Consider the following 144179-nt stretch of genomic DNA (forward strand, 5'->3'; position numbering starts at 1 on the left):
ATTGGCAGAGCACACTAAAACTCCAATCGGCAGGCATGGTTTTATCCGACCATATTTTGCATAGAAGCTTATGCTTGCACCTTACTAGCTCCTCGCCACTATGTTTGAATAGCGCTTAGCCGGCAGTCCGTTCGCTCCTACGGCTCTTGTTGTTCTTTATCCGCGTTATCGCTATTTTCACCATGTCATGGTCGGGAAGCAGACCGATAGTCCCGTCATCAACGATTGGATTATCGCGATCTTCATATTCTATGTAACATGCCAGTATTTAGCAGGTTTGAGAAGTGTTCCTTCCGTAATTCAGTCACGCTCTGGATGTCAGTCACCAGATCGCCGTATTTGTTCTTACAGAAAATTACCCCGGTATTAAAACCTTCTGTAAGCCGGCGAACTTTCTGGGAGAATTTTCGAGTATTTTCCTATTGGTCAGCATCTCAAGATCCTCGCATTCACGTATTTGGGACTCTCGTTTCTTCATTCTGATAATACGCGTCTGCTTTTTTCTGCTCCCGGGAGCGATCCCACATGGCTCTCGTTGCGCCCGATATCAGCGTGGCCCAATTTTCTTTCCGCGGCAGGATGACATTCCTCGTAGTACCAATTGTTTTTTTGGCGGAGGTACGTAAAGAATGAAAAATGTTTTTCCATTCCTCTTATATGCCAAATATTTTATATTTTTTTGCTGTACAGAGGCCTGTGCGTAATTTGGCTGCAACAAGGTAATGATCCGAGTCGATGTTGGATCCTTGGATCATACTTACCATACATCTAAAACACTAGAAGCGTATCTTCCATTTATCGCAACATGCTAAGTCGATCAGGGGGGTAGGCTTATTTTCCGGCTGTGGGACCGAAAATTCCCTCCTTGCCACACCTACATTGAATATATTTAATTAATTAAATAGTTTCAATTTAATTTTTTATATAGAAAAGGCGTTTTTACAATTATACGTGCGTAGAGCCAAGCATATAATAGAGTTTATACATTGCAGTTGTGTTGTGCGGGTATTTTTCTACAAATCAGTTTCCATAATTCCTTACTCGTCGCTGAAAGTAATACCACATCTTCTAGCATATCTTTATTTTATTTTTAAATTGCGGAGCTTTGATTTTGTTCATCGGAAGCAAAGGTGTTTCTGTGTAAGTCTATAAACTAGTTTACGAATCTTCACTTTCAAAAATGGTCCTCGACCAAAAAGCGTTTTTTAGACTAATTTGAGGTCGCTGAAACCAAAAATGATTTTTTTTTGAAGTGAAAACTTCTTTAGAATCATTGGGAGTGATTTGAGAAAAAGTGAAACGAAAAAGCGACACCAAAAAGAAGAAGAAAAAAGATATACGTATATATATGTATGTATAGAAAATGCTTCATTACCAGGCACACAGAAGGATGGCATAAGCAAATTTAAATTTGTGAATTTATATATGTATGTATATATGCGGATATATGTATATATGTTGTGTGTATGTACATATGTGCCTCGCCACAGCAAAACATACGGTAAAATTTCTCAAGAAATCCAGCGCGCATTCATAGGCACAGCGCACATTCATAGGCACAGCATTGCATGTACAAATTTAAATTTGTGAATTTATATATGTATGTATATATGCGGATATATGTATATATGTTGTGTGTATGTACATATGTGCCTCGCCACAGCAAAACATACGGTAAAATTTCTCAAGAAATCCAGCGCGTATTCATAGGCACAGCATTGCATGTACAGTAGGGCGGGTCGATTTAAAAATCGCTCATTGCTCTATGAAAATCGTATTATAGGGATCAAAATAAGAAACTTTGCCGAAGGAACCATACCTCTAAAACGAATTCTGATGTCCCCCAATTTCAAAATATCACCATTTTTGGCCTTTACATGAAAAAATCAGCTAAATGGCTATGTTTTTTTCTTTATTTTTATTTATTTATAATATTATCTATTTTTTCTCTTAAGAAATTTATTTAGTCAGAACATATGTAAATTAATGAATGTGAGTTATAGAAAAGAAACTAAAAAGTTCGACCCATATTGGGGGACATCAGAAATCGTTTTAGAGGTATGGTTCCTTCGGCAAAATTTCTTATTCTGATCCCTAGAATATGATTTTCACAGAGCAATGGGCGATTTTTTTGCCTTCCCACAAATCGACCCGGCCTAATGTACAGTAACCTTGAACAGGCAGCTGCGGTTGTCGAGCATTTAGAAACATATATTTACATACATATATGGGTGCAAACATATTTACGGAGCCGCGGGCACTCGACTTGACAAAAATTGAATATTGGCAAATAATTCTACGCGAAATATTCCAATATTGACTATGTTCGAATTGTCGAGAAAATTAGCATATGGGCGGCTCGTTTTATGAATGAAAGTACTTGCTCTTAGAACTATGAGCTCGAATTTATAAATCAATTTTTTGATGATGAGTTTTTGTTGCACAGTACAATAGTTGAAACTGTTCGGCGCCGCCGCGACTGTTCAGCGCTATGGCAACTAGGATGATGGCCGCTACGCCTGCGCCTATTAATGCATTTTGTTCTTGTAGTCGCTAGGCATAGAATTTTAGCTTTGGACGACATACGCATTTACAGCAATAAAGTGAGTGGCCTGTGTGTGCGGTTGTATGTAGATGCATATGTGTATATTAATAAGCATTGTTTTGCTGGAAGTTCAGAACACAAATATGTATGTACGTACATAGACTAGGCCACCCAGCAAGAAGAGTGGTGGTCAGGTTACCCTGCACATAACCGCCACGCGTGGTCGTTAAACTATCACTAACCACGCCCCTTTACAATCACTTTGTTAAAAGCGTTGGGAAAATTGTGTCAAATTTTTTGTGTACGTGTGATTTTTTATCCCTTTCATACATATGGATTCGTTTGCCAGTGCCAGTTTCATATAAACGTAGCGACGAACAAAATAACTTTTAGGCCAGCGGCGGCAGCACAGCGCGATAGCCTAGCGGCTAGCAATGTGGGCTTCCGATCCAAAATCCTTGGTTCGAATCACAAAAAAAATTTTTTTATACATTTTTTTTATTTTGTTTTATGATATGTTTATGAGGAGAATTTTTTCATGGCAGAAATACACTCGGTGTTTTGCCATTGCCTGCTGATGGGCGACCGCTATTAGAAAAATGTTTTTATTAATTTTGCTTTCACCGAGATTCGAACTGACGTTCTCTGTGTCAATTCTGAATAGTAGTCACGCACCAACCCATTCGGCTACGGCGCTTGTTTACTTTGAGTGATGCAAAAATGAGGAAAAATATTTGAATGAAGTTTGCTTACTGCTTACACATTTGCCAAAGGTTGACAATTTGATTCTCGGCCTACTTTGATATCAAAAAGAGAGAAAAGATATCTTTTTGACTTATTGCTTTGGCAGCCACTTGCCGTTTTTTTGTTTTTTTTTTCTATTGATGCAAAAATGAGAAAAAATATATGAATGAAGTTTGCTTACTGCTTACACATTTTCCAAAGGTGACGGAGAATCAAAAAAAAGTCGATTGTGTTAGAGTTTCGGAGACGCCCCAGCAAAACCTGCGTGCATATGTGTTTGTAACAAATAAAAAAGTGTAATTGTGTTAGAGTTTCGGGCACGCAGGTTTTGCTGGGCATAGTATAGCATACATACATATGTATAAAAAATTCAAACCAAGCGTCCTACGAATGTTTGCGTGTATGTTAGTACGTCTGTGTATTATACGCGTTACGACGCTCATAATAGCAACCGCGTGTGCTGTATTGCGTCCGTATTTTTATATTCGTAAATATTTTCATTTTTAAATATTTACCGCAATTATGCCGAAAAATAATGCAGAAAAGTGTCGTGAATTTCGACAGAAAAAAAAAAACAAAATACCAGTCTTACGGTTAGACGCGATAGAAGTGAAACCTTCCGTAAAACAAACTGAGAGAGAATGAGATCAAAAACAAGAATTGACGCGGTATTTCAAAGATATATTGACAATCATACTCGTATCATTTGTTGAAATTGAAAACATTTAGGATGAGTAATAATAAAATGAAGAAAATAAAATATGAACTTTATAGCAATATTATAATGAACCTATGTATAATTATCCCGCTCCTAATGCTGCTTTCGTCTCATTCTCTCTCAGTTTGTTTTACGGAAGGTTTCACTTCTATGGCGTCTAACCGTTAGACTGGTATTTTTTTTTTCAAAGAACGGTTTCCGTGATGTTCCCAAAAAACCTGTTTTTTGGGCAATAGTGCAGTTATTACCTGCAATCTCGAAAACAGTGCGCGCCATTTATTTGAAGTGCAAAAATTTTGAAAAGCACTCATATAACCTACATAGCAATATATAATTCGTATCAATGGAAGTCGTAGTTTTCGTAAAACAGCTGTTGAAAGTTAAAAAAAAGGCATTTTTGACGTTTTTTACTAAATTATCAAAGTTTATTAACTTTTTTCTGGATCAAAATTTTTTTTTATATCGACATAAGATAGGTTTTCTGAAAGACAATTTTGTCACCTACATTTTAAGCCTTGAAAACAACTTCATCGTCTGTCCTTAGGCTCACTATAATTAAAAACAATATTTATCTATATATATAAAAAGAAGTTACATTTCCTTGGTAATCTTATAACTCAAGAACGGGCTCACCTATCCAAACCAAATTTTTAGGCTTTGTTTGGACTATTCAGTAGATGGTTTGTGTTTTGAAATTTTAAGAATCGGATACCAGGGTCTCGAGAAATAGGCCAAAACGTGAACCCGGGTAACCCTAGGATGTGTTTGTACAATATGGGTAGCAAATGGAAGCTGCTGATGATTCTATGGTATAGAGTATTTTTGATGTCGCTCCGTGACTGGGGTCTCGAGATATCGGCCAAAATGTGGACCCCGATAACTTAAGGATGTGTTCGTACAATATGGGTAGCAAATGGGAGCTGTTGATGATTGCTATAGTATAGAGTATTTTTAATGCCCCTCCGTAACTAGGGTCTCGAGATATAGACCAAAACGTGGACCTGGATAACCCTAGGATGTGTTTGAACCACATGAGTATCCATTGTAAGTTGTTGATAAATGCTAATGAAAGAGGACTTTTCTTTTCTCTGGGTAACTAAGGACTCCAGATATAGACCAATTGGGAACTCGCCTTTAGGTTAAGAGATTGCATTCTTATGTACTACAACCAGTTAAAATGTTTTTAAAAATTCAGATCCGTTATCTACATATATTTCTCGAACTTTACGGATTCAAGGTCAAATATACCATAGAGCTGGGTCTTTGCTACCATTCCCAGATGGTGACCATCAATTTTTGCAAATATATTTTATTGGTGATGAGAATCGTGAATTAGATCAGCGCTGTGCAATTTCGACGAATACGAAAAGATCAATCGTGAATGAATTGCAAACAATGTTCCATCAACACAATGAATTGGTGAAATTGTTCAAAGTGGCACTCGATCTGATGCCCACCGTTGGCCACAAAATCATAATAAAAGCCGATAAAACACAAATTGGGAGCACGCCAGACGATTCAATGTACCAACGATTGATGAAGTAGCTATTGTTGTGGTTGGTGAACAGTTTCAGCCACGAGATATTGTTTTGTATCGTAGAAATGAGCAACAACGTATTTCAGAACTCAATCGCTGTTATGATGCATTGCAATACCCCATTTTGTTTTAGAGAGGGGACGATGGCTATCATATCAACATACCAATGAGAAATCCAACAACTGGTACATACACATTTTATTTTTGTTTAAATATGATTTTTAAATAATTTTCATACGCTAATTAATTTTTGCATCGCAGGTCAAAAATCAACGAAAACCGTCAGTGCGATGAATTTTTATTCGTATCGATTAATGATTCGCCCTCAAGAAAACAATTTTATTTTGCGATGCAATCAACTTTCGCATAAATTTTTTATCGAATTGCAAGTGATTTTGGACGCAAATATAATAAAAAATTGAATGCTCCAGGAGGAACTGGAAAAGCATTTTTAACTTTATTTATTTTAGCATAATTTATTTAGCGTAAAAAATTGAAATGGAAATTAAAGAATCAAAGTTTAATTACAAGTTTTTATCGGCTCTTTCACCTTACCTGTATATATGTAGGTGACCACCACAATCAAATTTTAAAAAAGTACAGAAAAGGTTATTGTGACATCTTTAGAAACTATGTTGAATGAAAAAAATCAACTAATTCAACTGTTTAAACATTTTACGAGTTCTATAAAGAAAACTTAATATGAAAAATTTCTTGCGATATAAAAAAACATTTTATGTATGGTGGTGCGAAGCCCACTAGGAAATGCTAGTTTCATATAAATAAATATCTATCTAATATATATATATAAATGTGAAAATCTGTCCCTATGTTCGCTTATAACTCGAGAATGGCTGAACGGATTTATCTTATCTTGGTCTTGAATTATTCGTGGAGGTCTAGGGAAGGTTTAAAAGTTGAGAAAACTTCGAATAATTGCCGGGAAAATGGTCAAAACGTGGACCCGGGTAACCTTCGGATGTGTATATACAATATGGGTATCAAATGAAAGCTGTTGGTGAATGCTTTAGTTCAGAGTATTTTTCATGCCGCTCCGTGACTAGGGTCTCGAGATAGAGACCAAAACGTGGACCCTAGAATGTGTTTGTACAATATCAATATCAAATTGAAGCTGTTGGTGAATGCTTTAGTACAGAGTATTTTTCATGCCGCTCCGAGACTGGGGTCTCGAGATATAGGTCAAAACGTGGGCCCGGGTAACCTTCGGATGTGTATATACAATATGGGTATCAAATGGAAGCTGTTGGTGAATGCTTTAGTTCAGAGAATTTTTCATGCGGCTCCGTGACTAGGGTCCCGAGATAGAGACCAACACGTGGACCCTAGAATGTGTTTGTACAATATGGATATCAATTGGAAGCTGTTGGTGAATGCTTTAGTACAGAGTATTTCTCATGCCGCTCCGTGACTGGGGTCTCGAGATATAGGTCAAAACGTGGACCCGGGTAACCTTCGGATGTGTATATACAATATGGGTATCAAATGGAAGCTGTTGGTGAATGCTTTAGTTCAGAGTATTTTTCATGCCGCTCCGTGACTAGGGTCCCGAGATAGAGACCAACACGTGGACCCTAGAATGTGTTTGTACAATATGGATATCAATTGAAAGCTGTTTATGAATGCTTTAGTACAGAGTATTTCTCATGCCGCTCCGTGACTGGGGTCTCGAGATATAGGTCAAAACGTGGGCCCAGGTAACCTTTGGTTGTGGATGTGCAATATGGGCATCAAATGAAAGCTGTCGATAAGTGCTTTAATGTGGGGTAATTTTCATACCTATTGATGACTAGGGTCTCGAAATATATGCCAAAACGTGGACCCGCCGTGTCTTTAAACCGAATTAAACCAAACTTACACACATTGTTAAGTAGGTATTGAAGATGGTTTCCGTATAGTTTGAATACCTATTGGTAGATAGGGTCTCGAGATATAGGTCAAAACGTGGACCCGGGTAACCTTCGGACGTATATGTACAATATGGGTAGCAAATGGAAGCTGTTGATGATTTCTATAGTATAGAGTATTTTTCATACCGTTCCGTGACTAGGGCCTCGAGATAGAGACCAAAACGTGGAGCCTAGATTGTGTTTGTACAATATGGATATCAAATTGAAGCTGTTGGTGAATGCTTTAGTTCAGAGTATTTTCCATGCCGCTCCGTGACTAGGGCCTCGAGATAGAGACCAACACGTGGACCCTAGAATGTGTTTGTACAATATGGATATCAATTGGAAGCTGTTGGTGAATGCTTTAGTTCAGAGTATTTTTCATACCGCTCCGTGACTAGGGCCTCGAGATAGAGACCAAAACGTGGAGCCTAGAATGTGTTTGTACAATATGGATATCAATTGGAAGCTGTTGGTGAATGCTTTAGTTCAGAGTATTTTTCATGCCGCTCCGTGACTAGGGCCTCGAGATAGAGACCAACATTTGGACCCTAGAATGTGTTTGTACAATATGGATATCAATTGGAAGCTGTTGGTGAATGCTTTAGTACAGAGTATTTTTCATGCCGCTCCGTGACTAGGGTCTCGAGAGATAGGTCAAAACGTGGACCCGGGTAACCTTCGGACGTATATGTACAATATGGGTATCAAATGGAAGCTGTTGGTGAAAGCTTTAGTACAGAGTAGTTTTCATGCCGCTCCGTGTCTAGGGCCTCGAGATAGAGACCAACACGTGGACCCGGGTAACCTTCGGATGTGTATGTACAATATGGGTATCAAATGGAAGCTGTTGGTGAAAGCTTTAGTACAGAGTAGTTTTCATGCCGCTCCGTGACTAGGGCCTCGAGATAGAGACCAACACGTGGACCTTAGAATGTGTTTGTACAATATGGATATCAATTGAAAGCTGTTGGTGAATGCTTTAGTGCAGTGTATTTTTCATGCCGCTCCGTGACTAGGGTCTCGAGATATAGGTCAAAACGTGGACCCGGGTAACCTTCGGATGTGTATGTACAATATGGGTATCAAATGGAAGCTGTTAGTGAATGCTTTAGTTCAGAGTATTTTTCATGCCGCTCCGTGACTAGGGTCCCGAGATAAAGACCAAAACATGGAGCCTAGAATGTGTTTGTACAATATGGATATCAAATTGAAGCTGTTGGTGAATGCTTTAGTTCAGAGTATTTTTCATGCCGCTCCGTGACAGGGGTCTCGAGATATAGGTCAAAACGTGGACTCAGGTAACCTTCGGATGTGTATGTTCAATATGGGTATCAAATGGAAGCTGTTGGTGAATGCTTTAGTTCAGAGTATTTTTCATGCCGCTCCGTGACTAGGGTCTCGAGATAGAGACCAAAACGTGGTATTGAATAAATAAATAAATAGTATGAGAATAAAGAAATAAATAATATGAAAACCTTATCTTTTCTGTTCTAAACCATATCTATTCTATTTTAGTGTGCCCAGCGAAGCGGGCCGGGTTTGCTAGTATATGTATACATATATGTCGCAGAATAGGCTTATTTGCCCATTGTACCAATTCCAGCTAATTGCCCATTCTACCAATTCCAACTAAATAAGAGCTAGGTATGACCATTGTCTGTGAATATTTTTCGGTGGCGCCATATTTCTGCAAGTATAAATTTGTGCACGACGACAGAGGGCTAATGAAGAATTTTGTGAAAGCTTTGGCAAAAAAACCGGAAAACACAGCCCTTAAATAACTCAAAACCAAGTTCCCAAGATTGTTAACAGAGAAAATCAAAGCGAGTATATTCGTCGGTCCACATATAAAGAAATTGTTTACGGACACAGAATTTCAGCAATGCCTTAACAGTTCCGAAGCTAAAGCTTGGAAAGCTTTCCAAAAAGTTTTTCATGGATTCTTGGGAAACAACAGGAGCAACAACGACCGTCAATTGATTCATACAATGATGAAATACTTTAAAACTATTGGTTAGTATTGTAAAACGTACATACTCCAAAATATATTTATCATATAAATTGATTGGAAAATTATTGGAAAATTTACGATTAACTTTGTTTTTGTTAACAGGTGCTCGCATGTCGTTAAAAATGCACCTACTTCACTGTCGTTTGGATTTTTTTCCTCCGAATTTGGGGGCTGAAAGTGATGAACAAAGCGAGCGGTTTCATCAAGATATTACTACGATTGAAAAGCGTTATGAGGGCTTTTGGAATCAAGGAATGATGAGCGACTACTGCTGGATGCAACTTCGTGAAGATTCCGTGCAACATTAAAGGAGAAGTTTGAGAGTAAAAACGTATTTTCGACCTCAAACAAAGCCAAGTCAAAAGCTGCAAAATCACACGTGTTGACTTTATGGGTCATAACTTCTACAATTTTTCGTCGATTCAGACAACCTTAGGCTTAAAATGTAGGTGACAAAATTGTCTTTCAGAAAACCTATCTTATGTCGATATAAAAAAAAATTTTCTTCCAGAAAAAAGTTAATAAACTTGGATAATTTAGTAAAAAACGTCAAAAATGCCTTTTTTTTAACTTTCAACAGCTGTTTTGTGAAAACTACGACTTCCATTGAACCGAATTATATAATATATTGCCATGTTATATGTGTGCCTTTCGAAATTTATGCACTTCAAAGAAATGACGCGCACTGTTTTCGCGATTGCAGGTAATAACTACACTATTGCCCAAAAAACAGGGTTTTTTCGGAATATCTCGGAAAGCGTTCTTTGAAAAGAAAACAAAATTCATTTTTGGTTTCAGCGACCTCAAACTAGTTTAAAAAACGCCTTTTGGTCGAGCACCATTTTTGGTGTAAACTAGTGTAATTGATGATAATTTATTATTTTCATTTGTTGTGAAAAATTCTTGAAGCACGGAATATGAAATAGGTAAATTATGTGAAGTATTTTTCGGCAGTGATTTAATATGTTGATTTTTCATTGAAAATTTGTAATTTTCGTTTGAAATGATTTATCAGTAGATATAACTCAAAGATATGTCTGTTTTCGCCTTCCAATACAAGATTAAAGTCGTTAATCATATTGCATATGCCACTAAGAATTGCTAGTCCTATTATCAGATCTTTATTCGTTAAATGAGTCACAAATATTTTAGTATTTGGAGACTCATACAGTGTCCTTTCCAGACTCCTTCCCGGCTATGTCACCTAACTTCTGTAAACATCAATGAATCACCGTTGTGTGCTTCGACCTCCCCAAGAAATGTTTTAAAATTTCTAAGATTTAACGAAAATTTTCGTGGACTGTTTTTAAAAATCTCGAAACAAATAAGCAGTACCAATAGCTCAACAATTAAAAGCTACATCTACAATTCAAAAGATTAAATTATGGTTCGATACAAAACACAGTTTGTCAAATTTTAATACATAGGTCAACTTATATACATATATATATATATTTGGCGCGTACACCCTTTTTGGGTGTTTGGCCGAGCTCCTCCTCCTATTTGTGGTGTGCGTCTTGATGTTGTTACACAAATGGAGGGACCTACAGTTTCAAGTCGACTCCGAAGGGCAGATATTTTTATGAGGAGCTTTTTCATGGCAGAAATACACTCGGAGGTTTGCCATTTCCTGCCGAGAGGCAACCGCTTTTAGAAAAATGTTTTTCTTAATTTTGGTGTTTTCACCGAAATTCGAACCAACGTTCTGTCTGTGAATTCCGAATGGTAGTCACGCACCAATCCATTCGGCTATGGCGGCCGCTCAAGAGGTCAACATAGAAGCAATAAAATAATGTAAAAATCAGGGATTAGAGTTACTAGCAAATCGCCTATACAGTATGTCTAATAGAAGCGTGACCGCCTTAACTTAGAAACTATTTGACCGATTCGATTTTAACAAACAGCATTGTGTGGGCTTATTATATGCAATATGTTCACTAAAATGTATAGTCACCGCCATTGGCTATAATGACTCCACAGGCTCAAGTCATACTTTGTGTTAATTTCTGCGCAAGTTGTGGAGGAAATAGACTCTAAATCAGCCGAATTCGCCGTAATAACTGCTTGACCGTCCATATTATTTTACCTTTGAGTTTTTTCTTAACTGATGTCCAAACAGTACAGCAGGACGGATGTTTGCAACTATTCGTCCTAAAGGACGATGAGAATGTTCTTCTTCTTGATTAGCGCGATAACCGCTTACGCGATTTTGGCCGATTTTAACAAAACGCGCCTTCCTCTTCCTCTGAATAGGAGCGTTTGTATCCATTCGGACGACATGACCCATCTAGCGAAGCCGCTGGATCTTTATTCGCTGCGATGTGTCTATGTCGCCGTAAAGCTCATACAGCTCATTGTTCCATCGTCCAAGTAGAACTTGTTGACAAGATAGATTCTCTGTTGGATTTGAAGTCTAATATTATTATCGGTATTTATGATGGTTCCTAGATTAACGCAGTCTTTTACAACCCCGAAATCATAACTGTCAACAGTGACGTTAGTGCCGATACGCGAATGCGCCGACTGTTTGATGACAGGAGATACCTCATTTTGTCCTCGCTCACCACCAGACCCATTCGCTTTGCTTCTTTATCCAGTTTGAGCCGATGATGTCAATATCATCGCTGTATGCCAACAATTGCACGCTCTTATAAAAAATTATGCCTGAGCGATTCAGTTCTGCGGCTCGCACGATCTTTTCCAACATCAGCTTAAAGAAGTCACATGACAGCGAGTCACCCTGACTGAAACCTCGTTTGATATCAAACGGCTCGGAGAAGTTCTTCACAATTCTGACTGCGCTGCTGGCATTGAGCAACGTCATTTTGCATAGCCGTATTCGTGTGTGTCGTATTGTGAATTTCTGGTCGATTGTGGATTTCCCAGGTCTAAAGCCACACCGATAAGGTCCAATGGTTGGTTGATGGTGGGCTTCAGCCTGTCACACAATACGTTCGCTAGAACGTTATACGCGATATTTAGAAAACTAATCCCGTGATAATTGGCACAGATTGCAGCCTGACCCTTCTTGTGGATTGGGCAGAGCACACTAAAACTCCAATCGGCAGGCATGCTTTCATCTGACCATATTTTGCATAGAAGCTTATGCTTGCACCTTACCAGCTCTTCGCCACTATGTTTGAATAGCTTAGCCGGCAGTCCGTTCGCTCCCACGGCTTTTGTTGTTCTTTATCCGCGTTATCGCTATTTTCACCATGTCATGGTCGGGAAGCAGACCGATAGTCCCGTCATCAACGATTGGATTATCGCGATCTTCATATTCTATGTAACATGCCAGTATTTAGCAGGTTTGAGAAGTGTTCCTTCCGTAATTTAGTCACGCTCTGGATGTAAGTCACCAGATCGCCGTCTTTGTTCTTACAGAAAATCACCCCGGTATTAAAACCTTCTGTAAGCCGGCGAACTTTCTGGGAGAATTTTCGAGGTAGTACTGCTGCGAAATACCGTTAGATGGAATAATATTTTGATGCATGTTTATTTTCCAGCAAAGTACAATATTCACTTGAATTATCAGAAAACCTTAGATTACTAGATCAAATACGGTTTAATGCCTATTTTTTTCTATAAAAATTATTGCCTCTAACACTGCGTTACAAAAACGAACTTTTTTTCTGTCCTATGAACCAAATATACTTTTTCGGAAAGGGGAGAAAAAATAAAAATACACGTGTATCGGCGATTTTCATGTACACGTCAGAATTTTTTTTTATGTATAAAATATAGAGCTCGTAGTCCGCCTGCGTGAAAAACTTTGGATCAATTTTTAACCCTTTTTCCGTGATCCAACCGCGCTGAATTTCTGCAGGCAGACTCGTGGAAATGTTTTTATTATGAGAAATTAAAAAAAAAAAAAAAATTTATCAATTCTCAGATTTTCTTGAATTTTTTTTTTCTAAAAAAAAAAATTTTTTTTCTAAATTTTCGGCATAACTTGGAGGGACTCTAAATTTTTAAACAACTTATTAAACTTTAATTTATTGTTTCATACAACACACTCTGTGCCGTTTGTGTGTTTGTTACAGTTCGGGAAGTTCCGATCATCTGACAGTTGCGCTACTAGGAGACGTATACTTTGACAATTGTTTTAAGTTCTGTTGCGCGAAAACGTCTTTATGTATATTTCATCTTACGAAAAATTCAGTGCCCGACTCGAAATAACTTTTGTTACGTTTGTGGCTTATTCGCACCAAGTAAAAATTTTAAAAATATTACGAAAACAGTGGTTAATTCGTTTCAGAAAATATTCGAGACTGCTTATGTTCCTTACTTGTGGTATACTCCGGAAGTCGTGTGCGACTATTGCTATAGAAATTTATGCAAGTTTACTGATGGAACAATTACTGTTTACTGTACGAACAATTTGGCTACAACGTACGGAGCACTGCAGTAAACTGTGCTACTTTTGCGTAACTTTTACTCAAACTAAAGTGTACCAATACTTTCGCCGCAACAAAATTCGCTACGCTAATGTAGAATCGGTTATTCCAGCGGTTCTGTACTCACCAGAAGAACGTATAGCGGCTTCAATGGAGATTTTTGATGATGTTCCCGAATTAAGGGATGGAGAACCTATGGTAGCACCAACAATGCTATCAACATTTCTTGCATCGAATGCGAGATGCGGGGAACCAGAAGAATCGGAATTTGTACCAACACCCAGTGAACTTGGGACTACAGTGCCGCATTTAGTAACGCAAGCCGACTTCAAAGACCTTGTACGAGAAGGAAATTTGTCAAAGAGAACAGCCGAACTCTTTGCATCACGCTTTAAGCAGTGAAATATAGTGGCGGCTGATTTTAAAATAACAGCCGCTCGTGATCGACGTAGCAGTATTCCATATGACGAATTTTTTAAATTGCACGAAGATCGGGAAAAAAACCTGGCTTATTGTTGTGATATTGATTCGATGTTTGAAACATAAACGCAAAAATAAAAGGCCTAAGTTTCTTTGAAAGCATTAAAATTTTTAATGTAACAATTGTTAATTTTAATATAATAAAATTAATAAAAAAATTCGGGGTTTTATATCTCTATTGTAATGCGGAGTGATATACCTTTCTTTTGATACATCGACATATCTCATGCAATTTTTTTTTAATTTCGAACAGGTGGCAACCCGGTGAAGCATTGTCAGTGGCACCATCTAGGTGAAAAGTCTAGAAATGTGATACACTATCTGTGTGCCCAATTTCAATTCAATTCATTTCAATTCAATTTCAATTTATTTGATTTGTTTTGTACATAGTAAGACAGAGTCTTGTGGTAGTACATCTTCTTATAATTCTAGAATACGAGGATGGTATACATAGAAATTCTACTTAGATTTAAAACTATTTTAACTATTAAACTTATAGACTAAAACTTAGAGTAGTAAGTGAGAAGAAGAGAAAGATGGTGGGAATGGGAGAAGGAAAGGGGTATTAAAGGTTAGAAGTAATTAGAAACTGCAGTTTTAAAACACCTTGCTTGTTTTATAAGCTTTATTGTAGTTGGTATAGAATTCCATAGTTTAATGGCACTGACAAAGAACATGAGTTCTGATTCCAAGTAAGTGTAAGTCGGAACAATTAGATTCAATGTTCGGGTGCACTGGCATTGTTTAATGTTTTTATACAGGTACAATGGTTTTTGTGTGTATATTAGTTTATGCAGGAACAAAACAGAGCGTATTTTGAGATACGAGTCGAGGTTATGATCGAGAATCTGTTTTGAGTAGACAGATATATTTCCTTTTTTCAAACACGAAACGCGCTGCATTATTTAAAGCAATTTGCAATTTTTGTTTCGAATTATTATCAAGCCTGCAATATACTAATTCAGCGTATGATACATGAGGAACAATGAGTGATCTAACAAGTTTTAATTTAGTTTGCCGTGGCAGTAAGTAGGCAGTACAATATAGCTTTCTAAGAATATTATATACCTTGTTTACAACAAAGTTTACATGGTCAACGCATGATAGTCTTGAATTTATTCTGAAACCCAGGTTAGTTACTATGTCATCAAAGTTAATATTTACTTCATTAAGTAATATTCGCGGCAAAGAGCTAAGGTCATACTTTGAATGAGAAATAGCAATCGCCTTCGTCTTTGACTCATTTAATTTTAAGTTGTTAGATTTGGACCAGTTAGAAATACGTGTGAGGTCTTCATTAAGCCTTGCCATCAAATCTTCAATAAGACCTATTGGCCTTGACAGGTAGATCTGGGTGTCATCAGCATAGAGGTGAATCGACGAATTTTGGCAACACTCAACAATATCATTAATGAAAATGCAAAATAAAATTGGACCTAAAATAGAGCCCTGCGGCACACCTGACGTAATTGGTTTTAGACTTGAGTAGTTATCGCCACACTTAACTTGTTGTAGCCGATTCGAGAGGTAACTTTTTATTAGTTGCAGAGAAAATGCTCCAAACTTATAGTGATAGCACAATTTTTTCAGTAAAATGTTGTGATCAATAGTATCAAATGCTTTTGAAAAATCGAGTAATACTAGCACTGTTAGGTAGTTTTTATCATAAGCAGAGCGAACATCTTCAAAAATTTTAAGCATAGCTGTGGAGCAACTATGCAGACTTCTGAAACCCGACTGGAAATTACTCAGCAGATTATTCTTGTCCAAGTAGCAGGTAATTTGTCGCGCCAAAAATTTTTCAAATACTTTCGATAGGGCAGGTAAAATGCTTATTGGTCTGAAGTGCTGAGGAGCGGTAGAGCATTTTGTTTTTGGCACATGTATTATATTTGCTGTCTTCCAAAGATATGGAAATGTAGATGAGGTGATTGAAAAGTTAATTATGTGCGTAAGTGATGGTATTACAAATGGTAGAATAATTTTAAGAAATTTAAGGCAAATGCCGTCGGTCCCTATAGCATTAGATTTAACAGTATGTATACACTGTATCAAATCCATCTCTGTTGCAGACACAAATTCAAACTCACCGTCATCAACATGCTCTCGTAGAGGAACTTTTACAGGTATGTCGAGTGGAGCCCTGTTAGATGCTAGAAAGTGAGTATTTAACATTTCTGGGTCCAAACTGCACACGGGCTTATTCTCTCCTGAGACACCTAAGGTTTTAAGGTTTTTCCATAGGACTTTCGGAGGTAAACTATCATTGAGCTTCCATTGTAGATATGCCCTTTTGGCATATCTAATGATTGCAGTTACTTTATTTCTTGCTACACGATATTTTTGCCACAAGTGAGTGTTTCTATCATTTTTCCATTTCTTATATGCTTTACTACGCTCTCTAATTAAAGACAATATCTCACGCGTAAACCATGGTTTCCTATTTCCGTGGACTTTAACTTTACGCAACGGAACAAACCTATCAAATAGATGGCTGACTAAAGCATTGAAATGTTACAGTTTTTCATCCACTGTTGTGAATAACCGACACATATTCCAATTAAGCTCGGCAGCCTCCTTATTTAAGAGATCATGCTGAATAAGCTTAAAGTCTCTAAAAAATATCTCCTTTACTTGATTGTGTCTGTTGAACTTGATGTTGTAAGATAAGAATATCAACTCGTGGTCGGAAACTCCAGCCATAGGAAGCTGATCAATATGACTGACGTAATCTCTGTCACTGACGCAAAATACATCCAAAAGACTTGGTTTGCAGTGGGGTGCAAAGCGAGTAGCATATTCATTGATTAAGGAAATTCCTAATGATTGGAAACTATCTATCAAACTCCTGGAAGAAAAATTATCACAAAGAAGGTCTACATTTAAATCACCACACACAATAATATGTTCATAGGAGATGTGGAATTCCGCTAATTTATCAAATATCACTGAGAGGTCATTTCTATTGCTAGGGTTGTAAATGCATGCAACAAGACATTTGGTATTGTTATCATAAAATTCAACAAAAATGTATTCGACTTCTTGAAAATGATCTGATCTACAGATCTCTTTCCATTTAAAATTATTTTTAAAATATAAAGCAATGCCACCTCCTCGAGTCTTCGTAGTCCTATCACATCTAATAATAGTGTAGTCGCACAGGGAATATACATTATTATCAATATAGTCTTTAAACCATGTCTCTGTAATACATATTAAGTCAATGCTCAAATTATCAAAAACAAAATTTAGATAGTCAATTTTTTCAGCATTCAAACTTCGCGTATTCAACTGACAGACATTAAACCCATTGTAGCGATTAGAAATGAGTTTAAGCAATTCTCTTGCATGTTCTTTGTCTACTTGTTTTGCTATTTCATTACACATTGACAGTTTATGGTTGGGAGTATACGCAAGGTGGAGGAATTTAAATAAAGCAAGGGGATAATGAGATAGATAGGAAGGAGATCAAAATAAAAAAGATTACATTGTAAAGCCAAGAATATGAAAAGTACAAATGAAATGAACGAAATAGAAATAACAATGATTACAATGCAAAGCAAAGAGTTTGGAAAACATAAATGATAAATAAGAGAATAAATTTAACGCATACATAACATTAATAATATAACGCATAAATGTTTTAGTTTTTACATATTAGCAGTTGCAATGCTCTCTATACTCGTTTTTTCAGTTATAATTACAGCATCAGTTTGGGGTCGAGCTCTAACAAAAACTTGCCCACGAACAGAGAAAACTGACGTTAGACGCTTTTGCTTTTTCATTTCATTCAAATCCGTTAAGCCAATCCTGAGATCGTGTGGCCATACAGATATGCATATACGAATTGCTCGTTTAAAGTTATAAAATACAAAAAAAAACATTGTGACGTGTACATGAAAATCGCCGATACACGTGTATTTTTATTTTTTATCCCCTTTCCGAAAAAGTATATTTGGTTCATAGGACAGAATGTGTGTAACGCGGTGTAATCAATTGAATTGTTTCAGTGACATGGTTGGTTGAAGTTTGTCGCATAAATATGTAAGAACCTTCCACTTTGGTAATTTAAACATGACCATATAGTTTCTTGGCGCCAAAAATGGTAAAATGTTGCATCCAAGAATTTTATCTTTCTATGACGATATGTAAGCATACGAGCATACCCAGCAATGCATATACATACCTCGTAACATTATTAGATTAGGTATAACTAAATATCATCAGAATACGCATGGGCATTAAACTATTTGCACAGCAAAAGACTTCATTGACAAACATACTAAAGATCAGAGGACCAAGAAATGTTTATGGAGCTGTCCGGGGAAAATGCATAGAAAAGCATGTTTTTCTTAATTTTGGTGTTTTAACCGAAATTCGAACCAACGTTCTCTCTGTGAGTTCCGAATGGTAGTCACGCACCAATCCATTCGGCTATGGCGGCCGCTCAAGAGGTCAACATAGAAGCAATAAAATAATGTAAAAATCAGGGATTAGAGTTACTAGCAAATCGCCTATACAGTATGTCTAATAGAAGCGTGACCGCCTTAACTTAGAAACTATTTGACCGATTCGATTTTAACAAACAGCATTGTGTGGGCTTATTATATGCAATATGTTCACTAAAATGTATAGTCACCGCCATTGGCTATAATGACTCCACAGGCTCAAGTCATACTTTGTGTTAATTTCTGCGCAAGTTGTGGAGGAAATAGACTCTAAATCAGCCGAATTCGCCGTAATAACTGCTTGACCGTCCATATTATTTTACCTTTGAGTTTTTGCTTAACTATTGTCCAAACATTTCCAATAGTGCGGGCATCATGCGAATGTGAAGGCCAATCCAACATTTTAATCCCGGCTTCGATGCTTAGGACTGTTGTTTTCTTGTAAAATCCAATGTTTGCTAGTTCTTTCACAAATCTTCGCAGCTGACGGCAATAAACCCTTGTGGTAAATTTTATTCGGCAGTCCCAAAAATTAACCTTAGCTGTATACTCGAGAGTTCGTTTAAGTTGTCGATTATTAGCAGTACAGCAGGACCGATGTTTACAACTATTCGTTGATGACGGATAGACAACCTTAGGCTTAAAATGTAGGTGACAAAATTGTCTTTCAGAAAACCTATCTTATGTCGATATAAAAAAATTTTTTGATCCAGAAAAAAGTTAATAAACTTTGATAATTTAGTAAAAAACGTCAATAATGCCTTTTTTTTAACTTTCAACAGCTGTTTTGCGAAAACTACGACTTCCATTGACACAAATTATAGATTGCCATGTAGGTTATATGTGTGCCTTTCGAAATTTATGCACTTCAAAGAAATGACGCGCACTGTTTTCGCGATTGCAGGTAATAACTCCACTATTGCCCAAAAAACAGGTTTTTTCGGAATATCTCGGAAAGCGTTCTTTGAAAAGAAAACAAAATTCATTTTTGGTTTCAGCGACCTCAAATTAGTTTAAAAAACGCCTTTTGGTCGAGCACCATTTTTGGTGTAAACTAGTGTAATTGATGATAATTTATTATTTTCATTTGTAGTGAAAAATTCTTGAAGCACGGAATATGAAATACAGTGGCTCACAGCTTATTTCGTGTGCCCGTTTATCAAAATAAAAAAGTTTTATATTTTTGTATAAACTTTATTTAGAAAAAAAACTTAAACGTACATTCAAAGATAAATTATTTCTTGTTACAAACCTACATAAATAAACTTAAATTATTTCTTCTTAAGTAATATTTTTACAGCAAAAGCAAAATTATAAGTAAATCCACGTCACACCTTATTTCGTGTGCTTAACCAAACTAGAAGAAACATGATTTTTTTTTTAATTTATTAAGTTTTTACTAATCTAATATTTTGCAGGGTAGCCTTTTTGTTTTAATACAGCTTTTAACCGGGATTGCATGGAGCTAACAAGTTTTCCAGTGTATTCAGGAGATATTTTCTCCCACTCCACTGTTTTTAGATCTTGTTTGTTGCTTATGTTATGTTTTCTAATTTTTTGATCCAGAATATTCCATAAATTCTCAATTACATTGAGATCAGGTGATTGTGCTGGCGTTTTTACCACATGAGGGCAATTCCATATAAGCCACCGTTGCACTAATTCCGACTTATGCTTCGGATCATTGTTCTGATAGAACCTGAACCTGTCCCGAATGCCTAATTTTTCAGCACTTTGTAGTAAATTATTTTTTAATAAATTCAAATAAACTGTTTTATCCATAATTTCGTCGATAAAAACCAAGTTTCCGACACCAGCTATTGACATGCAGCCCCAAACCATTACATGGCCCCCACCATGTTTTACTGTACCACGCAGATTCTTCGGGTCCAGCTCCGCGTTGGGCTTACGCCAAACGAAAGACTTTCCGTCGGAACCAAAGAGGTTGAATTTGCTTTCGTCGGCGAAAATAACGTCATTCCAAAATGTTTGGTCTTTATTAACATGGTTTTCGGCAAACTCCATCCTTAATCTTCTGTTACGCTCATTAACAAACGGTTTGTTTCGAGCTGTGCGACCATGGAAATCAGCTTTGCGCAGAATTCTTCTTATTGTTTCAGGATTACATGACTTACCAAGTACTTTTTCAACCTCTTTTGTCAAAGCTGGCGCACTAATTCGTGGGTCTTTTTTAATTTTTCTTAATATCCACCTTCCATCAGCTTCTGTAAAAATTTTGTTTGGAGCTTGGCGGCCTTTGTCAACCACTCTTTTTTCACGAGAAAAGCATTGAATAATGTACTGTACTGTGGAAGTACTTAAATTTACAATTTCAGCAATTTTTTTCTGCGACTTTCCATTTTTGTAATGCGTAATCACTAATTCGCGCCCTTCAATCGACGTACGACGATCCATCACGGTATTTTTAAATTAAGCTGGACAACCGACTACTTTCAATGTGTAAACTAAATAAGGATATAATCTAATATACTATACAAAACAAATTTCCTATAATTGCTAACCGGTTTACTGGCATCGATAACGGTAAAAGTGAACACACGAAATAAGCTGTGACGTCAATTTACCTAGTATTCTGTTTTTGTTGTAAATATTCTACTAAAGCAGAAAAAATTTGAATGCATTTATACATGTTTGTAATTAGAAAAAATTTATCTTTGATTGTGCATTTAAATTTTTTTTAAAGTAAACCAAATAAAAATAATTTTACAATTCTTTAGTTTAACATACAGCCACACGAAATAAGCTGTGAGCCACTGTAGGTAAATTATATGAAGTATTTTTCGGCAGTGATTTAATATGTTGATTTTTCATTTCATTCGAATTTGTAATTTTCGTTTGAAATGATTTATCAGTAGATATAACTCAAAGGTATGTCTGTTTTCGCCTTCCAATACAAGATTAAAGTCGTTAATCATATTGCATATGCCCATAGCTCGCAAATGACAGTTGATCGTTTTTTCTTACATGCTCTGCTTCGTAACATAACCGAAAAGATTGTGCAGATACGATCTCGCTCTGAGCGGCTCTCTTTGTTTTGTTTTGAATCGGAATGGTAAAAAAAATTTTCAAAGTTCATATTCATATATGATTTTATAATGGCTGCATACATAAAAATATACATGTACACACATAGAATACAATACAAAGAAAAAAAAAAACACTTAAAAATGTATATCTGTGTCACAAAGTTCGTTGATTTGATGGGTAATAGTGTTCTTTTAAATGGCGTTGGGCATCGTCTATTACTATACAATTTGTCTGAGAATAGCCCAAATACAGTTTACCTTTGAAATAGTATCAAATAAATAACTAATTTGTCTCTCTGTCCTCATTTTTTAAAACTATTTAAAATTTTGAGTTTTGCAAAAAGGATCAAACGCACACAAAATTTTTAAATACATACATACGTTTATATATTGTAGTTCAATTGTACCATATATGAACGAAAACAAAAGTGGATGCTTCTACCAATCATATCCAATACGTGACGTTTCAAACATTTATCACTTACTTACCTGCTCTATTCCTCCACTTAAAGTAGGAACTCTTCTACGAACTCTTCTTGGTCGTCCTCTAGGCATATTTTAAAATTAAATATGGATGTACTTTTTTCTTAAAATAAATTCTATTTTGCGTCTGTCCAAAACTCTTTCTAATTTGCACTGTTGCCGTTGTTTTAAGTGAATTGACAAATTTCAAGTCAATTGGCAATTCATACCAATTATTGCTGTTATCAATATGAAAATTTTGATAACTTTACACGCAAATATTTCATGAACAAAGTAACCAATTTTAATTTTTATAATTTTCCGGAAATATGCTCATCAAAACCTTTCTTTTGATATATATTTCATATCTGTACATATTGTAGTTTAGTCAGAATAAGCGCCATGTTTTAAAATAATACAATACTATAGAAGAAGAAGAAGATAACAGAAATTGACCATCCTCCACTTTTCAAATGTTTCTGAATAGTTGAAATTACTTCCGTATTATTAATCTGTAATTCGTTAAGAGCTTCAAGTGATAAGAAATTAATATGGTCGCGTTCAAAAGGAGCGGGCTGCATTAATGCGGGAATGATTTGTAAATGTGAGGCTTCTGTATTACCAAAGGTCCTATTGTTAATTTTAATAGTGCTGTTATGAAATTTAATAAGAAGTGTTCCAGATATATTTCTCCGCGTTTTATCAACATAAATAGCTGTGTAGCAATCATTTACCAGGATAACCTCTGACTCGATCTCTTCGATTAATGGGATATAATGATTGTTGCTCGTTACGCATGTAGAATTTTGACTGCTTATAAGATTAGGAATACATTTGGTATTTGAAATGTTCCTTATTTGGTTTTCTTTACAAATTATTATATCATTATATTTTTCACAATCATTTATTATACCATATATAGTGTTGCCGTTTTTTTAAATCTGCTTAAATTCAAAATTAATTACAGAGTTTTTTCTTTTTACTAGTCTTAAAATTATGTTTTCATAGGTTTCCTTTTTTGTGAAGGGAATCTTAACCAAATAAAATATTTTTTTATTAGTATTGTATAAGACAGATACTTTGGCAAATTGGAGTGCCTCTTCGGGGCTCACAAAAACAATATTTTCTTCTCCAATTTTACTTGTAGCAGTTTTAATTTCTTTTTTATATAATACTAGCAAACCCGGCCCGCTTCGCTGGGCACACTAAAATAGAATAGATATGGTTTAGAACAGAAAAGATATGGTTTTCATATTATTTATTTCTTTATTCTCATACTATTTATTTATTTATTCAATACCACGTTTTGGTCTCTATCTCGAGACCCTAGTCACGGAGCGGCATGAAAAATTCTCTGAACTAAAGCATTCACCAACAGCTTCCATTTGATACCCATATTGCACTTACACATCCGAAGGTTACCTGAGTCCACGTTTTGACCTATATCTCGAGACCCCTGTCACGGAGCGGCATGAAAAATACTCTGAACTAAAGCATTCACCAACAGCTTCAATTTGATATCCATATTGTACAAACACATTCTAGGCTCCATGTTTTGGTCTCTATCTCGAGACCCTAGTCACGGAGCGGCATGAAAAATACTCTGAACTAAAGCATTCACTAACAGCTTCCATTTGATACCCATATTGTACATACACATCCGAAGGTTACCCGGGTCCACGTTTTGACCTATATCTCGAGACCCTAGTCACGGAGCGGCATGAAAAATACACTGCACTGAAGCATTCACCAACAGCTTCCAATTGATATCCATATTGTACAAACACATTCTAAGGTCCACGTGTTGGTCTCTATCTCGAGGCCCTAGTCACGGAGCGGCATGAAAACTACTCTGTACTAAAGCTTTCACCAACAGCTTCCATTTGATACCCATATTGTACATACACATCCGAAGGTTACCCGGGTCCACGTGTTGGTCTCTATCTCGAGGCCCTAGACACGGAGCGGCATGAAAACTACTCTGTACTAAAGCTTTCACCAACAGCTTCCATTTGATACCCATATTGTACATACACATCCGAAGGTTACCCGGGTCCCTGTTTTGACCTATCTCTCGAGACCCTAGTCACGGAGCGGCATGAAAAATACTCTGTACTAAAGCATTGACCAACAGCTTCGAATTGATATCCATATTGTACAAACACATTCTAGGGTCCACGTGTTGGTCTCTATCTCGAGGCCCTAGTCACGGAGCAACATGAAAAATACTCTGAACTAAAGCATTCACCAACAGCTTCCAATTGATATCCATATTGTACAAACACATTCTAGGGTCCAAGTGTTGGTCTCTATCTCGAGACCCTAGCCACGGAGCGGCATGAAAAATACTCTGAACTAAAGCATTCACCAACAGCTTCCAATTGATATCCATATTGTACAAACACGTTCTAGGGTCCACGTGTTGGTCTCTATCTCGAGGCCCTAGTCACGGAGCGGCATGGAAAATACTCTGAACTAAAGCATTCACCAACAACTTCAATTTGATATCCATATTGTACAAACACATTCTAGGCTCCACGTTTTGGTCTCTATCTCGAGGCCCTAGTCACGGAGCGGCATGAAAAATACTCTGTACTAAAGCATTCACCAACAGCTTCGAATTGATATCCATATTGTACAAACACATTCTAGGGTCCACGTGTTGGTCTCTATCTCGAGGCCCTAGTCACGGAGCGGCATGAAAAATACTCTGAACTAAAGCATTCACCAACAGCTTCCAATGGATATCCATATTGTACAAACACATTCTAGGGTCCAAGTGTTGGTCTCTATCTCGAGGCCCTAGTCACGGAGCGGCATGAAAAATACTCTGAACTAAAGCATTCACCAACAGCTTCCAATTGATATCCATATTGTACAAACACATTCTAGGGTCCACGTGTTGGTCTCTATCTCGAGGCCCTAGTCACGGAGCGGCATGGAAAATACTCTGAACTAAAGCATTCACCAACAGCTTCAATTTGATATCCATATTGTACAAACACATTCTAGGGTCCACGTGTTGGTCTCTATCTCGAGGCCCTAGTCACGGAGCGGCATGAAAAATACTCTGAACTAAAGCATTCACCAACAGCTTCCAATGGATATCCATATTGTACAAACACATTCTAGGGTCCAAGTGTTGGTCTCTATCTCGAGGCCCTAGTCACGGAGCGGCATGAAAAATACTCTGAACTAAAGCATTCACCAACAGCTTCCAATTGATATCCATATTGTACAAACACATTCTAGGGTCCACGTGTTGGTCTCTATCTCGAGGCCCTAGTCACGGAGCGGCATGGAAAATACTCTGAACTAAAGCATTCACCAACAGCTTCAATTTGATATCCATATTGTACAAACACATTCTAGGCTCCACGTTTTGGTCTCTATCTCGAGGCCCTAGTCACGGAGCGGCATGAAAAGTACTGTGAACTAAAGCATTCACTAACAGCTTCCATTTGATATCCATATTGTACAAACACTGAACTAAAGCATTCACCAACAGCTTCCAATTGATATCCATATTGTACAAACACATTCTAGGGTCCACGTGTTGGTCTCTATCTCGAGGCCCTAGTCACGGAGCGGCATGGAAAATACTCTGAACTAAAGCATTCACCAACAGCTTCAATTTGATATCCATATTGTACAAACACATTCTAGGGTCCACGTGTTGGTCTCTATCTCGAGGCCCTAGTCACGGAGCGGCATGAAAAATACTCTGAACTAAAGCATTCACCAACAGCTTCCAATGGATATCCATATTGTACAAACACATTCTAGGGTCCAAGTGTTGGTCTCTATCTCGAGGCCCTAGTCACGGAGCGGCATGAAAAATACTCTGAACTAAAGCATTCACCAACAGCTTCCAATTGATATCCATATTGTACAAACACATTCTAGGGTCCACGTGTTGGTCTCTATCTCGAGGCCCAAGTCACGGAGCGGCATGGAAAATACTCTGAACTAAAGCATTCACCAACAGCTTCAATTTGATATTCATATTGTACAAACACATTCTAGGCTCCACGTTTTGGTCTCTATCTCGAGGCCCTAGTCACGGAGCGGCATGAAAAGTACTGTGAACTAAAGCATTCACTAACAGCTTCCATTTGATATCCATATTGTACAAACACATTCTAGGCTCCACGTTTTGGTCTCTATTTCGAGGCCCTAGTCACGGAACGGTATGAAAAATACTCTATACTATAGAAATCATCAACAGCTTCCATTTGCTACCCATATTGTACATATACGTCCGAAGGTTACCCGGGTCCACGTTTTGACCTATATCTCGAGACCCTATCTACCAATAGGTATTCAAACTATACGGAAACCATCTTATATACCTACTTAACAATGTGTGTAAGTTTGGTTTAATTCGGTTTAAAGACACGGCGGGTCCACGTTTTGGCATATATTTCGAGACCCTAGTCATCAATAGGTATGAAAATTACCCCACATTAAAGCACTTATCGACAGCTTTCATTTGATGCCCATATTGCACATCCACAACCAAAGGTTACCCGGGCCCACGTTTTGACCTATATCTCGAGACCCCAGTCACGGAGCGGCATGAGAAATACTCTGTACTAAAGCATTCACCAACAGCTTTCAATTGATATCCATATTGTACAAACACATTCTAGGGTCCACGTGTTGATCTCTATCTCGGGACCCTAGTCACGGAGCGGCATGAAAAATACTCTGAACTAAAGCATTCACCAACAGCTTCCATTTGATACCCATATTGTATATACACATCCGAAGGTTACCCGGGTCCACGTTTTGACCTATATCTCGAGACCCCAGTCACGGAGCGGCATGAGAAATACTCTGTACTAAAGCATTCACCAACAGCTTCCAATTGATATCCATATTGTACAAACACATTCTAGGGTCCACGTGTTGGTCTCTATCTCGGGACCCTAGTCACGGAGTCGCATGAAAAATACTCTGAACTAAAGCATTCACCAACAGCTTCCATTTGATACCCATATGGTATATACACATCCGAAGGTTACCCGGGCCCACGTTTTGACCTATATCTCGAGACCCCAGTCTCGGAGCGGCATGAAAAATACTCTGTACTAAAGCATTCACCAACAGCTTCAATTTGATATTCATATTGTACAAACACATTCTAGGGTCCACGTTTTGGTCTCTATCTCGATTCTAGTCACGGAGCGGCATGAAAAATACTCTGAACTAAAGCATTCACCAACAGCTTTCATTTGATACCCATGTTGTATATACACATCCGAAGGTTACCCGGGTCCACGTTTTGACCATTTTCCCGGCAATTATTCGAATTTTTCTCACCTTTTAAACCTTCCCTAGACCTCCACGAATAATTCAAGACCAAGATAAGATAAATCCGTTCAGCCATTCTAGATTTATAAGCGAACATAGGGACAGATTTGACATTTATATATATAGATAGACTAGCAAACCCGGCCCGCTTCGCTGGGCACACTAAAATAGAATAGATATGGTTTAGAACAGAAAAGATATGGTTTTCATATTATTTATTTCTTTATTCTCATACTATTTATTTATTTATTCAATACCACGTTTTGGTCTCTATCTCGAGACCCTAGTCACGGAGCGGCATGAAAAATACTCTGAACTAAAGCATTCACCAACAGCTTCCATTTGATACCCATATTGAACATACACATCCGAAGGTTACCTGAGTCCACGTTTTGACCTATATCTCGAGACCCCTGTCACGGAGCGGCATGAAAAATACTCTGAACTAAAGCATTCACCAACAGCTTCAATTTGATATCCATATTGTACAAACACATTCTAGGCTCCATGTTTTGGTCTCTATCTCGAGACCCTAGTCACGGAGCGGCATGAAAAATACTCTGAACTAAAGCATTCACTAACAGCTTCCATTTGATACCCATATTGTACATACACATCCGAAGGTTACCCGGGTCCACGTTTTGACCTATATCTCGAGACCCTAGTCACGGAGCGGCATGAAAAATACACTGCACTAAAGCATTCACCAACAGCTTCCAATTGATATCCATATTGTACAAACACATTCTAAGGTCCACGTGTTGGTCTCTATCTCGAGGCCCTAGTCACGGAGCGGCATGAAAACTACTCTGTACTAAAGCTTTCACCAACAGCTTCCATTTGATACCCATATTGTACATACACATCCGAAGGTTACCCGGGTCCACGTGTTGGTCTCTATCTCGAGGCCCTAGACACGGAGCGGCATGAAAACTACTCTGTACTAAAGCTTTCACCAACAGCTTCCATTTGATACCCATATTGTACATACACATCCGAAGGTTACCCGGGTCCCTGTTTTGACCTATCTCTCGAGACCCTAGTCACGGAGCGGCATGAAAAATACTCTGTACTAAAGCATTGACCAACAGCTTCGAATTGATATCCATATTGTACAAACACATTCTAGGGTCCACGTGTTGGTCTCTATCTCGAGGCCCTAGTCACGGAGCAACATGAAAAATACTCTGAACTAAAGCATTCACCAACAGCTTCCAATTGATATCCATATTGTACAAACACATTCTAGGGTCCAAGTGTTGGTCTCTATCTCGAGACCCTAGCCACGGAGCGGCATGAAAAATACTCTGAACTAAAGCATTCACCAACAGCTTCCAATTGATATCCATATTGTACAAACACATTCTAGGGTCCACGTGTTGGTCTCTATCTTGAGGCCCTAGTCACGGAGCGGCATGGAAAATACTCTGAACTAAAGCATTCACCAACAGCTTCAATTTGATATCCATATTGTACAAACACATTCTAGGCTCCACGTTTTGGTCTCTATCTCGAGGCCCTAGTCACGGAGCGGCATGAAAAATACTCTGTACTAAAGCATTCACCAACAGCTTCGAATTGATATCCATATTGTACAAACACATTCTAGGGTCCACGTGTTGGTCTCTATCTCGAGGCCCTAGTCACGGAGCGGCATGAAAAATACTCTGAACTAAAGCATTCACCAACAGCTTCCAATGGATATCCATATTGTACAAACACATTCTAGGGTCCAAGTGTTGGTCTCTATCTCGAGGCCCTAGTCACGGAGCGGCATGAAAAATACTCTGAACTAAAGCATTCACCAACAGCTTCCAATTGATATCCATATTGTACAAACACATTCTAGGGTCCACGTGTTGGTCTCTATCTCGAGGCCCTAGTCACGGAGCGGCATGGAAAATACTCTGAACTAAAGCATTCACCAACAGCTTCAATTTGATATCCATATTGTACAAACACATTCTAGGCTCCACGTTTTGGTCTCTATCTCGAGGCCCTAGTCACGGAGCGGCATGAAAAGTACTGTGAACTAAAGCATTCACTAACAGCTTCCATTTGATATCCATATTGTACAAACACATTCTAGGCTCCACGTTTTGGTCTCTATTTCGAGGCCCTAGTCACGGAACGGTATGAAAAATACTCTATACTATAGAAATCATCAACAGCTTCCATTTGCTACCCATATTGTACATATACGTCCGAAGGTTACCCGGGTCCACGTTTTGACCTATATCTCGAGACCCTATCTACCAATAGGTATTCAAACTATACGGAAACCATCTTATATACCTACTTAACAATGTGTGTAAGTTTGGTTTAATTCGGTTTAAAGACACGGCGGGTCCACGTTTTGGCATATATTTCGAGACCCTAGTCATCAATAGGTATGAAAATTACCCCACATTAAAGCACTTATCGACAGCTTTCATTTGATGCCCATATTGCATATCCACAACCAAAGGTTACCCGGGCCCACGTTTTGACCTATATCTCGAGACCCCAGTCACGGAGCGGCATGAGAAATACTCTGTACTAAAGCATTCACCAACAGCTTTCAATTGATATCCATATTGTACAAACACATTCTAGGGTCCACGTGTTGATCTCTATCTCGGGACCCTAGTCACGGAGCGGCATGAAAAATACTCTGAACTAAAGCATTCACCAACAGCTTCCATTTGATACCCATATTGTATATACACATCCGAAGGTTACCCGGGTCCACGTTTTGACCTATATCTCGAGACCCCAGTCACGGAGCGGCATGAGAAATACTCTGTACTAAAGCATTCACCAACAGCTTCCAATTGATATCCATATTGTACAAACACATTCTAGGGTCCACGTGTTGGTCTCTATCTCGGGACCCTAGTCACGGAGTCGCATGAAAAATACTCTGAACTAAAGCATTCACCAACAGCTTCCATTTGATACCCATATGGTATATACACATCCGAAGGTTACCCGGGCCCACGTTTTGACCTATATCTCGAGACCCCAGTCTCGGAGCGGCATGAAAAATACTCTGTACTAAAGCATTCACCAACAGCTTCAATTTGATATTCATATTGTACAAACACATTCTAGGGTCCACGTTTTGGTCTCTATCTCGATTCTAGTCACGGAGCGGCATGAAAAATACTCTGAACTAAAGCATTCACCAACAGCTTTCATTTGATACCCATATTGTATATACACATCCGAAGGTTACCCGGGTCCACGTTTTGACCATTTTCCCGGCAATTATTCGAATTTTTCTCACCTTTTAAACCTTCCCTAGACCTCCACGAATAATTCAAGACCAAGATAAGATAAATCCGTTCAGCCATTCTAGATTTATAAGCGAACATAGGGACAGATTTGACATTTATATATATAGATAGACTAGCAAACCCGGCCCGCTTCGCTGGGCACACTAAAATAGAATAGATATGGTTTAGAACAGAAAAGATATGGTTTTCATATTATTTATTTCTTTATTCTCATACTATTTATTTATTTATTCAATACCACGTTTTGGTCTCTATCTCGAGACCCTAGTCACGGAGCGGCATGAAAAATACTCTGAACTAAAGCATTCACCAACAGCTTCCATTTGATACCCATATTGAACATACACATCCGAAGGTTACCTGAGTCCACGTTTTGACCTATATCTCGAGACCCCTGTCACGGAGCGGCATGAAAAATACTCTGAACTAAAGCATTCACCAACAGCTTCAATTTGATATCCATATTGTACAAACACATTCTAGGCTCCATGTTTTGGTCTCTATCTCGAGACCCTAGTCACGGAGCGGCATGAAAAATACTCTGAACTAAAGCATTCACTAACAGCTTCCATTTGATACCCATATTGTACATACACATCCGAAGGTTACCCGGGTCCACGTTTTGACCTATATCTCGAGACCCTAGTCACGGAGCGGCATGAAAAATACACTGCACTAAAGCATTCACCAACAGCTTCCAATTGATATCCATATTGTACAAACACATTCTAAGGTCCACGTGTTGGTCTCTATCTCGAGGCCCTAGTCACGGAGCGGCATGAAAACTACTCTGTACTAAAGCTTTCACCAACAGCTTCCATTTGATACCCATATTGTACATACACATCCGAAGGTTACCCGGGTCCACGTGTTGGTCTCTATCTCGAGGCCCTAGACACGGAGCGGCATGAAAACTACTCTGTACTAAAGCTTTCACCAACAGCTTCCATTTATTTATTTATTTAACTAATTAATAGTCTAAAAATACAATATTTCTTACAGACTATGAAAACAGATTAATGCTGAATAAATTAATTAAAGTAAAATTAAACTTATAATTAACTAGTTTCAATTGTAATGAGTGAAAGAAAAAGAATACATTTTTTATAATTTACAGAAGAAGATTAGATTAATACTAAGAATTTAGTTCAACAATTCATTTAGAACCAATTTGAAGTGATTCTTTGTGGAACAGAAATCCAGGCCAGTATGATTTGAAAGCGAATTAAAATCACCCAGAGTTCTAGAAATCGGAGCATTGGAAGGATAATTAGCTCGTGCCATCCCTAACCGGAAAAAATCATGATTCCGTAAACTTCGCTGAGGAATATTGAAATTGATTTTCTCGAGTAGCGATGGGGAGTCAATAACCCCATTTATCAAATCGAAGAGGAAAGTAATGGAGAGAATAGTCCTTCTAATATCTAGTGATTTTAGATTTATAAGCAAGCACCGACTTTTATAGGATGGAATTGGATCAGTGAAATTTAAAGAACGCAATGCATAACGCACAAAAGCTTTCTGGACACGTTCAAGCCTACTAATATGACAAGCATAATATGGTCTCCAAATAAAGACGGCATATTCTAACTTGGAACGCACCAGAGACGTATACAACAACTTTAGAGTATATGGATCAACAAAGTCTGAACTAAAACGTCGAATAAACGCAAGTACTGAATAAGACTTTGAAATAGTGTGATTTAAATGTTTTTGAAAAGAGAATTTAGAATCAAATACCACACCAAGATCAGTAATTTCACTTCGATGAGATAAGCTAGAACCACAAATGTGGTAGGAAGTGGGTATAAGAGAACAAGATTTAGAATAAGAAATATAAAAACACTTGCTTATATTTAAATCTAACTTATTTCTTTTACACCAAGAATCAACGTTATCTAGATCAGATTGAAGGTTTAAAGAGTCCACTGTACTTGCAATCCTCGAGTATATCTTTAAATCATCGGCATACAAGAGAAAATTTGCGTTATTAAAACAACTAGAAATGTCATTAATAAAAAGTATAAAAAGTAAGGGGCCCAGTATACTTCCCTGAGGTACACCAGAGGACGCAATGAAAGAAATAGATGACACACCATCAACATTAACAACACATTTCCGAGAGGAGAGATAGGATTTAATCCATTTTAAAAGAGTGGAATGGAATCCTATAGCACTCAATTTGGAAATTAAAACCCTGTGATTAACCTTATCAAATGCTTTTGAAAAGTCTGTGTACACAGCATCAACTTGAGTTTTTTTTTTAAACGATGATATACAATATTCAGAGAACACAGCAAGATTTGAAACAGTAGATCTACCTTTCATGAAGCCATGTTGGTCTACTGAAATATAACGACTAACTACGAAATAGATTTTATCTTTCACTATTAATTCAAATAATTTTGATACCGTGGATAATTTGGCAATTGGTCTATAATTAGTAATATTGTTTTTATTTCCACTTTTGAATACTGGATTAATGGTTGTTACTTTCCAAGCATCTATGAATTCTCCTCGATCAAGGGATTTGTTAAACATTAACAAAAGTGGATAGGCAATTGCAGAGCAGTTTTTAAGAAGATACGAAGATAGCCCATCTACATCAGTTTTTGTTGATGTTTTAAGTTGCCGAATTCCATCTTCGATATCAGAAAGCGTAAAAGTTAACGAGCCAATATTGATTGAGGAATTCATGCTCGAATGACACTCATCAATTAAATCAGAGTCTACTTGAAAATTTGAACAAAAAAAATCTGCGAAAAGATTGGCTGCATCTGTAGAAGTATGTGCTTGAGTTTCGTTATAGAAGACAACCGAAGGAATACTTGAGCATGATTTCCTAGATCTAACATAACGCCAGAAGGAACTAGGATTTGATTTAATGTCCGATTCGAACTTGAGAATATAATTTCGCTTTAAGTCCATATCCAAAGATTTAAGTTCTCTAGAGAACTGTAGATATTTATCTTTATCTGTGAAGGAATGAGAAAACTTAAACTTTTTGAAATATTTATTTCTCAAATTTTTTAGTTTTCTCAGTTCCTTGGTATGCCACGGTACTCTATAACTAGTCCTTTTTATCACCGGTATATTATTTTTACAGATATCATTTATATTATGCTTGAAAATATCATAACAATTGGCAACTTCAACCCCAGTAAATAAAGAATCCCAGTCTATAATATCAACTGCTGAATTAATTATATTAAAATCAAAGTTTTTAAAACAAAAATTGGAAGTCACATTCTCAAAATAAAAATCATTAAACTCATAGAATTCTATATGAAGGACAAGTGGTACATGATGCAGACCAGGAGTAGACAGAGGGTCTACACATTCTAATAAAGAAAAATTTATATTGTCAGTAATGAAAATGAGATCGAGAATTCGAGAAAGACTATTTGAGAAATTATTTATCTGAACCAGTCCAAAACTTAAAAAATTATCAATCAAATAAATTTCAGATATACTACTAACATTATTAGGACATAATGCAGTACTATCATCTAAACTAGACCATTCAATATTACTCAAATTGAAGTCCCCAAGAACACAAAAGTTGCCATTATTTGAGGTTAGAGCTAAAACATTATCCACATGTGCTTTATACAGTGTATCAATACTTGACGGAGGAATATATGACGCACAAATCAATATATTTGAAGCACCATGCACAGAGACACACAGCTGATCCAGGAGTGTATCATTGTTTTTCAGAGATACTAGTGATGAGCTATACTTCCGTTGAACAGCTATTAAAACCCCTCCACCTCTGCAGAGACCAGTTTTCTCGACATCACGGTCTTTACGATAGACATGGTATAAATTTGGATCAAAAAACTCATTATCGAAAAAGTTCTCATTTAACCATGTCTCGATGAGAACAAAAATATCATAGTCCATGTGCGAACTAAACGCTAAAAGTTGATTAGATTTAGTTCTCAATCCAGAAACATTTTGAAAGTACATTTTTAAATTTTTTTGGCCATTATTGAGAGCACAATTTTTTATTGCTGATGCATTGGTGAATCGTTTTTTTGAAAAAAATGAAAAGGTCGGATTTTTGGCCATATGTCCGCATTGAGCACCTTTTCAAAAGAGCATTCTGATACTCCCAATTTAAAATTAATTTTTCTAAGTGTATTTAATTCCGTATCTTTTTTAACAAGTTTGTAGCATACCAAAGACTTAGTTTCAATTTCAGCATGCTTCGACACATAAGTCAAAATATCAGTTTCATTGACATTGGGCGAGAATGACGACAAGTGTAGCCATTTAAATATTGGGACCACTTGTAGCTCATTATTGTTATTGGAACCAATCACAATAGGCTTATTAAATTTCCGTCTACTACTTTTTGTTACCATTTCCCACTGGGATGTCTGTCGTATTGCGGGCACAGATTCAGTAGCAGCATTTAAAACAGAAGTCGCAGAGACCTGAGATGAAGCAGCAACAGAAGCAAAGGTAACTTTTGCAGGTGCAGTAATAGTAGCAGCAGCCGTCTTAGATGTAGTCTTAGCTTTCTTTTCCTTAGCGACGGCAGAACCATGCAAAGCAGATGTTTGCGACGCAGGCTTAGACGTAGCAGCAGAGTTCAGCGCATTGTTTTCATGGTCATTAGGCGGACAACGAACAGAAAGAGGAGAGAGCAAAGAGCTCGCATATTTTGAATTTGCACTACCGAGAACGCTAGCAGAGTTAGCAACAATGCTTTTGAGATTTTTTACCTCAGTTGTTAATGTAGCGAGAGCGACATCTTTTGCTTCAAGCTTAGAATGCAAAGAGCGAATTTCTGCAAGAAGATCATCTGATTTTTGCATTGTTTGTTTTTTTTCTTCACGCAGAGCATTTACAGCAGATAGTATGCGACTGTTTTCCGTTCTAAGCGCAGCTAGTTCTTTAACAACAACAAGCAATGTAATTTGTTGCTTATTATTGTGCACATTCGTATCATCATGATTATTATTTTTTGTTTCGGCCGAAAGTACTGATAATGTTTGACACCTAATGGAAGAGCGTCTATCAGCAGAGCAGGTCTTGCAGAGATACGGTTTATCAGATGAGAGCAAGAAATCCACATCTGCCTGTAGTAAACCAACACAATCAAGGTGAAAGAACTCTTGACATTCAGCACACTGCACTTTCGGTTGAGGACGATCAACTTTTTGCCCACATACACACGGCATATTTGTCTTGTTTTTTATTTAGTTTTTTATTTACACTAATTTGAATTTAGTTCAGACTATAATAAATATATATAGCTTAAAGTCACTGTCTTTTAATTTTTGATATTAACACTAAATTGCCATTTTATATTATGTCGAAATAACTTTTGTATAGCAAAAAATACAGAGCGATTAGAAAAACACGTCCGACATATACCGCTGTTGTACACGGTTTGTACACATTTGATACCCATATTGTACATACACATCCGAAGGTTACCCGGGTCCACGTTTTGACCTATCTCTCGAGACCCTAGTCACGGAGCGGCATGAAAAATACTTTGTACTAAAGCATTCACCAACAGCTTCGAATTGATATCCATATTGTACAAACACATTCTAGGGTCCACGTGTTGGTCTCTATCTCGAGGCCCTAGTCACGGAGCGGCATGAAAAATACTCTGAACTAAAGCATTCACCAACAGCTTCCAATTGATATCCATATTGTACAAACACATTCTAGGGTCCAAGTGTTGGTCTCTATCTCGAGGCCCTAGTCACGGAGCGGCATGAAAAATACTCTGAACTAAAGCATTCACCAACAGCTTCCAATTGATATCCATATTGTACAAACACATTCTAGGGTCCACGTGTTGGTCTCTATCTTGAGGCCCTAGTCACGGAGCGGCATGGAAAATACTCTGAACTAAAGCATTCACCAACAGCTTCAATTTGATATCCATATTGTACAAACACATTCTAGGCTCCACGTTTTGGTCTCTATCTCGAGGCCCTAGTCACGGAGCGGCATGAAAAATACTCTGTACTAAAGCATTCACCAACAGCTTCGAATTGATATCCATATTGTACAAACACATTCTAGGGTCCACGTGTTGGTCTCTATCTCGAGGCCCTAGTCACGGAGCGGCATGAAAAATACTCTGAACTAAAGCATTCACCAACAGCTTCCAATGGATATCCATATTGTACAAACACATTCTAGGGTCCAAGTGTTGGTCTCTATCTCGAGGCCCTAGTCACGGAGCGGCATGAAAAATACTCTGAACTAAAGCATTCACCAACAGCTTCCAATTGATATCCATATTGTACAAACACATTCTAGGGTCCACGTGTTGGTCTCTATCTCGAGGCCCTAGTCACGGAGCGGCATGGAAAATACTCTGAACTAAAGCATTCACCAACAGCTTCAATTTGATATCCATATTGTACAAACACATTCTAGGCTCCACGTTTTGGTCTCTATCTCGAGGCCCTAGTCACGGAGCGGCATGAAAAGTACTGTGAACTAAAGCATTCACTAACAGCTTCCATTTGATATCCATATTGTACAAACACATTCTAGGCTCCACGTTTTGGTCTCTATTTCGAGGCCCTAGTCACGGAACGGTATGAAAAATACTCTATACTATAGAAATCATCAACAGCTTCCATTTGCTACCCATATTGTACATATACGTCCGAAGGTTACCCGGGTCCACGTTTTGACCTATATCTCGAGACCCTATCTACCAATAGGTATTCAAACTATACGGAAACCATCTTATATACCTACTTAACAATGTGTGTAAGTTTGGTTTAATTCGGTTTAAAGACACGGCGGGTCCACGTTTTGGCATATATTTCGAGACCCTAGTCATCAATAGGTATGAAAATTACCCCACATTAAAGCACTTATCGACAGCTTTCATTTGATGCCCATATTGCATATCCACAACCAAAGGTTACCCGGGCCCACGTTTTGACCTATATCTCGAGACCCCAGTCACGGAGCGGCATGAGAAATACTCTGTACTAAAGCATTCACCAACAGCTTTCAATTGATATCCATATTGTACAAACACATTCTAGGGTCCACGTGTTGATCTCTATCTCGGGACCCTAGTCACGGAGCGGCATGAAAAATACTCTGAACTAAAGCATTCACCAACAGCTTCCATTTGATACCCATATTGTATATACACATCCGAAGGTTACCCGGGTCCACGTTTTGACCTATATCTCGAGACCCCAGTCACGGAGCGGCATGAGAAATACTCTGTACTAAAGCATTCACCAACAGCTTCCAATTGATATCCATATTGTACAAACACATTCTAGGGTCCACGTGTTGGTCTCTATCTCGGGACCCTAGTCACGGAGTCGCATGAAAAATACTCTGAACTAAAGCATTCACCAACAGCTTCCATTTGATACCCATATGGTATATACACATCCGAAGGTTACCCGGGCCCACGTTTTGACCTATATCTCGAGACCCCAGTCTCGGAGCGGCATGAAAAATACTCTGTACTAAAGCATTCACCAACAGCTTCAATTTGATATTCATATTGTACAAACACATTCTAGGGTCCACGTTTTGGTCTCTATCTCGATTCTAGTCACGGAGCGGCATGAAAAATACTCTGAACTAAAGCATTCACCAACAGCTTTCATTTGATACCCATATTGTATATACACATCCGAAGGTTACCCGGGTCCACGTTTTGACCATTTTCCCGGCAATTATTCGAATTTTTCTCACCTTTTAAACCTTCCCTAGACCTCCACGAATAATTCAAGACCAAGATAAGATAAATCCGTTCAGCCATTCTAGATTTATAAGCGAACATAGGGACAGATTTGACATTTATATATATAGATAGACTAGCAAACCCGGCCCGCTTCGCTGGGCACACTAAAATAGAATAGATATGGTTTAGAACAGAAAAGATATGGTTTTCATATTATTTATTTCTTTATTCTCATACTATTTATTTATTTATTCAATACCACGTTTTGGTCTCTATCTCGAGACCCTAGTCACGGAGCGGCATGAAAAATACTCTGAACTAAAGCATTCACCAACAGCTTCCATTTGATACCCATATTGAACATACACATCCGAAGGTTACCTGAGTCCACGTTTTGACCTATATCTCGAGACCCCTGTCACGGAGCGGCATGAAAAATACTCTGAACTAAAGCATTCACCAACAGCTTCAATTTGATATCCATATTGTACAAACACATTCTAGGCTCCATGTTTTGGTCTCTATCTCGAGACCCTAGTCACGGAGCGGCATGAAAAATACTCTGAACTAAAGCATTCACTAACAGCTTCCATTTGATACCCATATTGTACATACACATCCGAAGGTTACCCGGGTCCACGTTTTGACCTATATCTCGAGACCCTAGTCACGGAGCGGCATGAAAAATACACTGCACTAAAGCATTCACCAACAGCTTCCAATTGATATCCATATTGTACAAACACATTCTAAGGTCCACGTGTTGGTCTCTATCTCGAGGCCCTAGTCACGGAGCGGCATGAAAACTACTCTGTACTAAAGCTTTCACCAACAGCTTCCATTTGATACCCATATTGTACATACACATCCGAAGGTTACCCGGGTCCACGTGTTGGTCTCTATCTCGAGGCCCTAGACACGGAGCGGCATGAAAACTACTCTGTACTAAAGCTTTCACCAACAGCTTCCATTTGATACCCATATTGTACATACACATCCGAAGGTTACCCGGGTCCCTGTTTTGACCTATCTCTCGAGACCCTAGTCACGGAGCGGCATGAAAAATACTCTGTACTAAAGCATTGACCAACAGCTTCGAATTGATATCCATATTGTACAAACACATTCTAGGGTCCACGTGTTGGTCTCTATCTCGAGGCCCTAGTCACGGAGCAACATGAAAAATACTCTGAACTAAAGCATTCACCAACAGCTTCCAATTGATATCCATATTGTACAAACACATTCTAGGGTCCAAGTGTTGGTCTCTATCTCGAGACCCTAGCCACGGAGCGGCATGAAAAATACTCTGAACTAAAGCATTCACCAACAGCTTCCAATTGATATCCATATTGTACAAACACGTTCTAGGGTCCACGTGTTGGTCTCTATCTCGAGGCCCTAGTCACGGAGCGGCATGGAAAATACTCTGAACTAAAGCATTCACCAACAACTTCAATTTGATATCCATATTGTACAAACACATTCTAGGCTCCACGTTTTGGTCTCTATCTCGAGGCCCTAGTCACGGAGCGGCATGAAAAATACTCTGTACTAAAGCATTCACCAACAGCTTCGAATTGATATCCATATTGTACAAACACATTCTAGGGTCCACGTGTTGGTCTCTATCTCGAGGCCCTAGTCACGGAGCGGCATGAAAAATACTCTGAACTAAAGCATTCACCAACAGCTTCCAATGGATATCCATATTGTACAAACACATTCTAGGGTCCAAGTGTTGGTCTCTATCTCGAGGCCCTAGTCACGGAGCGGCATGAAAAATACTCTGAACTAAAGCATTCACCAACAGCTTCCAATTGATATCCATATTGTACAAACACATTCTAGGGTCCACGTGTTGGTCTCTATCTCGAGGCCCTAGTCACGGAGCGGCGTGGAAAATACTCTGAACTAAAGCATTCACCAACAGCTTCAATTTGATATCCATATTGTACAAACACATTCTAGGCTCCACGTTTTGGTCTCTATCTCGAGGCCCTAGTCACGGAGCGGCATGAAAAGTACTGTGAACTAAAGCATTCACTAACAGCTTCCATTTGATATCCATATTGTACAAACACATTCTAGGCTCCACGTTTTGGTCTCTATTTCGAGGCCCTAGTCACGGAACGGTATGAAAAATACTCTATACTATAGAAATCATCAACAGCTTCCATTTGCTACCCATATTGTACATATACGTCCGAAGGTTACCCGGGTCCACGTTTTGACCTATATCTCGAGACCCTATCTACCAATAGGTATTCAAACTATACGGAAACCATCTTCAATACCTACTTAACAATGTGTGTAAGTTTGGTTTAATTCGGTTTAAAGACACGGCGGGTCCACGTTTTGGCATATATTTCGAGACCCTAGTCATCAATAGGTATGAAAATTACCCCACATTAAAGCACTTATCGACAGCTTTCATTTGATGCCCATATTGCACATCCACAACCAAAGGTTACCCGGGCCCACGTTTTGACCTATATCTCGAGACCCCAGTCACGGAGCGGCATGAGAAATACTCTGTACTAAAGCATTCACCAACAGCTTTCAATTGATATCCATATTGTACAAACACATTCTAGGGTCCACGTGTTGATCTCTATCTCGGGACCCTAGTCACGGAGCGGCATGAAAAATACTCTGAACTAAAGCATTCACCAACAGCTTCCATTTGATACCCATATTGTATATACACATCCGAAGGTTACCCGGGTCCACGTTTTGACCTATATCTCGAGACCCCAGTCACGGAGCGGCATGAGAAATACTCTGTACTAAAGCATTCACCAACAGCTTCCAATTGATATCCATATTGTACAAACACATTCTAGGGTCCACGTGTTGGTCTCTATCTCGGGACCCTAGTCACGGAGTCGCATGAAAAATACTCTGAACTAAAGCATTCACCAACAGCTTCCATTTGATACCCATATGGTATATACACATCCGAAGGTTACCCGGGCCCACGTTTTGACCTATATCTCGAGACCCCAGTCTCGGAGCGGCATGAAAAATACTCTGTACTAAAGCATTCACCAACAGCTTCAATTTGATATTCATATTGTACAAACACATTCTAGGGTCCACGTTTTGGTCTCTATCTCGATTCTAGTCACGGAGCGGCATGAAAAATACTCTGAACTAAAGCATTCACCAACAGCTTTCATTTGATACCCATATTGTATATACACATCCGAAGGTTACCCGGGTCCACGTTTTGACCATTTTCCCGGCAATTATTCGAATTTTTCTCACCTTTTAAACCTTCCCTAGACCTCCACGAATAATTCAAGACCAAGATAAGATAAATCCGTTCAGCCATTCTAGATTTATAAGCGAACATAGGGACAGATTTGACATTTATATATATAGATAGACTAGCAAACCCGGCCCGCTTCGCTGGGCACACTTAAATAGAATAGATATGGTTTAGAACAGAAAAGATATGGTTTTCATATTATTTATTTCTTTATTCTCATACTATTTATTTATTTATTCAATACCACGTTTTGGTCTCTATCTCGAGACCCTAGTCACGGAGCGGCATGAAAAATACTCTGAACTAAAGCATTCACCAACAGCTTCCATTTGATACCCATATTGAACATACACATCCGAAGGTTACCTGAGTCCACGTTTTGACCTATATCTCGAGACCCCTGTCACGGAGCGGCATAAAAAATACTCTGAACTAAAGCATTCACCAACAGCTTCAATTTGATATCCATATTGTACAAACACATTCTAGGCTCCATGTTTTGGTCTCTATCTCGAGACCCTAGTCACGGAGCGGCATGAAAAATACTCTGAACTAAAGCATTCACTAACAGCTTCCATTTGATACCCATATTGTACATACACATCCGAAGGTTACCCGGGTCCACGTTTTGACCTATATCTCGAGACCCTAGTCACGGAGCGGCATGAAAAATACACTGCACTAAAGCATTCACCAACAGCTTCCAATTGATATCCATATTGTACAAACACATTCTAAGGTCCACGTGTTGGTCTCTATCTCGAGGCCCTAGTCACGGAGCGGCATGAAAACTACTCTGTACTAAAGCTTTCACCAACAGCTTCCATTTGATACCCATATTGTACATACACATCCGAAGGTTACCCGGGTCCACGTGTTGGTCTCTATCTCGAGGCCCTAGACACGGAGCGGCATGAAAACTACTCTGTACTAAAGCTTTCACCAACAGCTTCCATTTGATACCCATATTGTACATACACATCCGAAGGTTACCCGGGTCCACGTTTTGACCTATCTCTCGAGACCCTAGTCACGGAGCGGCATGAAAAATACTTTGTACTAAAGCATTCACCAACAGCTTCGAATTGATATCCATATTGTACAAACACATTCTAGGGTCCACGTGTTGGTCTCTATCTCGAGGCCCTAGTCACGGAGCGGCATGAAAAATACTCTGAACTAAAGCATTCACCAACAGCTTCCAATTGATATCCATATTGTACAAACACATTCTAGGGTCCAAGTGTTGGTCTCTATCTCGAGGCCCTAGTCACGGAGCGGCATGAAAAATACTCTGAACTAAAGCATTCACCAACAGCTTCCAATTGATATCCATATTGTACAAACACATTCTAGGGTCCACGTGTTGGTCTCTATCTTGAGGCCCTAGTCACGGAGCGGCATGGAAAATACTCTGAACTAAAGCATTCACCAACAGCTTCAATTTGATATCCATATTGTACAAACACATTCTAGGCTCCACGTTTTGGTCTCTATCTCGAGGCCCTAGTCACGGAGCGGCATGAAAAATACTGTGAACTAAAGCATTCACTAACAGCTTCCATTTGATATCCATATTGTACAAACACATTCTAGGCTCCACGTTTTGGTCTCTATCTCGAGGCCCTAGTCACGGAACGGTATGAAAAATACTCTATACTATAGAAATCATCAACAGCTTCCATTTGCTACCCATATTGTACATATACGTCCGAAGGTTACCCGGGTCCACGTTTTGACCTATATCTCGAGACCCTATCTACCAATATTCAAACTATACGGAAACCATCTTCAATACCTACTTAACAATGTGTGTAAGTTTGGTTTAATTCGGTTTAAAGACACGGCGGGTCCACGTTTTGGCATATATTTCGAGACCCTAGTCATCAATAGGTATGAAAATTACCCCACATTAAAGCACTTATCGACAGCTTTCATTTGATGCCCATATTGCACATCCACAACCAAAGGTTACCCGGGCCCACGTTTTGACCTATATCTCGAGACCCCAGTCACGGAGCGGCATGAGAAATACTCTGTACTAAAGCATTCACCAACAGCTTTCAATTGATATCCATATTGTACAAACACATTCTAGGGTCCACGTGTTGATCTCTATCTCGGGACCCTAGTCACGGAGCGGCATAAAAAATACTCTGAACTAAAGCATTCACCAACAGCTTCCATTTGATACCCATATTGTATATACACATCCGAAGGTTACCCGGGTCCACGTTTTGACCTATATCTCGAGACCCCAGTCACGGAGCGGCATGAGAAATACTCTGTACTAAAGCATTCACCAACAGCTTCCAATTGATATCCATATTGTACAAACACATTCTAGGGTCCACGTATTGGTCTCTATCTCGGGACCCTAGTCACGGAGCCGCATGAAAAATACTCTGAACTAAAGCATTCACCAACAGCTTCCATTTGATACCCATATTGTATATACACATCCGAAGGTTACCCGGGCCCACGTTTTGACCTATATCTCGAGACCCCAGTCTCGGAGCGGCATGAAAAATACTCTGTACTAAAGCATTCACCAACAGCTTCAATTTGATATCCATATTGTACAAACACATTCTAGGGTCCACGTGTTGGTCTCTATCTCGGGACCCTAGTCACGGAGCGGCATGAAAAATACTCTGAACTAAAGCATTCACCAACAGCTTTCATTTGATACCCATATTGTATATACACATCCGAAGGTTACCCGGGTCCACGTTTTGACCATTTTCCCGGCAATTATTCGAATTTTTCTCACCTTTTAAACCTTCCCTAGACCTCCACGAATAAGTCAAGACCAAGATAAGATAAATCCGTTCAGCCATTCTCGAGTTATAAGCGAACATAGGGACAGATTTTCACATTTATATATAAGTTAATAAATTATAAATTTATTTTAGTTTTTAAAAAATATTTAAGAGCTGAGCTCTTTATTCATTCAATTATCTTTTTACACTGATACTTAAAATTGCAATACCTCTTATAAATAGTCTTAAGCTGGTTTACATGATTCTTATTGATCAGCATTTCTTATGCTGGTTTACATATTTATTTGTTGATCAGCATTTCTTATGCTGGTTTACATATTTATTTATTGATCAGCATTTCTTATGCTGGTTTACATATTTATTTGTTGATCAGCATTTCTTATGCTGGTTTACATGTTTATTTGTTGATCAGCATTTCTTATGCTGGTTTACATATTTATTTATTGATCAGCATTTCTTATGCTGGTTTATATAATTATTTGTTGATCAGCATTTCTTATGCTGGTTTACATATTTATTTATTGATCAGCATTTCTATTATTTGGCACAGTAAAGTAAGCATAAATGATTTATAAGCATTTAGCTGCAATGTAAGCAGTCATGAAATATGCTGACTAAATATTGAAATATGATAACTGATATGAAATAACTAAATATTGAAATACGAAATCAGTACAACGAACTTGGTTAAATATGCTGACTAAATATTGAAATATGAATAAATGTTGCATTAACTCTTCCCCTCTTAAAAGCGATCGTCCTCGAGCGTTACGTGTTGTAGTTGAAATATGGTGCTGTATTATTCGTGTGGTCATCGTATTCTGTTGACTGTGTGTTAGCCTCTTCTTGTGTAGTTTTCATTCTCTCCAATGGTATTTGTTTTACGTATTTTCCGATTAATTTATTTTCCTTTATTGGTCTAAATTTCATCATTAGCCCTATTATTAGAACTAGTAATAGGCTGGATACGCCAAAATTTGTTACTGTTGATATTAAGGTTCTTCTTTTTGCTTCTTCAATGTGCTTAAGGTTTTTTAAATGCAATTCCTTCATCATTTCAAGACTTAGAATTTCTTCCTCTGGGTTTATTGTATTGCTGGGCTGGAGAATAGCAGGAAGTGGGTTGTTTGCTGTTATTCCGTTGAAAATGTATTGCTGGTTGTCGATGTTAACTGTGTAATTTTGGAATTGGATCGCATATGATCCATTGAGTCGCATTTCTTCATTGTCCAATGTGACTGACCCTTCGTATTGGTTTAAAAATAGTATTCCTGGTAAAATGGCTTCTATTGCGGATACGTGTTGGTTGTTGATTGTTGTACAGTTAGTTGGATGACTGTTGAGTAGGTTTGGTATGCACGAGGAGTTGCTTATGTCAATAATGTCCTTATCATTACATATTTCTAATGTGTTATGCTTTTCGCACTCATTTCTTTTTCCAAATATTTTATTTTCACATATTAAAATTTCTTCGAATTGTATTTTATTTATTTTGTTTCCCTTTTTTATTGGTTTTATTAGTAATGATTCGCATGTATTTCTATTGGTTAAGGGAATATTTACTACATATAATATTACTGAGTTATTTGAAGCTACATTAACGTTAGAAAATTCTAAGGCTTCGTCTATATTATTAAAGGGGTTATTTTGATTTTCATGAATACTTTTTATTAAATTTATTTCGTTATTTGAAAAAATGTAAGAATTTACTGTGCCTGTTTTTGCCCAATGAATGGCGTAATTTATGTTAGCAATATCTTCCTTTATTATATCTAGCTTAGACTTAATATTAACAGCTACATTATGCTGTATGTTTTCATTATCTTTTAATGCACTTAGTATTTTATTAGATTGTTCTGTAATGTTTTTTATTCTTTCACTTAGTACTCTATTTATAATTATTTGATCATTACTGTTTTCCAATGCATTATTGATTTTTTTCACTTAAGATTCTAAAGTCGTCATAATCTGGGCTTCCTGCAAGTCATTTCCAAGCAGTGCCTAATGTTTTAGTTGAGCGTTTATTTTTATTATGCTTTGGTTGTGTTTTTAATTTATCCAAATTGTTCTGGATGTTTTCAACTTCGTGTTCTGGGAAAGGAAGGAGCGGGTTAGTGTCAATTATTTTTTGCTGTATGGTAGTGTTAAGGTAGTCCAAGGTTTCTTGGTATTCGTCTAAGTTAATAACGTGTACGATCCTATATGTTCCAGTTTGTAGTCTTGTCCATCCTGTATTAAATGTAACTAATTGTGCGTTCGTATAGTCAATTATTCGAAATCCTGCGTTTGTCATTTGAAAATATAATCTAAAGTGGGAATATAGAAAAGGGGGAAAAAATTTGTTTTAGGTCCTTATATTGGCTTTGTATACTGTCCGTCCTGTTTCTGTTATGACTACACTTCCTTTGTCTTCCTTAACAATTTCTTTTCTGTATCTAGCAGTTAGTTTCGATCCTAAGCGTTTATTGATTTTTACATATATTGCATCACCTGGAGAATAAGTTTTTTGTGGGTTCCTGTTTTTATTATGTGATTCCAAATCTTTTGTTTGTTTCTGTCTGAGTGCTTCTATGTTTTCCTGTCTAGCAATTTCATATTGTTCTGGGGTTGTTGAAACTCTTCTTCCAAAGAATACTTCAATCGGTCTTTTCCCTGTTGTTGAGTGGATGGAGTAGTTGTATTCATATACTGATCTGTCAAGAAGTTCTATGAAGGATCTGTGAATTCGGTCTGTTTTCAGACATCTCATTATTTCAGAAAGAGTAGAATGAAAACGTTCTACTTGTCCGTTTACTGTACTGGCATATGGTGGGGTTTTATACACTTGAATGCCCAATTGGTCTTCAAGCATGAAATAGATTGATGCAGAATTAAGAGATTTCTCATTGTCTACTATTATGTGTTTGGGTACGCCGAAGGCGAAAATGATTTGTCTCAACGGCTCTCTGATGTCTTCTATTGCTTTGGATTGTATGATCCTCGTTTGCGCGTATTTAGAAAATTTATCTACTGCTGTGAGAACTAGATTTTTTTCGGTTCTGTATATGTCTATGTGGATTATTTCACCTGGGTATTGTGGGATAGGTGTTTCAGCTAATTGGGGTTTGTTTGGGTGACGGTCGTATTTGTGTTCCTTGCAAATCTTACATGGTTTGGTTATGGTTGTTATCTTCGCTTTCATATTAGGAAAATAAAATTTTTGTATTAGTTGAAGTTTGTTTTCTTGAGGGTTTCGGTGTGCTCGCTTATGTTCCTTTAGTATTTCGTTTTCTTGTTCAGTTTCATCTGTTAAGTCTTTAACTTTGGTCTGTGTAAATCGAATTTTACTGTCACTGAAATGAAGGGGGTATATTTCTTGAACTTTCGCCATTATGGCTTCGGATGTGAAAAGTCCATTAATTACTGTAGGATTTAGATATCTCTTGAAAATTGAAATGATGTTATCACGTGTGTACTCACGTTGTATAATAATGTGTCTATGGAAGGTGGGGAAAGGAATTTTAAACTGGTAACTGGGTTCTTCTCCTGTTAGGAGCCATAGTTGGTTTTTGAATACATTTATTGGTGCTTCCACTGCTGGAATTAATTGATGGGAGGAACTTTCGTCGGAATGTACATTTGCACTAAGCGAATTGTTGTCATCATTATTAGAAGTAGGTAGGATATTAATTTGAGGTGGTCTAGATAGGGCATCGGCAACGACGTTCGATTTTCCTGGTTTGTACAACAGTTCGTAATTGTACTCTTCAAGGATTGCTTTCCATCTTTTCATTTTGGTGTTATTATTTTTGTTGCTGAGGGCGTAAGTAAGTGGTTGGTGATCTGTATATATTTTTACTCTAACTGATCCGTAGAGGTAATTTCGCAAATTATTTAGAGCCCATATGATCGCAAGCATCTCCTTTTCATTGGTGGCGTAATGTTCTTCAGTTTTTGTCAAAGTCCGTGATATAAACATTATTGGTCTGTCATTTTGTGCCAGAACTGCTCCAATGGCGTGATTGGATGCGTCTGTAGTTAATTGGAATTCCTTGGTATAGTCGGGGTAGTTGAGCATCACATCTTTTGCAGTGAGGGATAATTTGAGTTTTTCAAATGCCTCCATTGCTTTTGGGTTTAAAGTGATGGAAACTTTTTTTGAATGGTTTTTGGAAACTCGTCCTTCTTCCCCTCTTAGAAGGAGTGTTAAAGGCTTCGCTAAATTGGCGTAGTCCTTTATAAAACGACGGTAATACCCTGATAGTCCTAAAAAGGAACGAAGATCTTTTAGGGTTTGAGGAACTGGGAAATTTATTATTGCCTCCACCTTTTTTGGATTGGTTTTTATACCATTCCCAGATATTATGAAGCCTAAGAATTCGACTTCTGATTTTAGAAATTCGCACTTGTCCAATTGTATTTTCAAATTGGATTTGTCTAACGTGTCGAAAACTAATTCTATGTCGTTAAGATGAGTTTCCTCATCTTTACTGAATATGATGATGTCGTCTATATAGACATAACATCTTTTCCCTATGTGGTCTCTTAGAATGTCGTCAAGCGTCCTTTGAAAGATAGAAGGAGCATTCTTAAGTCCGAAGGGAAGCCGTGTGAACTCGTATTTTCCGTTGTTCACTGAAAATGCTGTCTTTTCAATATCCGTTTCTTTTAAAGGGATCTGGTGGAAACCACTTTTCAAATCTAATACGGAAAAGAATTTATTTTTGCCAAGTTGGGAAAGTACTTCGTTTATTTCTGGTATTGGGTACCTGTCAGGTATTGTGACTAGGTTTAATTTCCTATAGTCAATTACCATACGATATTTTTTTTCTCCCGATGCGTCCATTTTTTTGGGAACAACCCATACGGGTGAGTTGTATGGAGATCTCGATGGTCGGATAATACCATCTCGTAGGTATTCTTCTATTTGTTTTCCTACTTGGTCCTTAAGGCACATTGGGTATGGGTAACATCTGGTGTAAACGGGGCTATTTGTTGTGGTGCGGATTTCGCCTTTTACTGTTGTGGTGAATGGTAGTTTCTCGTTTGGTTCACTAAAAAGTGTTTGGTAGCTAACTGCTAACTTTCGGATAATTTCTTTTTGAGAGTGAGTCATATGGTCTGATCTGATATTTATGAGATTTACGTCCTGTGAATATTGTTGTTTTAATTTTATTTTTATACTGTTTTTTACTAACATGAAATTGCCTTTTGTGTGTATTACGGCATCTAACTGTTTTAGAGAGTCATTGCCAATTATTGCGTGAAAAGATTTTAGTGTGGGCAAGATAAAGAATTTTATAGGGGTGTCTTTCACTCCAAAAAGGTTTGCAAATGTATGGTGGGTTATTTTTATGTTTCCTCCTACGGAAAATGCATAAAACGGATTTTTATTTTCTATTACTTTTTTCGCAAGGTGTGGTTGTACGTAATTTTTGTTAGAACCGGTGTCTATCAATATTTTGATAATCTCTCCATTACATAATATGCTTTCAATATACGGTAATGAAGAGCCGCTCATTCTTAAAAAATGAACGTCTGTGAAATCAAATTCTTCCGCGGTATCGATGTGGGTATTCTGGTTTTGATTTCCTTCGTAGTATTCCGTTTGATATGGGTCTGTATATTCTGAAAGTGGTTGATCGAATTCTGGGTTAACTGCTGCTTCCATCATGTCTTCCTGCTGGCCTTTTTCCTTGAAACTGTTGAAGTTGGGCTGGTCGATTCATGTAATTTATGTGACGAGTCTGCATACTCTGGTCAACTTCCATTGGTTGTGGTTTTGGAAGTGGTTTTGTACCAAACGGTCGAGGAGGTGCTGATTGATTATGCTCATTAAATCTTTGAAAACGTGGTTGGTTATTTGGATATTGCTGAAAATGTTTTGGTGGCAAGGGTGCTCTATAGATAGGATATTCTGTATAATTTCTGTGGGCTGGTTGTGCCCAGTTAGTAAGTTGGGGATAAAATGGTTGGCGATTTGGTAGTTGGTTAAATCGTCGTGGTGGAATAGGAGGTGCTGTTTGCCCTATGTTATTTTTCCTTGGGTTGAAGTTGTTATGAACAAAACCTGATCTAAAATTTTGATTTTCCAGTTTTATACAGAGTTGAAGTGCTTCTGGGAGATCTTGAGGTTCTCGCATTGCAAGAAGCCTAGGTAAATCTCCATTCAAACCTCTTATAAAGGTATCGAGAGCTTTATCTCGATAAGTAGATATCAGTAGATTACGCGATTCTCTTCCTGCTTCGAGGCAAGAAATTTTGTTTAATATAAGTGAAAAATTAGAGTATACTTTTTGGTAGAAGTCTTGTATACTAAGGTGGCCTTGGGTGAGAGATGTCATTTGATACTCTAGTGTTCGTAAGTCGCGTTTGTCTCCATAATGGGTATTTAAACAACGAGAAATTGCCGTCCAGTTTAAAGGTGTGTTGTATGATTCTAACACTATGTCTGCATGTCCTATTATTTTATTTCTTATAACACTTAAAATGCCATAATACTTTGCCGAGCCGCGTATCGATTCGTATAGGTTTAGTATACGTTCTACGCTCTTCTTCCAGGAACCATAGTCTGCTGGATTTCCTGTGAATTCCCGTAGACATCGTACTATGTCGGGAATTTTGTCTAATTCTCCTAAATTATTATTTCCGCTAATGAGTTCGTCTTCTTCAAACGTATTCCGTCCGTCTATTCGTTCGCTAAACAGTCTGTCAACTAGTTGTGTCACATATTGGTCCATAGACCTCTGGTTCGCTACTGTTGGTGGGTTGGGGGCGTTTAGGACAGGGGGTCTAATTAGGTTTTCGGGGTTGGTCATATTTTTTTCTAATTTAGATATTACTTTTTCTTAGATTGTAAAAAATTCTTTGCGATTGTAGAAATTTCCTTAAATTTGTCTAAAATGTTTTACAGATTTTCTAATCTAATCTCTTTTTTTCTTCAAATTTTAACTAATTTTATTTTAATCAATTACTTAAAGTTTCAGTTTTCCTGATATATTTTTTTTTTTTCACTTTTGTATGTAAATTTAGTTTTAGTTATTGAATTTTTTTTTTTTTTTGATCACTTTCACTTCTTAATTCTAATTTTAATATATTTCTAATGAAATTTTAATAAAAAAAATTTTAGTGTGTCTTACATTATTAGTAGGAATATCATCCTTTCTGGAACCTCGGGCGGCTAGTGTTTGCTTCCACTCCCCTTTTGCTGCTCTACTCAGGTGCCTCGTTTCCCGTGGATTTTTTTGTTGGTTGGACCAGTAGATGTCTTCTCCTTTTTTTCGCTGCAGGCTATCCTTGTAGTCCGAGTTACGCGATTTTAAAGTTATGGCTCTCGGTCGGTTGTCCTGCGGTTACGGGTGATTATCTGCGGCGGGCTGCTTTAGGCCGACTTATGCGGAGAAAATAATTTCTTTTTTATTATTTTCACACTCGTTTTTTTTTTTTTTTACCGATTGCGGCGGGCTACTTTAGGCCGACTTATGCAATTTTACTGGGACGTTTACCGACTGATCCTTTTGACACTACTGGTCCCTGCTCGGGCGCCAGTTAATAAATTATAAATTTATTTTAGTTTTTAAAAAATATTTAAGAGCTGAGCTCTTTATTCATTCAATTATCTTTTTACACTGATACTTAAAATTGCAATACCTCTTATAAATAGTCTTAAGCTGGTTTACATGATTCTTATTGATCAGCATTTCTTATGCTGGTTTACATATTTATTTGTTGATCAGCATTTCTTATGCTGGTTTACATATTTATTTATTGATCAGCATTTCTTATGCTGGTTTACATATTTATTTGTTGATCAGCATTTCTTATGCTGGTTTACATGTTTATTTGTTGATCAGCATTTCTTATGCTGGTTTACATATTTATTTATTGATCAGCATTTCTTATGCTGGTTTATATAATTATTTGTTGATCAGCATTTCTTATGCTGGTTTACATATTTATTTATTGATCAGCATTTCTATTATTTGGCACAGTAAAGTAAGCATAAATGATTTATAAGCATTTAGCTGCAATGTAAGCAGTCATGAAATATGCTGACTAAATATTGAAATATGATAACTGATATGAAATAACTAAATATTGAAATACGAAATCAGTACAACGAACTTGGTTAAATATGCTGACTAAATATTGAAATATGAATAAATGTTGCATTAACTTATATAGATTAATGGGTCAACAATTCCAAGCTTCGCCCATTCGATCCCATTTTGAATATTTATTAACTCTTCCTTAACTAGTCTTACTCTGTTTTGTAGATTTATAACTACAGTAGACTCGGGGTTGAGGGAACTAATTCGTGCAAGGGCTATTTCCCTCAACCCAGACTTTCCCTTCAATTGAGATTGAAATTATACATGTACAGAAGTGTTGGGATTATAAATATTTTATTAATACTGTTGTATGTAAGGTAGAGGTACATAGTTTGTGCAGTGAGTGTATTTATTTCATATAATAATAACATATTATTTAAAGAAGTCCAATATTGTACTTTGTTTTTTCTTAGCTTCCAGTGATTTTTTCACTGCAATATCCTTGATATAGTTAAGAAAAATGATGCGTTCGAGCGAGTTGGTATTGTGTTCGGTCCAATGGATTGCTTTGTCAAAAATTTTAATGGTTTCAGTTGCCTCTATTGTACACTTGTCGCCGGTTATTGCACCATGCTCATCCTCATCAGATGCCTCAACAGGTTGATTAACATCATCGATAACGCCCTCAGTACCATTAGCGCAATTGTCATCTATTCCTGTCCATATTCTTAGTTCGTTGACACTTAGGTTTGACTGAAATAAAAAAATTATGGCATGTTAAGTGCACGTGTAGCTGTAATTATTGTGTTTTTTACCTGTGGAAATGCAGTTTCAGTTAAATTGAGTAATTCTTCAAATTCGGAATGTTGTTGTGCAACTATCTGCTGTCTTAACACACTGAGAGGTCCATTCGGCTGGAGATGGGGCGTTACATTTGGTGGCATATACACTGAAGAGCAAAACTGTAACAAAATGTAATACTTTCTATTTCAACACATTTTTTTTTAGACATGTTTTAACAAATCAAATATTTTTTTGCATAACTTTATTGGCATGTATGTACTCTCTCTCTCAAACCGGTTTGGTGTCAATGCAACAACAACAACACTAGTAGCAAGCAATAATGCAAATAAAGACAAATGTTACAGTTTTGCACTCAACCCATTTTTTATTTTTTACAATAAATAAAATAAATATTAATAAGATGTCCAATATCCTTTGGATTTTTTCGGCTCGTGGATACGATTGGGCATACTTCGTGTATACCTCAAGACAAAGTCAGTCGGAATAGCATCCCATACATCACGTGTTCGCTCCCACAGCTCATTAACTCCACTGGGCGGACTTGAATATTCGGCAAGCTTCGATTTTACATGACTCCATAAATTTTCGATTGGGTTCATGTCCGGTGATTGTGGAGGCCACTTCAAGTCACGAAATTTTTGGCGTTGCATCCAATTTCGTACAACATGTGCGGTGTGCTTAGGGTCATTGTCTTGCTGAAAAATTACTTTTTCAGCAGCAAGACCCATACTTTCCATTACACCCGGCAGATTTTGTTGCAATATGGCCAGGTATTCCTCTTTCCGCATTATACCGTCTATTCGTACTAAAGGACCCACACCATTTTTGGAAATGCAGCCCCACACCATAATGGAGCCACCACCATGTTTTACTGTCTGCTTGATGTGATGTGGCTGGACTGCATTTGGGTCTTTAACCCAATACCAGGCCCGACCATCTGACTGAAATCGATTGATTTTGGTTTCATCAGACCAAATAACCTGCAATCGTTTTGAAATTTTATGAAAAAAGGTCTTTTATAATCCATTTATAAAGACGTACCTGATCCCAATTTTCAACTGTCCAGCTTTGGTGAGCCGCAACAAAATCCCGCCTCAACCGCACATGTCTTTTTGTCAGCATTGGCTTGGTTTTCTTCTCCGCTGCCTTTAGCCCCAGTTTTGACAGGCTGCGCCTGGCTGTCCACTGACTGGCATCAATATCCAGCATCTTTAGTGCTTCTTTGGGAGTGACCGCCTTGCTGCTTGTTACCAAATTTGCCAGATGGCGGGCATCGCGGTCGCTTATCTTCCTTGGCCGGCCTCCTTTGTTACTGGGAACAGCGTCTGGTACATTTTTCCGCAGCCTTTGCACAGCCATGTGGCTCACTTCGAATTTTTTAGCTATTTTTCTTATAGACTCGCCCTTCTTCAGCAAATCAATTATTTGGCGTTGTACTTCCCGATTTAACATTTTGTCTTATTCACGGTCACGTTTATAATAATTAAAAATACACCTAATATATAATTACGAGAAAAATAACGGAAAATTTGAAAATTAAGAGTGAGTGCAAAACTGTAACATTTGTCTTTATTTGCATTATTGCTTGCTACTAGTGTTGTTGTTGTTGCATTGACACCAAACCGGTTTGAGAGAGAGAGTACATACATGCCAATAAAGTTATGCAAAAAAAATATTTGATTTGTTAAAACATGTCTAAAAAAAAAATGTGTTGAAATAGAAAGTATTACATTTTGTTACAGTTTTGCTCTTCAGTGTATATTATAAAACGAAAATTGAGCCACATTCTGTTTTTAATAACTTTTGTTCTGGATGGCACGGTGCATTATCTAAGATGTGGTAACCTAAAAAACAAAAAAATGTATTTAGTTCAATTTATTATTTACTTATGTTATGATTTAATAATTTAATTTACCTCTGTGCGCAGTCATCCATGCTCTTTTTGAGCACCTGTAGTTCAACGGAAGATGAAAATTTCAGAATGATCGTGGTTTTTTGACTTGACCTATTACTAATGGCTTTAATTTGTGTTTGCCAGTTGCATTAGTGCACACTAAAACTGTGACTCGCGCCTTTTCACTTTTTCTTCCGCACACATTTTTTTCATTTGAGCTAACGTATGTTTTGTCTGGCAGTAATTTCCAAAATAATCCAGTTTCGTCAGCATTGTAAACCTGGCTTCATCCAACTGTAAATCATTTTTTAGTCGCCAAAATTTTGCCTTGAATGCTGGCACTACTTCTTGATCAGAAGGCAGTTTTTCACCGCAAATTTTCAACAATCTAATTCCAAATCTAGCCTTGAATCCATTTAGCCAGCCCAAACTTGCGTTAAAGCCACTTCCATTTCCATAAATTTTTGAATGCAGTTCTTTAGCTTTTTCTTTAATAAGGTTTCCAGATATTGGAATATATCGACTTCTTGAGTGATGAACCATTTATACATATATATAGCTTAATTTCCATATTAGCAAACTCACCCTTCTTCAGAGACTTCCGTTTAATGCTGCACGCTGTTGATGCTTTTTAAATCTTTCTTTTGCCATTTTTTATACGTGATATGGTCGATTTGGTAACACCATATTGATAAGCCAAGTAAATGTATCTTTTTATCACTATCTTATTTCGCACAATTGCTTCAACGCACCGAACCGAACTAAATAGCTTTACACTGGACAATGTACACAATATACATTTATGTACTATATATGTATATACCAATCAATAACGCATTCTAACATAACTGTAAAATAACTGAAATTGCATAAAAATTTTGAGGTTCCTTCTACTCGGTACTTATTAGATTGAAGGTTCCCTCTACAGAGTACTCAATGAAAGAATTTTTGTGGTCCCCTCAACCGAGTAATTCCCTCAATCCGGGGTTCCCTCAGCGTGTCTATTGTATTTCGTTTTCTAATAATACATCTTTTCTTATTACATTAGAAATTTTATTTACTATATCTGTTAGATATTTTAATCTTGTATTAAAAACTTCGTTAACGTACACTTGTTTATTATTATTTTTGTTTAGATCATTTATATTACTAGCTATTATTTCGAAGTCGTCGTGATCTGGAGATCCTGCGACGTATTTCCAAATAGTACTGTTTGAGCTAGCTAAGCAAAGAAACGATTCCTTTGCCTTTTATAATCGACTTTTTATTTCCAAATGTTTGTACAAGACTGACTTAACTTACTTGCTGTGTGAAATATTTATGCAGAACAGAACGAAGAACGGATTCCACAGAATAACAGAAATAAAAAAACCAACTGCTAGTCAGTTCATGATAATTACATCAATTTCTATGTACCGGCACAACATAGTGATACATAAGAGAAATATGTATGTGCACACATCTGTATGTACGTATGTGCTTGCATGCTAATGTTTGTTTGTATCAACTGAGAGAAGGCGGCGCGCATGTATATATTTATATTTGCAGATGCATTACGGCAGATCATCCGCTGCTCCGAACATCCTTCCCCCCGTTGAAAGGTCACGGCTTTCAACAGAATCCTTTACCGGGAGAACACACAGCTTGTTTATGCCACTAGATGTTCGCAAAAGTGCCACTCGTACGACACCATCTGCTCCAGGGATAACTTCAATTACTCGTGCTAGAGGCCACTTCAAGGGCGGTGAATTTTCTTCCTTTATGCACACGACATCATTGACTTGAATATTGGCTTGAGGCGTAAGCCATTTTGCGCATTGCTGGAGAAGAGTGAGATACTCTTGAGTCCACCGCCTCCAAAAGACTTGTTGTATATATGTTACACGTTGCCATCGACCAAGTCGCGAGTTATTTAGCGCCGTGAGATCCGGTTCAGGAAGAGCTGTCAGAGGACCACCAATCAAAAAATGCCCTGGCGTTAGGACATCCAAATCCTCTGGATTTTCTGAAAGAGGGGTAAGAGGACGCGAGTTAATCACAGCAGAGATTTCACATACCAATGTACGCAATTCATCAAACCCAAGAATTGATAAGCTAGCGGAACGATAGAAATGTTGCTTGGCTGTCTTTACGGCTGCTTCCCACAAACCGCCAAAGTGCGGGGAGCGAGGGGGAATGAAGCGCCAATCGAAACCATTACTGAGGCAAAAGTTGTGAAGTTTGCTGCGGTGTTTTTCACTGAGAACTAAGTCTCGTAGTTCCTTAAGCTCGTTCTTAGCGCCTACAAAATTCGTTGCATTGTCAGACCATATACAGCTTGGTATTCCACGCGTGGCGATGAATCTTTTTAATGCGTCAATAAATGCACCCGTTGAAAGGTCTCTTACGAACTCCATCCAAACAGCTTTTGTAGCGAAGCATATGAACACGCTAACATAAAATTTATGTGGCGATTTGTTGCGCACTTCATGCTTTTAATAAAACGGGCCGCAGTAATCCACACCGGTGACTATGAAAGGCCGCGAAGCCTGAATGAAAATAGGTGATTATTGCGTACGTCAGTGGATGATCCTTTGGAAGAATGCATGGATGGCGCGATGAAAAGTTTTCCACAATTTCTTAGTTACCGCTGTATTATACATCAGCAAGCATTATGTGGAAATTTTCTAAACTTGAACAACGTTATGAAACTGGTGGTGAAAATTGTGAACAAGATTAGAGCTCAAGCGTTACAAAGAAGATTATTTAAAACCTTGGCTGATGAAATTGACTATTGACACGGAGAGCTACTTCTTCACTCAGAAGTGCGATGGTTAAGCAGAGGACGAGTGCTCAAACGTTTCAATGATGTCCTGCCTGCTATACTCCAATTTTTCAAAGAACGCGATGAACCGATTCCGGAACTGGAAAATTCGACTTGGCTCAGAGATTTTGGTTTTCTTGTGGACCAGAGAAATTAAATGAGCTTAACTTGCAGCTTCAAGGCAGGGATAAAAAATTAGCGGAAATGATTTCTGATATAAATGCATTTATTACAAAACTTGAATTTTGGGAACAAAACCAAAAAAACCGCGATACTAAGCATTTTCCTATTCTTTCGAAAAGATATCCAAAATCTATTAGAGCCCTATGACAGTAAATAACTTGAAGGAAAACTTCAAAAATCGTTTCAAGGATTTCAGCAAAATTGCTTTAGTGACGCAATTTGTTGTTTCACCCTTCATGGACATTGATATACAACAGTTTGCAACTTGTGTTATGAACAACTTTGGTGAAGACATTGCTGTGACAGAAATGGAACTGATTGCTTTTCAAAGTGACTTGACTTTAAAATCTTTAGGTTCAAATACAAAATGTATATGGACTTTAGTAAGTAAAGATAAGTATTCAGTTTTATGTCGTGTTGCGTTGAAAGTGAAAGCGTTATTCAGTTCAACTTATTTGTGTGAATCTTCTTTTTCCAATATGAAATTTATTAAAAATAAATACCGCAATCGGCTTACAGATATACATTTGGATAACTGTATTCGAATGACTGTATCAAATTATACTGCAAATATTAAAAAAATTATCGATGAGTCAGAATGTCAACCTTCTCATTAAATATGCTCTTTTTGTCTGCCCATATTTTATTTATATCATAATGTACTATTACTGTTTTGTTGTTTTTTTAAGTCGCTTGTGATTTGCCGTTATGACTGCAAAAAATTTTGTTACGATTGATAGGTGTGAACATGGATGTAGTTATGCATAAGTATAAGCACTATAAGTCATAAGTTTATTATACATAGAACGTATATTAGTAAAATAAATACATGTATTGTATGTCGAATATAACTGTGTATTATTTAATTTATGTTGGCTTGTGCAAGTAGCTCGCTGTTTGTTTCAAAGTCTTGAAAGTAGCTCAACACATTGAAAAGGTTGGCGACCACTGCTCAAAGGAATACAGGCCCATTAGTCTAACCTCATTTCTCCTGAAAACGTTAGAGAAGATTCTAGACACTTACATTAGAGACACAATTGCGCCGGACGAATTATCCAAGGCGCAGCAAGCTTACACTAAAGGCAGATCTACTGAACTACACTTCACTCACTTGTACTAAACATAGAAAAGGCGTTAGAATATAAGGAGTATGCTCCAGGAGTATTTCTAGGTATATCAGGGGCCTTTAACAACGTGACAAAGGATGCTATTTTAAATAGCATAGAGTCATTTAATGTGCAACCCGCGGTTTATCTATGGATAAGGCAGCTATTTGCTAGCAGAAAGATAAGAGCGGAGTGGAACGATGCAAGCGTCACCAAATATGCATGCAGAGGTACTCCGCAAGGTGGGGTACTATCGTCGCTATTATGGTTACTTGTAGCAAATGAAATGCTTAAGAAACTTGACGGAGGGGCACCAAAACTAGTGGCATATGCCGATCACATAGCTATAATAGTTACGGGAAAGTACCTAGACACCATCAGTAATGTGATGAACAACACTCTCAAAACGGTACACCAATAGGCATCTCGCGCAGGGCTAGGAATAAACGCGGGAAAAACGCGGGAACGTTAATGTATAGAGAAGTCTCACGAGCTACGAATAGTGTGAATTGTCAAAAAATGAAGTCTAACCACCGTCGGGGTGTGGTGAAACTTTTAACAGAGCTGATTACAGCGAATTCTCCCTTTAGTATTTTGGCTCTGCACAGTTTTTGGCTTCTGTAGGAAATCAAATTGACGAAAAGCCGAAGGCATTTTGCAAGGAATTTGCTTGTGCATTTCTATTTTCCTTTGATTAACGAAAATGTATTCAATTTCTATTTTCGAACAAACTTAAATGATTGAAATGATTTGAATATTTATTATATGCGCCAACATTTAAAATCAAAGTAACTTTAACGCTTGTTGATTTAATTTACAAAAGAAGAATTTAATGAAAATACATTATAAAATGACTTTATACAAATTTGATGAAAATTGTTACTAATTTTTTGAGTCGAAATTAATTTTAGACGAGAATTCATAGAACATACAAGTGTTTTAATATATTGATATATATGTACATACATATATCAATATATAACTTAATAAAAGACTTATTAATTCCTTTTTTTTTGTAAAGAGAGGACTATGTCCTCTATGTCTTTATTATAATTTTTATTTTTTGCCGGAAGACTATGTCTTCTTAGTCGGACTGTTGATTTGTTAATAATTTTTATTTTTTGCCGGAAGACTATGTCTTCTTAGTCGGACTGTTGATTTGTTAATAATTTTTATCTTTTTGCCGGAAGACTATGTCTTCTTAGTCGGACTGTTGATTTATTAATAATTTTGTTTCTTACTAGCTACTTAATATTCAATGTCGAACAGCAATCATCACATTGAATGCAACGTTAGCTGTTTGAGGTGCATTCAATGCAAACATGTCGTCAGCACTTCAAGTAAATATCGTGAGAAAGGTAAATGATTAAATTTGGCACAAACGGAAATGTGTCAGCAACAGCGACAGGGGGAATTGAACTTTATTACAATAAATTTATATTATTAACTTTATTAACTACGGAAATGTGTCAGCAATAAATTGCGATAAGGGGGATTGAACTTTATTAAAATAAATATGTTAGTTATTAACTCCTCCCTTCTTAAATTGATTGTCCTCAATCATTAAAAAAAACGGAATATTATTCAATCTTGGTGGTTTGATAGGAGTTTCTAATGCTATTGGTTTACGGGATTCAGCACAATGTTGCACACTAATTGTCGCATGAGGCTCGTTATTCGTGTGTGGAATTTGAGATTCCTAAACAATTATTTTTTGTGTATTTTTAAACAAAAATCGTAAGCATACTATGGAAATGATAATTATATTAAGGACTAGTATGTAACCCCCGAAAATCGGGTGGGCTTTTTTCCCACGGAAAGTAAACAGCATATGTGACACTTTTATATATTAAAAGTTATGATGATTAGAAAAGCGTATATTTTTATTCATATGTAATATGTAAGAACTTATGCATATAACATTTTTGTTTTTAAATTACTTCATTATAAACTACATTCAACGTCAAGTTTTCGGTATTGCCCATTTGAACTCGTATATTTTTCCAGGATCTAACCCGGCTTAACGCAACATAAAGTTGGCCGTGAGCAAAGCAATCCTCCTTTAAATGAAGGCTCACCTTTGATAATGTTTGCCCCTGGGCCTTATTTATTGTTATGGCGAAGGCTATTGTAGTGGGAAATTGGCGGCGCTTCAACCTAACAGGAAGTGTGGTTTCGCTCGGCTGCAAATTTATACTATTGCCTCGTCTTCCCTAAGCCTCTCCGCATAACACTTCCGCGTGCAAACCATTCGGATGCATTTGTTTTATGATAAGTCGTGTGCCATTCACCAACACAATTATACACTTTTTTTTTTTGCCATTCGTAAAATTTCTTGGATTTGCAAAAGTAAAAATTTTTTTTCCACAGATCTTTACGTTTTAAAAATTTTTAAGAAGAATGGTAAAAAAAATTTTCAAAGTTCATATTCATATATGATTTTATAATGGCTGCATACAAAAAAATATACATGTACACACATAGAATACAATACAAAGAAAAAAAAATCACTTAAAAATGTATATCTGTGTCAAAAAGTTCGTTGATTTGATGGGTAATAGTGTTCTTTTAAATGGCGTTGGGCATCGTCTATTACTATAAAATTTTTCTGAGAATAGCCCAAATACAGTTTACCTTTGAAATAGTATCAAATAAATAACTAATTTGTCTCTCTGTCCTCATTTTTTAAAACTATTTAAAATTTTGAGTTTTGCAAAAAGGATCAAACGCACACAAAATTTTTAAATACATACATACGTTTATATATTGTAGTTCAATTGTACCATATATGAACGAAAACAAAAGTGGATGCTTCTACCAATCATAACCAATACGTGACGTTTCAAACATTTATCACTTACTTACCTGCTCTATTCCTCCACTTAAAGTAGGAACTCTTCTACGAACTCTTCTTGGTCGTCCTCTAGGCATATTTTAAAATTAAATATGGATGTACTTTTTTCTTAAAATAAATTCTATTTTGCGTCTGTCCAAAACTCTTTCTAATTTGCACTGTTACCGTTGTTTTAAGTGAATTGACAAATTTCAATTCAATTGTCAATTCATACCAATTATTGCCATCACAACAAAATTTTGAAAAAAATTCGCTGCACCCGCTGCACATATTTATTAGTAAAGAGAACAAAACAAAACAATTATTGAGAATCCAAATGTATACAATGCTGTGCTCATTAGAAAGAGAACTAAACAAAGCAAACGTACTCATACCTATATATGCGTATATTTGTGTGTCATCGCGCTTTGCATAGGCATCGCTGTTATCAATATGAAAATTTTGGTAACTTTACACGCAAATATTTCATGAACAAATTAACCAATTTTAATTTTTATAATTTTCCGGAAATATGCTCATCAAAACCTTTCTTTTGATATATATTTCATATCTGTACATATTGTAGTTTAGTCAGAATAAGCGCCATGTTTTAAAATAATACTATAGATGTTTTAAAATAATACTATAGATGTTTTAAAATAATACTATAGATAATGCAAACAAAAAGAAGCAACAATCGCGTGTGTTTACCCATGCATACGCAAAAGACAATTTGCTTCATTTAACTTAACCCTAGAACACACACCCAGAAAATACCACGTAAACACACACCCGGGATACGTTTGTACCCGGGACTTTATTTTGCGGTTTTTTAATGCTTATTCAACCGATTTCTATGATTTTTTGAAATGTATATTTTAATATATAACAAGTATTTTGTCTTTTGTTTCATTCGAATATTCCTACTGGCTCTAGCGATATGGGCAAATAAAGTCAGGACATGCAACAGTGGATTTTTGTTTTTGTTGTTGTCCTGATAAATGCAAAACAAAATAATATAATTTATAATAATATACTTGTAGATTAACAACGAATACACATCTTGGTTTTTATTTCATTGAAATATTCTACCTGGTTCAAAAGATATGTGCGAAAAGGTCGCGCAAGGTATGGGTACGTAGGTAGCAAATACATTGGTATAACTGGTTTTTGTATTTTATATGCAGCTGCAAGGGTTGTTTTCACACGAGGTGTTGTTATAAATGCTGCCTGTTGATATTTTCATTATTGTTTTGGTGCTCAAAAGTGTAAGAAGTGAAAATAAAAATGAAAATAAATATAACTGAAACTATAAATAACTGGATACGAAATGACTTCAAGAAGAAACGAATATTTATCAAGTGCAGCATATAGAAGGTAAAAAATGTAAAATAAGCAACAATGTAAACATATACTAATTTTTTTTATTATGCAGGCTAACTGAGGAACAGCGAGAATCATATATACAATCTTTATTTGATGAAATTTGTGACGATGACGCTCCCTATGACTTTGACTCAGAAGATGAAGAAGAAATTCAATTCAATGACATTGAAATTGTTGATGACGATGCTGAAGTTTCGCAAAGTGCCGCAGAAGTATTACCTGATTATGCGGACTATGAGGATGATGAAGAAGACGATGAAGAAGAAGAAGTAGAAGAAAATAATGAATTACCTGCTAGTGGCGAAAAATTTGTTGCACGTGATGGTACTGAGTGGACGAAAGAACCAAATGTAAGTCGTCAGGTACCCAGACAAAATATTATAAGAGAACGTTCTGGACCAGCTAGATGCACTGAAATGTTGTCAATAGAGCAAACGTTCAAATGTTTCATGAACGTTGAAATGGCTGATATAATTATGCGCCACACAAATAAGTTAGCAAAAGAAACTTATAATGCTTACAACAATGCGCATCCAAACACAACTCCTAAGTCATGGACGCCTGTGTCAATAACAGAGCTGTATGCATTTTTTGGCATACTTATTATGACTGGTGCGAACCATAGCAATGGAGAACATGTTCGAGATTTATGGAGCGTCAAAAACTATCCTTTATATCGCGCCACAATGGGAGTCAACCGTTTCTGTTCGATATTGCGGTTCCTAAGATTTGACGATAAAAACACTCGTGCAACACGCTTACTAACTGATAAAGCAGCACCGATCAGTGAGTTGTGGACGATGATGAACAATAATCTTGCTGCACATTACAAGCCCAGCTCATGCTTGACGATTGATAAACAATTATTTCCTTACCGTGGACGCACACGGTTTACGCAGTACATACCGTCAAAACCTGCTAAATATGGTGTCAAGGTTTGGTGGATTTGCGATGCCACAAATGCATATCCACTGCATGGACAAATATATACTGGCCAAGCAGAAACTGGTAGGGAAACGAACCAAGGCGAACGAGTGGTGAAGGATTTGTCTGCCAAATACCAAGGAAGTGGCCGAAAAATTACAATGGACAATTTTTTTACGACCTTGCCAGTTGCAGAACTGCTTCTCACCTGGAAACTCACGATCGTTGGAACTTTGCGCAAAAACAAATCATATATTCCTCAAGAAATGAAGCAGAACAAAAACAGGACAATTGGTTCAACGACATTTGGCTTCAAAAATAATGTGACAATGTGCTCTTATGTTCCCAAAAAAAAAAAAGCAGTAATTTTGCTTTCGACCATGCATAATGATGCTGAAATAGCTGACAGTGGGAAACCTGAAATAATTGAATATTATAATCGTACCAAAGGTGGTGTTGATCGAATGGACCAAATGTTTGCGGAATATCCAACACAAAGACAAACAAAACGATGGCCACTAGCGATGTTCTTCAACATGTTGGACATTACAGCTCTTGCAGCCTACATTGTCTACGATTTGAATAACCCTATGTTGCCTTGGAGAACAAACAACAAGCGTAAGCAGATCCTGCGCAGCTTGGCTGAAGCATTGTGTATGCTCATTATTGAAGCCAGAGCCATAAATCATCAAGTGACGCGAAATTTTTCGACTAAAATTGCTATTGAAGCATATTTCAACCGACCGCTGGAATCAATGGTGTCAACAGCAGCATCAACATTTGCCGCAGCGCGCACGCCAAAACCTGTGTCCGGATCTTGCTATTTATGTTACGCACAAGAGGAAAAACGCCGTAGAAAAACCAGAAAGTTGTGCGCCAAATGTAAGAAGCCAATGTGTCTTGAACATTCGGTCACATCAACAAATTGCTCTATTTGCCATGATTTTCCTTAGATATAAGATGCATTTTTATAATTTTGATAATAAAAGTCAATAATATAATATGTGAAATGAATATTTTTAATTTTTCAAATAAAAAAATAATATAAAAAATGTTTTTTTTTTGATTGTTATGAGGATTTTTACTATTGGGGTACAAACGTATCCCGGGTGTGTATTTACGTATATGATGTGTTTGGAAGGCTGTAGCTCCTGAACCAATGGTCCGATCTGGTTCAAATTTTGAATTTGAACTCAAAACTAAATAATCTTCCTAGATCCGAAGTTAGCGGTATAGAGGTATAGCGGTTCAAAAGTTACAACACTTCAAAGTTGAAGTGGATACATTTGTACCCGGGTGTGTGTTCTAGGGTTAAGCAAACGATCAGTGTTTGATTTGAGCGAAAGGAAAACAGAAATAACTGTCTCGCTCAGAGCGCGAGCGAGCTAAGCCAGACGCGACAAAAAGAGTTTCTGTCTGAGTCTTTTTTATTGTGTGAGTGAAAGACACTTATTTGCAGACAACGAAAAAGTGTCAACAGTTATTTGCGAGCTATGCATATGCCACTAAGAATTGCTAGTATTATTATCAGATCTTTATTCGTTAAATGAGTCACAAATATTTTAGTATTTGGAGACTCATCCAGTGTCCTTTCCAGACTCCTTCCCGGCTATGTCACCTAACTTCTGTAAACATCAATGAATCACCGTTGTGTGCTTCGACCTCCCCAAGAAATGTTTTAAATTTTCTAAGATTTAAAGAAAATTTTCGTGCACTGTTTTTAAAAAGTTTTTAATTTATGTCAATATTAAAAGTTATTACCATACCTTAGGCATTTCGGCCAAAGCCTTTTAAAAACGGGCGAAAACATTGCTTTGCCAGTGCAATCGCAACAACGTAAGAAACTGTTAATAGTTTGCGTACATCACACTTTGTTTTAGTGAGTCAGATCACATCAAAAAGTTATGGCCAATTTTGGCGTTCATTTCATCAAGCAATCTTTGTATTTAATTATTTTTAATTTTACAAAATCCATATGGCATGAAAAGTAATGTGGCTATTTTAAATTTGTGGAATTTTGCTAATTGTTTCCAGTAAATATAGCATTTCGGCTTTCTTAAGTAATTGCCAAAGAAAAAAAAAATTTTGCTCCCAAGTGAATGAGTGATGCAATTACAGTCGACCTTGCGAGGCTAGCAGTAATATAAAGGGTTCACGATTATTGAGAATGCCAAAAATAGATAAGCAACGATTTGATGCGTTCGATTTAGAGGAAGAATGCTTCACTAACCGTGGTAATACCGCGCAAATAAGAACGTGTATTCGCCTTGGCAATCTTGTATTCTATCGTTCATGCGCATAGGGTATTTAGTCTTAGGATGCGCTTGTGAGCATGTAAAGGAATAGTTAAGTAATTAAGTGCTGAAAATAAAGCAATACATTTGTGTTGTCATTAATTTGTGACTTTTATTTAACAATCCAGTCATCAAACTCAAAGGAATTATTGTAAGACGTTTTATTTCGATAAAAACGTGACAAATTCGTAACAATATATAATGTAATACGCATTCTACGAAATATGTATAATTATATACACCATTATATCCCTATTCGTTTAATACGTCTTGAAGGCATGCAACTTACCGGATTGCTGTTTGCTCTTGGCACTATGATACACCTAAAAATGAAATTGGCTCAAACTTTTTGAAATTTATTTCATTTTCAAAAGAAAAGATTTCCAGTGGGTAATGAGAAACAAAGTTAAAAAGAGTGGACCGCTAGTTTCTCTTTAAAAATTATGTAAGAATCCGATTAATTGAAAAACCGATTAAATAAAACTTCATTCAAATGGATGTTCATTCCAATGTGTAAAAAACAATTTTGTACATGCGCAACACCGAGTTAAGAATAAACGGAAAAATGACAAGTGTTAATGAAAAATTTATAGCGTTTCAAAAATAAGCCATCATTATGGCAAATAAAAAGGGACAAATTCAAAACAGGTTTTTTCTTTTTTTCGTTTTTTTTCTTAATTCTACTACAGACTAGCCACAAAACGCTGGGAATTGTGCCCAGCTTTAGCGAACTCAGTTGCAAATTTTATTTAAAAGTGGCAATAATATGAAAACATGGAAACCAAAGGAAAACATAATGGTGTATCTGAATTGAATTTGAAGAGGTCGAGCCAAGGAGCACCAGGAGATTTGGTGGCTCCTAAAACACTCAGGCTAAAAAGCCCATTGTATTTAAAGCTCTGAAAAGGCGGTAGATAGTCAAGGAGGGAGGGAGAAAAGTATCAGAGAAAGAGATAGGAAAGAATAGAGACAGAGATAGAGATAGTTAGTCCTGTGAGAATTTTCCAGATTCTTTGGCAAATCTGTAAATATCCTCCAGTTTTGGAGAACGAATATTACTCATTCCCATGACATCGGAACCCAATACCCGTAGTCGCGCTCTAGCAAAGGCAGGACACTCACAGAGAAAGTGCTCAGTGCTATCCGCCTCCTCCAAGCATGACAGGCATACCGGGTCCTCGATGATTCCAATGGTGGTCATATGCTGACCACATGGGTTATGTCCTGTAATGATGCCGACCATCAACCGAATGTCTTTCCTTCTAAGTTTTAGTAGAAAGTTTGACAGTTTTCTGTTCGGACTTGTCACAAAACACTTTGCAGTTCTGCAGCGTTCTAAACCGGACCATCGCTCTTTATGTAGATTGCCTACATAATCGTTGATCCAATTCTTGATTCCTGCGGGACTGATTCCGATTATTGGCTCTGGCCCCTGTGGGGGCACCGCTGATCCACGGCTGTTTGGAAAACAGTGGCCATTCCCCCCATAGCATAGTGATACTTATTACTATCGTTTAAGTACCATCCGGCTCCAGACCCTATTTCAGTCTTGGACCCATCGGTAAAGAAAATATCCGTCAAACCTCCCTGCATGCATTCTGGATTGCTCCATTGCTCACGCAATGGAAATCTGACATCAAATTTCCTTCCGAATGAAACTGTGGGTATCAGGTCATCTTTAGGTGCCAAAAACAGTGGATACTGCTCCGACAGCAACTTAAAGATTTCTCTGTGTCCCGAAGTTCCATCTTCGTGCCAGAAACCATATTTATGGAGTCTACACATTGCTTTTATTGCTTCCTGTTGTATCTTAAGATCCAGGGGGAGCAAATTAAGCATAGCATTTAGGGCATCACCAGAGGTTGTACTCATGGCACCCGTGATGCATAAACATACACTTCTTTGCAGCCTGTATAGTTCCCGGATTGTGGACTTAACCATGCTCCGTCGCCACCAGACCACAGAAGCGTAAGTGATGATTGGTCTGATAAGTGCCGTGTATATCCATAGGACCACAGCAGGTTTCAGACCCCAAGTTTTGCCAAAGGCTCTACGGCATTGCTGAAAAATCTTCAATGCACGATTCACCTTCAGTGAAACGTGTGTCTCCCAGGTCAGCTTCTTATCCAAGATTACTCCTAGATATTTAACTTCGTTGGAAAGACCAAGTGTCACACCTTTCAGTGTTGGAAGACTGAGTCCATCCAATTTCCGTTTTCTCGTAAACAAGACTATGGTTGTTTTGTTCGGATTAACGGAAAGACCTTGTCTCATGCACCAATCATCGATTTTGTCAAGAATCCTCTGCACTTTCGTGCAAAGCCTCCTTAAGGATTTATCCGATGTTAGCGCACAGACGTCGTCCGCATATGCTTGGACGTGAAAGCCGAGTTCCTGCATCTCCGCTAATAGGGAGTCTACGACGAAGCACCACAGCAGCGGAGAAAGAACACCCCCTTGGGGACATCCTTGCTTGGCCCTGACTGTGATTTGCTCGTGGTCGCTCCCACCAGCGGTTAACAGCCTCTCAGAGAGCATGGAGTATATCCATTTTATAATGGCTTGATTAACTCCGTGTCGTTCGGCAGAAGAACATATCGAGCCGAAAGTGGCATTATCAAAAGCCCCCTCAATGTCCACGAACACGCCCATTGTGTATTCGTCAGCTTCCAGCCCAGCTTCAATCTTGCTAACAAGATCGTGTAAGGCTGATTCACATGATTTTCCACTCTGGTAAGCGTGTTGATTTCTACTAAGTGGACTTCTCGGCAATACCCCCACTCGAATATGTTTCTCCACCACTCGTTCCAGACTTTTCAACATGAACGATGTCAAACTGATTGGTCTAAAACTTTTTGCTAGGGAATAGTCATCTTTTCCTGGTTTTGGAATAAATACTACTCTTACGCGTCGCCATTGGGATGGTATATAACCAAATGCAAGACAGGCTGTGAAGATCCTTTTCAGGGCCTCAATCAGCCTGTCTCCTCCTTTTTTAAGCATTACTGGATATATTCCGTCAGGTCCAGGGGACTTAAAGTTCTCAAAGGAAGATAAGGAAAACCTTATCCATTCCCTTGTCACTATCCGACTAGCAATATACCAGCTGTACCTAGAGGTTCCACCGTTGCCACCGTCATTGTTCATGCCACTCTCAGCTTCAGAGAGAGTTCTACTACCCGGAAAATGGGTTTCGAGTAGAGTATTAAACGTTTCCGATTTGGAAATGGTGTATGAACCATCAGGATTTCGAATGGAATCCAGCCTTACTGAGCGGTCTAAATGAAGGACCTTACAAAGTCTCGCTGTTTCCCTCATTTCTTCGACGTTACTGCAGAAATTTCTATAGGATTCAAGTTTGGCTTGCCGTACTTTTTTCTTATATTCTCTCTGTGTAAGTCGATGATTGGCCCAGTCCTCTTCTGTTTTGGTCTTCAAGGCCTTATTAAGAAGTTTCCTGGACCGTACACGAAGCTTCGACAGTTCAGGGTTCCACCAAGGAACCGCTTTCCCCTGTCTGCTTTGCCTGAGTGGACACAGTTCCTCAAAGCAATTGATTAAAGTACCTTCTAATTTCTTAGTAGCATCTTCAATCATTTCTGCTGATTTGAGTTTTTTCAGGTTTGGTAATCGCTCTGTTACAAGCTCACCATACCTGTCCCAGTCAACATTTCGAGGATTCCTACCGGAAGGTATTGATATTGTATCAATTCCTAGTCGGAATTCGATAAGACGATGATCAGAAAGAGAGTCCTCTTCCAAAACTCGCCATCGGTTGATTTGATTTCGAACTGACCTATTGGTAAGTGTTAAATCAATCACCTCTTGTCTCCTTCTGGTCACAAAAGTTGGTTTGTTACCAGTGTTTTGGATGACCAAATCGGATGACAGGATAAAATCCAGTAACTTGAGACCTCTGGGGTTGCATTTGCTGCTTCCCCACACAATGTTCTGTGAATTTGCGTCACAGCCCACTATTAGCCCCAGATTATTGGATTCTGCGTACTTGACCACTTCTCTTAGCTCCCTCGAAGGAGGTGGCTGTAAAGAGTCGTAGGGTAGGTAGGCCGAAACTATGATAGCTTCGACACTGTTCCCACTTTTCAAGTACTTAATTTTTGCAGCAACGATATCTCCGGAGCATAGCTCTTTTAACATCGTGTGTTCGATCAACCTCGGCATGATAATACATGCTCGCGGTTTCACATTCCCTTCACAATGAAGTATTTGTCCCCACGACATAGCACTTAGACCACAGATACGCTTGTGACATACCCATGGTTCTTGTATAAGTATTATGTGTGTGTTTGTTTGCAGTTTTGCATGCCTACGGCACAAGAGAGCCGTAGACGCTTTGCTATGCTGCAGATTTATCTGTGTAAATATTACTTCAGTCATGAGACTGAGTATATTTACGCTTTGTCCTCCACCTTATCCTGGACACGGAACTGGATCCGCCCCAGATGTAGGTGAGGATGGCACCCGTACTTCGACTTAAGCACCTTGAGGGACCCAAGATCGATACCCAGCACCAGGTGGCAACCCGCCTCCGAAGTGGTAGCGGATTTCTGCCTGGTGCACGAGTATACTCTCCAGAGAGTCGTGTCAAGATCCTTATTCTGAACACGGATGCGTTTGAGGAGTTCTGCTGAATTACAGGAAGGACCCGGAATCCAGACCCTCGCTCGTACCAGCCTTTCTTTGCTACTCTCAACAAGAATAAACTTGCTGTTTTCGCAGGCTGGAATCTTTGCTATCGCTTTTTCTAGCCATTCTCGGGAAAAAGCATTGGAACAGTGCACCTTTACGATGCCGTCCACCACGCTTTTCCCCTCGAACGTCGGCGCGTCTTTCGACTCACCGATAGCTTTCCAAAGATAGCTGTCAAGATAGTCTTGTTGCCCTCTGGACAGTAGACCATCTTGTTTGTCGGTATGTATCTCCACCGTCATTGCCTTTGCTGCCATTCTCGCGAATGATTCGCCAGACGTTGACGGAAGAGTGTCATTCGACATTTGAGGTCCCTTAGCCTCTGCCTTGTCAGGCAAAGGTTTGTCTGCCTTGGATTGGGTCGAGGATGCAGGCATTTCCGAATTCCGTCTCTCGACTTTCCTCTTCTTTGCCTTTCTCCTCTTCCCGGTCGTTGGCACAGACCCCGTTTCGTTTCCGGAAGAGCGCAGCGCTACAGAGGAATCCTCTGTTCTGCCACGCTTTCCCGTTTCCGTTACAGGTGTCGAAGTTGATGGAGCTTGAGTCCTTGCCTTAGCTAGTGCTTCGGCTTGCCCCGCCTTCTGTCTCCTTCGTTTGATCTGCCTTGCGGTTAGACCAACACCTGCGTTCGAATCTCCAATAACTTCGGTCTTTTTACCGGTACTTACCTGATTCACACCAGGTTTAACCGTTGTCAAAGACTTACTCGGTACCAGAGATCCGTCTGAGTCTACTGAGAGATTGTCCGCCATCTCCACATCCTCCACAACTTGTTCAGTTGCTTCAGATCGTTTCGACGGCGGTGTATCGCTCACACTCACTCGGCTCTCCATTGGCATAGCCAATGTGCCATGTTTCACCACTAGTAGTGCGCTTCCTCCGGAACCCTGGGTGTCAGTTCCGGTCATAGGGGAATGTGGGGTTCGGGCCTGCACATCCGATGCCCGAGCAGTCGATTGCTCGACGGGAGGATTTCCCAGAAGTGGGTTACCTCGTGCAGAGAGATCCTTGTTGATCCTCCACATTGTAGGAAAATGCATTTTTTACCTCCTGCCAGGTTGTCGGTACGGTACTCTCCACATAGTACTTGGGTGGCCACCAATTCCGCCGTTCCGCGGTTGAGTGGATACCCAATTCCTATATGGAGCTGCCCTCTTAGTTCGTGGTAAGTTAATCCCCATAGAATGGGGTTAACTCGCCACTTAAGCCTCATCCCCGCGGCAAGGAGACCGACATGACAAGGTATTGGTGTATCAGAAAGAATAATAATTCTGAAATTGTGGAAAGATGGAAAAAGTTTCCGAAATATTGTCAAAGCTATTGGGAAGCAAACCGAGATTTTAACATCTAAGCCCAGATCTGGGCGTCCAAGAACACTATTGGTTTGATAAGATCGCAGCATAATCTATATGGCAAAGGTTAACCTTCGAATTACATCAACAAAAATTGTTAAAAACGTAAAGCGCATTGAATTTGCTAAGTAAGTCTCCAGATTTTTGGAAACAAGTAATTTTTTCAGACGAAAGTAAATTTGTTCATCAGGAATTGCTCTAGAGAAACAAAATCGTGTTGGTACAGTCAAACACGGCGGTGGAGATGCATTGATGCAAACACCATGGTGTGGAGATGCATGGTGGCAAGTGGTGTTGGTCACTTAGAATTTATTGAATCGCCAGAGGATGTGGGTATTAGAACATTTTAAAAGGGACTTTGACACAGAGTGACGAAAATCGTAGCTTATCAAGAACGATTTAGTTCCAACAAGATAACTACCCAAAGCAGTCAGCTGAGAATCATTATGCTTAGGCTCTTGTATCACACTTCAAAACAGCTCAAAACCCCCCACAGTATCCCGATCTCAATCCTTTTGAGCATCGGGGGGCTCTATTAGAAAAATGAATACGGCGGCATGCAATAACAAGTAAGGTGGCTTTGCGAAGTGTTATGCGGGCTAAATGGGCGAAGATTATAACTGAGGAAGCATAGAAGTTAATAAACTCAATGCCAGATAGATTGAGTGGAGTCCTAAAACATGGTTGCTATCCAACAAAATATTAATTTTCGTTTTTGTATATTATTTATAAAGCTTTTTCAATATGTTTTAAAACTGTACGCAGACTTTCTGGGTGCAATATTTACATGTTGATTTAATTACTTACCGTTATGTAACCAATGAAGTGAGGAATCTTAGTATTTTCGTTCGTTTTTATAACTAAAGAATGAAATGAAGATAAATAAAATATGTTTTCCACTATAAATTTATAATGTGTATTTAATCAATTTAAAAATATTTGAGATATGTGTTTATACATTTAAGGATTTTCTTTGGTATAAAGCACATGTTCGGGGTACTAGCTGTACCCGGCGCGCGTTGCTGCGCCAACAACTAAAATAAATTTAAGAAAAATAACTTTAAAGAAAAATCAGTACACAAATATTCAATTCATTCTAAACCATTTTATTGATTTTGTTTATTTCAAAAAAATCGGTTGAACGGGGCAGAAGTTGCTACTCTGCAGCGCCACCTGGTGGCGAGTGGCAGCAATGAGCATATTCTACAAACCTTCTCCGTGGAAAAATATACATACAGCTGTCCAAAAAATAATAGGAGTGCCGATATGAAAAATATAAGTGAGTGCACAATTTTTTTTATCGCTAACGCAAGTGACACCGATTAATAACGGTACACCTAACGGGTCACTAGTATTGAAATGTGAATCGAAATTTATTATTGCTTTCCCTATTTTAAAACTGTAACACATTTTGTTGTAGAAGGTTGTTATTGCGCCACACAAAATAATAGGAGTGCGAACTTTGTTTCTTAAAATATCGATAAACTAGCAAACATATTTACAAAAATCGAAAAGTAAGAAGGTTACTAGTAATTTCGAAGAATTATTGTTAATATTTGGGTTGATTTATTTTGTCTTAGTGGGTAGAGGAAAGCATTGTACGGAAGAGAAGCGAGCTTTAATCAAAAGTCTCAAGAACAGCGGAAAAACGTAAAAGGAAATTCAAAATATACTTGCATGTTCTGTACAAATGATAGCAAACGCCTTGTATTATAAAACAAAAGCTGAAAAACGCGGGCGAAAACAAAAACTTTCCTCTAAGGACGATCGCAACATCATACGCACCTGGAAAGGTAACCCATTTGTTTCCGCAAGGAAAATACGCGACGATCTTGATTTACCAGTTAGTGCTGAAACTGTACACAGACATTTGGTCAATCATAATTTATACGCAAGAATTTATACGCAATAGAAAATCTATGGACCGATATTAAAAAATGTGTTGATCAACAAAAACCCACCAATTCGAAAGATTTATGGAAGGTGGTAAAAGAGGTATGGGAAGGAATGCCAATTAAGCGTTGTCAGGATCTCATCGACTCAATGCCACGAAGGTGCAAAGCAGTGTTAAGAAATCGAGGATATACCACGAAGTATTAATGTCTTTAAATAGTTTTGAAGATCTTTAAGACCATTTAGTGTTAAAAGGTTAGAGAAACTAAGTATTATACAAATCACTCCTATTTTTATGTGGAAGCAATTTTTTATATACATATCTTTACCTGAATTAAATTTTAAGTTTATGTATACGTTTAATTGAAATGTTTTAACTACGAATAGATATATATAGCTCATGTGATTAATGTTACGCTAAAAGTTTTGAAATAAAACCATTTTATTCTAAAAAAATGAACTTTGAACATTTTTCATGTCGGCACTCCTATTATTTTGTGGACAGCTGTATATATATATACCAATTTTTATAATAATCGGTCCAGTAGTTTTTGAGTTCATCGAGGACATACAGACAAACATTCATTTTAATATATAAAGAAGAAGATGAAGATAAGAAAATGCCCAATATCTTATGCAATATCGTCTAGCCTCAGCGGATCTTAATACCTCATAACTCTTTAAAAACAGAACTGAAAGTAGTTTATTTGTATATAATCTGTATTATTAATCCAGTGTACATAGGGAAACAAAACAGTCATTTAAAACGTCATTTCTAAAGACACATATATACATACATTTCAGAATTTTCTTCCATATAAAGCACATGTTCGAGAGCCTTTTATATATACAGCGACTTAAAATCTCTATTTTATTGTAGAACTGAAATTGAACATACTGTAAACTGCATACGTGGAAGTTTTCTGAAGGTTCTTACAAATTTTAACTTTTAATGACAATTCTTTGAAATTTGCTCAGCTTTGGTGAATTTTTGACAAATTTTGTGGCTTTGATTTGTGAGGCTATTGTTATATTATTAAATATATTTTTATAAAAAGACTTTATTGTAAAAAGATAACTGGCCTAATTATGTGAGCAGAAGTGTATATATACGGGTATGATTCAACTTATGAAAAGTTTAGATTTTGAGCGTGTATTCAAAATGCGATGTATGCAGTTTTTTCCTATTTGATAACGCCCAAAGAAAACTACTTATAGTAATTTTTTTGCGCACAGTGTAATATTATAGAATTATTTCTGGAACACTCTACTTCTAGTCTTTTTACCAAATACTTTAAGATTTTCAATATATATTTTTTAAATTTGAAAGAAAAGAATTACATTGTTTATTTAAAATTAAGAAAGTCGATGGGTTTCTTATAAAAATTGTCAAGTAGCAGTAAAATTTCCATTGTTACGCTCTCTAGCGGAGAGTCCTGATTTCTGATATCTAAAAGCCACATGCATAAATTTTCTACCAATAATTAAAGTATTATTTAAATTTTTAAATTTAAAATTTAGAAGGCTAAAATTCTTTTAACAAATTAAATAAGGTCGTTTCTACAATAACTTGATTTAAAAAGTCTATTTTTCCTGAAAAATTAAAAAGAAAATTCAATAAATATTTTAAAAGTAACATAATAGCAATTTTCAATATAGAATAAATTTCTAAATTTGCCAATAATCTTTCTTAATTTGCTTCTTAATGAATTAAAAAATACAAACAAAATTATTTTTACAATAATTGACGGCAATGTCCAAGATCACTTGATATGGAATTCCTCCTTAATACCACCACTTAAAAAAGTTCTGATCGTTCAAATGAATGGTTTAGGGCTGTACGAATCACAAGCAAGTTTTCACATTTATATACACCATTGGTTGTGATTCAATAAGACCGCAAATTTTCTTATATTGTATAGGAATTATTATATACATGAAGCTCGTAGTAATTAATTAATTAAAGTGATTATTTTTAAGTATCCATATAATTTTAATTATTCTTTGTTATTAATAAAATACATTTTCTAGTGGTGTTCGATGACATATGTAGCAAGATTTTGTGAGATTTTATATGTAACCGTAAGCTAAAGTATATTCACTAAGATGCTATTTTTTCAAATTAACATATCCTAATTATTATATTTAAGCAACTTTTTTTTATCAGTAGTTTTTTCTGTTTAAATTTTAGTTCATGCCATGGATACCACACCAATCGTTAAAACCATTCAATCAAATGGTAATTTTATTTTACTATTCGTATTAGTAATTATAAACACTTTCTTCAGACACAAAATGGGCTATTTAAGATATAGTAACTTTGCATGCTGCGATTTGAAAGGCTTATTATTTTAACACTATGATACCATTATATTTAGAATATTTCATCTAAATAAGTGGGTTTTTGTTTTTTATAAATAAGATTATACGAGGTGTGTGCAAAAAGTATCGCGAATTTTGAATTTTCGCAGGTCACGTATTTTGAATTTCGATTTTTTTGTGGCGATATGTTAGTACTCATGTCTCTTACTCATGCCGACGAGTTCGGCCATTTTTAATGTTCAGTTAATTGTTGACAGCTGCTTTTCTTGCACGTATTTCGGCTCGTCTTCGATTTTTACCTATTCAAAAATATGGATCGAAGAACCTGTATCAAATTTGGTGTGAAAAACGTAATTAAGTGCGCGAATGCATTCCGAATGTTGACTGTGTCATACGGAGAAGCTACTTTGGACCAAATCAACGTTTATCGGTGGTAAAAAATATTCTCAGAAGTCCGAGAAGATGTAAACGGCGAAAAGCGTGCCGGACGGCCGAGCAGTTTAACAACAAACCAAAAAATTGATGAAGTGAAGAAAATGGTATTGGCCATCCGTCGAATCACATATAGATTGGCTCGTGCCATTCGATTTTTTTCAATGATTAGGGCATGAGATGGATCGCCGCAAAATTCATGAACATTGCTAATGAGATGTTGGTATCTGAATTCTGTCCGCGACGACCCAAATTTGCTCCAGAGGGTCATAACTGGTGACGAATCATGGGTTTGTTATGACGTGGAAACCAAAGCTCGATCATCTCAATGGAAGCAGCCGCTCGAACCAAGACCGAAACATACGCGCCAAGTTCGGTCGAATGTAAAAGTTTTGCTTACCGTTTTCTTCGATTGCAGGGGCGTTGTGCGTCATGAGTTCTTGCCACAGAGTAAAACGTTCAATAAGGAATATTACCTGCAAGTTATGCGGATTTGCGCGAAGCAATCCGACGCTACGCTACGATTGACGAGATAAAGACGGCATCGAAGGAGGAGCTGAACAAGATAAAAGAAATGATTTTTTGAAGTGCTTCGAAGATTGGAAAAAATGTTGGCACAAGTGCTTAATATCTCATGGGGATTTCTGTGAAGGAGACAAAATAGATATTAATGAATAAATAAATAATTTTTGAAAAAACACAAAATTCGCGATACTTTTTGAACACACCTCGTATTACTAGTTTTATGGTATATAGCAATACATGTATTTCATTTTATGCTACATTTATCTATTCTATGTGGGAAGCTCATAAAGTACTTGGCCCTGTGAATGTTAATAACTGTACGTTAAGGAAGGTTAATGCATTTAAATTCTAAGTTTTGCTGAAACTAAAACAAATCTTACATATTTCAAAGCTTTTGAACTAATTTATTTGAAGGTATTGTAAAAACCCTCGTCATGTTATCCGAGTTAATAATTTTTGCTTTAATGTCGATTTATAATGTCATCTATAGAAATTTTAAAACACCAAGGCACGGAAAATATGTATATACAAATTGCTTTTTAACTTTATAAGTAAATAAACAAATCTAAAAATAAAATAAGCCAATAATGAAGATGATCTTCAGCGGCATAATAAAAAGTGGCATGAAACGCGAACACTACATGAGAAACTATATTTAACAGCACTCTAAATAAAAGGAAAATGAGACATTTAATATTGTATGACAATTGTTTGCCCTTTCACTGAAATATTATAAAGTGAAATGCAAAGTAATGTTATTGTAATTATAACAAAACCGGATCGGTGACCGACAAAGCAGTGCCTATGCGTCAGAGAAATGCAAGGTCGTTTGGCGAACAAATCTCTCTTTTTAATAACGATCTTAACGCTTTGTTCAATGATGTTCCGTTCCACGGTTAAATTTCAAAACTAAATAAGAATTTCCTTCATACTTGTCAGTTAAAGCTTTACAAAGATAAGCGCAATACCTTTTCAAAACTCGTGCGCTCCTATTGAAAAACTCTACTAATATACATTTTACAATATAGGTATATACAAATATATGGTAAACTTTTTATACTATATCTCGTAGTGCAATTCAGAACGGACTTTATTCTTTAAGAATAACTTAGATTTAGTTCTTTGTATGGGATTACGATTATATAAGTACATTAATTGGTTAATACATGTTTACCTCAATGTACATGCCTAACAAACATTTCTTGCTTTTACTCTTAAAGTATGAAGAACTATGCCAGCTTGGTATTTAACTATATTTTTACATATCTAACATTTCTGCGGTATAGCATTGCTTTTGTATGGATAGTATATAACTTAATCTAACTTTAATCTCGAAATCGAGAATATGCTACTGAATCACTTTTGTTTTATGTTGTGATTTTGATTAAAAATATAAGCTTATAATAGATTTTTGATAAATATAATAATTAACACTTGCACATTGCAGTGACAACGCCTCTTTTTGGGAATAGTCGAAGTTATGTTGACCCGCATACATACGAAGATCCTAATCAAGCTATCCGGGAATTTGCGCGAGAAATCGATGCAAATTATATAACAATTGAAGCTATTATTGGTAATATATAGATAGTTAACTCCCTCTAAATAAATAATGTGTACTTCCCATAGGTGGAGGCGAATTCGGTGATGTATGTCGAGGTCGACTGAAAATACCCCCTAATTTCGTCCAAGACATAGATGTTGCTATAAAGACACTTAAACCAGGTCTGTAAGACAGCGCTAAAATTGATAATGGTAGTATATGAACCTACATTTTAGGATCTTCTGAAAAGGCTCGGTGTGACTTTTTAACGGAAGCATCAATAATGGGGCAATTCGACCACCCGAATGTTATATATCTTCAGGGTGTGGTGACTCGCTCTAACCCTGTTATGATTATTACCGAGTACATGGAAAATGGTAGTCTGGATACGTTTTTGCGAGTCAATGATGGAAAATTTCAGACTTTGCAGCTTATTGTGATGTTACGTGGCATTTCTAGTGGGATGTCCTATCTAAGTGACATGAATTACGTTCATCGTGATTTAGCCGCTCGAAATGTACTTGTTAATGCTCAACTTATATGTAAAATAGCTGATTTTGGATTATCACGGGAGATAGAAAATGCCAGTGACGCATACACAACACGGGTAAGTTTTAAATAATAGCAATATAAAATCGTGATAAAATAACCATCTCTTAGGGTGGGAAAATACCAGTTCGTTGGACAGCGCCGGAAGCTATTGCTTTTCGTAAGTTTACATCAGCGTCAGATGTATGGTCATATGGTGTAGTTTTATGGGAAGTTATGTCGTATGGTGAGCGACCTTATTGGAACTGGTCAAATCAGGTATTTTTATCGTCTTAAAATATTTGAAAAAATCCAGTTACATCCGTATATTTTCAGGATGTTATAAAAAGTATTGAAAAGGGTTATCGACTTCCAGCACCTATGGATTGCCCTGAAGCATTATACCAGCTAATGCTTGATTGTTGGCAAAAACAACGTACCCATCGGCCAACATTTTCAAGTATAGTATCAACCTTAGATAATTTAGCAAGGCAACCTCAAGCGCTGCTGACAACGAGAAATTCCCCAGAAAATGATGGAACACATATATTAGAAGGACAACGTGGTCATAATATATTTATAAGTACCGACTTGTGGTTGGATAATATTAAAATGTCCCGCTATTCTCAGCATTTCAAAGAGGCTAATTTGGCGACTGCTCAACAGGTAAACATATATTACTACCTAATTAGTGGGGCTATACCACAGCAATAACCATAACCATAACCATCATATTACATCAACTGTTCTGATCTAATGATTGTGGGGGTTGTATTGAATTTTCCTTTTTCGCCATACCCATAAAACAGCTGTAAAATCCACAGCGGGTCGCAACTTATTTGATAGAGTATAAATTCAATATAAGTAAGGCACTTTTTTGATAGTTTAAATTATTTTTAAATGATTTTCAAAATCACTGCTCAATATCAAAACATAATTTCAGAATTGTAAATTAATGAAATTTAGGTAAAAGCATATGTGTCATTTTTTTAGAGACTACTCAATTTATTCACATAAAAAATATATTTACATTCAACATTTTTTACTGAAATAAACAAAAGCATAGAATTCACATAAAAAAATATATTTACGAGGGGGTTGAAATAAACAAAAGCATAGAATTCAAGTCCAATTGAATAATTGTGCAAAATTTAATGTCCTTTAAACATAATACAAAACTCTCTTCTCAGTATTTGGTTCCTTTGGCCTTTATGACGAAAAACTTTATCTTCATCTTTTCTGTACAATTCTGCTGCTGGAGTGACAGTCCTTGGCCGGATATAAATCATGTCGTTCCGGTAACGTGGAACCCACTGTTGTGGGAACGATGTTTGGAGTTGTTTAGGGAGGTTGTAGATGATCCACATCTTGGCTGTTGTTGTTGTTGTTGTAGCAGAATAAACATTCCCCATACTTGCATACGGGGAATGCTGCTGGAGTGACAGTCCTTGGCCGGATATAAATCCGGGTCGCTTCGGTAACGTAGAACCGACTGTCGTGGAAACTATTCACATCTTGGCAACCATGTATGCTCTCTTTAGCACTTTCCATTTGACCCACTTACATTATATTTACTTTAATTATATTTACTTTACTATAATACCTGAAACAATAGTATAAGCATAGAAGTGACGAATAGAGATTTTACCGTTTTTCAGGAGTCTGCAAGTCTCGTATATCTTTTCAGTGAAAAATGTCATGCGTGCGTTCTTGTTTTTCGGACAGTTTCATTACAACCCATTTTATTAGTATCAGGTCAGACCATAAGTTCGTGCGTATTTTACCCATAATTTCACTTTTGTACGATTTTTGCATACAAAAAATTATTCGCGGAATATAACGGAATATTTTCTTTGATATTTTGCATTCAACAAGTGATTTTAATCGCGTATAGAAGCACGTGTTGTTAAAAAATAAAATGGAATCTTCGAACGCGTATAAGAGGCATATTTTGTATTTTTTTTATAAAAGTGGTAAAAGTGCAAAAACTGCTGCTACAGAAATAAACACTGTTCACGGAGAGGATACCGTGAGTGTAAGGACTGCGCAAAAGTGTTTTTAAAATTTCGAAGTGGTAACTGCGTCGTGGAGGATGCCCCGCGTGCTTGTCGTCCTGAAGTCTTTAACTCCGACGCCTTGCTCGAGCTCCTGGAAGCTGAGCCAAATTTGACAGTGAATATGATAGCTCAGAGGTTAAATTCATCGCATGGAACAGTTCACAGGCACCTGGTTCAGTTGGGAAAGGTTTCAAAGTTGGGAAAATGGGTTCCGCATAGAGTTGCTGTCGCCAACCTTCAGCTGAGAGTGAATGTGTGTTCTCAATTGCTGCAACGGCTTGAAAATGAAAGTTTTTTGAACCGTATCGTTACTGGTGATGGAAAATGGGTCCTTTACAATAATCTTGTTCGCAAACGCCAATCGTTAGATAAAGATGAAACACCAGAACCGACCCCTAGAGATGGCCTTCACCCCAAGAAGATTCTCCTGTCTATTTGGTGAGATATCTCCGGTATTGTTTGTTATGAACTTCTGGAACCAAACCAGACGATAACTGCTGATTATTATTCCCATCAGCTATCAAACCTGAATGAGGCACTTAACAAAAATCGACCGTCTTTAGTGAATAGACGCAAAGTTTTGTTTCGCCACGACAACGCTAGACCTTATACCGCAAGGCAAACATTAGGCAAGCTGAACGAGCTCGGATGGGAGCTAATGCCGCATCCACCATACTCTCTGGATATTGCACCTTGTGATTATCACCTTTTCCGTGGACCTCAATCCCATATGAGTAACAAGAACTATTCCTCAAAAGAAGCTATAAAAAGAGATATCGAAGCGTATTTTGGCTCCAAGGACAAACAACTTTTTGAGAAGGGAATTAAAAATTTGGAATATATATTATTGATTAATAAATACTTTAAACATATTTTTTATTAATTTTAAAACCACCTTTAAAAAAGCGCGAACTTATGGACTGACCTGATATTTTCATTTAACATTGAATTAACTTCTATGGTTGATACAAAGGGATTATTTTATCTTCTTTTAAAATAATCCGTTCTTCGAGATAACTGAGTTTTTTGCCTTGGTCGACTTTTATTTACGATCGATAAGTCACTTATATATCTTCTAATTATATAATATATTGCCCTGTATGAGTTCTGTTTGCCAATTTCTTTAAAAGTGTTTTCCTCTTCATGCAATTTCACAATCATTAGTAGTAGTATGTTTTCCTAATGGAGCCATTGTGCAAGAACTATGTTTATAACTTCAAGACTTGTAGCAAACTAAAAACTGTGACACACGTTATTCTTGTATGATTCGTTTTGACATAGTTTCTCAGAATTTGTATGTTTTTATTTCCCAGTATAAAAATGTTGAATGCAAATATATATATATTTCATAATTTTTCTTTATTTTTTTATCTGCTTACATAAAATATTATACCTGTCGCTAGTCAGCAAGTAATTTAATTTACAAAGATATGGAATGAGAGTGATATTGAAGGGCCAATGCCCTCAAGCTCATTTAGAAGAAAAATACACAGCATTTAAAACTGAACCGAAAAGAAATTAATGATGCAAAGCATAATTGGTTAAATATTCAGTATTCTGAAATAGACAACTTACAACTATTGCTCAAAGATAACGCTCTACATAAAAAAATTAAAGAAACTTAAGGCGACCAAAGAAAAAATAACGTTCGGAATTCTCATGATCCAATGGAAATCAAATAATTTCAGGGCAAGAAAAAGTAGAAACTACTGGGTGAAAAATATATGCAGGGTTTATTTAATAATGAATCAAGCAAGACTTTGATTTAAACATTACAAATGATATATTGTTAGGAAAAAGCACAGGGGTTTTGAAAAGGGTATTAAAAGCAATAAATTCAGCAAAAAATAAAACATCCGTAGGACCGGATGAAATTCCAGCTGAATTATACTGCACCTTGAAGGACTATATACAGCATGAACACGTATACAATATTTGAAATAACTGTTGATGTAATTTTTTCCGGAGTTCATATTTATTCATTACAAAAATTGAATTATTTCACTTGCTTTATGACAAAAAATTAACAAAACAACAAAAAAGCGGTATGGCAAAAGTCTGACATCTACTTTGGTTCACTCATGCAAAGCAAACATTGAAAAAGTAACTGTAAAGTACCATTATTCGAAATTTTCTGTTGATGTGATAATTCGTACGAAAATAAAAGAGCGAACCGGCCATCCAAAAAAGCTGTCCAGAAGAGATGTAATTTTTTTTTACTGACAGATCGTGGACCGATAAAGTTAGTAACAAATAAGGCTTAACGAAACTGAGAAAGGATAGAGAGCTGTTAATCATATATGGGCAAACTGTATTATATATTTACTGCATTACCAATAACAGTAATACTGAAATTTAATTTACAATTGGCAGGAAGTTTGTACTGATTTCCGAATAAAATTGCATTGAAAATGTGTTGTTACTGATTACTGGGAAAAAATTCAGGAAAAATACGTTTTTACTTATTACTGCAAAAAAAAACTGCGGTAAAAATACTTTTTTACTTCCGTTTTAGTCTCGTGTCCAATGCCATTCCCAAGTATTTTCCGGTATTGCGACAAGATACTGTAACGGAGATTGTTTTCACCGTGTACAGATTTGCTCCCGTTTAGTTTAATATTCCAGGTTTTAGTCCACATTAAAATTTTAGCAGCCGATGCTTGCAACTTTCTGTTTGAATCGTGCTCGGTGTCGCCCAACAAATTTTATACATGTATCATCAGCAAACGTAGCTACTCTGATTGTAGTAAAAAGAGGTTGCCTGTAAAGTCGGTTTACTGACGATAGTTTAACGTGACAACGTCATAAGAAAATAGTGATGGAATGGTTGCAATTTTCAAAACAAAATTTTAATCTTATTTGTTTGATAGATATTTTGTATGGATATAGAGGAGGAGGTAAATGGAATTGCAATGGAATAGGCCAAGTTACATTTACACAAACGTGGAAAATGACGAAACAGTTATCAAATTCATGAAAGATATCTTCAATTTCGATTTGCATCAGACGTTAATAAGTCAACAACACTAAGAGGCACCATCATCGATTTGCCTTTTTCAAGACACTTTACACTCGAAACACTCCCTTTCATTTCCTACTTTTTCTATCATCGTCCTATTCTCAACAGAATAACACAAATAGTAAGAAGTTAAATATCACATTACTATAAATTCACATATTCACAATATATGTGAATTGCTATACAAATGCGCATATACATGCATATATATGCGCGGGGGCCGATTGTGCTCTTTGTCGTTCGTTCCGCACTCTCGCTTGCAGTTCAAGCACATTAGCTTACATTTGCTTGCGTACGGAATAGATTCGTATATTTAATATGTCCATATGATTTGAATTGTATATGTATATGCATGTTTATATACATATATTAGTATACAACATATCTTATAAGGTATATGGTAAATATTACCATACATTTTTTCCTTCATATATAATAAAAAAATTAATAATAATAACATTAAAACAACAGGTATTATTAACAAACTTGGTTTTATTTTAAATTCTTCAAGTGAATCAAATTAATAATAGTCAATAAGAAGGCATATGCAAATACAAATAGGTGAATTTATATATGTACATATGCGCATATACATACATATATACGCTCACTTAAGTAGGAGAGAGCAAGATGTCGAACGTTGCCGTTCGTTTGCTTTGTTTGCTTTCTCGTTCGTTCCGCGCTTTCGCTTGCAGTTCATTCAATGCAATGAGCAAGGTAACGACAAATGAGCAAGGTAACACTAATGAGCAAGGTAACGACATATGAGCAAGGTAACACTAATGAGCAAGGTAACGACACATTTTTTCGTGCGTGCAGCCTGTTATCACGTCAAAAACTAGTAAGCCTGCTGTGTCGATTTTTTTAATGTTTGAGTAAGCGCGATTTTGTTTTACTCTAAAATTCCTATCAATATATCATTCGAGTAACTCAGTGTATTGCTATTGCAGCATCGTTTCTAGTTTGCAGATCAGGCGTTCATGCCACACTTTATCGAATACCTGAGCGAGCTACTCGTACATCAAGAAATATTGTTGAACAAACTTGGTTGTTTTCTATAGCTTCTTCAATAGTGATATATTTGATCGATCGTGGAATGTTTCTCTCGAAAACCTGATTAGTGAGCTAGTTGCTTGTCTTCTATTATTTGCTTTAGGCGTTTGGAAATAAATTTTTCGAAATGTTCCGATTACTGGAAGCAATGCAATTGGGAGTTCTTCCCGGCTTTGGAAACATTTTAATTTCAGAAATCTTCCATTGGATTTCTAGCATGCATTCATTATTGAAGTTAGTTGTATTAATGCTTTAGGTAATGCATTTTAATTTTAATCCCGGCTGGGATTAAGTCAAATCCTGCACCGAAGTTTTCTGCGCAGATAAGTTTTTCAGTTTTGTATTTAATATTTTATTTTGGTGTTCATGTATCTTAAATTTCACCACTTTGGTCAACCTGTTTAATTCAGTTATAAGAGATGGGGACCTGATTGTCTGCCATCTTTTTCTGCCTTTTCTTTTATTAGTTCAATTATATGTAGTGGAGATCTGTGTTGATAAATTTTCCGCTCAGTTATGCTCAATCATGTAGCTTGTTGAATCTGCGCTGTCAGGTTAGCTGTTTCATTTTCGATTTCGTCGACATTGCTCATTTTGTTTGAAGAGTTTATAAAGATGCCCAGTGTGCTTTTGAAAAATTCCCAATCTGTGAGTTTGTTTGAGAGATATTAATTGCTTTCAGTGATTCTGGTTTCATCATCAAGTGTCATGAATATTGGCGAGTGGTCGGAGTTAAGATCTAAGCCGTCCTCTAGAATCGTTATGCTGTGTGAAATTTGCTTGACTATAAAGAAATCAATCAGACCTGGAGTCTTATTAAGGTGTGATGGCCAGTAGGTAGGATTATATATATATATATATTAGGAGCGCAACTAAGTTTTCGCTGATTTTTTTGATGAAACTAGAACTTTATTCTAAAAAATTGGTTGCAAGTGAATCATTGAAAGTATTGCCCATCGCTGGCTACTACTTTTTCCCATCTTTCTGGTAGATCTCGTATACCGTCGCGGTAAAACTGTTCATCTTTTGAGGCTATCCACGGATCATACCATTTTTTGATGTCTTCATATGAATGGAAGTGCTGGTCAGCTAGACCATGTGCCATCGATTGGAACAGGTGATAATCGGACGGCACAATATCTGGAGAATATGGCGGGTGGGGTAGGATTTCCCATTTCAGTGTTTCCAGGTAGGTTTCAACGTGTTTGGCAACGTGAGGCCGAGCATTGTCATGCTGTAGAATTACTTTTTCATGTCTCTCCGCGTATTGCGGCCGCTTTTCACACAGTGCTCGTCCCAATCGCATCAATTGAAGTTGATACCGATCCCCAGAGATGGTTTCACTTGGTTTTAACAGTTCATAATAAATTACCCTAACTTCGTCCCACCTAATACTTAGCATACACTTCGCAGCGTGAATAATCGGCCGAGGCGACGACGTAGAAACATGACCGGGCAGTCCCCATGACTTTTTTTCTTTAGATTGCTGTAATGAATACATTTTTCATCACCCGTCACGATGCGATGAAGAAAACCCTTCCTTTTTTGCCGCTGGAGCAGTTGTTCACAGGTGAAAAAACGATGTTCAACATTCCTTGGTTTTAACTCATAAGGAACCCCTGTTTCTATATCATTCCCAAAGCATGCAATCGCTTGGAAATGGGTTGGCGGGTAACTCCTAATACTGAAGCAAGCTCTTCTTGCGTTTGACACGGATCCTCATTGAGCAATGTCTCCAATTCAGCGTCTTCGAAGGTTTTTGGCCTTCCTTCACGTGGACGGTCCTCAACATTAAATTCACCGTCTTTGAAGCGACGGAACCATTCTCGGCACATTGTTTTACTTAAAGTAGCATCTCCATAAACTGTTTGAAGCTCTCGATGCGCTTCAGCCGTCGTTTTTTTTGGATGAAAGAGGACACTCCCCGCAAAAGACGATTATTCGGCACAAAATCAGACATTTTCACAAAACCAAAAGTATATGATACCAAAACAAAATCACTAATGTGTCGAAGCAGTTTGTTTACCATATGTCTTAGCTTGGTTTATGACGTTTAGGTTATGTTAGAACCGACTAGCATACACTACTGGGGGCATCTATTGACAAACAGCGAGAACTTAGTTGCACACCTAATACATATAATTGGCGCGTACGCCCTTTTTGGGTGTTTGACCGAGCTCCTCTTCCTACTTGTGGTGTGCGTCTTGATGTTGTTCCACAAATGGGTGGAGCTACAGTTTCAAGCCCACTCTACACGGCAGATATTTTTTTATGAGGAGCTTTTGTATGGCAGAAATATAGTCGGAGGTTTACCATTGCCTGCCGAGGGGCAACCGCTATTAGAAAAAACTTTTTCTTCTTTTTGGTTTTGCACCGAGACTTGGACCTACATTCTTTCTGAATTCCGAATGGTAGTCACGTACCAATCCATTCGGCCACGGCGACGGCGGTAGGTAGGATTGCCTGTTAGAAATACTTTGCCTCCACATTGTTCTGTTGCTTTCCATAATTCCCGACCTTTAGTTGTGGTGAACCGTGATCCCCGGTTCTCATGTATCGCGTTGAAGTCGCCACCAATAATGATTCTTCTTCTGTCTTTGTGGGCTATATAGAGTAGTAACTATCAGGTCATGACTACTAAATTTAATTCCAACTGATGTTACTGAGGTAGGTAGGTGATAGTTACTGGCAGTTACAAATCAATAAACAACCGCTAGTAAGAAAACATGCAGATGGTCTTAGAAAATGGATCTCAAGCGGTATTGCTAAGCGAACAATGTGTCCAATCCGAGAAAGCTTAGATCGAAGACAAGTCGAGAACTGCCGCCGTAAGACTGCCTATGGGGACACAACGTTCGCAGTTACTGCGAAAGGATCAAAGGATTCGCCTATCCACAAACAGCCAACTTACAATGATGAGTTGTTACCTTACACCGAACGGCAAAATAGATGAATTCAACCGGAAATTGGGAAGCATAGAAGTCAAAGCACTGACATTAGAAGGACGCCCTAATCTTAGAGGGAAACTAGGTTAAGTGGTGCTCAGCACAGGAGTGTCTACGTATCGAAAGCCAGGTTGTGAAACCACCACACTTGACATTACCCTAGCTTCGGAAAGCATAGCTACGTTTATTAAATACTGGAGAGTCCTGGAAGAGTGCAATGGAAATGGCCATCAATATATCTCATTTTGTATTGAAATAAGAAACCAACAAGTGCGTGAAAATCGAAATAAAATTATACGCAAATGAAACATAAACAAGCAAAATCCAACGACGCTCCTTGGAACTCAATTGTCTAAAATAAAACGACGGTCTGTACAAATAGTACAGCAAAAACACTAGTTAAGACAACAATGCTATACATTATGATAGGATTAAACGCATCTATGCCTTAAATAGTTATGATCAAAAAAAGAAATGCTGTATACTGGTGGACACGCGAGATTGCAGAACTTAGAGAGATATGGATCCACAAGCGTAGAAAGTATACTAGAGCAAGAAGTTTGGGCCCAGCGATAACGGAATCCGAAGAATAGCCTGCTGTTTATTCAGACAACTTGTTGTTTCAAGTATAAAACTCTTTTCTTGAAGATAATTTCCCGAATCAGTGGAACTACACTGCGTGCTAATATATATTTAAGTAAATCTATACATACAACAAATATGAGGCAGAACACAGAGTTGCAGTATCAGCTATCTTTCCATACTTCACCACATAACTATTGAAATTTTTTTGACATTATCTTCTGTTTACGTTGTTGCTGCTTCTAAGCTACTTACTTAGGTGGCGCTACAACCGTTTGTCGATTTTGGCCGAAATCAAAATAGCCTGCCAGCTGTTTCTCTCCTGCACTTCCTGGTGGCAGTTACAAATCCCGACCACTGACAGGTCCTGCTTGATGAGTCTCCAAATACTAAAATATGTGTGTTTCATTTAACCGATAAAGATCTTGTAATAAGACTAGCAATTCTTCTTAGCCAAAATAAACATATCTTTGAATTATATCGACTCATAAATCATTTCAATTTTTGAATGTAAAATTAACGAATAGAGATATTAAATCACTGCCGAAAAATAGTTCACATAAATTACCTATTTCAAATTCCGTGCTTCAAGAATTTTTCACAACAAATGAATCGATAGTAAGCAATACGAACAATAGCTTTGCAGAAAAAATATAATATAATATAAAATATCAACAATTGTAGACTTCCACAGAAACACCTTTGCTTCCGATGAACAAAATTAAAGCTCCGCAATTTAAAAAGAAATGAATGATATGCTAGAAGATGTGGTATTACCTTTAGCGACGGGTTGGGAATTTTGGAAACAATATATAAGCTTTATGTTATGCTTGGCTTCTGCCATGTAAAAGCTCCTCATAAAAATATCTGCCGTTCGGAGTCGGCTTAAAACTGTAGGTCCCTCCATTTGTGGAACAACATCAAGGCGCACACCACAAATAGGAGGAGGAGCTCGGCCAAACACCCAAAAAGGGTGTACGCGCCAATTATATATATATATATATACATATATGCTTGGCTTCACGCACGCATAATTGTAAAAACGCCTTTTATATTTTATAAATTATTAAGAGCAAACATTAGAATAGTTTAACAGACATGAATTTAGAAGAACTAATGAAGGATAGTTCCGTGTGTAGAAGTCCACGCAAGTGGGGAAAGTCCGTGATCGCCATTCATTCGGGAGTGGTTAGGTCGATTTTTCTGCATAGGGTCCAAGCAGCTCACAACTTCCGGGCTTCACCCAAGTATCCTTTGGGTAGCTCCGGAATATCCGTTTGTGATCGAGCTAATGTGAGAAGGCGAAGAAACGCAGGATATTTGGTTTTGCGTTGAGTTTGGGACACGCCACGTAATAATCTCCTCTAATAAAAACAAATCAAAGCAACGAATGAGAACTGTTTACTCTAATGACGACCCTTACAAACGCACTAAGAATTATGATTTGAGGGTATGCATCTGGAATGTTCGGTCCCTTAATGGCCAAGGTGCATCTGCCCGACTGGTTGATGTCCTCGTAAGAGCAAAAGCTGTCATCCCTGCCATTCAAGAGATGCGATGGACGGGGAAAGACAAGAAAATCTTAGGACCTTGCGACGTCTACCACAGCGGATATGTAAACGGGCGCAAATTCGGTGTTGGAGATGTTGTGGGAGACAGACTTTGTGGCCATGTACTTAGGTTCGCTCCGGTGGACGAGAGTGTCGCAATAACAAGCATCAAAGCGAGATTCTTTAACCTCTCGCTCATTCGCGCCACGGCCCGACGGAAAATATAGGGATAGCGGCCGCCGTAGCAGAATGGGTTGGTGCGTGATTACCATTCGGAATTCACAGAGAGGTCGTTGGTTCGAATCTCGGTGAAAGCAAAATTAATAAAAACATTTTTCTAATAGCGGCCGCCCCTCGGCAGGAAATGGCAAACCTCCGAGTGTATTTCTGCCATGAAAAAGCTCCTCATAAAAATATCTGCCGTTCGGAGTCGGCTTGAAACTGTAGGTCCCTCCATTTGTGGAACAACATCGAGACGCACACCACAAATAAGAGGAGGAGCTCGACCAAACACCTAACAGGAGTGTACGCGCCAATTATTTTTTTTTTTTTTTTTTATATATATTTTGCTCCAACAGTCGGAATATTCAGCTTGCACGACGAAACATTCTGTAACGAACAGATTCTAATCGACTTCGCTGGGGATCGATACATGGCAGTCTGCAGCACCAGATTCCAGCATAAGAAGATACACCAAGCTGCGTGCCTGTCTCCTGATCGAAAAACGCGAAACCAGACCGATCATGTTGTGATAGATAGAAGACACGCTTCTAGTGTTTTAAATGTATGAACGAGCCGAGAGCCCAACATCGACTCAGATCCTTACCTCGTTGCGGCCAAAATAGGAGTACGAGTACGCCTCTGTCTAGCAAAAAACGTACAACACAAAGAATGTTCGACATAGAAAAATTTCAATCCAAACTAACAGCCTGAATATTCGCCATTCGACTCTCACTTCTGCTCTCTCACAGTAGGGACCAACAATCCGGCATCCACAAGCGATAGAACAACATTTCTCATTCTTGACCTACCGTATTGTACTGGAAGCTAGTGGGAAATCGCCCTTAATAATAGCGGGTGATTTCAACACCTGGGCTACCGAATGAGGCAGCCGGCGCGCAAATAAAAGAGGATAGATGCTTCTTGAACCATTCGCTCCACTCCACATTACTGTTCAAAGCGGGTCAGCTTCCACCTACCGTAAGATGGGAATGGGGTCAGTCATAGATATTATCCTGGCAAATGATTTTCTTGCTCCAAAGATCAAATGGAGGCTGAGTGAGGGCTACACGCACAGTGACCATCAAGCTATCATAATGGACATTACTGAAGGGAATCTTAAATTGCACCTAAGCCGACAGGTCCAAAGTGGAAGGACGAGAAGCTTGATAGTAAAGGCCTAAAATTTATGATTGAGCAACTTGAACCCCCTGCTGGTTCTGCCGAGAATAGGACGAAACTCCTAGTAGAAGGACTATCCATACTGCTGGTGGACCGAAAACATTAAATCACTAAGATCTCAATGCCTCCGCGCTAGACGCAAGATGCAGCACAGTACATAGAGACCTGATTTTGTTGAAAATGTTCAAAATCCGAGATCAGCCAAGCAGGTGCTAAAAATAGCCATTAAAACTAGCAAGCAAGAAAGTTTCAAGAAGCTTTGTGGGGAAGTTGATATTAACCCCTGGGACACTGTGTACCGGGTGGTGTTATCCAAAGCGAAAAATGTACTCACACGCCAAATTACTTTCCCAGTAAGGTTGCGCAAAATTAAAGATCTGAAAACATTTTGTAATCCTGCATACAACACGAAGTGTCATCTGCTTCGTGTCACCGAACAAGAACTTCAAGCGGCGTGTATTAAAATAAAGTCTAAAAAAGCTCCAGGTCCAGATGGTATACCAAATAGAGCCATGAAATTAGCGATTTCCAAACGTCCAGACATATTTCATGCACTATTCCAAACCTGCCTTATTGAAGGCACTTTCTCAAAGAGGTGGAAGAAGCAAACACTTTTTCTTTTACACAAAGGCAACAAAAAACCTGGCGCTGCACCTAAAGAAGACTTCCGACCCTGTGAGCCAGTCCAAGCTACTAGATGACATTTTACAGTCGACAATCCCGCCAGGCCTGCAGAGGTGGTCAGCGAACTATCTGAGTGGTCGATATTCATCGGTGATATTTCGACACCACATCTCTAAACAGAGGAAGATAAAGCAAAGAAGTTCCGCAGGGTGAGGTCCTTTCACCCTAGCTTATCAACTTCTACATCTCGAAACTCCGCCAGTCACCAGAGTGAGAGAGTGTCCCTGGTCTTCATTTTGGGAGTTACCTACGACAGTTTGCTCTCTTTCTCTGCGCATATAACCGCTACAGCCACCAAAGTTTAAAATCGCAACAAGGTCTAGTACTTGCCGACAGCACTTGGAGTAAAGACAAAAAAATATTACTGTCGACATTAAAGGCATAACCGGCCGGTTCTAAATTGCGCTGCGCCTCTTTGGTCGCCTGGAACTAGTGATTCGCAGTGGACACAGCTACAGACATGCCAAAACACTGCTATTCGGATAGCGACAGGATGCCTACTAATGTCCCCCCAACAACATTTACGTAATGATGCCCAGATGCGCCCCATGAAAGAGAACAAAAAACTGCTCAGCAAGCAGTTTCTGTTAGCGTACTACCGTAGGTCCCACCCTTGCAGACACCTGCTTGGGCCCGAGCCGCCTCCCAGGAACGTCAAAAGACACCTCCTCAATTAAGTCGACGAGATCCAGATCGGATAGTGTACAGACAGACTATAACGACATTCATGAGACACCTTCTTACCTCCCGACCGCCGAATGTCGGAGTCCAACCACGACCCACAGCAGACGAACAGCTCCAGCTTCCTCGTAAGTCCCGCATAACCTTGGCACAATTACGTTTGAATACTGTAGCAAGTTAAACTCCTACTTATCTAGAATTGACGCCGACATACTAAACATATGTCCAGCATGTGAAGGCACCCCGCACAACACTAACCACCTTTTCACATGCCCCATCAAACGCACTCATCCAACACCCCTCTCCCTATGGATCCAACCTGTCGAAACAGAAAGTGTCCTGGGTCTACATTAGATGAGCTAGAAGAAGACGACCAGTGATCTACATAACACTGACAGGGTTAAGTATACTGCTACAACAACAACATCCCGATATGCCTATTCTTGATGACGACTGAGACGTTAGAATAACGATAACGCGACTAAAGGACAATAAAGCCGCGGAAGCTGACGTACTGCCAGCGGAGCTTTTCAAATATGGCGGCGAAGAGCTGGTAAGATGCATGCATCAGCTTCTATGCAAAATATGGTAGGATGAATGCATGCTTGCCGATTGGAATTTAAGTGTGCTCTGCCTAATCTACAAGAAGGGTGATCCTGCAATCTGTGCTAAATATCATCTATAAGCTTCTAGCGAGCGTATTGCGTGAAAGGCTGAAGTCCAACATCAACCAACTGATTGGGCCTGTTCAGTGAGGCTTTAGACCTGGAAAATCTGCAATCGACCAGATATTCACAATACGCCAAATCTTGGAAAATACCCATGAAAGGAGAATCGTCACACCATATTTTTGCCGATTTCAAAGCTCCGATAAACAGCATGAAAGGTGTCTGAATTTGGTATCCCTGCAAAACTGATACGACTATGCAAAATGACGTTGCTCAATACCAGTAGCGCTGTCAGAATTGGGAAGGAGCTCTCCGAGCCGTTTGATACCAAATGAGTTTTCAGTCTGGGTGACTCGCTGTCGTGTGACGTCTTTAACCTCATGCTCGAAAAGATTGTGCGAGCGGCAGAACTTAATCGCTCAGACACAATTTTTATAAGAGAGTACAATGTTGGCGTATGCTGATGATATTCATATCATTGGCCTGAGCAACCATGCTGTTACTTCTGCCTTTTCTAAACTGGATAAAGAAGTAAAGCGGATGTGTATGCTGGTGAACTAGGACAAAATGAGGTATCTCCTGTCATCAAACAGTCGGCGCATTTGCGTATCGGCACCCACGTCACCATTGACAGTTATGATTTCGGGGTTGTAAAAGATTTCGTTTATCTATGAACCAGCATAAAAACCTATAATAATATCAACTTTAAATTCAACGTGCCGAAAAGTGCTTCTTTGGACTAAGTAGGCAATCGAGAAGTAAATTCCTGTCTCGACGAACAAAACTAACACTTAATAAGGCTCTCATCATGTATGTCCTATCGTATGTTGCATAAGCGTGGACGATGACAACATCTAATGAAGAGAAAGATTCTGCAGAAGATTTTTAGACCTTTGGACGTTAGCAGCGTCGATTATGACAGGCGATGGAACAAGGAGCTGCATAAGCATTACGACGACGTAACCATAATGCAGCGAATAAGACCCAGCGGCTTCGTCAGGTGGAGAAAGACTTGGGGTCACTTGGTGTTTCCAACAGGCGCTGGTTAGGACGAGAAAGAAACGACTGGCGTGCTTTGTTAAACTCGGCAAAGATCGCTTAAGCGATTATCACATCAATTAAGAAGAAGACGAAGAGGGTAATATTTGATATAGCAACATTCAAAATATTTCTTAGGCAAATTATTGCCTTGTCAAGCGTATGCTTCATAATTTTTGCCCGAAATTTTATCGTATCCTAGAGTTCTTTTGAATTTTTGTTTTACTTCTATAATTTTTTAATGTGCTTCTTATTCTCGTTTGCTCTATCAGTATAAATCTCACGTCGTTATTACCATTTTCAAATGTATCTTTAAAATGTTAACATGTTTGCTCTTTCTGAAGAGGAGGTTCTGGTGCATTTTCCATTTGTTGTTTTTATAGATAATAAATGGACATAGCGTAGCTCCCACCATTTTTGTATCGCCTTTCAAAGTGCGTAGTCTGAATTTTTTGTTGTGTTAATATTTTTAAGATAATTGCTAACTCTTTTATATTCTTCCTTTTGGACTATGTAGAAGAAGGTCTCTTATCTCGTGTCCCAACTTGTTTAGCCTTATTTTGTTGCCTGCCATTTCTTCCTTAGCTTTATTGGTCTTGTTGTAGCAGCATAATCATTCCCCGTACATATAAGGGAAATGCTGCTGAAGTGACCGTCCTTGGCCGGATTTAAATCCGGGTCGTTCCGGTAACGTAAAACCGACTGTCGTGGGAACTTTTTTTCTTGCCTGCCATTTCTTCCTTAGCTTTCTCTTTTGTTTCAGTTTCTTTTTTATGGTTTCGGGGTTCAATTGGTGAAGAGGGTGTAGACTTACTAACTGACGTAATGGTCTTGTAATTAAAAAATGCTATAGCTATCTCAATTTCAGGATTCCATAAACTCCGTAAAAGCATTCCACTCTGTACGATGGTTATAAAGTGGTCGATTTACTATTTGTTGTGGTGGTGATCAGAAGGAAACTTAAGACAATATTCAATTATCGGCGTGTTTGAATTAATTGATTTTATGATACGAGTAAAGAAAGTCAGGCCAGTCAGGTACTTTTTTAATGTCAGAATGCCAGTAACTGGGTTCTCTACTTATAAATTTCAAATTGTGTGTTCTGATAGCATCAAGTAGGGAATTTCCTTTGGTGTTTGTTAATCTTGAGAACCATATCATATTTTTTCGTTAAAATTCAACTTCTAAGAGTTTTAAGGTAGCTAGCGTAGCTCTTTATCTGCTGTAGGTGGTGGTTGGACTCCGATTACGGAATTCGGTGGTCGAGAGCTTAGGAAGGTGGTAGGTGTCCCCTCATGAATGTCGTTTGTAGTCCCTCTGTACACTGTCCGATCCAGTAATTGTCGATCTGTTTTGCCCTGGATCTCGTCGGCGTAATTGAGGAGGTGCCTCCTGACGTGCCACGGAGGCGGCTCGGGCTCACGCAGGTGTCTGCTTGGGTGGGACCTACGGTAGCACCTTAACAGAAATTTCTTGCTGAGCAGTTTGTTGTGCTCCTTCATGGCGAGCATCTGAGCCTGGTCTTGTAGGTTTTGAAGTTGGGACATCAGTGGACATCCCGTCGCAGTCCGAATGGCAGTGTTCTGGCAAGTCTGAAGCTTCGTCCAGGCGACCAGATAGGCGCAGCATAATATAGAACCGGCCGGCCAATTGCCTTAAATGTCGATAACAACATTTCTTTCTTTTTGTCCCAAGAGCTGCCGGCAAGCGATTTGAGGGTCCAGAGGGAGAGGGGTGTTAGATGAGTGGGTTTTAAGGGGCATCTGAAAAGGTGGATAGTGTCGTGCGGGGTACTTTCACATCCAGGACATATGTTTGGTATGTCGGGGTCAATTCTGGATAAGTAGGAGTTTACCTGCTACAATATCCAGAACGTAATTTTGCCAGTTTCACGCGGGTCTCACGGGGAAGCTGGAACTCTTCATCTGCTGTAGGTGGTGGTTGGACTCCGATTTCGGCATTCAGTGGTCGGGAGCTTAGGAAGGTGTTGACTGTCTCCCGATGAATGTCGTTTATTGTCTGTCTAAACACAGTCTGGACCGAAACTCCTAGTAGAAGGACTATCCATACTGCTGGTGGACCGAAAACATTAAATCACTAAGATCTCAATGCCTCCGCGCTAGACGCAAGATGCAGCACAGTACATAGAGACCTGATTTTGTTGAAAATGCTCAAAATCCGAGATCAGCCAAGCAGGCGCTAAAAATAGCCATTAAAACTAGCAAGCAAGAAAGTTTCAAGAAGCTTTGTGGGGAAGTTGATATTAACCCCTGGGACACTGTGTACCGGGTGGTGTTATCCAAAGCGAAAAATGTACTCACACGCCAAATTACTTTCCCAGTAAGGTTGCGCAAAATTAAAGATCTGAAAACATTTTGTAATCCTGCATACAACACGAAGTGTCATCTGCTTCGTGTCACCGAACAAGAACTTCAAGCGGCGTGTATTAAAATAAAGTCTAAAAAAGCTCCAGGTCCAGATGGTATACCAAATAGAGCCATGAAATTAGCGATTTCCAAACGTCCAGACATATTTCATGCACTATTCCAAACCTGCCTTATTGAAGGCACTTTCTCAAAGAGGTGGAAGAAGCAAACACTTTTTCTTTTACACAAAGGCAACAAAAAACCTGGCGCTGCACCTAAAGAAGACTTCCGACCCTGTGAGCCAGTCCAAGCTACTAGATGACATTTTACAGTCGACAATCCCGCCAGGCCTGCAGAGGTGGTCAGCGAACTATCTGAGTGGTCGATATTCATCGGTGATATTTCGACACCACATCTCTAAACAGAGGAAGATAAAGCAAAGAAGTTCCGCAGGGTGAGGTCCTTTAACCCTAGCTTATCAACTTCTACATCTCGAAACTCCGCCAGTCACCAGAGTGAGAGAGTGTCCCTGGTCTTCATTTTGGGAGTTACCTACGACAGTTTGCTCTCTTTCTCTGCGCATATAACCGCTACAGCCACCAAAGTTTAAAATCGCAACAAGGTCTAGTACTTGCCGACAGCACTTGGAGTAAAGACAAAAAAATATTGCTGTCGACATTAAAGGCATAACCGGCCGGTTCTAAATTGCGCTGCGCCTCTTTGGTCGCCTGGAACTAGTGATTCGCAGTGGACACAGCTACAGACATGCCAAAACACTGCTATTCGGATAGCGACAGGATGCCTACTAATGTCCCCCCAACAACATTTACGTAATGATGCCCAGATGCGCCCCATGAAAGAGAACAAAAAACTGCTCAGCAAGCAGTTTCTGTTAGCGTACTACCGTAGGTCCCACCCTTGCAGACACCTGCTTGGGCCCGAGCCGCCTCCCAGGAACGTCAAAAGACACCTCCTCAATTAAGTCGACGAGATCCAGATCGGATAGTGTACAGACAGACTATAACGACATTCATGAGACACCTTCTTACCTCCCGACCGCCGAATGTCGGAGTCCAACCACGACCCACAGCAGACGAACAGCTCCAGCTTCCTCGTAAGTCCCGCATAACCTTGGCACAATTACGTTTGAATACTGTAGCAAGTTAAACTCCTACTTATCTAGAATTGACGCCGACATACTAAACATATGTCCAGCATGTGAAGGCACCCCGCACAACACTAACCACCTTTTCACATGCCCCATCAAACGCACTCATCCAACACCCCTCTCCCTATGGATCCAACCTGTCGAAACAGAAAGTGTCCTGGGTCTACATTAGATGAGCTAGAAGAAGACGACCAGTGATCTACATAACACTGACAGGGTTAAGTATACTGCTACAACAACAACATCCCGATATGCCTATTCTTGATGACGACTGAGACGTTAGAATAACGATAACGCGACTAAAGGACAATAAAGCCGCGGAAGCTGACGTACTGCCAGCGGAGCTTTTCAAATATGGCGGCGAAGAGCTGGTAAGATGCATGCATCAGCTTCTATGCAAAATATGGTAGGATGAATGCATGCTTGCCGATTGGAATTTAAGTGTGCTCTGCCTAATCTACAAGAAGGGTGATCCTGCAATCTGTGCTAAATATCATCTATAAGCTTCTAGCGAGCGTATTGCGTGAAAGGCTGAAGTCCAACATCAACCAACTGATTGGGCCTGTTCAGTGAGGCTTTAGACCTGGAAAATCTGCAATCGACCAGATATTCACAATACGCCAAATCTTGGAAAATACCCATGAAAGGAGAATCGTCACACCATATTTTTGCCGATTTCAAAGCTCCGATAAACAGCATGAAAGGTGTCTGAATTTGGTATCCCTGCAAAACTGATACGACTATGCAAAATGACGTTGCTCAATACCAGTAGCGCTGTCAGAATTGGGAAGGAGCTCTCCGAGCCGTTTGATACCAAATGAGTTTTCAGTCTGGGTGACTCGCTGTCGTGTGACGTCTTTAACCTCATGCTCGAAAAGATTGTGCGAGCGGCAGAACTTAATCGCTCAGACACAATTTTTATAAGAGAGTACAATGTTGGCGTATGCTGATGATATTCATATCATTGGCCTGAGCAACCATGCTGTTACTTCTGCCTTTTCTAAACTGGATAAAGAAGTAAAGCGGATGTGTATGCTGGTGAACTAGGACAAAATGAGGTATCTCCTGTCATCAAACAGTCGGCGCATTTGCGTATCGGCACCCACGTCACCATTGACAGTTATGATTTCGGGGTTGTAAAAGATTTCGTTTATCTATGAACCAGCATAAAAACCTATAATAATATCAACTTTAAATTCAACGTGCCGAAAAGTGCTTCTTTGGACTAAGTAGGCAATCGAGAAGTAAATTCCTGTCTCGACGAACAAAACTAACACTTAATAAGGCTCTCATCATGTATGTCCAATCGTATGTTGCATAAGCGTGGACGATGACAACATCTAATGAAGAGAAAGATTCTGCAGAAGATTTTTAGACCTTTGGACGTTAGCAGCGTCGATTATGACAGGCGATGGAACAAGGAGCTGCATAAGCATTACGACGACGTAACCATAATGCAGCGAATAAGACCCAGCGGCTTCGTCAGGTGGAGAAAGACTTGGGGTCACTTGGTGTTTCCAACAGGCGCTGGTTAGGACGAGAAAGAAACGACTGGCGTGCTTTGTTAAACTCGGCAAAGATCGCTTAAGCGATTATCACATCAATTAAGAAGAAGACGAAGAGGGTAATATTTGATATAGCAACATTCAAAATATTTCTTAGGCAAATTATTGCCTTGTCAAGCGTATGCTTCATAATTTTTGCCCGAAATTTTATCGTATCCTAGAGTTCTTTTGAATTTTTGTTTTACTTCTATAATTTTTTAATGTGCTTCTTATTCTCGTTTGCTCTATCAGTATAAATCTCACGTCGTTATTACCATTTTCAAATGTATCTTTAAAATGTTAACATGTTTGCTCTTTCTGAAGAGGAGGTTCTGGTGCATTTTCCATTTGTTGTTTTTATAGATAATAAATGGACATAGCGTAGCTCCCACCATTTTTGTATCGCCTTTCAAAGTGCGTAGTCTGAATTTTTTGTTGTGTTAATATTTTTAAGATAATTGCTAACTCTTTTATATTCTTCCTTTTGGACTATGTAGAAGAAGGTCTCTTATCTCGTGTCCCAACTTGTTTAGCCTTATTTTGTTGCCTGCCATTTCTTCCTTAGCTTTATTGGTCTTGTTGTAGCAGCATAATCATTCCCCGTACATATAAGGGAAATGCTGCTGAAGTGACCGTCCTTGGCCGGATTTAAATCCGGGTCGTTCCGGTAACGTAAAACCGACTGTCGTGGGAACTTTTTTTCTTGCCTGCCATTTCTTCCTTAGCTTTCTCTTTTGTTTCAGTTTCTTTTTTATGGTTTCGGGGTTCAATTGGTGAAGAGGGTGTAGACTTACTAACTGACGTAATGGTCTTGTAATTAAAAAATGCTATAGCTATCTCAATTTCAGGATTCCATAAACTCCGTAAAAGCATTCCACTCTGTACGATGGTTATAAAGTGGTCGATTTACTATTTGTTGTGGTGGTGATCAGAAGGAAACTTAAGACAATATTCAATTATCGGCGTGTTTGAATTAATTGATTTTATGATACGAGTAAAGAAAGTCAGGCCAGTCAGGTACTTTTTTAATGTCAGAATGCCAGTAACTGGGTTCTCTACTTATAAATTTCAAATTGTGTGTTCTGATAGCATCAAGTAGGGAATTTCCTTTGGTGTTTGTTAATCTTGAGAACCATATCATATTTTTTCGTTAAAATTCAACTTCTAAGAGTTTTAAGGTAGCTAGCGTAGCTCTTTATCTGCTGTAGGTGGTGGTTGGACTCCGATTACGGAATTCGGTGGTCGAGAGCTTAGGAAGGTGGTAGGTGTCCCCTCATGAATGTCGTTTGTAGTCCCTCTGTACACTGTCCGATCCAGTAATTGTCGATCTGTTTTGCCCTGGATCGCGTCGGCGTAATTGAGGAGGTGCCTCCTGACGTGCCACGGAGGCGGCTCGGGCTCACGCAGGTGTCTGCTTGGGTGGGACCTACGGTAGCACCTTAACAGAAATTTCTTGCTGAGCAGTTTGTTGTGCTCCTTCATGGCGAGCATCTGAGCCTGGTCTTGTAGGTTTTGAAGTTGGGACATCAGTGGACATCCCGTCGCAGTCCGAATGGCAGTGTTCTGGCAAGTCTGAAGCTTCGTCCAGGCGACCAGATAGGCGCAGCATAATATAGAACCGGCCGGCCAATTGCCTTAAATGTCGATAACAACATTTCTTTCTTTTTGTCCCAAGAGCTGCCGGCAAGCGATTTGAGGGTCCAGAGGGAGAGGGGTGTTAGATGAGTGGGTTTTAAGGGGCATCTGAAAAGGTGGATAGTCTCGTGCGGGGTACTTTCACATCCAGGACATATGTTTGGTATGTCGGGGTCAATTCTGGATAAGTAGGAGTTTACCTGCTACAATATCCAGAACGTAACTTTGCCAGTTTCACGCGGGTCTCACGGGGAAGCTGGAACTCTTCATCTGCTGTAGGTGGTGGTTGGACTCCGATTTCGGCATTCAGTGGTCGGGAGCTTAGGAAGGTGTTGACTGTCTCCCGATGAATGTCGTTTATTGTCTGTCTAAACACAGTCTGGTCCAGTGAATGTGAGTGAAACCGAAACCCTAACAGGAACTGCTTGCTGAGCAGTTTATTGTGCTCGATTACAGGGAGTATCTGTGTCTCATTGTGAAGGTGTTGTAGACGGGACATCAGGAGCCAACCCGTCACTGTCCGAATAGCAGTGTTTTGATAAGTCTGGAGCTTTATCCACTAGTTCCAGGCGATCATACAGGCGCAGGAAAGTTTAGAACCGGGCGGCCAATTGACTTAAATGGCAAGCGATTACAGAACCTTGTTGCGAAATTGCATACAACCGCAAGAAGAGAAGGAGAGCAAACTGTCGAAGGTTACACCCAAAATTTTGGGGCTGTTAACAGTCGGAAATGGTGTGTCATCGACTTTTACCTTGAGTTGCAGAGTGAATGTCGAATCGTCTATCTTCTCTGGCAAATGGTACGATGATTTGGTAAGTTTAAGTTGCTGCATTAAAGTCACCTATTACTAATAGGCTTTCACCTCTGATGAGCGCACCAATTTCAGGGTGATATCCTGCTGGGCAACTGGTGACAGAGGGTATATAGATGTAAAATATTTGGAACTCGGCATCATCTGACCGAACAGCTATACCTTAACATTCTAAGGTGCTATCACTGCGGCCTTCATCGATGAGACGATACTGCACTGTGTGGTGCGCTATCAACGCTAGGCCTCCACAGTTGTCACGTTCGCGCTCTTCTCGGTGCATGTTATAGCCGTCCCTGATGCTCATTCCCATGGCAGCCGGTTCTACGTTACCGGAATGACTCGGGTTTTTATTCCCGACCAAGGGCTGCCGCCCCAGTATACTAGCCCTGTCTAGTGTACCCCAAATCTTTCGTCACAGGAGCAACTCATTGCAGCCAGTTTGCTCCAAATACTTCTCTTCCGGGCTGGCGTCGAACCCAACCCCGGACCTGAAGTATTCTACTGCTGCATTTGCCACAAACGGCTCCACCCGAACTCCACCTCGGTTAGGTGTAACCAGTGCAACGGGTGGTGCCATCTTAAGACCTGCTCAGGCCTTAAGACACACAGGGAGTGGTCCACAAGGTATGTGGCCACGTGTTGCTCCCGCTCACAGGCGGCCCCCGCCTCTACGGCTACACTGCCCTCAGTGCCGGCACATCACACTGCCGCCACTAACAACACCTCAACGGTAAGGAGCCCCCAAGAGCAACACAACTCCTTCTCCAACCCACAACCCTCCTGCTCCTACTCCAGTGCGGGGACAAACCAGCAGCTCTTGTTCCCCCGCACAGTCTGCTCCGTGTGTCAGACCGTAGTTCCTCGGAACTTGACAACTGTTCAATGCAATTCTTGCAGTGGCTGGTGTCATTTTCGGAGGTGCTCCGGCCTGCAGACCACCCGTGAGTGGACACGCGACTACGTTGCCCCCTGCTGCAGAGCTCTGCACCCGAAACCGCCCCCCGTGGCGCGGCCATCAGACAACATCAGGCCACTACCCATTTTGCGGAACGCACAGCAGGACCAACGCAGACAACATCACGCATCCCTCACCCCCGGAATTACGACGACACTCCCGCGAAGCTTCAAGCTTCTGCAACTGAACTGCAACGGACTCACGAGCAAGATTGACGAGATAGTCGACTTCATGAGTCGGTTCGGAATCAAGATAGCTGCGGCCTAGGAGACAAAACTGCACGCTAGCTCCCCCCTGAATACCAGGGACGGCTACAATGTGCACCGAAAGGACCGCGAGCGAGACAACGGTGGTGGCCTAGCGTTCATAGTACACCATTCAGTGCAGTATCGTCTCATTGATGAAGGCATCGACCGCAGGGACAGCACCTTAGAACGTCAAGGTATAGCTGTCCAGTCAGGCGATGCCGAGCTCGAAATTTATAATATTTACATACCCCCTGTCACCTGCTGCCCGGCAGGATATCTCCCCGATATTGGTGCGCTCATCAGGGGAGAAAACCGATTGGTAGTAGGTGACTTTAACGCGCATCACGATCTTTGGCATTCAAGCCTGCCAAATGATCGTAGGGGACAGCTATTGGCAAAGCAGATAGACGATTCGACGTTCAGCACTGTAAACGACGACGCCCCCACTAGGGTAGTGGGCAATTGTAGCAGCTCGCCTGATATAACAATTGCTAGCGCTGGTCTGATAAATAGCATAACCTGGCGACCTATGCTATCGCTTGCATCAGACCACTTGCCCATTATCATCTCGATCGAGAGACCTGCCGACTTTGTTTTCGCGGATCACCGGTCATACATCAACTTCAACAAAGCTGATTGGACCAGATTCGCGGAATTTACTGAGGACATCTTCGCAGCCCTACCCACTCCCACCGATGTGCGCGCTGGCGAACGCGCATTCCGCAAGGCGATTACAGCCGCCGCGGCTCGCTTCATACCTGTTGGACGGATCCGGGAATTACGTCCCAATTTCCCAGGCGAAGCAGCCGTTATGGCAAACGAGCGTGACCGCCTACGCCAGGCCGATCCCGGGAATCCTCGTATAAAGGATCTCAATTCGGAGATCCGGCAACTGGTCACCCAATACAAGCGGACCAAATGGGTAGAGCATCTGAAGTCCTGTAACTTCACCTCTGGTGTGAGCAAGCTCTGGTCCTCCGTAAGATCCCTGTCGAACCCGACGAAGCACAACGACAAGGTGGATATCACCTTCAACGGTCGTACTTCGTCGGACCCGAAGAGATGCGCGAGCTATTTTAGCCGGCTATTTATACTGCATCCTCCGGTCGACAGATCTAAACGTTGTGCCACCAGACGGTTGCACAAACTGCCATACAACAGTGCACCGCTTGCTTTCACCAGCGATGAGGTTCAGGGGGCCATCAAACACATGAAACCATCAAAAGCCATTGGCCCCGACGGACTAAACATGCTGATGTTGAAAAGGCTGGGTCCATTGGGAGTAGAATACCTCACAAAGGTCTTCAACCTGTCCATGCCCACTCTCATCATTCCTGATAAGTGGAAATTAGGGAGAGTGGTCCCACTGCTGAACCCTGGGAAACCCGCCAACCAAGGGGAGTCTTAACGTCCGATAACTCTCCTTTCCCCAGTAGTGAAGACGCTTGAAGCCCTTCTACTCCCACTCCTCACTGAACACCTGACTCCAGCCCCACACCAGCATGGTTTCTGTAGAGTGCACAGTACCACCACGGCACTCACCGTCATAAACACCCAGGTAAACCGCGGACTAAACCAAAACCGCCTCTGCGAGAGGACTATCCTAGTAGCGTTGGACCTACAAAAGGCTTTCGATACAGTCAGCCACGCCACGCTACTAGATGACATTTTACAGTCGACACTCCCGCCAGGGCTGAAGAGGTGGATCGCGAACTACCTGATGAGTGGTCGTCACTCGTCGGTAATATTTCGAGACCAAACCTCAAAACAGAGAAAAATAAAGCAAGGAGTACCGCAGGGTGGTGTCCTTTCACCCTTGCTTTTTAATTTCTATATTTCGAAACTCCCCCAGCCACCAGAGGGAGTCTCACTGGTCTCATATGCCGACGACTGCACGATAATGGCGTCGGGCAATGACATTGATGGCCTATGCTCTAAAGTACACGACTACCTCGCCCGCCTTTCTCGCTTCTTCACTGGGAGAAACTTAAAACTTTCTCCCACTAAATCCACGGCGACCCTTTTTACCACCTGGACAAAGGAGGTCAAGCTGCCACTTCAGGTGCACGTCGATGATACCCCAATACCGACGGTTAACAACCCCAGAATTTGGGGAGTCACCTTTGACAGCTTGCTCTCCTTCTCAGCGCACACAACCGCTATTGCAACGAGAGTACAGAATCGCAACAAGGTCCTCAAGTCGCTCGCCGGCAGCACTTGGAGCAAAGACAAAGAAATGTTGCTGTCGACTTTCAAAGCAATAGGCCGACCGGTTCTTAACTATGCTGCGCCTGTCTGGTCGCCTGGAACCAGTGATACGCAGTGGACGAAGCTCCAGACCTGCCAGAATACTGCCATCAGGACCGCGACAGGATGTCTCCTGATGTCCCCTATTCAACACTTGCATGACGAGGCGCACATGCTCCCTGTTAAGGAGCACAATAAAATGCTCGGCAAGCAGTTTCTGCTTGGGTGTCACCGTAGGCCTCACCCATGCAGACACCTGCTCGAGCCTGAGCCACCTCCCAGGCACATCAGGAGACACTTCCTCAACTACGTGGACGAGATCCAGGACAAAACGGACAGACCACTCCAGGATCAGACAGGCCATTAACGACATTCATCGGGAGACCCTTACCACCTTCTTAAGCTCCCGACCCCCGAATGCCGTTATCGTGGTCCAACCACCACCTATCGCAGACGAAGAGCTCCAGCTTCCCCGAGAGTCCCGCGTAATCTTGGCACAATTACGTTCTGGATACTGTAGCTCCTACTTATCCAAAATCGACCCCGACATACTAAACATATGTCCAGCATGTGAAGGCACCCCGCACGACACTACAGTATCCAGAACGTAATTGTGCCAGTATTACACGTGTCTCACGGGGAAGCTGGAGCTCTTCATCTGCTATAGGTGGTGGTTGGACTTCGATTACGGCATTCACAGGACGGGAGCTTAAGAAGGTGGTGACGGTCTCCCGGTGAATGTCGTTTATTGACTGTCTAAACGCTGTCTGGTCCAGTAAATTTCGGTCAGTTTTGTTCTGGATTTCGTCGACGTAATTTAAGAGGTGTTTCCTGACGTGCCTGGGAGGCGGCTCAGGGGTGAAACCTGCGTAACATCCTAGCAGCAACTATTTGTTGAGCAGCTTGTTATGCTCCATTACTGGGAGCATTTGTGCCTCGTTGTGAATGTGTTCAACAGGGGTCGCTGTCCGAATGGACTTTAGTGGCAATTGCGGTTGTGTGCGCTGAGAAGGAGAGCAAACTGTCGAAGGTTACACCCAAAATTTTGGGGTTGTTTACCGTCGGAATTAGTGTGTCATCGACTTTTACCTTAAGTTGCAGTTTGACCTCCTTAGTACAGGTGGTAAAGGGGGTCGCCGTCAACTTAGTAGGGGAAAGTTGTAGGTTTCTCGGAGAGGTAGTCGTTTACTGTGGCGCACTGGCCATCGATGTCATTGCCGGAGCGGCAAAGGGGTCCTCTGTAAATTTCGTGAAACTGGTCCAATTAGTTTTGTTGAAGTGAATATATTACCCGTTATTCGCGGAAACGAAGTCGGCAGGTCTCTTAATCGAGACGATAATAGGCGAGTGGTCTGATGCAAGCGATAACATATGTAGGTCGCCAGGTTATGCTATTTATCAGATCAACGCTAGCAGTTGTTATGTCAGGTCAGCTGCTGCAATTGCCCACTACCCTGGTGGGGGCGTCGTCGTTTACAGTGTTGAATGTCGAATCGTCTATCTGCTCTACCTATTGTTGTCCCCTACGGTCGTTTGGTAGGCTTGAATGCCAGAGATCGTGATGCGCATTGGAGCCACTTACTACCAATCGGTTTTCACGCCTGATGAGCGCACCTACATATGTTATGGGTGATATCCTGTGGGGCGGCAGGTGACAAGGGGTATATATGTAGTCACGTCGTGCAGACGTGTAATATGAAGTACCGCGAATCCTACACATATATATTAAATATTTCGAGCTCGGCATCGCCTGACCGGACAGCTATCCCTTGACATTCTAAGGTGCTGTCGCTTCTGTCGATGCCTTCATCGATAAGACGATACTTGTGGGGTGGACTATAAACGCTAGGCCGTTGTCTCGTGCGCGATCTTTCCTGTTCACGTTATAGCCATCCCTGGTAATCACGGAGGAACTACCACGTAGTTTTATCTCTTGGACCGCAACTATTTTGATTCCATGTCGGCTCATGAAGGCGATTTTCTATCCATCTTGCTCATGAGTCCGTTGCAGTTCAGTTGTAAGAGTTTAGAAGTCCTCAGGAGTGTGATCGTAACTCGGGGGGTGAGGGACGCGTGCAGTTGTCTGCGTTGGTCCTGCTGTGCGTTCCGCAAAAGTTGCTGTGGTCTGACGTTGACGGACGGCCGCGCCGCAGAGGGCAGTTGCGGGTGCAGCGCTCTGCAGCAGGGGGAAACGAGATCGCGTATCCTCTTACGGGTGGTGCGCTGGCCAGAGCACTTCCGAAAGTTGCACCAGCCATTGCAAGAATTGCACTGGACTGTTGTCAGGTTCCGAGGGACCCTGGTCTGACACACGGAGCAGACGGTGCGGGGGACCAAGAGCTGCTGGTTTGTCGCCGCACTGGGATAGGAGCCGGAAGGTTGTGGGTCCGTGGGGGAGTTGTGTTGCGCCTGAGGGCTTTTTTACCATCGGAATTGGTGTGTCGTCGACTTTTACCTTAAGGGACAGTTTGACCTCCTTTGTCCAGGTGGTAAAGAGGGTCGCCGTGGACTTGGTGGGGGAAAGTTGGGGATTCCTCGCAGTGAAAAAGCGAGAAAGGTCGGTTAGGTAGTTGTTCACCTTAGAACACAGGCCATCGATGTCATTGCCCGACGCCAATATCGTACAGTCGTCAGCGTATGAGACCAGGGAGACTCCCTCTGGTGGTTGGGGGAGCTTCGAGATGTAGAAGTTGAACAGCAAGGGAGAAAGGGCACCACCCTGCGGTACACCTCGCTTAATCTTCCTCTGTTTTTATCTTTGATCTCGAAAAATCACTGACGAGTGACGACCTTTTTCAGCCCTGGCGGGAGTGTCGACTGATAAATATCATCAAGTAGTGTGGCGTGGCTGACTGTGTCGAAAGCCTTCTTCGGGTCCAACGCTACTAGGATAGTCCTCTCGCAGGGGCGGTTTTGGTTAAGCCCGCGGTTTATCTGGGCGTTTATGGCGGTGAGTGCTGTGTTGGTGTTATGCACTCGTCGGAAACCGTGCTGATGTGGGGCTATGGCCAGGTGTTTCGTGAAGTGTGGAAGGGCTTCAAGAGTCTTCACTACTGGGGAAAGGAGAGTTATCGGATGATAAGATTTCCCTTGGTTGGCGGGTTTCCCAGATTTCAGTAGTGGGACCACTTTCCCTGCTTTTCACTTATCAGGGATGATGAGAGTGACCAAGGACAGATTGAAGACCCTTGTGAGAAATCCTACTCCCAATGGCCCCAGGTGCTTCAGCCTCAGCGCGTTTAGTCCGTCAGGGCCAATGGCTTTTGATGTTTTAGATTTATTGATGGCCCCCTGAACCTCATCACCGGAGAAAGCAGGTAACGCACTGTCGTTCGTCAGTTTGTGCAGCCTTCTGGCAGCACGACCCTTGGTTCTGTCGGCCGGAGGATGCAGTATAAAAAGGCGGCTAGAGTAGCTCGCGCATCTCTTTGGGTCCGACGAAGTTCAACCGTTGAAGGTGATAGCCACCTTGTCGTTGTGCTTCGTCGGGTTAGACAGGGACTAACGGTGGACCAGAGCTTACTCACCCCAGAGGTGAAGTTACAGGTCTTGAAGTGCTCAAGCCATTTAGCCCGCTTATGTTGATCTAGCAGTTGCCGGATCTCCAATTTCAGATCCCTTGTGCGGGGATTCCCGGGATCGACCTGGCGTAGGTGGTCACGGTCGTTGGCCAAGCTGGCTGCTTCAGCTAGGAAATGAGGACGAATATCCTTGAACCTTCCAGCAGCAATGAACCGAGTCGCAGCAGCTGTGAGCACCTTGCGGAATGCGCGTTCGCCTGCGCGCACATCGGTGGGGATGGGACGAGCGGATAAGGTGTCTTCAGTGAATTCCGTGAAGCCGGCCCAATTAGCTTTTTTAAAGTTAAAATAGGACCGGTGGTTCGCGGAAACGAAGTCGGCAGGTCTCTCAATCGAGACGATAATGGGCAAGGGTCGCCACGTTATGTTATATATCAGACCCACGCTAGCTATGGTTAGATCAGGCGAGCTGCTGCAATTGCCCACTACCCTGGTGGGGGCGTCTTCGTTCACAGTGCTGAATGTCGAATCGTCTATTTGCTCTGCCAATTGCTGTCTCCTACGATCGTTTGGCAGGCTAGAATCGTGATGCGCATTGAAATCACCTACAACCAATCGGTTTTCACCTCTGATGAGCGCACCTATATCAGGGTGATATCCTTCCGGGCAGCAGGTGACAGGGCGTATGTAAACATTATATATTTCGAGCTCAGAATCACCTGTCCGGACAGCTATGCCTTGACATTCTAAGGTACTGTCCCTGCGGTCGATGCCTTCATAAATGAGACAATACTGTACTGTGTGGTGGACTATAAACGCTAGGCCACCACCATTGTCGCGCTCGCGATTGTGTCTGTGCACGTTATAGCCATCCCTGGTGATCAGAGAGGACCTAGCGTGCAGCTTGGTTTGCTGTACCGCAGCTATTGTGATACTGTGTCGGCTCATGAAGTCAACTATCTCGTCGACCTTGCTCGTGAATCCGTTGCAGTTGAATTGAAGAAGCTTAAAGCTTCTTGGTAATGTCGTAGTAGCTCCGGGAGTGAGGGACGCGTGAAGTTGCCTACGTTGGGCCTGCTGTGCAATCCACTGTAGTTGTTGCGGCCTGATGATGGGGGACGTCCGCGCCACGGGTGGCGGTTGCGGGTGCAGCAGGGGGCAACGTAGTCAGTTGCCCACTCACGGGTGGTGCGCAGGCCGGAACATCTCCGAAAATGGCACCTGCCATTGCAAGAATTGCATTTGACTGATACCAGATTCCGAGGTATTACGGTCTGACACACGGCACAGACTGTGCGGGGGACCAAGAGCTGCTGGTTTGTCCCCGCACTGGGGTTGGAGCAGGAGGGAAGGGGATGGGCTAAGTCGAGGGAGTTGGGTTGCTCTGATAGGCTCCTTACCGTGGAGGTGTGGGTTGTGGTGGCGCTTGGTGGTGCCGGCCTATCAGGGGGAGTAGTAGCCGTGGAGGCATCAGACCCACACACCAGAGGTGAGGTTACAGGTCTTGAAGTGCTCAAGCCATTTAATCCACTTATGTTAATCTAGCAGTTGCCGGATCTCCAAATTAAGATCCCTTGTGCGGGGATCCCGGGATCGACCTGGCGTGGGTTGTCACGCTCGTTGGCCAAGCTGGCTGCTTCAGCTGGGAAATGAGAACGAATATCCTTGAACCTTCCAGCAGCAGTGAACCGAGTCGCAGCAGCTGTGAGCACCTTGCTGAATGCGCGTTCGCCTGCGCGCACATCGGTGGGGATAGGACGAGCGGCTAAGGTGTCTTCAGTGAATTCCGTGAAGCCGGCCCAATTAGCTTTTTTAAAGTTAAAATAGGACCGGTGGTTCGCGGAAACGAAGTCGGCAGGTCTCTCAATCGAGACGATAATGGGCAAGGGTCGCCACGTTATGCAATTTATCAGACCCACGCTAGCTATAGTTACATCAGGCGAGCTGCTGCAATTGTCCACTACCCTGGTGGGGGCGTCGTCGTTCACAGTGCTGAATGTCGAATCGTCTATTTGCTCTGCCAATTGCTGTCTCCTACGATCGTTTGGCAGGCTAGAATCGTGAAGCGCATTGAAGTCACCTACAACCAATCGGTTTTCACCTCTGATGAGCGCACCTATACCAGGGTGATAACCTTCCGGGCAGCAGGTGACAAGGGGTATGTAAATAATATATATTTCGAGCTCAGAATCGCCTGTCCGGACAGCTATGCCTCGACATTCTAAGGTACTGTCCCTGCGGTCGATGCCTTCATAAATGAGACAATACTGCACTACTGTGGTGGACTATAAACGCTAGGCCACCACCATTGTCGCGCTCGCGATTGTGTCTGTGCACGTTATAGCCATCCCTGGTGATCAGAGAGGACCTAGCGTGCAGCTTGGTTTGCTGTACCGCAGCTATTGTGATACTGTGTCGGCTCATGAAGTCAACTATCTCGTCGACCTTGCTCGTGAATCCGTTGCAGTTGAATTGCAGAAACTTGAAGCTTCTTGGTAATGTCGTAGTAGCTCGGGGAGTGAGGGACGCATGAAGTTGCCTACGTTGGGCCTGCTGTGCAATCCACAGTAGTTGTTGCGGCCTGATGATGAGGGACGTCCGCGCCACGGGGTGCAGCAGGGCGCAACGTAACTGCGTGTCCACTCACGGGTGGTGAACAGACCAGAGCACCTTCGAAAGTGGCACCAGCCATGGCAAGAGTTCCACTTCATTGATGTCAGGTCCCGAGAAACCGTGCTGTTGGTTTGTCCCCGCACTGGGATTGGGGCAGGAGGGTTTTATGTCAGAGAGGTAGTTGTGTTGCACCGATGGGCTCCTAACCGTTAAGGTTTGGTTAGTGGCGGCACATTTGACGATAAAGCCGTTGAGGCAGGGGCCGTCTGGTGGCGAGAGCAATACGTAGACACATACCGTGTGGACCACTCCCTATGTGTCTTAAGGCCTGAGCAGGTCTAAAGATGGCACCATCCGTTGTACTTATTGCTCCTAACCGAGGTGGAGTTCGAATATGTTCGAATGGAATAGAACACATCTGGTCCAGGGTTGGGTTCTATACCAGCCCTGAAGAGAAGTAGTTGGACGTTTCCACGACAGTCGGTTCTACGTTACCGAAACGACCCGGATTTATATCCGGCCAAGGACTGTCAACCCAGCAGCATTCCCCGTATGTAAATATGGGGAATGTTTATGCTGCTACAACAACAGAAGTAGTTGGAGCACACTTGCTAGGTAGGATTGATCGTGTGACGATAGATTGGTGGTGAGGTACGGTACACTAGACAGGGCTAGTTTAAGGGCGGCAACCCTTGGTCGGGAAAAACCTGAGTCATCCCGGTAACGTAGAAGCGGCTGCCATGGGAATGATGACCGACTAGGTTCACATTTACAATTCCGGTATAAAAAACTTAAATATTGCTAAATAAGCATATCCTTTTCGCGATATGCATTGAGCAATTTGTTAGTTTTGTGAGAAATTTTGTTTTTACAGAATAAGTTCCGTGTGTGAAAAACGATTTGAAGCAGTTTTCCTATACACACGCCATGAAGGTCCAAAAATGTCACGTGCATCTGCAGCAAAATATTTGGGGATTTCGATAACGTTCCTAAATAAATGCAACGAAAGACCGAAGTTAAAACGTTGACGAACTCACCGGATGAGGTAAAAAGAAATACCTCTGCCAAGCAAGATCAGAAGAACATTGATTTACTTGTGACAAAGCCGAACATAAAGCGTGAAGCTGAAAGAAAAGTGGTGTTAATACTATCACACATTGACAAAATCTTTGCATGGGCCAAGACAAATTTAGAACGAAATAGGGCAAACGTCGGTACTGGTGTAGTAGTGCTGATATCGCCAACTTCAACGAACTGTTAACTGATGTTATTTAGTTACTTCTGCTTCCAATGCTTAAAGAGTATGGCTATGGAGTTGTAGGGATTATGCTCATGTTTAGTTTAATGTTAAAAAGTGTAAAGCCATGACTCGTTTCTCAAAATTCTGTCCGCTACATACGGTATCGAATACAAACCTTAATGTTAGGAAGAAGGAGAACCCTTTTAAATCTATTTTACAAAGTTATTTCCCAAATGGTTGGTGACCATATGGAAATGGCGCATTAAATCACAGAAAGCGCTAATGTTTAGTTTAAGGTTAAAAGTGTAAAGTCATGACTCGTGTCTCAAAATTCTGTCCGCTACATACGGTATCGAATACAAACCTTAATGTTAGGAAGAAGGAGAACCGTTTAAATCTATTTTACAAAGTTGTTTCCCAAATGGTTGGTGACCATATGGAAATGGCGCATTAAATCACAGAAAGCGCGATATACAATGGAAGCCGTAATTTTGCTATGGGTATCATGTTAAGAATTTTACTTCCTCTTGGAAATCTATTTGATAACATAAAAATATAATAAATAAGTATATTCAGTACAACCATAAGGTTGAGTTATTTTATCCTAAATGTATATCCTTTTTTATATTAATATGAGCACTCTCGGTAATTGCATAGATTTAGCTATTTATATACATATATATAGTTACATTTAGTTTACAGTTCGCACTATTTATGGTATTTGTTATATTTTGCAATTATTCTTGCAAATTTTTATACCTTTTGGTGTTGTGTTATTAAAATTTTATTTGCGAAATGATCCAGCAGCAGCAACATAGAACAAATGCGATAAAGAAAGTGGGATATATATAGATAACAAGTAATACCTGTATTAATTTTTTCCTTTTTATAGATCTCCCGCTTAACGGCTCAGCAATTATCTGATATGGGTATAACTTTAGTGGGACATCAAAAAAAGATCTTACACCAGGCCAGACAGTTGGATACTATAATTTAAGACTTATTATATTCGTAGACCTATTTATTGTAAATACAGCATTATTATTGTGAGAAAAAATCGTTCAAAACAATATGTTTACTAATTATAAATATTTATATGGTAGAAGAATTCGCGTGTGTGGAGTTCTTTTCAACCAGTTTCTTTAAAAACATATTAACTCCTCAAAAACTAGTTTACGCCAAAAAAGTCATTGTAAGTTTTCTAAATATTTGTTCACAAAAAAAAAAAAAAAACCGGATTGTGAGGTGTTGATAGATATTTGTAACTTCGAGTTTTTCTCATTGACTGAAATTTACTGCAAATAGAATCGGTATATTTTTATACTTCTTTACTGATACAAATATTATATGTTTTTTCCTAGTTCAATTAAATTACGGCGCAATATAGGAGCAATTTCCCTTGTTTTGCAATAAGGAAGTTGCAATAATTTATAAATAAGAGCTATTGATAGAAAAGGTAATTTATGTAATTGTAAAGATTACCTTGGTAGGGGTCAATGCCTTTTATTTCTAATTTTTTTTTAATTTACTCCAAATACTCGCTTCGTGCAGAAAATACATTTTCATACAAAATTGTTTCATACGTGTGAGGAGGTTTTTATATTAGTATAATGATGAAGTTGCAAAAAAATACGACTGTTTTTTGTATGAAACTACTAAGTATAACACTCGTTGTAGTAGTCAGTTGTTGTTGCTGTTGTAGCAGCATACTAAACCCTATCAGTGCAATATAGCTTTGTCTTCGTCTAGCTTATCTAACGGTAGGCCCAGGAAACTATGGGCTTGTTCGAGCTTCAATCACAACCGCAGTGTTGCATGATTTGTGAAGGTATCACGTTCGAAGTAAAATTCTGGCAACATTATCAAAAGTTTCACGTTCGAGGTGTCAAAAATTCGGCAAATGTTGCGCGCGAATACAAATAAATCGGCATCAAAATTTTTTTGTTTGCCGAACATCAGAAGAGTATCAGTTGAGCAATTGCAACAGTGTTGCAAATTGTCATCAGTGCAGCAGTATTGCCGCTTTTATTACGTGCCTCGAACAAGCCCTTTCTGTTTCGATAGGTTGGGTCCAGAGAGAGAGGGGTGTTAGATGAGTGGGTTTGATGGGCATGTGAAAAGATGGTTCGTATCGCGCGGGGTGACTTCACATGTTGGACATATGCTTAGTATGTCGGAGTCAATTCTGGATAAGTAGGAGTTTAACCTGCTACAGTATTCACAACGTAATTGTGTTAAGGTTATGCGGGTATCTCGGTGTAGCTGGAGTTCTTCATCTGGTGTGGGTGCTGGTTGCACTCCGATTCCGGCATTCGGTGGTCGAGAGCATAGGAAGGTGGTAAGTGTCTCCTCATGAATGTCGTTTATAGTCTGTCTGTACACTATACGATCCAGTAATTGTTGATCTGTTTTGCCCTGGATCTCATCGACGGAAATTGAGGAAGTGCCTCCTGACGTGCCTGGGAGGCCCCTATTGCTACAACCCTAGTGCTGAGACAAACTAGCAGCTCTTGGTCCCCCGCACAGTCTGTTCCGTGTGTCAGACCAGAGTATCTCGGAACCTGACATCCACCAGTATTCCCCCTGGGAACACTCGCTATGTGTTTTAAGGCCTGAGCAGGGTTTAAGGTGGCACCATCTGGCGCATCGATACCAACCCTGAAAAGAAGTATTTGGAGTAGACTTCCTCCTGTGACTGTAGATGAGGGGTAAGGTACCGTGCACTACAGAGAACTAGTTTACTGGGACGGCAGTCTTGGTCGGGAAAAGCCGACGTCATTCTGCTAATATAGAAAAGGCTGCCATGGGAATACAGTAGTAGTAGTCAGTCCATTACGCCGCTAGTAAAAGCATATCAAAGAAAATAAATGAATATTGGCATCTGTACATTTTTCTGATGTCTTTTAATATCAAAATCTTCCATTCGTGAATCGTTTTTCTGAAAATTCTACACACAACAACTTTGAATCGTTATTGGGAAAATCAAATCTATGCTAATTATCTCACGAATTCTCTGTAAAACAACCAAACGCGAATTTTAATTTTTCTTCTAAAGTCAGATCTGTATTATTAAGCAAAAGCTTGTCGTTATGGTCTATGAAAACTTTTACTGGTCCATATTTTAATCAATATTAGTTACATTTCTTATATATTTGAAATTCGATTTCGTATACAATGTGCTTCGAGTTAATTTAAAATTGAGTCCGAGTTGAATCTATAAATATGTAAATCTTGAGCTTTATCTTTTTTATATAATATTTGACAAATTCATAGAAAACACTGACTCAGTTAGGACGACCAATTTCTTCTATTAGAATCTGATTTTACAATATATGGTGGACTTTCTGGAAACTAAAGCAATATAAAATTCTAGTAAAACAATAGTGTTCTGAAATAGGAAAATAGAATTTAGGAAAATTAATAGAGTCGATACTAATAAATTTCCTTGTGGTTTTGTATATTAACCCACTATGTTGGATTCGAAGCAAATTAAATATTTATACGCTAAGCATAACGTACAATATTATAATATACACCACATCCAATAAATCTTTTGGAAACATGCTAGCCAACGACTGAATATGCACCGCTGTAATTTGAGCACTTCTGAAAGTAATGATATATATTGTAAGCCTAGACATAAATGCAATGAATATATTTTTCAAATGTTAAGTCGACTGAGATCTATACATTTCAAGCAAAAGTGTTAAAATCAGTGGCTGATATTTATAAATTGTAAAATAACAGAATTGACTCAAAACACGCTTTTACAATGATACTGATGAGTTTAAGTTTGCATTGTTTGTATTGCGGATGCTTTGTAAGATCAGTTTGATCTCCATATTTACATATTCATACCTATATGACCTGGTCGAAGCAATATGTGGACTAGCAGCTTAGTGGAAAAGTGCAAAAGCGACAAATTTAGGATAAAAGATAATAAAATTATAATATAGTAAGTTATTTAAGCCTTTCAAAATTTAATGTAATACCTCTAAAGCTCCGCTATAGAAATTAAAGTTCTTTTTGAATAAACAAAATGTTTTTAAAAAAAGGTTTTAATTTGGTGTAAAATATTATATGTAATATTTTAGTGTACAATATTGAGTGGCTGATTATAACCGTTTCGCGGTTTGATTATTTTTTAATCCTTTGCTACATGAATATGCCAGTATTAGAAAACGGTATATAGTTTAACAAATGAAAGTGCAGTCCGTCAGCGGTAATCCAACAAACATTTTTCAAACCACCCGATTTATTAAATTTGTCGATCAGCAGAGTGCTCCCCAAACTCTTATAGTTTGAATACAAATGTATTGTAATCCAATTTTAAAAAATTGTACTAAAGATTCATTTCGATTTGGATGGTGCGCCCTCTCACTTTTTTAATTGCTAATGTTTTGTGTGACTCGGCTTTTGGATTTCAGAATCCTTGAACCAGATTAACGGTTGTCGATTGTAATGGATATAATACTCTTGCACTTAACTTTTGTAATCGTTAGGAAATCGAAAACAAAACGAATATTGCTAATAGAATATATATAATAAAAGCAATACATTTTTTATATTACAAAACAAAAATGTTTGATTTCTTTTACAAAACAACAAACACTGACAACCAAAAACCTGCGTGGTTTTAAATATTATACCAAGAATGCATGTTTTGTTTTCCACACATCTTTTGAAGAGCTACCATACTAACAAATAACATAAAGTAAAATCCAGACTTAAATAAAATAAGTTAAAAATGAAAACTAAGTTAACGATAGAAGTGTTCGCCTTTACCAAAGAACATGGTGCTCATGGGGATCTCCATCAAATGTGTTATTTTGGTTATATTTTCAGCTGAAAACATTTTCTTCGTGCTAAGTTTCGTTTACCAGAACCACTAAGTGAAACCAAGACCGCCAGTTGGCTTTACTAATACAGCGCCTACTGTACTCTTCCTCTACCGCCACCACCAGGTTCCGCATCAAATACTTGCAGAGCTGGTGTTATATGGTAATACCCGCTGGATTTTTGTTCACCGAAGTCATTCAGCCAGTTCATTGACGATTGATTGAGCATATTTAAATGCATGCATTCATGCGGTTACGCGTTAAACTCGTTGCACTCACATATTTCTGCTTTTGCCTTTTTTTGCTGCGCAGGGTTGTGTCCTCGCAATTTCTTATTGTTTTGCTCTCTCGGGTTGCGGTGATTTCGGCCTTTCCTCATACGAGAACATCGAGCAGATATGGAGAGGTATCTTTTCTATTATTTCTCAATGCATATCTTCAAATTATAGACCTTCAGGAGGTAGGCTACAGCATTGGCGACAAAAAAACATATTTTGGAAATTTGTTTCAGACAGACAGTGAAATAAATAAAAAACTCTGAAAAGTTCTTTATAATTGGCGCGTACACCCTTTTTGAGTGCTAGGCCGAGCTCCTCCTCCTATTTGTAGTGTGCGTCTTGATGTTGTTCCACAAATGGAGGGACCTACAGTCACCGATCGTCTTCGTTTAACCCATCTAGCGTTAGGCTCAAAAAACGTGCTGTTTCGACAGGCTGCGTCCAGAGGGATAGGGGAGTTAGGTGAGTCGGTTTCATGGGGCATATGAATTGTTGTTGTTGTTGTAGCAGCAACTTTGCCCTGTCAATGTAGTGTAATCAACGGTCGTCTTCATCTAACGGTAGGCCCAGGAAACTTGCTGTTTCGACAGGTTGGGTTCAGAGGGAGAGGGGTGTTAGATGAGCGGGTTTGATGGGGCATGTGAAAAGGAGGTTAGTGTCCTGCGGGGTGTCTTCACATGCCGGACATATGTTTAGTATATCGGAGTCGATTCTGGATAAGTAGGAGTTTAACTTGATACAGTATCACGAACGAAATTGTGCCAAGGTTACGCGGGACTCTCGCGGAAGTTGGAGCTCTTCGTCGACGATGGGTGGTGATTGGACTCCGATTACGGCATTCGGGGGTCGGGAGCTTAAGAAGGTGATGAGAGTCTCCCGATGAATGTCGTTGATGGTCAGTCTATGCACTGTCCGATCCAGTAGCTGTCTGTCCGTTTTATCTTGGATCTCTTCCTTGTAGTTGAGGAAGTGCCTCCTGACATGCCTGGGAGCTGGCTCAGACTCAAGCAGATGTCTGCATGGGTGAGGCCTGCGGTAACACCCTAGCATGAACTGCTTACTGAGCAGTTTGTTATGCTCCTGCACAGGCAGCATATTGATTTCGTCGTGTAGGTGTTGTATTAGGGACATCATGAGACATCCTGTCGCGGTTCGTATGGCGGTGTTTTGGCACGTCTGTAGCTTCGTTCACTGCGAATCCCCTGTTCCAGGCGACCAGACAGGCGCAGCATAATTTAGAACCGGTCGTCCTATTGTCTTGAAAGTCGACAGCAACATTTCCTAGTCTTTGCCCCAATTGCTGCCGGCAAGCGACTTGAGGACCTTGTTGCGATTCTGTACTTTAGTTGAAATAGCGGTTGTATGCGCCGAGAAGGAGAGCAAGCTGTCAAAGGTAGCTCCCAATATACTGGGGTTGTTCACCGTCGGAATTGGTGTGTCATCGACTTGCACCTTGAGTTGCAGCTTTATCTCTTTTGTCCAGGGGGTCGCCGTGGATTTAGTAGGGAAAGTTGTAAGTTCCTCGCAGTGAAGAAGTGAGAAAGGCAGGCGAGGTAGTCGTTTACCTTCGAGCAAAGGCCATCAATGTCATTGCCCGACGCCATTCTCGAACAGTCGTCAGCGTAGGAGACCAGGGAGTCTCCCTCTGGTGGTTGGAGGAGTCTCGAGATGTAGAAGTTAAAATGCAAGGGTTAAAGGACACCACCCTGCGGAACTCCTTGATTTATTTTCCTCTGTTTGGATGTTCGGTCTCGCAATATCACCGACGAATGACGACCACTCAGGTAGTTCGCGGTCCACCCCTTCAGCCCTGGCGGGAGTGTCGACTGTAAAATGTCATCTATAAGCGTGGCGTGGCTGATTGTATCGAAAGCTTTTTTTTTTAGATCCAACGCCAGTCAGACTAGGACAGTCCTTTCGCAGGGGCGGTTTTGGTTAAGTCCGCGGTTTGCCTGGGTGTTAATGACGGTGACTGCCGTGGTGGTGCTATGCGCTCTTCGGAAGCCATGCTGGTGTGAGGTTGGGGTCAGATGGTTCTTAAATAATGGGAGTAGAAGGGCTTCAAGAGTCTTCACTACTGGGTAAAGGAGAGTTATCGGACCATAGGACTTTCCTTGGTTGGCGCGTTTTCCAGGTTTCAGTAGTATGACCTTTCTCCCTGATTTTCACTTGTCAGGAATAATGAAAATGGCCATAGACAAATTGAAGACCCTGGTGAGATATTCTACTCCCAATGGAATCAGCTTTTTCAACATCAGCATGTTAAGTCCGTCAGGGCCAATGGCTTTGGAAGGTTTCATGTGGTTGATGGCACCCCTGAACCTCATCGCTGGACAAAGCAAGTGGCGCACTGTTGTGTGTCAGTTTGGATCTGTCGGCAGGTGGATGCAAATTAAATTGCCGGCTAAAGTAGCTCGCGCATCTCTTCGGATCAGACGAAACACGATCGTTGAAGGTGATATATACCTTGTTGTACTTCGTCGGTTTCGACAGGGACCCGAGCGTGCTTACACCAGAGGGGAAGTTGCAGGACTTCAAATGCTCCTCCTACTTGTTCCGCTTATGTTCAGTTACCAGTTGCCGTATCTCGGAATTTTCTCGGAAAAATCTCGGATCCTTTATCCGGGGATCCCCTGGATCGGCCTGGCGTAGGGGATCACGCTCGTTTGCCAGAACAGCTGGGAGATTGGGACGTACGTCCGGGATCCTCCCAGCGGGTATGAAATGAGCAGCTGCAGCTATGATCGCCTTGCGGAATGCGCGTTTGCCTGCGCGCACATCGATAAGAATGGGGAGAGCGGCTAAGATGTCTTCGGTCTTCGAGGTGCTGCAATTGCCCACTACCCTGGTGGGGGCGTCGTTGTTGTTGTTGTTGTTGTAGCAGTATCTTCGCCCTGTCAGTGTAGTGTAATTACCGGTCGTCTTCGTCTAGCTCATCTAACGGTAGGCCCAGGAAACTGGCTGTTTCGACGGGTTGGGTCCAGAGGGAGAGAGGTGTTAGATGAGTGGGTTTTAGAGGGCATATGAAAAGGTGGTTAGTGTCGTGCGGGGTGTCTTCACATGCCGGACATATGTTTAGTATGTCGGGGTCGATTCTGGATAGGTAGGAGTTTAACCTGCTACAGTATCCAGAACGAAATTGTGCCAAGGTTACGCGGGACTCTCGGGGAAGCTGGAGCTCTTCGTCTGCGATAGGTGGTGGTTGGACTCCGATAACGGCATTCGGGGGTCGGGAGCTTAAGAAGGTGGTAAGGGTCTCCCGATGAATGTCGTTAATGGCCTGTCTGATCCTGGAGTGGTCTGTCCGTTTTGTCCTGGATCTCGTCCACGTAGTTGAGGAAGTGTCTCCTGATGTGCCTGGGAGGTGGCTCAGGCTCGAGCAGGTGTCTGCATGGGTGAGACCTACGGTGACACCCAAGCAGGAACTGCTTGCCGAGCATTTTGTTGTGCTCCTTAACAGGGAGCATGTGCGCCTCGTCATGCAAGTGTTGAATAGGGGACATCATGAGACATCCTGTCGCGGTCCTGATGGCAGTATTCTGGCAGGTCTGGAGCTTCGTCCACTGCGTATCACTGGTTCCAGGCGACCAGACAGGCGCGGCATAGTTAAGAACCGGTCGGCCTATTGCTTTGAAAGTCGACAGCAACATTTCTTTGTCTTTGCCCCAAGTGCTGCCGGCGAGCGACTTGAGGACCTTGTTGCGATTCTGTACTCTCGTTGCAATAGCGGTTGTGTGCGCTGAGAAGGAGAGCAAGCTGTCAAAGGTGACTCCCAAAATTCTGGGGTTGTTAACCGTCGGTATTGGGGTATCATCGACGTGCACCTGAAGTGGCAGCTTGACCTCCTTTGTCCAGGTGGTAAAAAGGGTCGCCGTGGATTTAGTGGGAGAAAGTTTTAAGTTTCTCGCAGTGAAGAAGTGAGAAAGGCGGGCGAGGTAGTCGTGTACTGTAGAGCATAGGCCATCAATGTCATTGCCCGACGCCATTATCGTGCAGTCGTCGGCATATGAGACCAGTGAGACTCCCTCTGGTGGCTGGGGGAGTTTCGAAATATAGAAATTAAAAAGCAAGGGTGAAAGGACACCACCCTGCGGTACTCCTTGCTTTATTTTTCTCTGTTTTGAGGTTTGGTCTCGAAATATTACCGACGAGTGACGACAACTCAGGTAGTTCGCGGTCCACCCCTTCAGCCCTGGCGGGAGTGTCGACTGTAAAATGTCATCTATTAGCGTGGCGTGGCTGACTGTATCGAAAGCTTTTTTTTAGATCCAACGCCACTAAGACAGTCCTTTCGCAGGGGCGGTTTTGGTTTAGTCCGCGGTTTACCTGGGTGTTTATGACGGTGAGTGCCGTGGTGGTACTGTGCACTCTCCGGAAACCATGCTGGTGTGGGGCTGGAGTCAGGTGTTCAGTGAGGAGTGGGAGTAGAAGGGCTTCAAGAGTCTTCACTACTTGGGAAAGGAGAGTTATCGGACGATAAGACTCCCCTTGGTTGGCGGGTTTCCCAGGGTTCAGTAGTGGGACCACTCTCCCTAATTTCCACTTATCAGGAATGATGAGAGTGGGCATGGACAGGTTGAAGACCTTTGTGAGGTATTCTACTCCCAATGGACCCAGCTTTTTCAACATCAGCATGTTTAGTCCGTCAGGGCCAATGGCTTTTGATGGTTTCATGTGTTTGATGGCCCCCTGAACCTCATCGCTGGTGAAAGCAAGCGGTGCACTGTTGTATGGCAGTTTGTGCAACCGTCTGGTGGCACAACGTTTAGATCTGTCGACCGGAGGATGCAGTATAAATAGCCGGCTAAAATAGCTCGCGCATCTCTTCGGGTCCGACGAAGTACGACCGTTGAAGGTGATATCCACCTTGTCGTTGTGCTTCGTCGGGTTCGACAGGGATCTTACGGAGGACCAGAGCTTGCTCACACCAGAGGTGAAGTTACAGGACTTCAGATGCTCTACCCATTTGGTCCGCTTGTATTGGGTGACCAGTTGCCGGATCTCCGAATTGAGATCCTTTATACGAGGATTCCCGGGATCGGCCTGGCGTAGGCGGTCACGCTCGTTTGCCATAACGGCTGCTTCGCCTGGGAAATTGGGACGTAATTCCCGGATCCGTCCAACAGGTATGAAGCGAGCCGCGGCGGCTGTAATCGCCTTGCGGAATGCGCGTTCGCCAGCGCGCACATCGGTGGGAGTGGGTAGGGCTGCGAAGATGTCCTCAGTAAATTCCGCGAATCTGGTCCAATCAGCTTTGTTGAAGTTGATGTATGACCGGTGATCCGCGAAAACAAAGTCGGCAGGTCTCTCGATCGAGATGATAATGGGCAAGTGGTCTGATGCAAGCGATAGCATAGGTCGCCAGGTTATGCTATTTATCAGGCCAGCGCTAGCAATTGTTATATCAGGCGAGCTGCTACAATTGCCCACTACACTAGTGGGGGCGTCGTCGTTTACAGTGCTGAACGTCGAATCGTCTATCTGCTTTGCCAATAGCTGTCCCCTACGATCATTTGGCAGGCTTGAATGCCAAAGATCGTGATGCGCGTTAAAGTCACCTACTACCAATCGGTTTTCTCCCCTGATGAGCGCACCAATATCGGGGAGATATCCTGCCGGGCAGCAGGTGAAAGGGGGTATGTAAATATTTATTTCGAGCTCGGCATCGCCTGACCGGACAGCTATACCTTGACCTTCTAAGGTGCTGTCCCTGCGGTCGATGCCTTTATCGATGAGATGATACTGCACTGAATGGTGTACTATGAACGCTAGGCCACCACCGTTGTCTCGCTCGCGGTCCTTTCGGTGCACATTGTAGCCGTCCCTGGTAATCAGGGGGGAGCTAGCGTGCAGTTTTGTCTCCTGGGCCGCAGCTATCTTGATTCCGAACCGACTCATGAAGTCGACTATCTCGTCAATCTTGCTCGTGAGTCCGTTGCAGTTCAGTTGCAGAAGCTTGAAGCTTCGCGGGAGTGTCGTCGTAATTCGCGGGGGGAGGGATGCGTGATGTTGTCTGCGTTGGTCCTGCTGTGCGTTCCGCAAAATGGGTAGTGGCCTGATGTTGTCTGATGGCCGCGCCACGGGGGGCGGTTGCGGGTGCAGAGTTCTGCAGCAGGGGGCAACATAGTCGCGTGTCCACTCACGGGTGGTGTGCAGGCCGGAGCACCTCCGAAAATGACACCAGCCACTGCAAGAATTGCATTGAACAGTTGGCAAGTTCCGAGGAACTACGGTCTGATACACAGAGCAGACTGTGCGGGGGAACAAGAGCTGCTGGTTTGTCCCCGCACTGAGGTAGGAGCAGGAGGATTGTGGGTTGGAGAGGGAGTTGTGTTGCTCTTGGGGGCTCCTTATCGTTGAGGTGTTGTTAGTGGCGGCAGTGTGATGTGCCGGCACTGAGGGCAGTGTAGCCGTAGAGGCGGAAGCCGCCTGTGAGCGGGAGCAACACGTGGCCACATACCTTGTGGACCACTCCCTGTGTGTCTTAAGGCCTGAGCAGGTCTTAAGATGGCACCACCCGTTGCACTGGTTACACCTAACCGAGGTGGAGTTCGGGTGGAGCCGTTTGTGGCAAATGCAGCAGTAGAATACTTCAGGTCCGGGGTTGGGTTCGACGCCAGCCCGGAAAAGAAGTATTTGGAGCAAACTGGCTGCAATGAGTTGCCCCTGTGACGAAAGATTTAGGGTAAAATACGGTACACTAGACAGGGCTAGTATACTGGGGCGGCAGCCCTTGGTCGGGAATAAAAACCCGAGTCATTCCGGTAACGTAGAACCGGCTGCCATGGGAATGGTGGGGGCGTCGTCGTTTACAGTGCTGAATGTCGAGTCGTCTATCTGCTCTGCCAATAGCTGTCCCCTACGATCATTTGGCAGGCTTGAACGCCAAAGATCGTGATGCTCATTAAAGTCACCAACTACCAATCGGTTTTTACCCCTGATGAGCGCACCAATATCAGGGTGATATCCTGCCGGGCAGCAGGTGACAGGGGGTATGTAAATAATATATATTTCGAGCTCGGCATCGCCTGACCGGACAGTTATCCCTTGACATTCTAAGGTGGTGTCCCTGCGGTCGATGCCTTTATCGATGAGACGATCCTGCACTGTATGGTGGACTATAAACGCTAAGCCTCCCCCGTGGTCTCCCTCGTTATCCTTTCTGTGTACGTTGTAGCCGTCTCTGGTGATCAGGGGGGAGCTAGCGTGGAGTTTTGTCTCTTGGACCGCAGCTATCTTGATTCCATGTCGGCTCATGAAGTCGACTTTCTCGTCAATATTACTCGTAAGTCCGTTACAGTTCAGTTGTAAGAGTTTAAAACTCCTCGGTAGTGTGATCGTAACTCGGGGGGTGAGGAACGCGTGGTTTTGTCTGCGTTGGTCCTGCTGTGCGTTCCAGCGAAGTCGCGTGTCCACTCACTGGTGGTGAACAGGCCAGAGCACTTCCGAAAATGGCACCAGCCATTGCAAGATTTGCACTGGACTGTTGTCAAGTTCCGAGGGACCCTGGTCTGACACACGGAGCAGACGGTGCGGGGGACCAAGAGTTGCTGGTTTGTCCCCGCACTGGTATAGGTGCAGGAGGGTTTTGGGTCATTGAGGGAGTTGTGTTGCGCCTGAGGGCTCCTTACCGTTGAGGTATTGTTGGTGGCGGCTGTTTGAAGTGCCCTGGGGACGGTAGCGCCCGTGAGGCAGGAGCCGCCTCATGGCGGGAGCAACACGTGGCCACATACCTTGTGGTCCACTCCCTATGAGTCTTAAGGCCTGAACAGGTCTTAAGATAGCATCCCCCGTTGCACTTATTGCACCTAACCGAGGTGGAGTTCGGGTGGAGCCATTTGTGGCAGATGCAGCAGTAAAATACCTCTGGTCCAGGTTGGTTAGCGTCGTTCGGAGTGCCTTCACATGCTTGACATATGTTGGGTATGTCGTGGTCGATTATGGTTAAGTAGGAGTTTAACCTACTACAATATCCAGAACGTAATTTGGCCAAAGTGCGCGGGTCTCGCGAGGCAGCTAAAGCTCTTCGTCTGCAATAGGTGATGGTTCGTCTCCGATAACGGTATTACCAGTTTATGAAGGTGGTAGTGGTCTCCCAATGAATGTCGCTTAATGGCTGTCTATATACTCCCCGGTCGAGTAGTTGTAGTTATGTTTTGTCCTGGATCCCGTCAGTGTAGTTGAAGAGATGCCTTCTGTCGCGCTATCACGTTTATATAATAGACCGCTTGCTTGAAGATAAGCGCCCGTTTGCAGTCGTAACTATAGGTGGAGGGACGCTGCAGACCTTTGTAAGTATCACAATTCTTGAAGCGAGTGTGTGGTAGCTGCTGGAGAATACTTGAACGAAGTCGGAAATTGTGAACTGCCTGAGCCGTTAGAAAAATTATTATTTCTTGTCAGTCCAACGGCAATGAACTTTCCACTGGTGTGGACAAAAGTTTGTATATTTTGGAAGAAATAGCTCCTTCGCTAGTAAGCTAATGGTCGAAAATTATATCATAATGGCCAGACTACGGCATTCTTGACCGAACGACCAATACATTATATTTCAAAGCCAAAATTGTTTGTTTTTTAACAATAAAACCAAAAAGAAATTGAAAATTTGTTTCTGTTATAAGGTAGAACATTTCCTTAAAGAAGAAAATTATGTAAGCTTACGTTTATAGGAAAATAAACAACTTATATTTGATTTTCTTTGAGCAGTGTTGTCACGCGGGTGTGAATTTCGTCGAATTTGTATTTCTGCGGACTGCGGGTATGGGCTGTTACTGTGGTTTGCGGAACAAGCGGAATGCTATTATACAGATTCTGTCGACTGCTTCAACCTCTCCCTTTCAACGATTTGTGTAGCAATAAAGTAGCGCTCTAAGTGCTCAAGGATTTTTTTGTTTTTTACAAAACTTGCATAATATGATAATTAGGCTTTCGGCTGGCTGGTGACGCGTGTTGGATCAGATACGGCGGAGTATTTTGAACACCTTTTGAAATTTATGTATTGTATTTTATTTATATTGTTTGTTTATATCTAGTAAATTATATAAAAAATATAATTATCACCTTTTATGTGCATCATAATAATTTTAAAATTTAGGAAGCATTCGCGGCACCCGCAGAAATATGGACTCATCATGTAAATCAATGGATAATTTTACTGATCGCAAAGGAATTAATTTGTATGCAGACTATTTGTAACAAGGATTAAAAGTTTATAAATATCTTCGTTGACTACGTAGACTCGTCTCACTATAGTTGAGTATTTACGAATTGAAACTGAGATTAACATTTCATGAGTTGTGTTTCAGATCATTTCCTGCGATCTCTGCAATAAAATCCGACAACACCATATAAAGATAACGACCATTTGATAAAGACACAAAAATTGTTTAATATGAGATGAAGTTCTGGACTGATATCTATAGAACAGTTTTTCGAAATATTAAAATCAGACAGTTACCATATCATTTATTATTGCATACTACGAGGTATGAAACAACTCTGCCCCTTTGTCATGTCTTGCATAACCTTGCAGTGAGGACGGCTTAGAGAATCTGTCAGATCCTACTGTAGAGCTGATAGAAGAAATTATAGTCCATTGTGAAATGTTGTTTGATAAGATATAGAGCGCCGCACACTTTTTGCCAAGGGTATTATTACGTGTTTCTCCAAGTGAACAACTTTTTATAATTCCTCTGTTCCAGTTTTGCATTACTGTATACGACATACCCCATCATTAAACCTTTTAATCACATTGAGAAGTCCCTTTCTTTGCGAATTATAAAGATGTACCAAGTTACCTCCGCTAAATCCTTCGGAGTTCACAGCACGGTCAAATTGATCCTTCATTTTATTACTCATTAGCGATAAATCAGCCGGAAACTTTAAATCACTTCCAAATATGGTCTTTGCGGGTGATTTGCTACTAATTTAATGTGCACCCGAGCGATAGGCCAATAGGAACATTTGGATGTCTTTGTCCCACCAGGGAGCGGTTGAATCGTTCGACCATTCCATCCGATTGCAGGTGCGAACGTGTTTTCTTAATCCCCATCAATCAACACATCTCTCTAAATATTGCGGACTCGAATTCTTTTCTTTGGCCTGAATTTAACTAAACTTAGCCACCCAGTTCTGCACAAAAACCTCAGCAATGGTTGGCTGTTTGACTTCTACTCTCTGGACTTTTCGCTGCCATATACTGCGCGCAATTTGCCCAGTAAACCCGCTGCTTAATCTTCTCCAACGTTTTAGTGATAACCAGATGACCTCCGCTTTCCCATTGTGAAATTCCTCTAACACGAATGCCATTCTGAATTTAGGATCTATTATCAGATTACGGGAATGATTTCCGTCTTCGCTTTCCCATACGCGATGTAGAACTCCATCAATCATTTGAAGCCTATTCCATTGCACCCAAAATGCCTTAGACATATGACTTTCTATTGCCTTTTCAGTTTTACCTGGAATATTTGTTGCCTGTGACTCCCGTATGTCTCTCTATAGCTACCATAGGACTCTCAAAGGTACCACAATTGGCTTCTGGAACTGCCTGCATTGTTTCGGTGGCTGAATTCTTAGGTGAGACAACCAATACAGCAACTTTGTTTGCAGTGTTCTAGTAATTTATTATTGTTTTTTCGAACTGGAGCTTAAAGATTGGGATTGATGCAGTAAAATCGAACAATGGAGGTTTTACTTTGGGACAACTGCTTAAAATATTCGGATGATTCAATTGTAGTTCACAGGGGCAAGTATTCAGTGCATCTAATTCAGCCTGAATCGTTTCCAGTTATGACTTTACATGTGTCTTCTCAGCTGCACATTTATCTGCGACGACAATTCGGCTAACATTTGTGACATTTGCGATATCTGCGATGACATTTGCGAGGCGATTGGAGATATTGCAGACATCATCACAATCATGTCTATATCTGATGTTGGTCCTGGATACTCTGTATTCTCTTCCGCTTTTTTTGATGACTATTGAGCTTCCGGCTGGAACACATATTCGTCGACATTGATGTCACCTGCCTCTATAGCTTCGCGTAGCGGTACTTACAACTCTGTCCATATATGTATATATTTATATACCCTTTTGGGTGTTTGGCCGAGTTCGTCCTCTTATTTGTGGCGCGCGTCTTGATTTATGTATGATAGTTCCACAAATGGAGGTACCTACAGTTTTAAACCGACGCCGAACGGCAGATATTTTTTTTTTGAGGAGCTGTTTCCTGCCAGAAATACACGCGGAGGCTTGCCATTACCTGCCGAGAGGCGACAGCGAATAGAAAAAACGTTTTCTTCATATTGGTGTTTCACTCCGAATGGTAGTCACGCACCATTCGGCTACGGCGTTATTACAGACAATGGCCTTTATTATGGCCCCTATTATGAGTTACATTCGATCTTCGATATTCGCTGGTTGTCGAAGATCGAAAATCGAATGTCAATTTGGTATTATGAGCGGTGCAACCCTATCGAAATTTTCGTTGTTTACCGAATTTAGAGTCGAATGCAATTTTGCTTTCGATCGTGTAGCGTATTGTGGGAAAACTTGTTAAAGTGTAAGTTGTTTGCGATTATTTATGGTTTTATAGTAACCAAATAAAAAAATATATACTAATTTTGTTAATTTTATGCAGGTCGAAAGTCGTGAGTACCAAACAACAATTAGAAAGGCGAATCCACAATTCGCAAAAGGGATTTGCACCAAAGTTCAAGCAGCAAAAAAATGGGAGGAATTTACAACGAAGCTGACTTGCTTGGGACCACCAGTGAGAACGGCAGCAAAATGGATTAAGCTTAATAATGGTTTTTTTTTGTGATGTTTATAGAAATACATTTTTATTTTCCCTTCGTAGGTATGGGCTGAAATACGTAGAGGAACTGAAATACATATTTTTTTCGATTGGCGAATAATTGAATAAAGAAAATTTATAACAAAAATAAAACAGAAAATGTGGCGTACAGGTTTCTATTTAATACTTTTTAGATTTTTCTATAATATTCTCAAAATTTCATTTCTTATGTTTTCTACTTCTCCGTTATTTGACTCCACTTCAATATCTTCAGCATCATCGTACACAGTGGGTTGAGCAAGTCCTAGCATACCTTCATTACCAATACTCAATTGGTATGATCCCTGAGCACAAAATCGCAGAACTGTGACTAGCTTTAACATATTTGGAATGGACTTTCGACTACAGTCGAAGATCGAATGTTGCACATAATAAGGGCCTATGAGCAACATTCGATCTTCGACTGTAGTCGAAAGTGCTGGTCGAACGAATTTTCATTTGGTATTATGGTGCTCATTCGTAGAAGAATAGGACTATTGTGAATTTCGATCGCTCGACTCATTTATAATAGATAATTTTTTCTCAGCCGATACAGCAAATCAAAATAAAAGAAAAACCGATTGTGTTGAAATTCTTTGCTAACAACATTTTTAAAAGTTAAAAAAAGTATTTTTTGTGAAAATGAGTACAACGGGAGGTAATAGATGTCCTGGAAAATTATATTTGCCAAAGATGGATACAATTTCGTAGTACAGAGGCTGATATGCAGCGAACAAAAGCACATTTTTATAGCAAATACCGGATTCCAGGAATAATTGGCTGTGTTGATGGCACGCATATTAAAATTGTCGCTCAACATTTGTATTACAACAGGAAGGGATTCTACAACATTAATGCTCTGATTGTAAGTAGACATTTGCATATATGTAAATATGAGTTATAAATTCTAAATGCGAACAATGTAAATTTTAGGTTTGTGATCATACAATGAAAATAACGTATATGAATGCGAAAAATCCAGTAGCTACTCATGATTCTATGACTTTCAATATGTTACCATTGAAAGCGCATTTAAAGGAGCAACATCTCAATGGCCGTCCCAATACTTGGTTCCTCGGTATGTAATAAACACCAATTGAAATTCCGTTTTTAATAATTTTGGTCTGTCTCAGGTGATGTTGGATACGCTCTAAAACCATATTTAATGACGCCGTTCAGAAACTTTGAGGAAGGGTCTCCACAAAGGACATACAACAAACAACATGCTAAAGCGAGAAGTATCATTGAGAGAACAATTGGAGTCTTGAAAACCTAATTTATTGTTGCAGGTAAGAGCTCTCCACTATTCTCCAAAAACAAGCAAAACAAATTATTAATGCGTGGGCAGCCTTGCACAACATTTGTCTGCTTTACAGTGTTCAACTTCCGGATGAAGAGTTATCCAATGAGACCCTCAACGATGATGCTGGAGATATTGAAGTGGAGTCAAATAACGGAAAATATAGGAAATGAACTTCTTAGAATATTATGGGGAAAACTAAAAAGTATTAGTGCATGTTTATTATTTGGTTACTATAAAATAATAAATAATCGCAAACAGCTTACATTTTAACAAATTTTCCCACAATACGCTACACAATCGAAATCAAAATTGCATTCGACTCTAAATTCGGTATACAACGAAAATTTCGACAGGCATGCCCCGCTCATAATACTAAATTGACATTCGATTTTCGATCTTCGACAACCAGCGAATATCGAAGATCGAGTCCAACTCATAATAGGGGCCAGTGTTTTTAAAAACTTTTCTTTTTCCGAATACTCATTTATGACTGAAGTTATTTCTCTTACTTCATCGTGATCCTCGCTCTCTGGTTTAGACACCAAATCTTCCACCTCCGTGAAACATTCACTCACTCCCCTGCCAATATTAACAAAATCCTATTCTGAGGAGGAAGAAAGAATCCGTAATCTCGCTGGCTTTTATTTATAGATTTATCAAACGAATCACTTATTTCCATATCCATGTATCCTATTATTTAAAAGGGCAAAAATTACCAAAAAAAAAACATTCCTACAACCATTTTAGTTATAAAGGGTGTTTTTTTTTAGAGGTTAGGTTTTCAAGATGAAATAAAACGTATATAATTTAATGTTATGGCCAAGAATTTAGCTTTATTATAAAGATAAGGGTTTGCCATTATGTTTTAAAAATGATTTCGGGCAAGTGGCCGCCGCGGCTGGCTCGAATAAATTCCAGCCGAGAGGCCCAATTTTCGACCACTTTTTGCAGCAATTAGGGCCGTATGTCAGCAATAACGCGCCGAATATTCTCCTCCAAGACGTCAATCGTCTCGGGCTTATCTGCGTAGACAAGCGACTTCACATAGCCCCACAAGAAATAGTCCAGCGGTGTTATATCGCACGATCTTGGAGGCCACGCCACAGGTCCACGGCGCGAGATAATGCGCTCACCAAAAGTTTCCTTCAATAAATCGATTGTCGCGTTGGCTGTATGGCATGTAGCGCCGTCTTGTTGGAACCAAAGGTCGTCCACATCAACATCGTCCAATTCAGGCACGAAAAAGTCATTAATCATGGCTCTATAGCGCTCTCCATTGACTGTAACATTATGGCCGGCTTCATTTTTAAAGAAATATGGACCAATGATTCCCTCTGCCCATAGAGCACACCAAACAGTGACTTTTTGAGGATGTAACGGCGTCTCAGCAATGGCTTGTGGATTATGTTCACTCCAAATGCGACAATTTTGCTTATTGACATACCCATTCAACCAAAAGTGAGCTTCATCGCTGAACAAAATTTTCTTGTGAAAATCGGGATCGGTGGCCATCTCGTTTTGGGCCCATTCACCGAACGTGCGACGCGCTTGATGGTCGTTCGGCTTCAATTTTGCACGAGTTGGATTTTGTAAGCCCGCAAACCAAGATCCTTCCGCAAAATCTTCCATAAAGTGGATGGGCACATCTCCAATTGCTGCGATGGCGGATGGACTCATTCGGGTCTTCTTCGATACTCTGCTCCACAGCAGCAATAGCGTCTTCGGTGCGCACTGTACGACGTCTCTGAGGATGCGTATTATCCACTAGAGCAAACGTGGTGCGAAACCGATCCATGGTTAATCGAATTAGTGACTCTGATGGACGATTATGTCGACCGAATATTGGACGCAGCGCGCGATGCGTCGCGCGAACCGAACCATTATTTTCGTAATAAATTTGCACGATTTGCAAACGTTGTTCAGGTGTAAGTCTATTCATTATGAAATGGCAAACCAAACTGAGCATAAATCAAGTGACAGCTGTCAAAAAGACCATCTGCGAAAAAAGTAGTGCCAACTTGAAAACCTAACCTCTAAAAAAAAACACCCTCTACTTACTGGCAGAAATCTGTTGCCAGAATGAAAAAACGGCACGAATTACACAACTTGTAAAATAAGCACTCACTATACTACTTAGAAAACATAAAATGCGTGTACCGGTCTGAACAAGAAAAATCACGCGCCGACAGAGGAAGTTTTTCTCCAAATAAACGTCTCTATAATTCCTCCAATTCAATGTTCCAAAAGATATTCAGCCCTGTCATAGAGTCTGTCGAGAAAAACCTTAAATATTTTGATATTTCGACAACAGCTCACTTCAATGTAAACAAAACAATTTAACAAGTTTTTTGCCAAGTTAGTTGAATTTTCAAATTAAATTGTATTCGTTGACATGTGCAGTTGTGGTGATGGAGGAGGAATGTAAGAGAAGCAAACGGAGTCTCAAAATTGAGCGAATAATATTGTGGGATGCAAGCAACCCTCTCGATATGGACGAACCAATGTAAATGCTTGCCTTTTTGTTAAAGAAAAAGTTTACTTAAATACGGTTTAAAATAGCCTTATCAAAAATTACCGGTTAAATAAAGCTGCCTTTATATACGTTTTGTCTTTATTGAAGGCAGCGCTCAGCAAGATCATCATCCATGACCTCAGTTCTCCGACTATCGTCTGTTTTACGGTTTCTTGCAGAAGGAGGCTATCAGCACGGAGTTGGCAAATGTTTCGAAGTACCAATGGGGCAGTCGGCATTTAGCTATGTGCTAAAAGACGTATTGACGCCACTACAAACACGATTGTGTGCCAAGGGGGAAGTCTTGATATGAGTGCCAATGAAAAACGGCAAAGCAAGGTGGAGTTCTATCAAATATATAGATTTCTTGCATCATTTGGTGTATGGATGAGACGCACTTAAAAATTATTTCCCCAATAAAGAAAAACTCCTCTACTACAACCGGAAGGGCTACTACAGTATCAATTACATGATTGTAAGTATTGCTAATAAGTTATACTATAAATTTCTAATTAATTTACTTTCAGATATTTGACAATACCATAAAATAAGAATCTGCTACTTGAACGCGCAATATCCCGGGAGCAACCACCAACCTCATATATGGAATCTGAGCTATGGGAGATCCTTTTTTGAGAGGAAATATCTAGAAGGGGAACGAAATACTTGGATACTAGGTATGTCTGCACAATTTGAGTAATTTCCGTTACATAATTTAAAGTGTTATATATGTTGCACAGGATACGCTGGATACGCCTTGGAACCTTTCGTCCAAGTTTTAACACATAACTTTTGTGGTCTTCAATAAAATATATTTATTATTTTTTTTATAGACAACGCTTCTAGACTCTTATTTTCTACTTCTAACATTTGTTGCTGTTGTTTTTGATTTTTGTCCGCATTCAAGCACTCCATGTTTCTATGGTAACTGCGCATTTCTTCCAGCTCGGCTGCTTTTAGGTCGCACATTTTTTCAAGTGCTGAACACATTCGCTGCCTAGTCGAAGCGAGATTGTCTAGTTTTATATCTCGCTGAGCAAAATGCTGTACACTATTTGCCTGGAAGTCCTTTTGAGGCTCCAGCTGCTTTTTAATAAGATCTGGAGCACTTGTATCGACTCGCTTTTGGCCAGTTGGTGCACGTTTCGTGAAAAAATGACTGGAGTTACCCAACAGCATGGAAACGTTCGGATCGGGTCCGCTATTCTCTGTTTCGGCAGCAGCTGGATGCCTCTTCCTTTGAGCATTTGGAGACCCCCTGAGCAACCCTTGTTTATAGTTTAGTTAATATAGTACTTACATTTTACAGCTTTTTTATTTGTTACCTTATAAATTCTCTCTTTATTACTCGTTCTAATTTTTGTCCGTTAGTCTAACGTCGTCGTAGAAAAATTGTACAAAACTGTAAGATTTGACGTTACGCGTCTTCTTTTTGTTGTAGCAGTAACTTTGCCCTGTCAATGTAGTGTAATCAACGGTCGTCTTCGTCTAGCTCATCTAACGGTAGGCTCAGGAAACTTGCTGCTTCGACAGGTTGGGTCCAGAGGGAGAGGGGTGTTAGATGAGTTGGTTTGATGGGGCATGTGAAAAGGAGGTTAGTGTCCTGGGGGATGTCTTCACATGCCGGACATATGTTTAGTATATCGGAGTCGATTCTGGATAAGTAGGAGTTTAACCTGATACAGTATCCAGAACGTAATTGTGCCAAGGTTACGCGGGACCCTCGGGGAAGTTGGAGCTCTTCGTCGACGATGGGTGGTGGTTGGACTCCGATTACAGCATTCGGGGGTCGGGAGCTTAAGAAGGTGGTAAGGGTCTCCCGATGAATGTCGTTAATGGCCTGTCTGATCCTGGAGTGGTCTGTCCGTTTTGTCCTGGATCTCGTCCACGTAGTTGAGGAAGTGTCTCCTGATGTGCCTGGGAGGTGGCTCAGGCTCGAGCAGGTGTCTGCATGGGTGAGACCTACGGTGACACCCAAGCAGGAACTGCTTGCCGAGCATTTTGTTGTGCTCCTTAACAGGGAGCATGTGCGCCTCGTCATGCAAGTGTTGAATAGGGGACATCATGAGACATCCTGTCGCGGTCCTGATGGCAGTATTCTGGCAGGTCTGGAGCTTCGTCCACTGCGTATCACTGGTTCCAGGCGACCAGACAGGCGCGGCATAGTTAAGAACCGGTCGGCCTATTGCTTTGAAAGTCGACAGCAACATTTCTTTGTCTTTGCCCCAAGTGCTGCCGGCGAGCGACTTGAGGACCTTGTTGCGATTCTGTACTCTCGTTGCAATAGCGGTTGTGTGCGCTGAGAAGGAGAGCAAGCTGTCAAAGGTGACTCCCAAAATTCTGGGGTTGTTAACCGTCGGTATTGGGGTATCATCGACGTGCACCTGAAGTGGCAGCTTGACCTCCTTTGTCCAGGTGGTAAAAAGGGTCGCCGTGGATTTAGTGGGAGAAAGTTTTAAGTTTCTCGCAGTGAAGAAGTGAGAAAGGCGGGCGAGGTAGTCGTGTACTGTAGAGCATAGGCCATCAATGTCATTGCCCGACGCCATTATCGTGCAGTCGTCGGCATATGAGACCAGTGAGACTCCCTCTGGTGGCTGGGGGAGTTTCGAAATATAGAAATTAAAAAGCAAGGGTGAAAGGACACCACCCTGCGGTACTCCTTGCTTTATTTTTCTCTGTTTTGAGGTTTGGTCTCGAAATATTACCGACGAGTGACGACAACTCAGGTAGTTCGCGGTCCACCCCTTCAGCCCTGGCGGGAGTGTCGACTGTAAAATGTCATCTATTAGCGTGGCGTGGCTGACTGTATCGAAAGCTTTTTTTTAGATCCAACGCCACTAAGACAGTCCTTTCGCAGGGGCGGTTTTGGTTTAGTCCGCGGTTTACCTGGGTGTTTATGACGGTGAGTGCCGTGGTGGTACTGTGCACTCTACAGAAACCATGCTGGTGTGGGGCTGGAGTCAGGTGTTCAGTGAGGAGTGGGAGTAGAAGGGCTTCAAGCGTCTTCACTACTGGGGAAAGGAGAGTTATCGGACGATAAGACTCCCCTTGGTTGGCGGGTTTCCCAGGGTTCAGTAGTGGGACCACTCTCCCTAATTTCTACTTATCAGGAATGGTGAGAGTGGCCATAGACAAGTTGAAGACCTTGGTGAGATATTCTACTCCCGATGGGCCAATGGCTTTGGATGGTTTCATGTGTTTGTTGGCCTCCTGAACCTCATCGCTGTAGAAAGCAAGTGGCGCACTGTTGTATGTCAATTTGTGCAGCCGTCTGGTAGCACTACGTTTGGATCTGTCGGCCGAAGGATGCAGAATAATTTGCCGGCTGAAGTAACTCGCGCATTTCTTCGGATCCGACGAAGTACACCCGTTGAAGGTGATATATACCTTGTTGTACTTCGTCGGGTTCGACAGGGACCTTACGGTGGACCGGAGCTTGTTCACACCAGAGGTGAAGTTGCAGGACTTCAGATGCTCTTCCCATTTGTTCCGCTTATGTTGGGTTACCAGTAACCGGATCTCCGAATTGAGATCCTTTATACGAGGATCCCCGGGGTCAGCCTGGCGTAGGAGATCACGCTCGTTCGCCAGAACAGCTGCTTCAGCTGGGAGATTGGGACGTATGTCCGGATCCTTCTAGCGGGTATGAAGCGAGCCGCGGTGGCTTTGATTACCTCGCGGATTGCGCGTTGGCCTTGCGCGCACATCGGTGGGAGTGGGGGAGAGCGACGAAGATGGCGGCAGGTTTTTCGATCGAGTTGATAATGGGCAAGTGGTCTGATGCAAGCGATAGCATAGGTCGCCAGGTTATGCTATTTATCAGACCTGCGCTAGAAATTGTGATGTCAGGCGGGCTGCTGTAATTGCCCACTACCCTGGTGGGGGCGGCGTCGTTTACAGTGCTGAATGTCGAGAGAACGTCCATGAGAAATTTCAAAAAAGCAAAAAAATGTGATATTTCTATTATAAAAATACAAAATTATTAAAATTTGGGATAAATAATAAACCAAAAAATAAATACCCATACCGCGTGTATCTCAATAACGACTTGATAAAACTCGACTGCCTGCCACGCCTCGCTACCCACCTTATTTAGATCCGACATATATTATTGAGGCCGAATTAAAACCACGCCCTCTTTTTATATGTTAACACAAATTTTCCGTTCGTCCCTCCAATGCTATAAACTATAACTCTCATTGTCTAGGAGTGTGTTTGTTTTCAAAAATTAACAACCAGACCGAATTAGATTTTACCTAAAATTTACTGCTGACACCAGTATGTGTGTCTGTCTGCTTCACCCTCGATCGAAAATAGGTGATTCTTATTTTCGGCGGCAGTTTCGGAATCATTTTTAATGCACACAATTTGTTCAGCCGTGCAATTGCCGGCAAATTGACATTCTGTAGTTTCTGGAAAATTAGACGACCCTATAGGTTTGGATTTTCTTTGAGCAACGAAGCAGGAACTGCTTGCGGAGTATTTCACTTTGCTCCTTAACCGGGAGCATGGTAGTCTCGTTATGGAGGAGTTCCACGGAAGACATCAGAAAGTATCTCGTGGCTGTTCTGATGCGAGTATTCAATGCTTAATTAAGTAAATAAGGATGAACTTGGTGTGTAAAAGAATCAGAAAATCGTTTGTACCATAAGACGCCAGCCAGACAGATTGGTGCGAATTAAAGGAATCATAGCCACGGAAGCGTGAAGTATCGAATAAATCCTCTCTTAAAGCCTGAGAAAGATGTATACCATAAATTAAAGAACTATTTATTTTGATATGTTTACATGTGGAGAACCCGATTTTATTTTATTTTTCTGAAGTACACAAGTATGAATTTAAATAATATTAATAGCAATAGGCATATAAATATTTTTTTTATTTTACGTTATAATTACTTTTAGCTTACTCTACTTTCCATTTCAACAGTTTTCGGTAGGAGAAAGGACACATTTAAATGTTTAGTTAATAAAGATTTTTATAATATTTTGCTTCTAACATTCACTTAGAACTGTGTTTAGGGACACGAAAAAAATATCGATACTTATTGGTATCGAGTATATTCGTTATTGATACCGATATTTTATACTTGATACTTTTGTTTCGATATTTGTAATATACTTAACAAGTATCTCTAGAGCGGTATCGAGTAAACAAATTCCGCGGAAGTACGTAAACCACGCCACTCAATTTGCGACGCCACTTCATAAACGGCAGGAAAAAGTGAATAATCATTTAAGTAAATTTGATTTAAAGTTAAAGTAAGTATTAAAGCTATTATAATGTAAACTTTATTGAAATATGTGTCGTTAGAAGAATGCCGCCAAGCCGAAGCAATGTTTGGGGATATTTTACCAAACTATCCGACGACGAGGTGAGGTGCAAGACTTGCTTCAAAACTATCAAATCATCAGGAAACACTTCAAACATGCATAAGCATATAAAGAGCCACCCCGATGCGATGTATGTATATTGTTGCCTCATGGTACATATGTGCACAAAACAAATTATGTTATGTTTTATATTTTTTTAGTGCAACAGAAACTGGAAAACAACAAACCACTTTATCAAGAGATCTTGATCTGCTGAGTCCATCAAGACATGAAACTGAGCCGCAACCATCAACAATTTTATCAAAAAAATCTGCTTTGGAAAACATTGTAAAAGCTCATACACCACTTGATGCCGAAAATGACATCTATGCGGAAAATATATGTGAGTCACATAAAAAAAAAGGCAACTGTCCATTACACTGTCAATGGAACGCAAATTTTCGTATTCGGATGGCGGAAAAGATCATTCAAAACTCTGCAAGTTGTTGCTTTACTTTATTTGCGTCGACAAAAGACCATTTGATATCGTAAAAGGGCGTGGATTTAACAAATTGATGAAGAAAGCCTGCCCATCATTTGAAATTCCAAGCGTTGATACGCTAAAAGCTCAATTGGATGATTTGTATAATATAATGCATTCTAAAATTCAAAGCACATTTGAAAATGTAGCTCACGTGGCACTAACATGTGAAGTTTGGACCGAGATGATGACTGTTACCAGTTATTTAGGAGTTACTGCTCATTTTTTGCATAATGATAGTCTTATGTCTCGTTGCATAGCCACCGTTGCTCTAGATGAAAGGCATACTGGTGAATACATAGCTGCGAAATTGAATGAAATTTGTACAAGCACAGACAACGGCGCGAACATAACAGCAGCTACAACATTTTTTCTTGGGAAAAACCATCACTTGCCTTGCTTTGCCCATATACTAAATCTCATCGCTGAATCTGCAATGTCAGTTAATGACTTCAATTTATTAATAAGCAAAGTGTGTGACATTGTAAAATACTTCAAGAGCAGTGTAGTTGCCAGCGATGCGTTACGAGAAAAGCAAGCTCGCTCTCAACCTCTTAAACTGATTTTGGATGTAAAGCCACGGTGGAATCCCGTTTATTATATGCTCCAGAGATTTATTGAGCTAACGCCTATAGTATATCAAGTCTTAATGTTGAATGTTAAAGCACCGCCCACACTCTCAGCTTTAGAAATTCAAAATATTAAAACATTGATGAGTATTTTGAAACCACTAGAATATGTTACCAAAGAGCTGTCGGGTGAACGATATGTGACTATAAGCAAAAGTATACCGATTGTGAATTGCCTGAAGGCGCAGATTAATGATGTATATGTGCCTGTAGGTGAGGACTACGATGCGGTACTACATGCGGTAAAAAAAGAAATGATTAAACAAATAGAACGCCGATTCGGATGCATTGAAGAAAACTACTTAATTTCAATTTCTTGTTTACTGGATCCGAGATTCAAAAATATCCCTTTTAAAGGCAAGTTAGCTTGTGCGAAATCAATTAAGTTACTAAGACAATATATAACATCCAGTTCAAGTGTTCACTCGAGTGAAAATGAAAGTGATTCTTCCATAGAATCAGCATACGATTTTTGGAGTCACTATAAGAAGTTGGCGCACACAGAGAAGCTGCATAAAAAATCATGTTCTGCAATGAACGTTACAAATAATGACGAATTAAGTCGGTACCTTTCTGCCCAGGTTTCGCCGCTCTCTATCGACCCTTTAAAACAATGGGATGACATGAAAGTGGTATATCCAAAACTATACAATATGGCAAAGAAGTATTTGGGAATTCCTGCGACATCTGTGCCCTCTCAACGTTTGTTCTCTAAAGCTGGGAGTACTGTGACAAAAACTCGCAACCGACTTTCACCGAAAAGGCTTGACAAGCTGCTGTTCCTAGGGGATTGTACGGATGAGGAGTGGGATATTTAAAAATAATGTTAAAAAATAGATTTGGCGCAAATAAATAAATACTCGATACCTTGCAATATCGATACTTAAGTTCCGATATTTTAATGAGTACGATGCTTTTCTTTTGATACTACTCATGAGTACATGATCGATACTTTATATTCGATATCGTGCCCCTAACTGTGTTAGCCAAGACTTATAATACGTTTACATATATGTAAGTAGATGATCTACTTTTTCGTGCTTAACTCCCAATCCGTAATTAAAAACCGAGATTTCCCATACAAAATTTCTCTCCCAAAAATAATAATCCTAGATAATAACCGTACTTTTTGACATACAACCCTATGTTTTCTGTATGTAAAGAAAAACGTCAAAGAAAAAATTAAATAAAATGGATGCCGGCTCAGAAAACAGGCACAAGACGTAATTCTAATAAAATATTTGTTAGGTACTATTACCTATGCATTCATATAGCAGAGAAAACGTGTGTCCTCTTATTACTTATTATAAAATGTAATATCGAATTTCAAATGCGTATTTTTTGAAACCTCAGTAAACGTCGTTTATGGATTTCCTCCAACTGTTTATTATTAGCAGCGAATTGCGCAATTAAATTAGCTATTCCTTTTACTTCTAAATTAGCTATCGTTAATAATAGTTAAACAAACTAAAAACACCGAAATATTCCACCAAAATAATTTCTATTGAGAAAAACCTTGCGCAATTAAATTTGCTATTCCTTCTACTTCTAAATTAGCTATCGTTAATAATAGTTAAACAAACTAAAAACACCGAAATATTCCACCAAAACAGTTTCTATTGAGAAAAACCTTTCTCAACAGTATTGACAGCTGATTGTCAATTTTGCAGGTGATCTGCCATATGTGAACGGGTAGATTAATTTTGTGGATTTATTGTTAATTAATGGAAATGTGAACGTACTTTTAGACTTAATTTAATTTTCATAGAAACTTAGAGATTGTTACTCAGCACGTCATCACCATTGCACCTGCGGTATTTTTGCATATGTTTTGTTTTTCTTATTTCTCGGTTTTGTCTTTATTTTCACTTCCGCGCGTTTCCATATGTTTTATATTTGTATGAAAAATATATTTTGTGTGGTATATTTGAAGGAATGTTATTTAAAAGATGGTAGGTAAAAAAATTATACGGCAGCCTGATTCCCTCACGGTTCTCCATTTACGTAAAACATATAACTTAAGAATCTAAAACCGATAGCTCTCTATTATTTCTAAATAGATTTTATTCTAACCAAAAACACATGATACTGATACGGAGTTATGTCAAGTCTTGTTTATACATTTTATAGATATATGTACATTGTATATATACTCGAATAGGTGTTTTTATGCCAATTAACTATTGCTCTATTAATTAAAATATACATACAGTAATTAATGAGTTGGGAACATAGGGAACATAATTCTAATTTTTTTGTCCAATATGAAGCAGCAGAAATAATTTCGATTCGTAAATGCATTGACGGTTAATATTAAGACCTTGTATACGTAATGTATATAAGTAATGATGCGCTTACCCATTATTGTTTGATTTTTGTAACAGGATCTGATTATTAAATAACAAAATAAAATATTATCAGGCCGTTTCTGTCGAGTGAAAGTGATTATGGAAATAATAAAAAATAAAATAAATAATTGGCGCGTACACTTCAGTTAGGTGTTTGGCCAAGCTCCTCCTCCTATTTGTGGTGTGCGTCTTGATGTTGTTCCACAAATGGAGGGACCTACAGTTTCAAGCCGACTCCGAACGGTAGATAATTTTATGAGTAGCTTTTTCATGGCAGAAATACACTCGGCGGTTTGCCATTGCCTGCCGAGGGGCGACCGCTATTAGAAAAATGTTTT

The 144179-nt window shown here is 39.9% G+C and overlaps 2 protein-coding genes across 2 annotated transcripts; both read left to right on the forward strand.

The window, feature by feature from the left end:
- The first annotated feature begins 16329 nt into the window (after window positions 1-16329).
- On the forward strand, window positions 16330-116382 carry LOC128869572 (ephrin type-A receptor 4a-like). The gene is made up of 7 exons (XM_054112147.1): window positions 16330-16468; window positions 79591-79719; window positions 79773-79868; window positions 79923-80293; window positions 80347-80493; window positions 80551-80880; window positions 115136-116382. Exons 1-7 carry the CDS (start codon window positions 16345-16347, stop codon window positions 115238-115240), a joined length of 1302 nt encoding a protein of 433 aa, XP_053968122.1. The 5' UTR covers window positions 16330-16344; the 3' UTR covers window positions 115241-116382.
- Window positions 116383-131621: 15239 nt separating this feature from the next.
- On the forward strand, window positions 131622-133151 carry LOC128869573 (putative nuclease HARBI1). The gene is made up of 4 exons (XM_054112148.1): window positions 131622-132061; window positions 132130-132274; window positions 132330-132485; window positions 132573-133151. Exons 1-3 carry the CDS (start codon window positions 131921-131923, stop codon window positions 132470-132472), a joined length of 429 nt encoding a protein of 142 aa, XP_053968123.1. The 5' UTR covers window positions 131622-131920; the 3' UTR covers window positions 132473-132485; window positions 132573-133151.
- The last annotated feature ends 11028 nt before the right edge of the window (window positions 133152-144179 follow it).

The sequence above is a fragment of the Anastrepha ludens genome, chromosome X (assembly GCF_028408465.1).
Source record: "Anastrepha ludens isolate Willacy chromosome X, idAnaLude1.1, whole genome shotgun sequence".
In the NCBI taxonomy this organism is placed as follows: Eukaryota; Metazoa; Arthropoda; class Insecta; order Diptera; family Tephritidae; genus Anastrepha; species Anastrepha ludens.

Excerpts from the sequence above, each read along its gene's own strand:
- LOC128869573 (XM_054112148.1), top strand. The coding sequence starts at position 131,921 with ATGCAGCGAACAAAAGCACATTTTTATAGCAAATACCGGATTCCAGGA. Across the intron at positions 132,062-132,129 it reads ACAACATTAATGCTCTGATT|GTTTGTGATCATACAATGAA; the intron begins GTAAGTAGACAT and ends TGTAAATTTTAG. Across the intron at positions 132,275-132,329 it reads TCCCAATACTTGGTTCCTCG|GTGATGTTGGATACGCTCTA; the intron begins GTATGTAATAAA and ends GGTCTGTCTCAG.
- LOC128869572 (XM_054112147.1), top strand. The coding sequence starts at position 16,345 with ATGCCGTCGGTCCCTATAGCATTAGATTTAACAGTATGTATACACTGT. Across the intron at positions 79,720-79,772 it reads AACAATTGAAGCTATTATTG|GTGGAGGCGAATTCGGTGAT; the intron begins GTAATATATAGA and ends TACTTCCCATAG. Across the intron at positions 79,869-79,922 it reads TATAAAGACACTTAAACCAG|GATCTTCTGAAAAGGCTCGG; the intron begins GTCTGTAAGACA and ends CCTACATTTTAG.